Source organism: Neolamprologus brichardi, chromosome 16 (assembly GCF_056152115.1).
Source record: "Neolamprologus brichardi isolate AB-2024 chromosome 16, ASM5615211v1, whole genome shotgun sequence".
Taxonomy (NCBI): Eukaryota; Metazoa; Chordata; class Actinopteri; order Cichliformes; family Cichlidae; genus Neolamprologus; species Neolamprologus brichardi.
This window is the reverse complement of record NC_142119.1, coordinates 22,299,247-22,437,440: the sequence shown is the minus strand read 5'-3', so window position 1 is coordinate 22,437,440 and position 138,194 is coordinate 22,299,247. Positions and strand designations below refer to the sequence as shown.

At 40.4% G+C, this 138,194-nt stretch overlaps 7 protein-coding genes across 8 annotated transcripts; 4 read left to right on the top strand and 3 right to left on the bottom strand.

The window, feature by feature from the left end:
• Window positions 1-1,510: 1,510 nt before the first annotated feature.
• On the bottom strand, window positions 1,511-6,452 carry casq2 (calsequestrin 2). Its single transcript, XM_006788650.3, has 11 exons — window positions 5,929-6,452; window positions 4,096-4,180; window positions 3,831-3,931; window positions 3,619-3,730; window positions 3,110-3,183; window positions 2,902-3,032; window positions 2,762-2,807; window positions 2,631-2,685; window positions 2,288-2,388; window positions 2,081-2,155; window positions 1,511-1,945 (listed from the first exon to the last, which is right to left on the bottom strand). Exons 1-11 carry the CDS (start codon window positions 6,163-6,165, stop codon window positions 1,697-1,699), a joined length of 1,266 nt encoding a protein of 421 aa, XP_006788713.3. The 5' UTR covers window positions 6,166-6,452; the 3' UTR covers window positions 1,511-1,696.
• A 1,461-nt stretch (window positions 6,453-7,913) lies between these two features.
• LOC102795454 (potassium voltage-gated channel subfamily E member 2) lies at window positions 7,914-8,901 on the bottom strand. Its single transcript, XM_006788368.2, has 2 exons — window positions 8,875-8,901; window positions 7,914-8,246 (listed from the first exon to the last, which is right to left on the bottom strand). Exons 1-2 carry the CDS (start codon window positions 8,899-8,901, stop codon window positions 7,914-7,916), a joined length of 360 nt encoding a protein of 119 aa, XP_006788431.1.
• A 15,690-nt stretch (window positions 8,902-24,591) lies between these two features.
• On the bottom strand, window positions 24,592-29,880 carry slc5a3b (solute carrier family 5 member 3b). The gene is made up of 2 exons (XM_006788367.2): window positions 29,556-29,880; window positions 24,592-27,398 (listed from the first exon to the last, which is right to left on the bottom strand). Exon 2 carries the CDS (start codon window positions 27,113-27,115, stop codon window positions 24,980-24,982), a length of 2,136 nt encoding a protein of 711 aa, XP_006788430.1. The 5' UTR covers window positions 27,116-27,398; window positions 29,556-29,880; the 3' UTR covers window positions 24,592-24,979.
• Window positions 29,881-40,955: 11,075 nt separating this feature from the next.
• Window positions 40,956-64,610, top strand: dop1b (DOP1 leucine zipper like protein B). 2 transcript variants are annotated; one of them, XM_087852987.1, is made up of 39 exons: window positions 40,956-41,182; window positions 44,301-44,478; window positions 44,922-45,103; window positions 45,190-45,360; window positions 46,665-46,854; window positions 46,970-47,068; window positions 47,705-47,828; window positions 47,927-48,036; window positions 49,733-49,844; window positions 49,935-50,055; window positions 50,179-50,298; window positions 50,462-50,570; window positions 50,804-51,040; window positions 51,129-51,439; window positions 51,518-51,921; window positions 52,008-52,279; window positions 53,138-53,290; window positions 53,461-53,561; window positions 54,307-54,497; window positions 54,612-56,190; window positions 56,310-56,409; window positions 56,510-56,701; window positions 56,898-57,020; window positions 57,108-57,242; window positions 57,338-57,393; window positions 57,499-57,603; window positions 57,797-57,863; window positions 57,951-58,110; window positions 60,024-60,106; window positions 60,192-60,301; window positions 60,379-60,528; window positions 60,806-60,867; window positions 61,060-61,188; window positions 61,292-61,428; window positions 61,516-61,571; window positions 61,662-61,805; window positions 61,929-62,061; window positions 62,508-62,603; window positions 63,558-64,610. In XM_087852987.1, exons 2-39 carry the CDS (start codon window positions 44,341-44,343, stop codon window positions 63,813-63,815), a joined length of 7,020 nt encoding a protein of 2,339 aa, XP_087709113.1. In that variant the 5' UTR covers window positions 40,956-41,182; window positions 44,301-44,340; the 3' UTR covers window positions 63,816-64,610. The 2 variants fall into 2 exon arrangements, with proteins under 2 accessions (XP_087709113.1, XP_087709112.1); XM_087852986.1 differs by lacking the exon at window positions 62,508-62,603 and having other exon boundaries at window positions 40,957-41,182; window positions 63,558-64,609.
• Window positions 64,611-71,290: 6,680 nt separating this feature from the next.
• On the top strand, window positions 71,291-90,263 carry morc3a (MORC family CW-type zinc finger 3a). Its single transcript, XM_006788366.3, has 18 exons — window positions 71,291-71,417; window positions 76,338-76,410; window positions 77,980-78,112; window positions 79,140-79,366; window positions 80,427-80,583; window positions 81,228-81,372; window positions 83,493-83,621; window positions 83,715-83,834; window positions 83,934-84,031; window positions 84,147-84,254; window positions 84,345-84,473; window positions 84,895-84,969; window positions 85,074-85,113; window positions 86,304-86,415; window positions 86,496-86,592; window positions 86,678-87,770; window positions 88,438-88,628; window positions 88,735-90,263. The coding sequence occupies exons 1-18, from the start codon at window positions 71,379-71,381 to the stop codon at window positions 88,883-88,885; spliced, it is 3,117 nt and encodes a 1,038-aa protein (XP_006788429.2). The 5' UTR covers window positions 71,291-71,378; the 3' UTR covers window positions 88,886-90,263.
• A 1,024-nt stretch (window positions 90,264-91,287) lies between these two features.
• Window positions 91,288-104,863, top strand: chaf1b (chromatin assembly factor 1, subunit B). Its single transcript, XM_087829573.1, has 14 exons — window positions 91,288-91,343; window positions 91,699-91,854; window positions 94,192-94,324; window positions 94,477-94,597; window positions 94,770-94,873; window positions 94,960-95,056; window positions 96,485-96,569; window positions 96,882-96,975; window positions 97,082-97,151; window positions 97,249-97,340; window positions 97,437-97,596; window positions 98,833-99,369; window positions 101,824-101,912; window positions 104,281-104,863. The coding sequence occupies exons 2-14, from the start codon at window positions 91,729-91,731 to the stop codon at window positions 104,373-104,375; spliced, it is 1,803 nt and encodes a 600-aa protein (XP_087685699.1). The 5' UTR covers window positions 91,288-91,343; window positions 91,699-91,728; the 3' UTR covers window positions 104,376-104,863.
• A 5,057-nt stretch (window positions 104,864-109,920) lies between these two features.
• si:dkey-229b18.3 (uncharacterized) lies at window positions 109,921-121,772 on the top strand. Its single transcript, XM_087829844.1, has 8 exons — window positions 109,921-110,224; window positions 110,884-111,234; window positions 111,619-111,686; window positions 111,958-112,186; window positions 116,311-118,298; window positions 118,508-118,726; window positions 120,335-120,475; window positions 120,723-121,772. Exons 1-7 carry the CDS (start codon window positions 110,173-110,175, stop codon window positions 120,437-120,439), a joined length of 3,012 nt encoding a protein of 1,003 aa, XP_087685970.1. The 5' UTR covers window positions 109,921-110,172; the 3' UTR covers window positions 120,440-120,475; window positions 120,723-121,772.
• Window positions 121,773-138,194: the final 16,422 nt, after the last annotated feature.

The following is a 138,194-nucleotide window of genomic DNA, read 5'->3' as shown; positions in this document are numbered from 1 at the left end:
GAGAAGTGGAACGAAAATCACACATGATTCCAAACATTTTTCACAAATAAATAACTGAAAAGTGGGGTGTGCGTAATTATTCAGCCCCCTGAGTCAATACTTTGTAGAACCACCTTTTGCTGCAATTACAGCTGCCAGTCTTTTAGGGTATGTTTCTACCAGCTTTGCATATCTAGAGACTGAAATCCTTGCCCATTCTTCTTTGCAAAACAGCTCCAGCTCAGTCAGATTAGATGGACAGCGTTTGTGAACAGCAGTTTTCAGCTCTTGCCACAGATTCTCGATTGGATTTAGATCTGGACTTTGTGGATATGTTTTGTTTTAAACCATTCCATTGTTGCCCTGGCTTTATGTTTAGGGTCGTTGTCCTGCTGGAAGGTGAACTCTGCCCCAGTCTCAAGTCTTTTGCAGACTCCAAGAGGTTTTCTTCCAAGATTGCCCTGTATTTGGCTCCATCCAGCTTCCCATCAACTCTGACCAGCTGCCACCACCATATTTGACAGTGGGCACGGTGTGTTCAGAGTGATGTGCAGTGTTAGTTTTCCGCCACACATAGCGTTTTGCATTTTGGCCAAAAAGTTCCATTTTGGTCTCATCTGACCAGAGCACCTTCTTCCACAGGTTTGCTGTGTCCCCCCACATGGGGGACACAGCAAACCACAGACTCTTATGGTTTTCTGTTAACAATGGCTTCCTTCTTGCCACTCTTCCATGAAGGCCAACTTTGTGCACGACTAATAGTAGTCCTATGGACAGATTCCCCCACCTGAGCTGTAGATCTCTGCAGTTCGTCCAGAGTCACCATGGGCCTCTTGGCTGCATTTCTGATCAGCGCTCTCCTTGTTCGGCCTGTGAGTTTAGGTGGACGGCCTTGTCTTGGTAGGTTTACAGTTGTGCCATACTCGTTCCATTTCTGAATGTTGGCTTGAACAGTGCTCCGTGGGATGTTCAAGGCTTGGGAAATCTATTTGTAGCCTAAGCCTGCTTTAAATTTCTCAATAACTTTATCCCTGACCTGTCTGGTGTGTTCTTTGGACTTCATGGTGTTGTTGCTCCCAATATTCTCTTAGACAACCTCTGAGGCCGTCACAGGGCAGTTGTGGAGCTGTTTTGCAAAGAAGAATGGGCAAGAATTTCAGTCTCTAGATGTGCAAAGCTGGTAGAGACATACCCTAAAAGACTGGCAGCAAAAGGTGGTTCTACAAAGTGTTGACTCAGGGAGCTGAATAATTACGCACACCCCACTTTTCAGTTATTTATTTGTAAAAAAAAAAAAAAAAATGTTTGGAATCATGTGTGATTTTCATTCCGATTCTCACGTGGAATTCCAATAAAAATGATTCATGTTTGTGGCTGTAATGTGACAAAATGTGGAAAATTTCAAGGGGGCCGAATACTTTTACAAGCCACTGTATATGTGTGTTTGTTTTTCAGCCTTCACCCCTTTGTTTCTTTGTCTCTTCTAGAATCTTTTCTAAGATCGTCACATAGAACCCAGACACTGGGAAAGTTATTTTCTCAGTCAAAAATGACCTTTATTGATATTATTTATTTTTAATATTAATAGCAGGCACACATTAAGTGCAAAAATTACATTTTTTAAAAAATTAACTTATTGTAGCATAAAGCTGATGCACTGATATCCACATTAGACACTCTGAAGAGGAAACAGTGGATACTCAGATAACACTGTAAATTACTCATCATCGTCATCATCATTATCATCATCTTCCTCCTCGTTATCATCTTCATTATCATCTTCATTATCCTCATCATCTTCATCATTATCCTCATCATCGTCGTCATCATCATCATCATCATCATCATCATCATCATCATCCTCAGTGTTAACTTTGCCAGAGAGCACATCTTCAATCCAGTCCTCCAGCTCCTCAGCTGTGGGTAGATCCTCCTCATCATCCATTTCCATCCACACACTGTCTGCCTGCTCTCACACACACACACACACACACACACACACACACACACACACACACACACACACACAGATCAGACAGTGCCAGTAAAAACTGAGCACAGCATGTGTCGTCGGTGTTAGTGGTGACAGTCGGGGACTTACATCAGTAACATTGACAACTCCGATCTGTGGTCTGAACAGATCCACCTTGAAGGTCTTCTCCCAGTAGGGGATCAACTGAACAGAGTCAGCAGGACAGAAAGAGAGAGAGAATGAGGTCTGAAAATAATCTACATTTTCAGGTTTTCCTTTTGCGTGTGTGTTTGTTTCCTTTTTTTTCATTATTTGTCTGCTTCTCTTTCTTCTCACCAGTGGAAAGTCATCGGGATCAATCCAGACGATGCTCAGCTCAGGTAGGTGAGTGTTGTCTCTGGCCACCTCCTTTAGGATTTCCAAAAATTCATAACCATCTAAAAAATAAAGAAAAAGAAAATTTAAAAAAAAAACATCCTAAAACTTTCTGAAAAAATTCTACCTCCTTAGGCTGACCCTGATCCATTTTAAAGTCCATACCTTTTATAATTTTCATTTTACATAAGCAGTCCCTGAGGACTGAATAGTTTAGCCTTCCATATCTGCAGGAAATATGCTCAGCATCTCATGTTTACACTCGAGTAAAACAGCAGTCCATCGTTATATAATATGCTCTCACCAGGATCCTCCTCTTCTGCAAAGGCCACAATGTGAATGCCTTCAATATCATCCTCCTGAGACAAAGAGACCAAAATGTGAATTTATTTAAAGCGTTTGGGAAACTAAAATTAAAATGATTAATTTGCTCACCCAGGTCTCAAACATATCTTCTGCACGCAGCTTTCGCAGTGTTGGTCTGACGGCACAGAAAAGAAACATTAGATGTTAAATTGAAAACATATCTTTATACTTTACTAAAGTCATAAAGTACGACATTAATCTTTTTTTACCGCCTGTGTTCAGTTATAAATTCCACCAGCTCCTCCTCAGAGTGAGGTTTGCCTGGGATGGACACGGGCTCCTCCATGAAGGGCTCATAGAAGTCTACCTCATTTAACTTCAGACTCAGCTCTTTGGCCACCTACAGCAACAAAAACTGACCTGTCAGGACTACACATGCAAGTGTTTCATTGCCTTATGTGTTTGTTTGTAACTTACAGATTTCTCAAATGTAGCAAAAAACTTAATGTAGGGCTGAAACTGCTCAGCGGCTTCTTTAAAAGCTTCATAGTCTAAGGTAAAAAAGAAAGAGGAAGAAAGAACAAGTTAGCATTTTAAACAGTTTTTTCCCTTGTTTTTTGGATGTACATCTGTTTGTCCTTTCTTTGGCCGATGGGTAGTTGACATTTTCACAATGGGGAGCGGAAATAGCTGAACTTTGACCTCAGCTTATCACTCCCACAGCTGGTCAGATGGGATGTATCTGCAAGTTAACTATACTACGCTCAGTTGTTCCACAGCGTGTGAAAGGGCGGCCAGGCAGTGGCAGCTGCGTGTGCAGTAGCGGTAAAAATGGATCTGTAAATCCATGGAGACGAGTGGGTTAAAAAGCCATGTTATAATGAAGGGCATGGGCCACAGAAAGTCCTTCACAGATCCATCTAATGAGGCGGTGTGGTGTGTTCAGACTGAAAAAAAACATGAGTTTTACAAATATACACACTCACGCTCGGACTCTTCGCTCTTGAAGTAACCAATGAGACGTATGTCTTCCTCCATCCTGTCAAAAGCTCGCAGCTCCAGAGCATTTCCTATGATTTCCACTGGTTCCTCCAACAGCTAGAATATAAGCATAAAGCAAGAGGAGAGGATTGCAGGGTGTGACTGGTGGTGATTAGCGCAAGCAACTGGGAATCAACCCTCAAGCAAGTTTACTTACATCCAACAAGAACTCGGCCAGAGTGTTAGCAGAGAGCAAACCATCAAACTCGATAACTCTATCAGCCTTAAAAACATACATGCTTCCCTCTTCCTCTAAGCCTGCGATCAGAAGAAATGATAAGATATTAGATTCAGTCAAACACCTAAAGTTGTCCAACTCTTAGCAAAAATGACAGCTATCAAAGGCAGTTCTCTTCATCAAAATCTACCAATCAGACTGAGGTTAAATAAAAGACTTAGTCTGTACCACTACCAATACTCACCCAGTTTCTTTGCTATCTTTGCATCTTTGTGGGAGTCAACCATTCCAAACCCGATGTCCTTCTCCTCCATAACCTGAGCTACAAGCTGCAACCAACACAAAAACATCACAGAGGACTGAATTGTAAGAACAGGACTGAACACATAGCACGTAAATAGGCAAGATAAAAAGAAACTTTCACTTTGGCTTCTGAGTACTGGAAACAGTAATGCAGGTTCGGTTAAAATGTTAAATGGGACTGTTTGTGAATGGGAGCTTGACAGCATGACCAAAGTTGGCAATATGACAGAGGTGTCCAAGCTGCCCACACAGAGATACGGTTACATAATCATTCAGACTGCCTTGTTCTAAATATAGCCAGGTAAGTTTATACACATGACTGGCCTGGCAATTGTGGTGTGAAATAAGGTGGATGAGCTTCACTAATACTTTGATTAACTAATAATCAAGATTGGTAAATTTATAACATGGAGTTCCAAAAGAACTCACGAGTGGATCTCCACTTTATTTATTTTACAATCCTGTTCCAAATGAAGCAGTGCATCAACATTTACAGTAAAAAAAAAATGAATAGAGCTCAGTGTAGTTACTAATACAGGATTACTTTATTGCGTCTTTAAATGGATGTCTGCTTTTGGCAGAAATATCTACTTATATGAGCACTTTCATTTCACATGTCCATCCATCCATCCATCCATTTACTTCTACTTTTCCACTTCAGTGTTGTGAGGAGGCTGGAGTCTGTCCCAGCTGTCACGGGGTGAGAGCTGTGGTTGCCAATCTTTCAAAGCGCTCTTTCTTCTGTCCTGACTTAAGTTCATTACTTTTACATGCACAAACAAAATGTGCCACAACTTAATCCTGTCTCTGGGAATTTATATTTTAATTTTCCCCTTTTATATATGAAATTACAGAGTGTAATTACTTGGATATGCTCAAGTAAAAATAGACTTATCTAAATGTATTTTGCCCATGATGGGGACAGACCTCAGAATACTACAAATTGTAGATATTGGGGGTAAATAAGCTGATATGTGGCATACTTGAGCTTCTCACTTACAACCAGTAGACTCTGATCAGCTATTACAAATACACTGTGCATGGTGTCATGTTTGCCTTATTGAGTAACTACGTGGCCTACCTGTTCTGCCTGCACGTATGGGCTCAGGTCGCCTTTAACATTTCAAAGAGCAACATGTCCTCCACCGTGTGTAACACGAGATGGATAGAATGAACAGCTTCATACAGGATTGACAAAGACAAACGGACTAAAATCTCCTATATAGACGTGTCTCCAGCTCAATCTAATAAATACCTTTAATATACCAAAGAAGAGAAGGTCGCATCGGCCTTCACATGTGTGGCTTAAAAACATTATATGAATGAGTTCTTGGACTATTTCTGCTAGCAAAGAATAACCACAAGGAGAATAAATTTCACGCATTTCTGTGGAAAGGAGGCACACACTGAATTGGGTGAAATAAGCTGAAGTGGCAGCACTGCATCTCATTGCATCTGTGCACACAATGACCTTGAGGAAGCTCATATATACAGAGATTAAAATGGAGAGCTCTGGAGTTTTATAGCTCACCAGGTCCCTCTCTGCTTATTGTAGCACTAACATAGAGTCATTTATGAGTCTGTTTGATGGGATTATGAGCGCCCTCTGTCTCACACCGCTGTCACCCAACCAAATCATATGAGTTTTCCTGTCTTTGCTGCATCTCCTTGAGTGCTACCTCAACTTTCTTTAAAGTTATCTGCACTTTTCTCCCTGACCTTTCAAATCTTTTTCTGCACTGCATGCATTGATTTCTTTTTCCTTATACTTTACCTCCAGCACCAACTCAGTCATCTGGTGTTGTTTTTGCAGTTCCTTGCTGTCTGCTATGGGCTCATGGTAGAACAGGCAGAGCATGCTGTGCTGCTTTAAAGCTTTCTTGTAGTTCTTGTCATTGATATCAAGAACACGGTCTTTCCCATCATACTGTGGCAACTCCAGGCCTTTCTCAGACAGGGCCTGAGGCACAAAGTTTATGCAGGGGAGCAAGAACAACCACAGGGAGAGCATGGTCCAGAGTTACCACACACCCCCAGAGTATGATTTAGTTTCACAGTATAAAGAAAGTGCACGGTCAGAAAGGTCACCTATAAGGCCTATGAAAGGATGAGGAAATGTAAGAAATAGAAATATTGCTGGTCCGTCAGTGGCAGTTTGCAGGCATCCCCCGGTGTCCAAAGAAATCCAAAAATTTAACGTATCCTCTGGGCCAAGAAACTCCTTTCGTCATTACTTCTTCACGCCTGCAGACACAAAGGCGAAAGAGGAGTGCTGCAAGGGCTGCAAGACACTGGGGGTGGATACCATACACAGCAGCACTCCCCTTCCACTACTCATGCAGGATAGGCCCATTTTTAGGAGACCAGTTGTTTGAATGCTAAAAATAGAAGAGCAAACTGAGAACAGAGGATAGCGAAGGATGACAGTCGGGGTTTAATAATGAGTTACAGTACTTGCTCACTGTGATGTCTCTTTGGGAGAGTTAGTAATGTGGGACAAGCACGCTGAGCACTAGAGATTTGAGGGTTTAGTTATTCTGAGATATCGGTGAAGACCAAAAGCCCACAAGGAGCTTGGTGCTACAGTGGAAAATGTTGGTGTATTTTAATGGAATCTGGCAACAGATGTGCAAAGGACAAGCAAATAAAAGAACAGTCACTGTGCTGCTGTCCAGTGTGTTGATAATATAACAGCTTTTGCTTTGGCTGGAATGTGATTGAATTGTTATGTCTCACTAGCTTCTCATAACTAAATGTACCTCAAATGATTTTAACACAATTTTGCTAGTAAACTCCATCTTTAATAACCACTGAAACCACAAAAAAGCATTAGAAACACTTCTACTTTGGTGTCTTGCATTCATGTTCCTGCTTGAAGTACTGCAGGTGCTTGTAAGATCTCGGGATAGAGGTACTGCTGCCCTCCTCAGGCCAAAATAGGTACGGGCTGCTGACAAACCTTTTCATAGCACTTTTGGCCACAGCACAGCAGGAATGCATGTGCAGGTGTGATTACACAAAGCTGAATCTTTGAAAAATGTGCATGAATGTCAGAATGTCTTTATGTTCACTATGTACTTTTGTTGCTTTGGAAACCTTAGACCTCTGATACTTCAATTACATTTTTAGAGTGCTACTTATCAAGTAAAGTTCTGCCCAAAACTCACAGCCCATACTTACTTACAACAAGGGAACACTGACTGTAAGTTGAGTTGATTAGTAAAGAAAATGAGATAATTGGTGCCATCTGGACACATGCAGCATGGCCATTGGCAGAAAAAATGCTTTTATGTGTGTGCTGTCCAACAAATACCTCTGGAAATTTACATCACAACCATCACAATGGTTAAAAATTATAAACCTTTATTCAGTGTACCTCCTCCTTTTCTTTTCCTTTCTTTCTTTCTCTCTCCGTCTCTGTCTTGTCTCTAGGTATGTTTGTGTGCGTGCATATATGTAAGAGTAAAGAAACAACAGCTCAAAGTGCAAAATCTTTATATGCTTCAAAGCGCAACATCTCAAAATCTACATTTTGTTCCCTAATACATTTCCAGTATTGCATTGGTACATCTACATATAAGCTGTCCTTCAGAAGCTCATCTAACAGGTTAGCAGTAGGACATCGAGAAATAACTTTGCAAAATCTGCTGTTGTGCTCATTAGTAATGGTAACTGATTAATGATGGTTCTTTTTTTATATGACTTTTTTTTCTACTCGTCTTCACAGCAAAGATTTGCTGTGACCTCATTCTGCCCTCATTATCTAGCCTCAAAATTAGCTATGACATCGCCCTGCTGTTTTTGAGCAGTCCAGTCCTCCTTGATGTATTGGTGGTAGGGGTCATTAGAGTGCTCCCTCCTTTTAGATTTGACTGTGCTCACCAGCATGGCCACAAAAATGAAGGCAAACATGCCGATCATCACGGCGAGATACCAGATCACGTCCCTGAAGTTCTCCTCAGCCAGAGTCTTGTCCAGAGAGTTGCTTGCAGCAGTCACGTTGCGCCTCCAGTTATCCAGGAAGTGATTCAGTGCATTGGTAAGGGACGTCTCAAGATGAAGGGTCACATTTGACCAATTAGTGTCACTCAACTAGTTGAAAGAACCACAAGACTTTTATCAAAAATTGAAAAAACATGGAAAATTTATTTTATAGCCCCATTTGTTTGCTTTAAATTCTGTGAATCCAAAATCTGCTTGACACAAACACAACAAATAAAGGAAAACATAAAGAAAAAAAAAGGAAAAAAAAGCAAAGAAGATGTTGTTTAATTCAATTTTCATTCAAAGTTGAACTTACAATTCATTTGATTTGCGTCAACAGTACTTTACTGTTTTTTATCAGCATAAAATGTAAAACACTGCAAGTCTGATCAAAACATGATGTTAGGTTTTTTATTGTTACACTGAAATTCTTTCTTTAATTGCTTATAAAAGAAAAGGCATAGAAAACTGACATTTCTCTTGGTAACCAACTAAAACATGCACCCTTCATGTGCCCTTTTGAATACACAAAGTAACACATTTGTTATCAGGTGAGAAAATGAGTTTTCAGAGCTCAAAAACAGAAAACAAGTAACAGTGCATTATTTTTCCTTTATTTATTTCATTTAATGTCACCTGAAGACAAATTTGCTCTTAAATATACAGAGATAGATTGAACAATTTAACATTACTGAGTGACAAAGACTATAAACATTTAAGCTTCAACTGTACCAACCTTTTGCCATGTTTGAGAAGGCCACATCGTGGAACGGATCAGAAAATCACTTTGGAATGAAAGCAGAGAAAAACAGGGAGAGAGCATAAGGAGCGTCGCCGGTCAGAGTAACCTACGAAGTAATTAGCTCACAGAAAGCTGCTTATATTTTATTTGCTGTCTTTATCTTTCGTGTGTGTGTGTGCGTGTGTGTGTGTGTGTGTGTGTGTGTGTGTGTGTGTGTGTGTGTGTGTGTGTGTGTGTGTGATAGTGAGGCATGACCTTGAATAAGGCATATTAAAATGCTGATATTTGCTTTGGATACTTGAGACATAAGAGTGCTGATAGTGGTTAAAAGGTGAAAAACACATTTATACGCCCATTAATTCCCATATAACAAAAAGAAATAACATCACTTTATTGTTATTGGTTTGGCCTGACTTGTTTGAAATGTAATTCCTCATTTGCCCTCATAGAGGGAGCACAGTATAAAATTGAATGATAGCCAGTCTAAAGCAGTTTTAAACAGGCTTACCCTAGATGGCAGCAACACGTAATGCAACACATTTAAGAGCCATACACATATATATATACATACATATACATATATATATTAATGAATTACCCCAGTAAATCAGTTCTCAGATTGCAAACACTGCTTGACTCCATATTCAGCGAAAAACCAAGGAATTAAAATGAAGTCCTTGTTTAAAGTAAATTTTCCGGTACCAGCTGTCAAGAGCAATAAGAGGTCTGTCTCAAGGACACTCCAGCTTTGTGTCTGTAAAAAGGATGCTTGATAACATACTTTATAATTGTTTGAAAGCCTGGTGTTTTTGCCCAACAGAGCCACATTGCTGTAAGGGATGACTCCCACTATATCTGATCATTTCCAGATCATTCATGCTTTGCATTGCTGGGCCAGCAGTTGGATAGCTGCTGGGTTTCTTCCCTGTAAACACAAAACTTAAGGCACATGGAAGGTTTTGCAGAAAGAGCATTAGTGCAATAAGACACAATGAAAAGAGTTGTCTCTAGCCTAAAGGAGAGAGACAACAGAAGCAGAATAGATGAAAACAGTAAGTCTGTAACCTGATAGACATTCTGTGGAATATGTCTTGCAAAATTCCTCAACCAGTGTGCCAAAAAGAAAGAAAAGGGGGGAAAGAGTCTTAAAAAGTAAAATAGAAATTGAGCCTTATCTGCTTTGCAAATGTAGGTCCTCCTGCTAATGCTCTCCTCGTGGAAAAGTTACAGGCTGGTGTCTGATGGAAATTTTCATGTGCAAATCAGATAAAAGGAGATTTTGCATAGTAAAAAAAAAAAGTCCAAGTGTTTCAGGGTCTCCACGCTGACCCTGGATTTTTTCTCTGTTTCTCTTAACTCTGGTCAGTTTTCAGACACTTTTCAGGTGAATTTTTCCAGTTGGCTTAGTCTGATGAAAGCTCCTTACAACACAATATGTGGTGAAATGGACGGACAGCGGGAGACCACATGTCATGCTTTCGCAATAAAAGGCAAGAGTACGACATCATCCTTGAAAGAGTTGTTATCTCACCCACCTTATGTATGAAATGAATGGAAAAAAATAACATACAGTTATATGAACAGTTTGATTGCTGCACTTAATGCAAGCATACAGCAGATGGGCATTAAATAAGTCACTCAGAGTCTGTGGTATATTACTACAATTACCTGTTGTAATGATGCTTTAGAGTCCAAAGCAACTATAGACTAGTTGACAGATTAGCTTTTGACTTGCAAGGTTTAATGCAACACTAGTGAGTATGACATTAATCGTTACCCTTAAATCCTTAATTGTAACTTATAATCTATATAATCTTACTTATGATACCATCCTTCTCATCTGTTTTATGTTCATGCATTTCTAAAATTGCAGACACTTACTGTCACAGGCAGCAAATGCAGGTATCTTAGTTAACAAGGTTTATTTATAAACCATGTTAACTAAACGGGTTTATGAATCAAAGAGGAGTGCGGCAATCATTTATAAGGTCACAATCAAGCAGCACTAAAGAAAAACTGATTCAATACTCTGACATGAAAGCTAAGAAAACCCCTAAAATGACCTCTAATTATATCAAACTCAGTATTGCACTGACATGGGTCCTCTGGCATGGAGTGCTGAGTGCTTTCTAGAAATCCAGGGCTGTGTTGAATACATGTTTTTTGGCTTCTAAAGGGAGGCAGATTGAAAAACACTGAGATAAATTAAGTACAGAGCCAGACAGAGAAACTGAGTTTCCCCGAATTATTAGTAAAAGGATGAGTGGAATATACAACAACGTGATCCGAAAAAAGGGCAACACAGGCAGTCATCGCAAGCCTGGCTGGATTAAACGTCAGTGGTCACGGAAGGACCGGATGGCAAAAGAAACCCCAAGGGCGAGGGTGACATATGCAAAACAGAGGTCAGTGCCACCGGACGCAGCGAACCATAGTGTGTTGCTAGGCCAGAAAGTTATATAAACTCTGAAATGCAGATTTAGAGATGCAAAAAAAAAAAAAAAACACACAAACTACACACACACTAAAACTACATTCTGATCATTCTTCTTTGTCACAATACTTGCAGGATGATATTCAAAAAAGCACACTCAGTTTCCTCAAAAGAGTTTGTGTGTATGTTCATGGGGTCCTGGCAGCACTTTACCATGAAGTGTTGGTTTGCAAATTCTGGGCTCACATGAGTCAGTGTTCATGGTTATATAACCATCGACAAGTACAGTCAAGACTTTGATGTCTTTTCAGTTGATCAGGTATGTAGCAGTTCTATAGATAATACCTTTCTAAGAAAGAGGGCACCTTGATGCAAATTGCAGTTATGCCTTTTAATCATGTTGACGTAGCTCGTGTTTTAACTTGCTTGACACCGAGCCTTTGTGTCTTTCCACTGTGATTCACCTGACCTTGGAGCTGCAGTACTTTTCCACACATGAGCATTCTTACGTTAGCATTCCTTCTTCCTATCTCAGTGACTTGGTGCAATTGTAATGAGATACTGCAAAAGATAGCAGTCGCACTGTGTTTACATGAGGATGCAAGTGCACGTTAGGGATGAAAAAGTAAAGGATAACATGAATATGTTCAAAACAGAGATCTCCCTGCATCATTTTGATGCTAGAAACATGATTTGATTACATTCTGACTCAAAAGAAAGCATTCCTGCATGTGTGTGACCCATTATTTGCTCATTTGAAGCTATCTTTGAAGAATCTAGGATCCCTTCTTTTTTCTGCGCGTGCTTCTAAACGTGCACTAAGCTGAGTGCATGTGAACCGAGCAGCTCACATGGAAAACTGTTTGTTAGGCAGCTGTATGTGTAAAAGCAAAAGACAGTAATGGATTACATATGAAAACGTTCCACATACTGGTCATGTGGTGCACACAGTTCAGTCTGTAACGAAACCACAAGACGACAGGAAAGCTGATGCTGTAATTAATAAAGAAGTGTGGACTTCATCTGTTTGCAGTGGCTGAACGGCCCTTCTTGTAGGGGGCAGCTGCCTGACGCTGGCTGTGAAACAGTAAAGCATGAAAAACAAAATAATTAAAGAACAGCCTACACTTTATTAATGAAGACATTAAAGCTGTTTAATGTGATGAATACCCAGTTTGCTAGTCTAACTAGAGATACAGCATGATAAATGTCTCTTGGGTCATGGGGTCCAGTAATTATGATGATATTATCACTTAAATTAATGCTCCACAAATTAGACAGGACTAGCCATTAAATTATAAATATTATAAATGATAATTATAAATTATTATAAATTATAAATTATAAATTTTAATCTGCTTTGAAAGAAAATGTTTCATGCACACATTCTGCTGCGGGCCAAAGCTTGGGATATGTTATTAACAAAGTTAAGATGTTTCATTTTTAACAATCAAATGACTCGGCATGGTAACAGAAGGAAAAATAAATTTCTTGGCCTGGCAATAATTGCGAATATGATGTTGCTTTTATTTCTATTGCAAGCAGACTTTGGTAACAGTGCTGACCATATGGAAAATTGATGTTTTTCTATTACAGCACGTGCCTGTATTAAAGAAATACAACACATGGCAGGAGAGTAAAGTTCTAACCCTGGAGGCCTGAAATATAACACATTCTTAAATATTTCCATACACTCTCACCTATTTGCCTGAAGTTATTGCAGTGAGTTTACTGTCCCATGATAATACTAATGTAAGAAGAGTGATAAGGATTGTTTATCTCTCTATAATGACATACATGATTGACCGGCATTGATAAGGATTTAGCTGGTTGTGTATTAACTAAGCTGGTCTACTTTTTTTTTGCACATCATATCAATAACTTGCTGCTTCTCTCTGAGCAAACCCTTTATCAGCAGCTGTGTTGTTGAGGTGTAACTCATCAAGAATGTTGTTGTCACGGGTCAATTTGACCCAGAAAGATAGGAAAAGACCTCGCTGGCTTCAGTGATTCACAGTTATTGTGCTGCGGCCCTAGACACTAGTCCCCCAGCTGTTATTTCTAAAAGAGGTAAATATTTCCTTTTGCCATTGAAGCCCTATTCCATGGATTAATGCAGAATCCCAGGCATGCCGCCATAGTTTAGTCGGTGCGGTGCATTTGGAACGTCAGGAATGCATTGACTATGTGTTTACCGTATATTTGAAAGGTCACAGCACATTGCATACATGGCTGCTTCCGTTGTCACTTCAATAAGAAAGAACAACAGAGACGTTTTTGATGTTTCAAAGTGTCTGGATAGCAACGTGACCTAAAAGGGCGCACGATACAACTTACAACTTGCAGCTATCTCATTAGCTTTGAATGTTCATTTCACACTCAAAGTAGCATTAATAACAAATATTTATCGCTTTCATTATATACTTACATACTTTTAAAAATCTTTAAACAACACCTAAGTAAAATGTGATCTTAAATATCAGCTAACAACGACCATTAATTGTCCTGCAAAGCTGAGAGCCCTGAAGGTTTTTGCACTGGACAACATCATGTGAACTGACTGACATTGAAATTGGTTAGTTGGGTTTACTATTAAAGCACAGGAGTCACTAAATGGCTGACTGAATGTATTCAGGTTAAGTTAGCTTATTGTACACTCTTGTGAAGTCAGATATTATATTAAAAAAAAGAAAGCCGCTGGGTTGCCTTTCCTGGAACGTACTTGGAGGTTACTGGAATAAAAAACCACTTCCATCAGATTTGCATTTCCCAACAGAAGTGGCACACCTCACTGACAGTGCAACCTCTGCACATAACTTATACTAATACTATATTAATTAAAAGAAACTGTATTAACTTATGATTAATTTATTTTAGCAGTACTCATTTATATTCTGACAGGTAGGATCATAATTTTTACATACCAGCTCCCAGTGATGCAGTAATAGTTTTGAATAGATTTGAATGTAATAAAGAAAAGGGTTATCGACCACCCACAATTCTCTGCCACTTATCTCTGTCAAACTCAACGGCTTCATGAATAATTCTGCCGTCGTTGCCTCCCTGATGTCAGAGCAGAGATAAAGGCATTGTAAAACATGAGCCCTATAAACTCAGCTTGCAGAGCTGTTGCATCTAAACTGAACAAGATGCAACATCCACATGCCCCTGGATTCAGCTACTGACTTAGAGCAAGGATCAGACGAAGACAAAAGTGCCACCAGAAATTGTTCATTCCAAGAAAATCGTAAAAAATAAATAATAAATAATATTTTTATTGTTTTGCAGGGGTTGCAGGGGGTATGGCCTGAACAAACTTCCTTTACTTACATGTGGATAGGAGATAGCAGCCACTTTAGAGGGCCTTTCAAAGCACCAAAACTAGTGATAGAAGCCTATGCTCCAGTTTAGGTAAGTACAAGTCTAGGGTTTGTATAATACTTTGTTATCTCATAATGCAGTCCAGCTTCTGGTTCTAAAGGGCTCCAATGAACATAGATGGAAATTGCTTAAAAGTGGGACACAGGTGGGAATTTATTATTTAGATGCTAATAGCAAAGGCATCGAAAACATCTAAAGCTGATACTTTAAAGACATTTAGAACTTGCCAAATGCCCCCTAGAAGCTGCATTTTGTTACCAAAACTATTTGCTTGTCTACCTTCAAATGTATATGAAACTTGCGAGACTGGTGAATGCAGGCCAGTCAAGTTCTTCCACACCAAATTTGCTCGTCCATGTCTTTATGTGACCTGCTTTGTGCACTAGTACGTAGTCACATAGGAGGGCCATCTCCAAACTGTCATCCACAAAGTTAAGAGCAAATCTTGGTATGCTGAAGCATTAAGAGATCTTTTCTCTGGAACTAAGGGGCTGAGCACAATGCGTGTGTTTTGTTAGATTCTTCCCAGTTTAGGTTTTGTAGAGTTTTCTGTTCAGCAATAAAAGCTCCACTTCCTGCCTGCACACAGCCGGATCATGACAACTGCATCTAATGCTGTCCATTGTGCTTGATGATACAAAGCTTTGGATTTAGCTGCTTAGCAATGGAAACCCATAAAGCTCTCTACACACTGTTACAATAATCTGGAGGCCGCATGAAGTTTGATCTCTAGCACTTCCACTTTGGTGTAATACCACTAACAGTTAACTGTTGAATATTTTGCAGTGAGGAAATTTCATGACTGTACTTGTTGCACAGTTGGCATCCTATCATGATGGCATGCCGGAATCGACGGTGCTCCTGAGAGCGACCTATGCTTAGGTGCTTGAATTTACACACCTGTGGCCGTGGAAGTGATTGGGAAACCTGAATATAGTGATTTGGATGGGTGAGTGAATACAGTTGGCAATATGGTGTGAATTTTAGCGACCAGCCGGGGGGCATTTGCTAGAAACTCAGACTTGTAGAGACTTTTTTTTTGTTTGTTTCTTTGTTTTATTTTGTTGCACAGGTGGCAATCTATCGTGCCATCTATTTTGTTTTAGTTTTTTTCTTGTGAGCTCTGACACAAAAAGATATATCATCTAATGGTAAATGGTCTGTATTTGTACAGCGCTTTACTTGATCCTAAGGACCCCTAAGGATCTAATGTTATATAATCACAGGTGTTCTATCTATATCAGTATTGCTGCATACAATACTGTGCAAAAGAAAAGAGTCACACCTCATTTTATAATATTTTGCAAGGAAAATCAGAAATGGGTGCAGCAATTTATTAAAAAAATGTAAATTCAGTTTATAAAATATGTGCAATTCTAAGTTTTACAACCACAATTTCTTATTACTACCATTCTCTTTCTCTCTTGGGCAAGCTTTATTGTCATTTATTACAGCAGTCTTCAGGAATAATTCTCCGGGTTTTATAAGGAACAATCAAAGCTCTTCTTTGGTTGTTGGCTGCCTTTTGTTCTGTTCTCCGTCGAGACGATCCCACACAGCCTCAGTAAAGTTGAGGTACAGGCTCTGGAAAGCATAATCAATGACTGATAGTGCTGCATTGTGTGTTTTTCTGTCCAGGTGTGTTTTTACTGCATTCACAGTGAGTTTGGGATCGATGTCATGCTCAAAAATGAAACCGCTGCCAATCACAATTTTCCCCGATGGTATCATGTGGTTGATTAAAATCTTACAATACATTTCCCTGTTTATTCTTCCCTCAGTTTTGACAAGTTCCCCAACACCACTGGTTGAAATAATGAAAAAAACAATGACACAGCCCCCACCATGTTTTACAGATGGCTGTACATCTCTTTCTCCATACATATTAACGTCTTTTATTAACAGGATTTTTTTTCCTGTTTCTTAAGGAAATGACTTTTAGATACTGCTCACCAGTTGCTGCAGCTTCTTGAACATCTGGCTCCTTGAAAGTACTGTATATGTCACTACATGTTTCCTTTAATGAAGTACATTACATTGAAGTTGTTATATTTAACTGGGAAACCCTCTCCTCCTCAACATCCATTCAGGACCATAAACAGCACTTTATTGTCTTCTGAAGCTACTGTGTTGTTCTGCTTATTCTGTCCTAAAATATAGCCGTTTGTTCTGTGACTATTCTTGATCCAATTTATAAGAAACAATTAATATGCCATTAAACTTTATGAAGCTGCATATGTGCTGTAATGACAAATGTATTACTTGATGGTTCTTACATGTACCTGTTGACACTTTGTAATGCATATTGCATGACCCGTTCTATCCAAACTGTCATTTCAAGCATTTGTCTCAGACTATTGTTTGTGTTTTCACTGTCCAATATGGACAATGAACAAAGCATGGCCTGGATGCCAGTATTTTTCCACAAGGACAATATCATTAGTTTCCTCTTGGGAACGAGGGAAGGTATGTGGTGTGGTGTATGAAGAGTCAGATGTGGACAAGGCTTATGACAATTTTCTAGATATTTTCACTATGTTGTACAATAAACATTGTCCTGTAAACGAACACAAGACAAAGAAAAAAAAAGATAAAAAGTCCTTGGCTCACAAAAGGAATTATCAATGCTTGCAAAAAGAAAAACAATCTGTATAAACAGTTCATTAAAGTAAAAACAAAAGAAGTGGAACAAAGATATAAAGCATATAGAAATAAATTGACTGATATTATAAGAACGAGTAAACAACTTTATTATAGAAGAAGATTATATGAAAATAAAAACAATATAAAAGGAACTTGGGATGTGTTAAATAACTTAATTAAACAAGGATCTTCTGGAACATCATATCCTGAATGTTTCATTGATGCAAATGGTGAAAATCTCAACATGAGTAACATTGTAGATGGGTTCAATAAATTTTTTATAAATGTTGGTCCTGAACTAGCAGGACACATCCCGTGTCAAAAAAATGAAAATATCAGTAATATAAAATCAAATCCCTTTTCACTGTTCCTCTCAGCTACAAATGAGCAAGAAGTAATAAATATCACATTAAAATGTAAAAGTAAGTCTTCAATGGATTATCATGACATAAATATGTCTGTAGTTAAACAGGTTATTCTGAATATTGCTAGTCCCTTAACATATGTCTGTAATTTATCATTTCAGTCCGGTTGTTTTCCAAAAAAAAATGAAAATTGCAAAAGTAATACCACTATACAAAAGTAATGACAAACACAGTTTTACCAATTATAGGCCTGTTTCTCTACTGCCTCAATTCTCAAAAATTTTAGAAAAACTTTTTAATTCAAGATTAGAAAAATTCCTTGAAAAACATCAAATAATAAATGTTGGTCAGTATGGTTTCAGAACGCAAAGAACCACTTCAATGGCGATAATTGAGGCAGTAGAAGAAATTACTAATGCACTGGATAAAAATAAATATGCAGTTGGTATTTTTGTTGATCTCAAAAAGGCCTTCGACACAATCAATCACTCAATTTTATTGGATAAATTGGAAAGATATGGTATTCGAGGGAAAGCTGGTAACTGGTTAAAAAGTTACCTAACGGGTCGGGAACAATATGTTAGCATAGGGCATTACCATTCAGAGAAACTTGGTATTACATGTGGTGTTCCCCAAGGGTCAGTGTTGGGACCAAAACTTTTCAATGTATACATAAATGATATTTTTGATGTTTCTCAAGTACTTAAGCTCATACTGTTCACAGATAACACCAACATATTTTTCAGTAGCGATGATTATACTGATCTTGTAATGACCGTAAACAGGGAGCTAAAATTAATTTAAAAAAATGGATGGATATAAATAAATTATCATTAAATATAAATAAAACTAAAGCAATGTTTTTCGGTAATTTAAAATATAATATAGAATTACCAATTATCATTGAAGGTGTACCAATTGATAATGTGAGTGAAAACAAATTTTTGGGAGTCGTAATTGATAACAAAATTTCATGGAAACCCCACGTCAGACACATAAAAACCAAAATTTCCAGAAGCCTCGCAGTTTTGAACAAAGTGAAACCATACCTTGATAAAGATGCACTTCGTACTCTCTACTGTACCCTGGTTCTTCCATATTTTACATATTGTGTGGAAGTGTGGGGAAACACATATAAAAATACAACTAATCCATTAGTCACAGTACAGAAACGAGCACTGCGTATTATTCACAAGGCTGGTTATTTAGATCATACTCACAAACTCTTTCTTCAGGCAAAGTTACTTAAATTCCAGGATCTGGTTAATTACAATACATCCATAATCTTATACAAAGCCTTTAATAAACTTCTACCTGCAAATTTACAAACTATATTTGAAATTCGAGAAAGGGTTTATAATGTGAGAGGCTTCGGAGAATTCAAATTACCCAGAACTCGAACAACCCGTAAAGGTTTTTGTGTGTCTGTATGTGGTGTGAAAATCTGGAACAGTCTGAGTTTACAACTGAAACAATGCAAAAATATTCATAGATTTAAATTCCTCTACAAACAGTTGGTTTGGTCACAGTATACTCAATGATGGTTATAGTGTGCTCTGTAATGTCTGTTCTCTTACCATTGCTGGTATGGATTAAAATAAAAAAAATTTAAAAAAGTGTGTGCGTATGTATGTACATATATGTACATGTGTGTGTAGATATATATGTATGTATGTATATGTATGTGTGTTTGTCACTATGTAATTATTATTGCCTGTTACCTGTGGTAACGCAATTTATAATTAATATATATTCTGTATTCAGTTATGAAGGTTCTATTTGTTGTTTGCGAGCTGCCGTTGAGATGCTTGCATGTGCCCGGGGCTGTTGATGGTTTGTTTGGTTGTAACGATGGGCGTAGCTGTGGGAAGCTTATTGTTTTTTGTTGATGAGTGAGTATAGGGGTGGGATTTAATAAGTTTTCTTCGTCCCACTCCTTTTCAGGTAATTTTTGTTTTTTGTTTTGTGCACTTTTTGTTCAATATATGTATTTTGTTGTGCCTGAAATGAACAAATAAATGAAATGAAAAATGAAAAAGGTATGAGTCGAGTGAGGGCTGGTTGAGGAGAAAAACCTGTTTGTAAGAGAGTTGGAATGATATATGGCAACATGAAATCAACTATTTTAAATGACTAGGGTCAAGTGGTTTCTTGTATATTTCAGCAGTGATATGAAATCACAACAAAACCAGAGTGCTGGAATCCCAGTCTGTAGCTTTAATTTAAGAGCAGGTTGTTGGTTTTAATGGAGGATCTTAAAGTATTGTATCTGAAATGGGGATATTTGGATGTAGCAGTACTAATAATAATGATGGTGAATGTATTGAAGAAGAGCTATTGCAGTTGCAACTACCATGCATTTATATTCATAATATTAGCTTCAAAGTGTACTTAACTAAGTTAAGACCAACAAAAAATGTCTGGGAAAGAAAATGAATAATTTTAGGTTTGTCTGCTTGTTTTTTCTTTATTCATCACAGCTGGCCAATCATTTTTATTTTTCAGTCATGAACACTCTGCCTCCCAAAGGTCATCTGTTGGATTAAGATCTGTTGACTGTGGAGGCCGTTTGAGCACAATGACCTCACTGTCATGTTCAGAAAATCAGGTTGAAATGATTTTAGCTTTGTGACATGGGGCATTATCCTTCTGGAATCAGCTATGAGAAGATGGGTACACTGAGCTCTTAAAGGGATGGACAAGGTCAGCGTGGTTGTAACAAGCAGTGATTTGAGTTACTGTTGCTCTCCTATCAGGTCAAAGCGGTCGGGCCATTCTCCTCCGACCTCTGCCATCAACAAGGCATTTTCACCCAAAAAACTGCCTCTCACTGAATATTTTCTCTTTTTGGATCATTCTCTTTAAATCCTAGAGGTGACTGCAAAAGAAAAACCCAGATCAGCAGTTTCTTAAATACTCAGAGAAGCCCATCTGGCAACAACAACCTTGTTCAAAGTAACCTAAATCCATTTATTGTTCATTCTGAGGTGCAGTATTCGTATTTCTGTTAATGTGGAGTTGAACATGTGTATCTAATCAAGTAGCTGGTGAGTGTATATATTATGGGGGGGGGGGGGGGGGTATAAGGTCATGTGAAAAAGAAATACTGTGCAATACTTTGAAAAAAAAAGTTATATACATAGACATTCGTCCACACACACAAAGCAGTAACACAACAACAGAATTACAAACGTCACAAGTATGGCTTCTGGAGCGATGTCCGTTTGGAGACAAAACTAAAGAGCAGATGTTTGCTCATAATGTACAGCACCACATGTGGAAAAAACCAAACATAGCATATAAGGACAAACACCTCATGCCAGCCGTGAAGCACATTGGTGGAGGGTTGATGAGTTGGGTTTGTTTTACAGTCACAGGATCCTGTGACTGTAAAACAAACAGATTGCAGTAATTGAGCTGAGCGTGACTCCTCTGAAAAACTAAAATACTCTACAGTCAAATGTAAGGTCATCTGTAAGAAAGTAAAGTCAAAACTGAGTCATGCAATAGGACAATGATCCCAAGCGCAGCTGAAAAGAATCAAGGTGTTGCAAAGGCCCAGTCAAAGTGCAGACCTTAACCTAATTGAAAGACCTCTGCATAAATGAATGCTGGCAAACCTCAATAAACTGAAGAAATGTTGTAAAAGACTAGGCAATTTTAGAGACTGACAAACACATACAGAAAATGAGTACTTCAAGTTATTGCTCTTAAAGGTGGGTCCACAAGCTATTCAGTCATGCCATGTATTCATTTTTTCTCAAGTCAATGCGGTCATGGCATGTTCTGTCAAGTCCATCTCCAGGGCAACAACCACAAAATAGTTTAAACACCTTTCACCTAAAATAACCTAAAATAAGCCAAGTGGCCTAGAACTAAAAAGCTTAGGCAACATTTTCTGATTTATCATTACATACAGTACTTCAGCAAATGTTCTTGGTTACTTTACTTTCAAAATAAATGAAGTGCTACACCAGTACCCATAGAGGAGGAATTGCCTGATCAGCTCACTAAACCATTTTTTTTTTTTTTGCCTTGTTTATCAGATTTTCTTTCATAAGAGGCAAATGAAGTCCATTGCTATACATGCTCAGACACTCATGGTCCTCATCCTTGTATGAATAATCCATAAACATTAATCATGTCTTCACAGTGAGGTCAACATTGTGACACAGTTCTAACAAAATGCTTTTCCCAAAACCAACTGAGAATCTGCAGGCAGGGTTTCAGGTGACAATTCTAAGTTATTAATTAACATGCTTTGGTCATGGCACCTTCAGAAAAACCTGCCAAGGAAAGTCTGTGTTTGTCTTCCTTTGTGCTACCCACACAGCCGCCTTTGAAATGTGAATGCTACATTCTAACTTGTTGCTATGGGGAGTCACAGGACATCGCTGATATGAGTCATCGTCTAAATTGAAACAGATCATGGCCACTAAATACCACCCTCTGACTAGAAGCAGTTAATGGCAGTGATGACTGTGTCACTCTAAAAAACACACCGTATTAGTCAACAGATTAGCTAACCGTACAATATAGCATTTTGCCTTTGGCATCTGTGCTTCATGCCAAGCAAATTTGCATGATGAATGTCTGTTTTCGCAATGTAACTTTTAATCCACCCTTAATTGTGGAAAATTACAGAAGTGTGAGGTTTGGTCACCAGAGGATAAAAGGATGTATGGAGCTAAACTGGTAAGCAGTGGAGATTTGTAAGCCACCGATGCTGGCCTTTTGATTGGTTGAATCTTGTGGGCCTGGAATCACCCAATCCCTGTCTGGCCCTGAGGAGATTATTAGAGCCTTGCCAGGGTTTATATAATCCTGGCCAACAATAAGTAAAAGCTCCCTCCATATATAAACACTGCACACACATGGGATGAAAATTTTGCTACTATAGAAATCCAACGTTGAATCCTTCATCTCTTCAGCAGTTCTGAAAACAACATCTCAATCACAGCAAGTTGCAAAATGCCATTTAGACACAATGCAGTTATTCGGAAGTTGTAATGAAAGTCAGTACCAACAGAACCACAAGAGAGGAATTGAAAAGTGGGGTCCATAATTAAACTAATCTGAATTAAAACCATTTAGCAGTTTATTTTTTTTAAACAGATGCCTATGACTTCTTGCATCTTGGAACCAGCAGATAATTACACTGCAATAAAATGTGCCTATAATGCTGCAATAACAGCAAACGCCACCAGCAAACAAATCGTTTGCTGCATACTTCAACTTAATGCTATTATTGTCCAGAAGTGACTATATAGTGACTTCATTACTCTTTCATTCTCATTTCATTTCTTTGACTATGAAGAACGAAAACACATTTGGCTTTAGTCTCCACGAAAACTTTATTTTCAATCTCTAAAAATAAAATCCATAAAAATAACAATGTAAAGTCTCTCAGAAAGAAAGAAAGCGTTTTAAAGCTCTTTCCCCATACTCATACAGCAATCGTCTGTTAACCATCCTCCATGTTATGCATCATTCACGCCTATCACATTATAAAACTGACGTTTTGGACTGAGGTCATTCAACATTGGTGTCAAAAATACATACAAACACAGTACTTTTCGTTTATTTTTGTATTCTGGGGATGAGGTGTTGATGCGTCAACACGTTACACTGTGGGAATAATGACCACAATCTAGAAGGCCAATGATTTCAAGCACCCTGGCTGAATTACTCTTAATAATGTCACGATTAAGCTCGTCCAGTAAAGTGCTACTTTGTCAACAAATGTCTGAAATGTCATTTCTGCTTAGCATTATCTGTTAATGCTAACTAAAACTGTCTACATGACAGAAAAACAAAATCCTGAAAATGGCTTTAAACAAAAAAAAAAAAAAGAAGAAGAAGAAATGTGGTATTTACTGCACAAAGTTTCAGTACTTAAAAAACTTAAAGTCTGTGTTCGTCGATGTTTTGTCACTTTAACATTGCACACTAAGACACATTCGGTAGGAGGTTCATAAAAGATGCACTTCAAACAAGATTAAATGACATTTCAGCACTGCAGTGCACTAGAAACACATTAACACACAGTAGATACACAACAGATAGCCTGCTATAGAAGAAATGTACATTGTAGGTGATGCAGTGAGCCCTGAAGTATATTGTACACATTGTGGACATAATGTAATAGAGACACATTTCAGTAATGTAGAGCACAAAATGAAATTTGCATAAAACACAATCCGATAAACTCATGACTGTTGGTACTTGTGATGTTTTGTTACGATACAATATTAGTGCATGAACTTTCAACACAATACAGTCACAGAAAGATAAAAATAACAATGAAAGTAATGAAAACAAAGAAGAAAACACACTACTAGGAAATGTAGTATAATAAAAATAGCAGTACAGCTCCAGTTATGCCCTGATTTAGGTCATCAGTGACAACATCGTAAACAGCCAATTCAAATGTACCATTTACATTACGTCATTTATTGCAAGGGGAAATGATAGTAGCGATAATAACAACATTATTAGTCTTGTGCTTCTTTCTGCTCTCTCTTTTCTCTCTGTACTGCAAAATATGTATATATTAAAAACATTAAATATTAACTGTAAGTTTCACTAAATTTAGATGCAACACCTTCAGTAGGCTAAATCAAACAGATATAATAATCACAATAAATATAATGGTAATATGCAATACCAGCAGCGAATGAAATGCTTCGCAGCATTAACTCTTTTTTTCCCCCCAAAGTTCATAATGGCCCCTCAACCAAACAAATAAAAAGAAAAAATTAAAAATAAATGGATATTTGTTAATATCCAATATATGTATGCTACACCAGCAACTAAGCCTACAGTCACTGAGAACAAGAGTAAAATAAAAAGCTTTAAAAAAAATTTAAAAAAAATAAAAATAAAAATCACAGAATACATTTATTTTCACAATACAAAAAAGACAAGTGCATATGTCAAATAAGGCAAATATTGAATTCACTTAGAGTACAATTCTAAAAATCCCAGTAGATATTTTGAATGCAGGATTAACAATAAGCGCTGTACAAAATTGACACGCTAGTGTCAAATAAGATTCAGAGTCATAGAGAAGTCATAGTTTTTTGTTTTGGTTTTGGTTGTTTTAAATGTGAAGAAGCTTTCATCATTTAAAAAAAATGATTACACTAAGCTTAGATCCCTGTTAGAGAGCTACAAAATACAACTGTAAATATTACAGACAGAGCTTCATACATCTCTGAAAAGTCAACTCTTTCTAAAAGCCCCAGACACCTCCCACCCCACTCGGTCCTTGTTACTACAGTGAAAAATAAACAAACATGAAGATGCCCACAGAGCAGACTGAGACCAAGCCCAGGTTGAGGAGAAGTTTGACTCGAGGTGGCTCGTACAGCATCTCTGCGATGGCTCTCGCGTCCTCCTTCGCCCCTTTTTGCTGAGCGCTCTGCGATTCTCCCTTATAGCCGCAAACCCAGTCCAGCAAACGCATGCACCTGCTCGTCTCCGCACCACTGCGGCAGCCTTCCTCTGCTCTGATTGTCTCCATATTTCTGTTACCAATCTGGGCTCCAGGAGTGGTGGCAGGGGATGTTTCTGTACTTGGTGTTGCTGGGTCATGGTCTGTGGAAGGGACCAGAAGTTTGATATCCATCCCGTCCACGCACCTCTCTTTTTTAACGTCTGGGGGTAGCTCTTTACGCAGGCTTGTGTCACCATTACAGTGGTTCTTCTCAGTCAGCCGGTACATTTCCTCTCTGTTCTTAGGGGGAGTCATTTCAATGCTGTAGAGCCCCCAGAGGGTGGTGGTGCGAACCTGCTCCTTATCTGGTGGAGAAGTACAGAGACTGACCACAATTGCCACCAACCCTGAAATCCAGAACAGCCCAGCAGCAAAATACATGTAGTGAATTCGAACAACGAAGGCAGGCCTATTATCTGGCTGGTCACAGCGAGGCTGGCGGTAGATAAATGCCAGGATCAGTCGTATGGTACCTAGGGTAAAACCCGTCATGCCTCCCCAGAAGGCACCTCTCTCATTACATCGCTTCCAGAATACACCTAGAAGGAAAAGGGCAGCAATTGGTGGAGTGAGGTAGCCAGCAACTTCCTGGATGTAGAGGTATGTCTGTCCACCTTGCATCTCAATAATGACAGGCACCCAGGCAATACTGATGACCACCATGACCACAACAAACATGCGGCCCACAATCAACAGTTCGCGTTGGCATGCCTTTGTCCGAAAGGTCTGGTAGATGTCCAAGGTGAAGATGGTGCTTGCGCTGTTGAAGATCGAGTCAAGGTCACTCATCAGGGCAGCTATCATGACTGCCATCATAAGACCCCTGAGTCCCACAGGCATCACCGCCATGACCAGACGTGGGTAGGCAATGTTTGAGCAGCCAGCTTGGGAACCACAAACAGCCATGCAGTGCTCCGGCCCGATGCAGGCAATCTCATCTGCAAACAAGATGCGGGATATCATTCCTGGAATGACTATTAGAAACATGGGCAGGATTTTGAGAAATCCAGCCATGAGTGTTGAGCCCTTTGCATGAGCAATGTTTTTTGCTGCCAGTACTCTCTGGACAATGACCTGGTCTGCACACCAGTACCAAATAGATGCAGGCGTCTGGCCAAAAAGAAAACCTGGCCAAGGAATGTCTTCATCCAGGGGACCTCGAAGGATGCGCAGTGAGTTTGGTTTAGGGTCAATGCGACATGAAGGCGAGTATGTGTAGTTTCCAGTGGCTAGTATAGCGGTAACATTAGGAACTGCCTGCATGTACTTAGTTCTGACACCCTCTAGCCCACCGACTTTGATCAGGCTCATAATGGTTAAGGTGAGGGCTCCACTGATCATCAACACTGCCTGAAGGGCGTCGGTGTAGAGCACTGCCACCAATCCACCAGTGACAGTGAGCAGAGCAGTCATACTGATAAGCAGAACAATAGACAAATAGAGATTCCATCCAAGGGACTCTTGAATAAAGAGAGCTCCAGCATACAAGTCCACAGACAGTTTGGTAAAAATGTAAAGCAGCACAGACAAGAAAGCAAAGTAAACCTTGAGTCGTTTGCCACCATAGCGTTTTGATAGGTACTCTGGCATGGTGTAAACTCCTGAGTGGATATACACAGGGATAAACACCCAGCCAAGCAGCTGCAGAAGTAGAAGTGCATTAAATTCCCACGCTCCTACAGCATAGCCACTTGCTGCTCCTGACCCAGCCAGGCCAATGAAATGTTCACTGCCAATGTTGCTAACAAACAGCGAGGCACCTATCACAATCCATGTCATGGAGCGTCCAGCCAGGAAGTAGCCGCTCACAGTGCTGCGATTGGCTTTCCACATGGCAAGAAACCCGATGGCTAGCACCAGGACGAAATACAGTGCCACCACAGCTATGTCTGCTGCTTCCATTACACCAGCCATTTTTTACAGATTATGTTAAAAAAAAAAAGTCTTACAGGAAACTTTAAAAAAATAAAAGAAAATAAAGAAAACTGGAAATATATAAATATACTTATTTTGCACTTGTTTAAATGGAATGGAAATGTTGTGCTTTGGTTTGCTGTCTGGATGGAAGTTGTTAAGATCCACTGTCTGGTCGAATACACTACTTGGATGGGGTTATCCACTGGCACTGAGGTCGTTCTAGTTTTTAAGCGGAGGATGCTGTACGTCTCTGGTCTAGAAAAGCCAAGAGTTAAAATTCCTGCAAGACAGCAAAGAAGAACACCACATTAGAGGTTTGATTTGAAGTGTAGCGGGGGCAAAAAAAAAAAAATTACAGAAATGTGTTGCATCTGACGACAAAAATAAAATGATCAAAAATCACTAATAAAAGAAAATATATGTAAATATATGAAAATACGCTCAGTAAACTACATGAAGCTCAATATATTATTGCTTATTTCCAGCTTTGTAACTCTAGTATTTTTCCAGTGGGATTAGACTTCCAATGACTTTCCTCGTTAATCTGTTTAAACAAAAAAGGACTCAAGCCACACTACTATAAAACCTTCAAAGAAGCATTATGTAAGACGTCATGAAATGTGGCAAAGACTATGCTGCTGCGCCACAACCAAATGTGCAGTTTGACTTGTGTCTTACAGAAAAACTTGCAGCGCATTAAAATAAACAGGTAGCAAAAATACATTTAGGGCTACAAGTTTAAATATGGAGCTAAAGGAGTATAGCTCCTTTATATATACCACACAAAACAAGGACCGATTCACAATGTCTGCTTTTATGGACACACCTGAATCTGTTAAACTGGCATCGTCATATTCCACTCCTGAAATTAGAAGGACATTTAACTGCACCAAAAGTTTATAGCTAACTGCATTCTGCATATGCTAAATATTCCAAATTCTGCAGGAACATAAGATTACAAGAGGGATGGATTAAAATAAAATTCTTGTGTCAGCAAAAAGTAATATGCAAGGGGATGTCAGAGCACATCTGTTTTGTGTCAGTCTCATACACACATACACACACAAACATACAAACACACACTTGGCTGCCAGGCCCCTCCTGAGGTTTCAGCTTGCCATGCATGGGAGAAAATAACCCCACGCATCGGACTTCACAACCATGCTTTATGCATAACCATCCCTCTCTGTAAAAGAAGCCTTTGTTTTCATTTTACCATCTCATCATCAAGGCCTGCGCTCCATGTGTTCACCACAAACTGCCCATGAGACTCTGACTCTGAAATATAGCATTCATTCATTCAGCAGACAAATAGAATTGTATTTGCATATCATTGTTTAATGTAAGAGTCAAGCTCAATCACCAACACCCCAGTATGCCAGGATGGGGACTCGCGCAGCATGCTCCCACATACTGACATCATGGGTTTAAATAATGCCACGGGGCAGACTTTAGCACATGCATAACACATTAATAAATCCATGTAGTTAAAGTTTCTTTCTTCTTTTTTTATGTTTCTAAGCCAAGACCTATCTAAGAAGGTCTAGTGTGCAAGTGCATAGTAGTTACTTGACAGCAGAGAAGCACGCCAAGACAAACGTGTCCTGGCATGTGCCAATACCACATTGGGAATATGAATTACAATAAAATATATAAACCCTGAGGATAAACAGAAGCTGCAATTTATTTAAGGAGTCGTTAAGGACTAAACTTATGCGGAGCAGCTTACTTTGCGCAGCCGGATTTTAAATGAATGTCGCTCTCAGGCAACGGTCACAGCAGCCTACCTACAGGGAGACACCAAATGTGGCACCTCTGCTTTAAATGTCTAATAACACAGTAAGAGATCAAGGGCTTTGGAGCAAAGGCCGACTGACGCCATCGTGGAGAGCAGTGGTATAATGGATAGTTAGTGTACAGAACAATGCCAGATGTGCCTGACAGCCTGAGAGTGCCTTTGTGAATACAGAGAGGAGGGCGACACCAGTCTACCACGGTCAGGCAAGTAGTCCCAACTGCACCTAAGTGCTCGGGGGAAATTTCTAGAACAGTCACTCATTCATCCGCCGGCAAAAACTGCGCATCTTCCAGGAGATAGCAGTCGTCATCATTAGCCATCCTCGTGATGCGGGACGCGTTTCCACACACACCCGGACGGCTCTAAGCGTACTCCTTCACACTTTTTACTCTTTAAAACACCCGTCATTTCCCCCTGCCTGACGTCAGCTGTAAAACACGAGTCTGGTGGCTCAACAGTCAGTTGGCACCCCATTGAATGAGACCTGGCGTAGCTTTAAATAAAAGCAGCCTCAATGGACTTCCCGCTGGCACGTGCTCGGATATTTTGGTTTATTGACAAAACAGCTCAGCCTCCACACACACACTCACCGGTTCTGCTGATAAAAAAAAAAGTCAAAACAAGTCGCTACAGATGTACCTGGATCGCTAATGTTCGCGAACGCGCCAAAAGCAAAGAGATGCACAACCGTCTCTCTCCACGCCCCATAGGCGGAGATGTGTGTGGAGAAGCGTCTTCGTACTGAATGCTCGCAGCTTCCTCGGCTCACGTAGGTCGCCTCTCCAGGTTGTGGACTTCACATTAACTGCCGGCGTGTCTCTTCCGACTTTCACAGAGAGCTGTGATGCCCGTCAGACAATGCTGCCCCTGCTCCTTATAGGCATCCACTCGATTCCACGCCCCACACGTGTATTACACCCGTGACGTGTTACAGGGCGAAAAATACCGCCTACTAGAAATTGCTCCGGTCCGCTCACTAGGCTACTGGTTCTCCTGGTCACCTGTCTGTTTATGTAAGCTTAGGAAGACAGGCAGGTGCACACTGAGCGATTCAATGGGAAGTCGAGAGTCCGCGGGTCACGCCCACCTTTTTCCTCAGCGTGCTTTGAATGAGGAAGATCATTTGCTTGTCCTTAAACAAAATAAGTAGGTTAGGCATATGCATTTTTACGAACTCGTAAAAATTAAAAAGTGTCGGGTTTACTTAAACGTGAAAATGAAGAATAGATGTTAGTATTTACTGGTTTGACTAACTGGATAAAGCTGTCTAAAGCTTTAGTAACTTTCCACTGCTGATCAGACAAAGCATAAGCTAAGCTTGCCAAATCTTTCATAATCTTCTATGTACCCGTAATTAGATACCAAGGTGGCTGCTTAACCTGAACGAACACACCTGGAAGGTCTCCGAGCTGCTGCCAAACGGGGAAATTGCTAGAAACCCATTCAAGGCCTGGTCACTGAAGTGTAGCTCCTAATGAGATTTTTTTTTTTTTTTTTTTTTTTTGCTGAAGTCTCCCCAGAAAGGAATTTTTGGCCCGCATGCCAACAACAATGCCCATCAGAGGAATAAAGTTATGCATACTTTGCTGTTGCAACAACACATGTTTTCATTTTCCAAGTGACCTGGCACGGACGCTGCTATTTGTTGGAGAGCATCGGGCTTGCAATCTGGAGGAAATAGTTGTCATTGTAGAGCAACAAGAGAAAACACCAGCAATCATCAACACCTAATTTATAGTGACTGTTGTGCCATCACTGCATTGCAACACAGAGCTGAGCCACATGAGCTTTGCTCTCTAAAAACAATCATAATAACATTACATCCAGTTGGGAGAAAAGCAAGTGTCTCGTTCTTATCAGACAGCAGCACCTCTTGTCTTGAGTGGGCCCTAAATAGTGTGTGCATGTGAAGTAGGTGTGTGCATTAATGTTACCGCTTGCAAATATTTGCATGCTCCAAATTTTCAGTGCGTGTGTATGTTGCATAGTGTAGATTGTGTTAGAAGAGGCTTGCAATGCAAGTTAAAACACTCACTATAATCAACCGCACAGCTTGGGTTCTGTTAAAATAGCTGGCACTACTACTGAGCAAATAATATAAAGAATGTTCCAGAAGGTTGTAGAGCATAACAATATTATAACAATAATAATCCAAAAGATATTGCTGTAATCAGGCATGTTGCCCTGACCATGATAATAACCGTCAACAGCCTCAGCAGACAGATAAGAATATGATTCTACTGGTTGAGTTTCAACAAAACATCCTGCACGGCAGACACAGTTCTGCATACTACGGAGGGAGGGAAACGGAGTAAATTTCCACTCACTCCTCTCTCGCAGATATCTTGGAAAATTCCATTTCGTGAAAGACTACATTTCCCAGCAGGCATTGCGCCTCTTTCGGTTGCGTTTTTGTTGCGCGACACTAAGTTGCTCTATGGCAGCGGTGTGTTTCGATTTCACCAGGAAGTGGGAATTGATTGACTTTTGTGAGCGCGCGTTTGTTTTTGTTTGTTGTTGTTTTGTTTTTAAATTTAATCTATTTTGGACTTTATACTTTTTTATTTTGCTGGTAAAACCTAGTTATATTCCCTACCAGACTGTGGCCTGAGCGCTCAATTGCTTTTAGAGAGGGGCTCCTTTTCCCCCTTTTTCCTTAGTTACAGTCTTAAGTCAGATGGGAGACTAATAGTAAATTATTTGCCTCAAGGTTTTTGTACCCAGTAAGCATCATTGATTGAAGAGATGAGGAAGAGGTAGGAAACTTCACTGCAGTAAACTAACATGTGTATGGATGAATGAATGATTTTTGTTGTTGTTATTGTTTTTATTCCTGTCTAAATTATTTGCGTTTTACATCATATCTGTATAATGTCCTAGAAGAAATCACATAGTGGAATAAATACACCCGCCCACTACTTAATTAGGTATTCCTTGCCAGTACTGGGTTCAGCCCCTTTTTGGCTTCAGAACTGCTTTTCTTCTGTGTGGCATGGATTATATAAGGTGCTAGAAACACATTGGTTTGGGATTTGGTGACTGTGGAGGCTATTTGAATATAGACAATTTATTTTCATGTTCAAGAAAACTGGTATGAGATGATTTGACCTTTGTGATGTGGTGTGATTTCCTGCTGGGAGCGGACATGAGAAGATGAGTACAATGTGGTCATAAAGGGATGGACATTCTCAAAATACTCAAATAGGCTGTGGTGTTTAAATGAGGCTTAGTTGTTACTTTGGGACCTAAAGTGTGCCAGGAAAATATCCCCCACACCATTAAACCACCAGCAGCTGATGCCGATGCTTTGCTTGAACTTCAATAAACACAGAATTTTGGAAGTTTGTATACTCAAATAAGCCTTTTAATTAATCCATCCCACTCGAAACATTAAAATCTATTCAGAGAGCAGTGAAAGTGTCTGCACTTTGATCTTACAGTTCTTTAACCTTTGACCTACATATTAGATTTTCTTTTCCTCTCTTCACTTTTAGTGTCTTTTATTTTCTGTTGTTTTGAATTGCTTCGGAGGTGCTTTTCCCACGAAAAGCACCTCCGAAGTGTCCCAAAACATTTTTGTTTGAAATACCAATATGATTTTTTTTATTTATTTATGCCAAAATAATACCACCCAGTGTCATGTGTTGAATGAGTAATCCTTTACAAGCGTCTCCCAAGAGATCTAAAAAGACTTTGAGTTTTCAGTGTACACCGGCCGTTCTGTATTGCTTCATCGTCGCAGTCATAAAACCTGTGGTGTTGATCGGAATTAGATTGAACAGCTGCAAATGTAGGTAGTCTGTTATTTTACAACATTTGTGCTTCTCATCGTGGCAGTTTAAATCACAAAGAGTGACAATGCGATCATAGATTACATTTTTACTTAAACCTGCAACTAGTATAGAGATCAATTAATGTGACATTAATATAGAAATTACTATAAATAGACTACAAATAAATACTATTTTGGTATTTTTGCCATCTATTAGAAGGAGCCTCGGCCTAGCAATAGTAAGACAATTTTGTTTCACTTGAATAAGACTTGATGCAGAGCTTGAAGTCAGCATGCAGATCAATCAAACACAGAAAAGGCTCACTGCACTTAACAGCACACAGAAAAAAAAAACCTCTTCACTTTGCAAGCCTTCCACATTTAAAAGCCAAATGAGATTGCAATTATCTAGATATTGTTATACAAGACAGGCGTTACAGATGGAGAGTAGCAAGACACTTTACAGTCCCAGTTATTTAGTGGTTGTTCCTGCACTGTAGGTTTGACTTCCTAGTATTGTTTGATTAGTGCTAGGTTAGAAGTATATGTGTACACTATTTTACAACCGCCATTTAAAAAACTTTTTTAAAATAACAAAAACTATCCCACCTAACTGGTTTGATATGACTCACACTGCAGTGTGTTAACATTGTTGTTCATTCTATCCACACATTGCTGCCCTACCTCATTCAATGTTCAAGCAAAATAGAGGAAGTGTTAGCGGGAGCAGAACAACTCACGTTCACACCAGTAATAAGCATTCGGTAAACAGGTGACTTTGGGAGATTGTGCTGGATCGTTACAGCTGTGAATACTTTCTTTATTAACCCAAAAAGGTGTTTTTGGGAAAACCTCTGGTGTCTCGTGTAGTCTAGGTCACTCGAATTTGTTGTTAGTACCAACACTGCATATTAAGAGAAATGTAGGACACAATATCCAAGGAAAAGTCCTTCGTCTGGCAGGTGCCTATAAATAAGGTTGACGCTGTTCATCTCAGCAGCAGCTGCTGTATTGTTTTAATTCATGGTCAAAGTCAAAACAAATGTTAACTTAGGAGGTAAAGTGTAATCGTAAGGAACTCAGCACTGTGATGTGACAATAAAAAGTCGTTTGATTTGATTTGACTGATGCTGTTACTTTCTAAGTTTGTTTTCAGGGTTTTTTTATGATATCTTTCTTTGGATTCAGACTGAGATTCTAAGAAAGACAAACCACCGATCTTTTTTGCAGAAGGCACCTGTATCTTGGGTGTGGTATGTGGAAGTATTGTATGTGTAAAATGTTAGTTCAGTTAGTCAAGATCACAGAGACGTGTCTGCTATCAGAATGACTAACATTTTCTCAGAAATATTCAGACTGGTTGACTCCCAAAGAAAGCCAGGTGTATCTGGAAGGACCAAACGTTGTGCTGTCTATTACTATCATGTTGCACACCTCGCTATGTTTTAGTTAATTTAAATTTGTTGGATACTTTTTCTTTTGCTGGCAATCCAAGAGCTGCTAAACAGTCCTTTTCTGGAAAAAAAAACAACAAAAACAAACAATAAAGTTCTATTTTATACTACTCTGTTTTTTTCTATTGTGTTCTATTCTGTTTAAATCTATTGTGTAGTTGTGGAGCCACCTTGAGGCCAGGGAGCACGGAAATGTGCCATTTGGGATAGTTCATCCATAGCAGATGTAGTATCAGTTAAGCTGAAATTACACAATGTATGTGAGATTTTAACAGCGTATTAATGAGAAACCAGTCATCAGTGAAACAGAACGTGAGGGCAGGAAACAGAAAAGAGAGGCAGAAGACTAAGAAGAAGAATAAATCAAATCTTTCCCCTCCTCTTTGTCCAACTTTGTTGTGTCTGATCATAAATACTGTAGCACAACTTTTGTGTTTAGAGTGTAAACATAGCTATAGGATCCGTGTTTTTGTTGTAAAGCATGTTGAGTTAAATTAGCTAACTTGGCTCACAAATTTAAAACCTGGAAGCATTCAGAGAGCATCAGAACTACAAAAGCTAAACGGTCCAGTTTAGAAAGTATTCATTATGAACTTTAATATGCGTCTGCATTTATGTCCATAGTAACAGAGATCTTTAAGTTTCCACACTACAGTAGCATTAGTACTAATGAATTCATTAGTTAAAGAGCAGTCAAAGGTTTGTGCACAAAACTTGTAAGACACACAAAACCTCATTAACTCGGTAGGCCTTTTCAAAATGTCCATAGGAGTCAGTTGGTGATGCTTTCAGAGCCTGCTAAATTCTCTTTAAACCTCATGGCAACAGTCATCTACAGTGGGTGTTTCCATGCTTGACTAGATATCTAAAATGAAGTTAACTGTTATTAATAGTGACCAGTTAAGGGGATCCACAAGAGATTCAGAGGACTAAGAACAACTGCAAGCCTACTGAGCAGAAAAGCAACACAAAGTTACCCAAGTGACTGCAAAGCAAATGCAGGAATGTTCAGGAGGGCTGGCGAAGGCTGCACAATGGGGATGTATGTCGAGGAGGAAAGGAAACTTTCTCTGCGGCCTCCTCGCAAAGGTCAGTTTCTGAAGCGTTCACAATAATAATGAGCCAGAGTCGTTTTGGAAACAAGTGCTGTTGACAGATAAAGTTCAAATTGAGCTCTTTGAGAGTCATGAAAGATATGTTTAGAGAAAGAAGGAACAGCATTTGTTGATAGTAGCATCATGAACACTAGTAAACATCGGGGTGGAAATACTATGTTTTTAATGCAGGGTGAATGCTAAAGCAGGACAATGACCCAAAATGCAAAACTCAAAATCCATGAGAAGCAGCTTCAAGAAACATTGCTGAAGCTTTCCAAATGGCCCTCGTGGTCCCCTGAATTGAACGTCCTCAGAAATCTTTGTGTTAAAAATAGCCTGGCGAATTCTCAGGACTTGGCATGAACTGTGTGTACAAAACAAATAAGATGTTTATCATTCACTGATCCATTTTTGGGGCACAGTGAGCAAGCACTTCCCAATACTGGAATTTCTCACTCGACCCATATAAATCTTTTCTATTATTAGACATAGTCTCCAAATCTAGTGATTATTGATAACATGCCACTCACTGGTATTCACATAACATGAAAAAAGGAGCTTCCGATATCAGATTTACATGATGTTCATCTTATTCAGACACACTGTACAAGTAATTGTGATGATAAGATCAACTAACTTTAAACGAGAAATATATTTATATATAATTTTTCATCATGAGGCAACCACGATCACAAATGACAAGAGGAAATTGTGGGTGTCATATTTTAAAAACCATAAAAACTATTTTATTCTGTGTCCCAGCATCAGTGTAAACTGTGAACCATCTGAAGCAAAGAATGGTCAGTATTCATTTATTTATAGCTCGCTGTGTTAGAAGGAAGGATCTGTGTCTTCTTCTTCTTTCAGCTGCGCTCTTTAGGGGTCGCCACAGCGGATCATTTACCTCCATTTCACTCTTTCCCAGCATCCTCCTCTGTCACATCAAGCATGTCCTCCTTACCCATATCCATGAATCTTCTCTGTGCTCTTCTTCTTTTCTTCTTGCCTGGCAGCTCCATCCTGAGCTGTACCTCTGATGTTCTCATCTCTAATCCTTCCCAGTCACTCCCAATGAAAATAAGATGGTCTTATACCATCTTTAAACTCTTGCTGACATCTTTCTGTCACAAATCACCCCAGGTGTTTAAACTTCACCACCTCTACGCCTTCTGTATTCGGTGTTCATCCTCCAGTCCTTGCCTAAGCAATACAATGTAACAACATTTTTTTGGCAAAAATAAGCACATTTAAATTATCATTATTATTTCAAATAGTGTAAAACTTCTTCTTTTCTACATCGTGAGGGATATTACTGAAAAAATGTATATCCCCAAAACCTGTAAGAAATGATAGAAGTGTATTTGCTTTAAATTTATTTTATTTAACGTTTACATGAGAAAGAATAAAGTCTACACGGTGATGATTACGTCCTTGAACTTTCACACACATCAGGCCACATAGTTAAAGTTGAATTTTTACTGCATGCGTGTAGATGGGTTCAGGCCTGGATTCTTATCAGATGTTGCCCAATGGACTTACAAGTCATCTTCTGCCATGTGACATCGGAGAAAATCCGCTGTCCTGTATGAGATGTGTAGATGTTTGTCAAATAAGAGAGCCACTTTCAGGCTCTGGACTGTAATCACATATGTGAAGTTTAGGACAGAGAGTACATGAAGCACTGTATGAAGCCTAACTTATTTAATTTAATGAAAGTCACATTCTTTTGTAAGTAGCCTGGAGACATGTTTGTGTAACCTCAACTGAACTTAAAACACATCAGATTTCCTGTACAGATAAGACAGCCAAAAAGGAGTCTATCAAACAAATAGCAAATGGCCAAAACGGAAGAAAAAGTTGCACAAAAATGACAAAGCAACTGACTTTTTGTGAAACATCTGCCTACCAAATTGTGACACATGGAGGTATAACTAATGGGGCTGCTAACAGTTTTAGTTTTATAAATACATTGAATTTCTTCAAACTTGAACCACTCTTAAGTGCACAAGAAGGCATTCTCATTACACCTGTGCCCGATTACAGCGGCTCACACATATTTAAAAAACCTGATTAGAATAATCCAAACTCTTGTCTTTCTGTCAAAGTACAAGATTTTGTAGCTTTTGTTAAAAACTTGGGGCGTCGGAGATAGACAAGCACCACACGCTGCACTATGTCACACTCATGTTGTATGTCTCATGTTTCAATTTTGCAATATGAGGAAACTGTAGTATTTGAAATGCTTCACTTGTACTTCTGCTTGAAGCATTGTCATGGTCTTTGAGTAAGGTGATAGCTGGATTAGCGGGAGTTTAAAAAAAAGATATCTACAGTTACAAGAGCTCCATCTACAGACGTAAACTCGATTTCACAGGTTTCAATGCGTGGAAGCATCTGCAAAAGCAGTGCCATTATATAACTGCACAAGTCGCAGTTAAGACTTATTATGCAATATATAATACTTCAATTTTATGAATTGGTGCATTTGTCCAGTAAGATGGGGGGGTTGTCTTGATCTAACAGCTATAAGATGAACATAGAAAGGTCTTAAATTTGGTCTGAGAGGCTAGCGCCAATTTGTGTGTAGTGTGGAGATATAACTCAGTCTGTGTTGAAATAATATTGGATTGTAAGTTATAGCCTACATCTCTTATCTGGAAAAACTGTTTGAAATGACATTAAAGCAACAATAATAATAATAATAATAATAATGCTTGACACGTACCTTGGCAAGTGAAAGTCACGTTTAAGATGACACTCAGAAACCTCAGATTGCTTGTTTATGAAAATATAGTTTGGTTTTGTGGTTTGGAACAGGATTTGAAAAACTCTAACTTCTAAAAATTGATATATCAGCATATTACCAGTAACTACAATGTCATGTCATGTCTTACAAAAGGGCACGTCAGAGTGACAGTGAGCCTGCATGTAATAACAAAACCCTTAAATCACAGCATCAGCCACCATTTATTATACAGACGCCTGTTCTGCTTCTGCTGTAAGAGATCAAAATGTTTTCTGTGAAAAGAGCCTATGTCAGGGTCATGGCACCTACATATATACATATAACACATATAACATAAGTTATATTTACTGTTATAAATTAAAAGTAAGGTAATAATGTGGCTGGATATACAGTGGCTTGCAAAGGTATTGGGCCCCCTTGAACTTTTCCACATTTTGTCACGTTACAGCCACAAACATGAATCGATTCCATTGGTGAAAGACCAACACAAAGTGGTGTACATGTGAGAAGTGGAACAAAAATCATACATGATTCCAAACATTTTTCACAAATAAATAACTGTAAAGTGGGGTGTGCGTAATTATTCAGCCCCCTGAGTCAATACTTTGTAGAACCACCTTTTGCTGCAATTACAGCTGCCAGTCTTTTAGGGTCTGTCTCTACCAGCTTTGCACATCTAGAGACTGAAATCCTTGCCCATTCTTCTTTGCAAAACAGCTCCAGCTCAGTCAGATTAGATGGACAGCGTTTGTGAACAGCAGTTTTCAGCTCTTGCCACAGATTCTCGATTGGATTTAGATCTGGACTTTGACTGGGCCGTTCTAACACATGGATATGTTTTGTTTTAAACCATTCCATTGTTGCCCTGGCTTTATGTTTAGGGTCGTTGTCCTGCTGGAAGGTGAACCTCCGCCCCAGTCTCAAGTCTTTTGCAGACTCCAAGAGGTTTTCTTCCAAGATTGCCCTGTATTTGGCTCCATCCATCTTCCCATCAACTCTGACCAGCTTCCCTGTCCCTGCTGAAGAGAAGCATCCCCAGAGCATGATGCTGCCACCACCATATTTGACAGTGGGGATGGTGTGTTCAGAGTGATGTGCAGTGTTAGTTTTCCGCCACACATAGCGTTTTGCATTTTGGCCAAAAAGTTCCATTTTGGTCTCATCTGACCAGAGCACCTTCTTCCACAGGTTTGCTGTGTCCCCCACATGGCTTGTGGCAAACTGCAAACAGGACTTCTTATGTTAACAATGGCTTTCTTCTTGCCACTCTTCCATAAAGGCCAACTTTGTGCAGTGCACGACTAATAGTTAAACATAATATAGAAAGCAGTGTTTACAGAAAAGATGCAAAAACAGAAAAGAAAAGCACTACTTACGAACTCACGACAGTAATCATTAGAACCTGGATCTGATCTGTATACTGTATTACTGGGCTGTCTCAGATACACTAATATCAGCATCTTCATTTGTTTGGTTTTTTCCAGGATATAACACAAAAAAACACAATGTGTCCAACATATCTTGCACTGACCCCATTGCTTCCAGTACAGTAGCACCATCCATACTTGTTCTCACTCTTCTTTGTATGATACACCTGTCAAAAATGAAATCAAATATCTTGGAATTTGGTTAACTAAATGCATGGCTGATAGTGAAAAAAAGAATATTCAGAACATAATTGACAAATGCAAAAAAAACCTTTGAACCATTGGCTACAGAGAGATTTAACGTTGTTCAGTAGGACAATGTTAACCAAGGTTGAATCTTTGTCCAGATTAATCTATCCAGCTTATTCCCTAATTATCTCACCAAGGATTGTAAAAGACATCAATAAGGTGAATTTTAATTTCATACGGAAAAATAAACATCACTATATCAGTAACAGGGACTTGATAAAAGACTATGAAGAGGGGGGTTTAAAAGCAATCGACTTTGAAATAATGAATGGCATGTTAAAGATTAATTGGCTCTGATCTTTCTTTAAAAAAATGATGTGATCTGGTTCTTGATACCATCTCTTATTTTCAACAAAGTTGGGGATATCCAAGTTCTAATAGTATGTGATTTTGAAATTTCTAAACTGTCCATAAAACTCTCCAAATTTCATCAACAAGTTTTGTTAAATTGGAAATTAATGTTTAAACATAACTTTAGTGCCCACAACGTTCCATTGTGGAATAATAGGGTGATATTGAATCGGGGGGGATGTTTGTGGAAGAATGGATGACAAAACAAATTTGGTCTGCGACACATATAAGGGATGAAAATGGAGATATACTTGAATTAAACAGGTTTAAATGTGTGTCAGACAACTGTTATATTTGTAAAACAACTTTGGAAGCAACAGAGCACATGTTTTATGGGCGTGTGACTGTCCATCATTTATGGAAATCTCTCCATGACCTAATATTGTCCCAGTCTAGAAATATTGAATTTTGGTCTTTTCAAAATATTCAAATTAGAGTAATCCTTAAGGACAAAAATAGTGAGTTTTTAGCTAACAATCTCATTATTATAACAAAATATTACAGTCATAAATGCCAATATGCTAAATCAACCCCTTCATGGCCTGCTTTTAAAAACAAACTCTCCCTTTTGCGTAAATCTCTGAAGCTAATAAATAAGCCCCGCCACGCAGATACTTCCGGGTTAATTCACTCATTTAAGGAACCTTCATTAGCAATGCGGCCTAACCGAACGCACCCCGTGGTCAGATATCTGACGGCGAGGTGAGAGGTTTGTAAACACTGCACATCCTGGAACATACCAAAGCAGAGGGGGAGTGATAACATTTCATTACCGTGTACATCTCAATTTCACAACTGCACAAAGTGTTTAGTTTATGCTTCTTTTAGCACACATCTTGTCGTGTATTGACTTTTCTTTAAGGCAGCAAGAAGGCGAATATTTCCATTTACCGGCTACACTTTCCCGGCTCCCACCCCTTCTTCTTCTTCTCTGTGAGGAAGTGAGCGTCTGGTTCTGGATCAGCTGATCAGCCATAGGAGATCCCCGCCCCGTTGCGAGAGTCAGCCCTGGTGCTCCGGGTATAGTTGTTTTCACACACACATCCTTTTTTTTTCCTGTGAACGCCTTTGCCTGGAGGATGCACCATCAGGACCGGACTGTCTGCCGCTCGTGTCTGAGTGCTGTGAAGCGAGCGTGGCCCCGCGCATCTCGTGCTGCTTTTTCTGTCGGTGAGTCATTCATGCACCACGTAGCTAGCTGATTTTGTTTGCGGCGGGGTTCTTTGCTTTAACACTATGCGCTTTGTTATTATAACCAAAGAAACCCTAACCAAAGAAAACAAATGTGATTTTCCTGTGACGTTAGGAAAAATGAGGAAAATCCTATTTTTAGGTTTTTTATCTGCTTACCTATGGGGAAAAAACGTGTCTGGCTACTCTTTAATATATTTCCTAGCCTGTAAGGTAGTGATAGTAGGTTTTGGTCTGAAGTCGTGCTGTTACATAATCTGTAGGCTCTAATGCTACAGTGTACTTACAGGCTAAAGGCTGCTGCAGCCAACTGTTATTTGGCCACATTTCATGCTGCATCCACAGCCTCTTTCATCATCATCATCATATGCGCCAGCACCGTCACGTTAAAGCCTGCTGTGGCCGTGTTGGTGGTGGTGTTAGTCAGCTGACGAGGCTTGTTGTGTGCCATGGAGCGTGCGTCCACCCTCAAAGCACACACACACTCCTGTTTCTGTAGAAATGCACGGGTTTATCACACTTGCTGTTTTTGCCGATACTTACAATGAGGAAGTGAGAATTTAAACTTTGTTCTGCTCGGCCTGCACAATTTGGCTATCAAGCTGTCACTTGTAATTCTCCAGAATGCTTTTTCCCCCCAGTCGCTACACACACACACACACACACACGCACATGCACACAGACACACACTCTGAGTGAGTGAGTGAGTATTTGCAGGCAGAAGTTTGACTAAAAACATTTGTCTTCTAATTGAAACCCTTCTATATAACTTCTGTTAGTGGGGAGAAAACCCCCCACTTTGAAACATATCATCAGTCCAATCCACCCATGACAGGGATGAAAGCCTGGATTTTACAAACAGTGCTGGTTTTGCAAGTAAGCCTTGATGAAAGACCGTCTAACCTCATAGTTGCCGTGGTGCTGGTCGATAGGTCAAGAAAACTCTTTGTGAACAGAGCTAACATGTGTCACATGCACGTGTCATTGATCACACATACACACTCGTGCATGGATGCTCTGGGTATTTTTGAACCGGCTCTTCTTTAATATTCAATGCACATTACAGTTAAAAAAAAACCACACAAAAAGAAGATGTGACTTTTTTTTTTTAAGATTAATACATGATCGGCCTGTATTTTCTTGTCACAGATGTACACAATGATGTTTTTATGACCAGCAGTAAGAATCCGCACTACAGATATGACGATGTCTGAGGTCATTTAGCAAACCTGGCACCACTGCAGGACACTTTATGTATTTAAAACGTGTCACCACTTTTTGCATAGACTAATGTAAGATTCTATGCTGGGGGCACTTTGCATAGTGTTTTAGCAGAGGGAGGGAATTGTGGGAATGCACAAGGACAGTGCATTCCTGCATTCCATTCCACCAAGATAATCTAATGAACAGGTTGAATTACAGTTATTTGAAAAGTTTGAACAGGAAACGGAGTGACAGCAAAGTTCACACAGAAGAGGAAGAGTTTAAAAAACAAACAAACATTGAAGACCACAAAAAGCTCAAACGAGAAGCGCAGAAAATGGCTGCAGTGACTTCAGTCTTTTTAATACTCCATTCCACATATTTTTGTCACTGTTCCCAAATTACAGTACACAATAATATAGATGCTGGTTTGTGTTTGCATGTTCTCTCTGTGCCTGCATGTATCCTCCACAGTCCAAACACTCTTATGTTAGGCTAACTGATGACTCTAAATTAGCTGCAGATGTGAATATGGACAACAGAATGGTTGTCTGTCTCTGTGTTAGCCCTGTGGCTGAGTGGTGATCTATCAGGACCAATTTTGCGAAGGGGCTTCATGAGAAACTGGGACTATTGTGAAGGGCCACACTGATACACACGAGATATCAATGGAAAGCCCAGGGTGTCCTCTATTTAGTACATCAGGACTTAGTAGGGTGGCTCAAATAAGTCAAAAGATATAGACCAAAAACAAACGTCAATTACATAGGACATAAATGAGTAGGCTCGTTGTCAGGACGATAAGAAAAAGCAAGGTCTCAGTTGATCACCGCCTCCTCTGGACATGAAGTAACCTCAACTCTTTCACATCCTCACTCAGTCAGTCTAGAGCTGGGTTTGTCTATTTTTCACTGGTGTCCTAGGCAGAGTTGTATTGGTAGGCTTTAACATTTTGTCTTTTATTAGATTTGAATTCTTTCAATAAATTCCTAAATTTTTCTAGGTTATAAATCTGCCAAATGGCATGTGATTTTCCCTGTGAATGAACTGTCGTCCTGAGCATGTGCTCGGGATGGTGTTTACAGTGGTAAAGCCCTCTTAGATCAGCCACAGGGAGTCCAGATGCCCGTGCTTCTCTAATCCTGCCTCCCTGCTCCCCCACCCATCCCTTTGTTTAGCTATATTTGAACACATAATATGCACACGTATTCACAAGCCACTGTCTTTACCGCAAAAACAAAGCAGGTAATAACTGGGCTTTACCGGTGGAGCATTAATCAACCTAAGGGCCAGACATTTCCCTCAAAAGTTGGTGGAAACTGAAACACAGTTTCAGTGTATTTAATCAACAGGTGGTCCAAAATCAAACTCTTTAAAAAAAATCTTAATCTCCCTTTGTGTCTGCAGGCCACTGTTTGCTAGCAAGTTTTCTCTGCTGAACCTAAAAGCTAAGCGAGCTGCAATGTTGCCCCATTTTTTAAATTTTTTTTTTGCTTCCCAGAACCCAAAAGTCAATTAATGCTGTTCTAAATTTTCCTGTAGACGAGAGATGCAAAGTGCATCTCTTTGTGTGTTTTTAAGCTCAGCTCTTTGCTTGTTTTTCTGCGGCTGTGCTCGCAGGGCTGCACAGTTCATGTTAGAAAGAGTCCTCCTCCTCAGACTGAGAGACAGGTCAGACAGCCAAACACCGAGCAGTCATGAATGAGGGCATTTGTCTCCGTTGCCTCAGAGCTCGTGTATGTCAGTGAACAGAGCTAATTGGATAATTTTATTTGGAATAAACAAGCCTCTGAGGCTGAGGACATCCAGCAGGTTTCACACACATTTATGCTGCTACTGTTTTTTTGTTTTTTACTTTTTTCCCTCAAAAACTCTCATTTGGCATTTTTACCAGAGATATTATGCTGATGATGCTGGGCTCAGACTAAAGTATCATGGATCCAGAGGAGTTGGAACTTCAGAATGACTACCGTTATCGTAGCTATGCGGCAGTCATCGAAAAAGCGCTGCGAAACTTCGAGTCTTCGAGTGAGTGGGCAGATCTCATCTCGTCCCTGGGAAAGCTCAATAAGGTACAGTCTGAATGTGCAGAGATGACATGCTTTTAGCTTCTTTTTTTTTCCATGTCTTCCTGGTGTTGACATTTTTTGGTTCACCGCTGCTGCCTGTCTTTCAGTTCCCTATAGTTATGCATTAGTTCTCATTTCCCACATAAAAACTCTCCCTATGTGTTTAACAGCTTTATAACTAGTAATAAATGAGCTACTGTCCTTTTTTTCAGTACAGCAAGATGTTGACTTTGGAGTGTCCGTGTGTGCTGATGTCGAACAGTTGGAATGCGAGGGAGAAATTTACCTGATTGATTTAAAACTGTAAATGACTTTAAGCACTGAAGTGTAATCTGTGTGGGAGTTTAGTTTAGTCGTCGTGTTTCGACAGGTTCTCACATTTCCTCTTAACGGTGTTTGCCGTCATCTAAAGAGTTTTCTTATTATTTTCTCTGCATTTGAAACAGGCCCTACAGACTAATCTGCGATACTCCCTCCTGCCCAAGAGGCTGATCATAGGGAAGCGTCTGGCTCAGTGTTTACACCCGGCCCTGCCCAGCGGTGTACACCTCAAGGCTCTGGAGACCTATGAGGTCATTTTCAAAATCATTGGAACAAAATGGCTGGCCAAGGATCTGTTCATTTACAGGTAGAAAAACCAAATCTTTGATGCTTAAAGAAAAACATAAAGAGTTCATAAGTTTACTTGAGCCTGTGTGTTTTTGTGCTTTTTAGTTCAGGATTGTTCCCACTTTTGGCCCACGCAGCCATGGCAGTAAAGCCCGTCCTGCTGACGCTGTATGAGCGTTACTATCTCCCGCTGCAGAAGGCTTTGCTGCCCAGTCTTCAGGCTTTCATAACAGGTCTCCTACCAGGCCTGGAAGAAGGACTGGAGGTCTATGACAGGTACGTAGCATAAAAAGACAATTTATTATGACTAAATTCCACGTATGCTGTTAGTACCTACAAGCTCACTAAATCCGAAGATGAAAGTAGAAATGCAAGACATCTCTTTGCACCTCTGTGGGTACAGTTCTAGAAAAAAGTACCATTCCAAGCACTGAATGCAGAATGATTAGAGAAGGAACAAAGACATTTGCATTTTCAGGGTTTTTCTTGGTGTTTGTTGTACTACACATTTTGCTTTTAAAATGGAACAGCATGCATCTGACAAGCAAACCATCCAGATCTGGCCGCCATGGCGAGCCCTGTGAATAAGGGAGGGGCTTTAGTATAATTCTGGAATTATTTATGAGATGCTATCAAATATTTTACAATTATACAGTTTTGCAAAAATGAAAAAGAACCTCATATATGATTTAAGTTTGGTTGTTGTTCCTTAGAAATTTGCCTCCATGTGCGGCTGATCACCGCTCCCAGCGCTCCTGCTACATTTGGATCACTGCCTGGGAGTTCCGATCTGATCCCTCTTTAGGAACAAGTTTGCAATTCATCCATCCTGCATCCTGTTCAGTTTTCTGGCCGCACCAACACAATCATCACTAACCACAGTCCCCTCACAATTTTATATGGATACCTGTGACCCTCTCCTTTTCTGCAACGTGAGATTCAGGCTGAACGTGGTCACCGTCCCGATACAGTGGACCAAATCCAGCATGGGTCATGAAAAACAAATAAATAAATCTTTAGGTACTGATCCAAAAATGGCAGGAATGCTGAAAGTGGTGTGCGCAAGGATGGCACTTAAAAAAAACACACACAAAACAATATAAAAATTCAGTAATTCAAGTTTGCTGTTTATGCATGCCTTCATAACACGTTTGCTTCTCAGCTGACCGAATGCAGTAGAGCAAGTCCTCACTTTACTGTTTTTCTGTTTGCTCACTCAGACATGCATTGTCAACATTTCAGCTTTAGTCTAACCATAAATGCCTTTTTTATTGTTTGTTTTGCACTAATGTACACAGCACTGGATGTAGACAGGAAAAACAGTCAAAAATTATTCAGGACTTAACTTGCGGCAAAAGTTTCACAAGTGAAAATTATGTTGTGAGTCACTGGTCTCCACAGGACCGTGTCCTGACTAATCATTCTTTCTATACTCAGTCTGTGGATGTCATTGGTCAGCACTGACAACAACACTGACGTGACATCACTGACAACCATGTAGAAATATAGATTTATAATTGTACATGTTGCTTTGTGCGTGTCACTGAGTCATCTCCACTTTGTGCCCTTCTGCTGTCAAGGACCGATGCTCTGCTGGTCAAGTTGTCACTGCTCGTGGGTCAGCAGGTCTTCTATGGTGCCCTGTGGGGGAGCATGCTGGTCACCCCTATGGTGCGGCTGCCTGCGTCCGTCTTTATAGTCACACATTTTGACCGAATGGCCTCACTGAGCCAACAAGCGTACATGCTAGGCTACGATCAGCGCGTAGTGGTGAGTGCCTCTGCACATGAAATCCTTACTTATGGGTATAATTCATGTCACTTTTCTTCCCTTTTATTTTTTACAATTCATGCTATCAAATGTCTGAACTTCTTTCTGTCTACAGGTGAAGTCGCTTTGTCTATCTCTGCAAGATTCAAATGCCTTGGTGCAGAGGAACACACTTGAAATCCTGCTCTACTTTTTCCCATTTGCAACATGCCTGGTAGGCACTCCTTGTGTTTTCTTTTGTTTTTTTACTTTATATCTTTAACACTAAGCAAACTAAGTGCATTTATTATCCTAATCTAAGACCCGTTTCCAGTTTTATGTCCAAAGAAAACAATTTGTTTATAACCAGTCTTGTTTCTAGTCATTATCACAGCATTTTGTGCACCAGTGCTTAACAGTGTGGTGAGACGGTCAGTTAATCCAGTTATCTAAACACAGCAAGCACGTCTGTGTCGTATTCAATCTCCTTTCACTTGTGGAAAAAGTCCATCGGATGTTCGCATTTTAGTGCTTTGTTTTTCCTTCAAAATAATTAAGTTGAAATAATTGAGTTAAACTGTTTGTGCTCATGGTCCAGCATTGGCTGAAAATTTCAAGCATTACAATCAATTAATGTTTTCATGATCAACACAAATGTAAGGCAAAAAAATATATATTAGATTTGGCGGTTGGGGGGACAGGGGGCAGCATGAATTGCACCCTGTGATGTCTTTTTCGATTTTTCAGACTCTCAAATCAAAGACAGACTATACCAAAACACATGTATCATGTTTATGGCAATACTGTTATAGTATTAGGACTTTTTTTTGTTGTTACTCGGCTAACTGTGCATCTTCCTGTTGTTGGCTAGAACCCAGCAGAGCCCACCATTGCTTTGAGCTTTGAAGACATGATCACAGTCGTCTCTGCAGCCTCACTCACGCTGCTCAGAAGAGACATGTCCCTCAACAGACGCCTCTACGCCTGGCTTCTAGGTCAGAATATACCAGAGTAAAAATTCATACGTACCACCGTTTGACAAAATTGCCTGGTTCACTTACACTTCTCATCTATATATGTGTGTTGTTTCCAGGGACGGATATAAAAGGGGGAATGGTGGCTCCACATCCCGAGCTCTCCACCACCATGGAGGAGCATATAGCATTTTACTTCAGCACCTACTCCAGGGATTTCCTTGTGAAGGTAGCTAATGTATTTAATAGCAAATAGGCAGAGAAAAAACATCAAGAATACACAAAAACATATTGTATGCATGTTTGATTTTTAGTTTAAACATCAAATATATGTTTCTGAATCCAGTAGCTGGTTTACTTAACCTAAAGGTTGGGGGTAAACAAAAAGAAACAGGTGATGTGGATGTTTCAACCATATCACAAATTACATCTAACCATCACCGACTGGCCTGTTAGATCTTGTGTTAAACAGTTTTTAATGGAGTCTTCTAAAAATGATCGCAAATAGTCCTCCACATAACTTCTGTTTAACTAACTGCATTAAAGCAGATGTGTAGTGTATTTACCAAAACTGTAAAATGACCATAAATGAGAGGAAGTTGCTCATGAGAGGGACGTAAAAATGAGTATGAGTGGCTGGTTGACTGTTTTATGGAGGTTTAGTAGTTTCAAATTGCTTCTGCTGGCACACTGCAGAGATTCCTGTAGTGAAACTTGGAGCAAAGTTGTTATTTACATGTGTTGAAGGTCTCACTCGGGGGTGATTTTCCCTTAGCCTGATGTATAGTACTAATAAAGTCACGAGCCACCCCTCACTTCTTTATATTTTGGTAGGAAAATGAGAAGTGGGTGCAGTGATTTATTGAAGCATGTGCAACCATACATGGAAATATAGTAAAATATAAAGGACAAAAATTGACTGTGTACAATGAGCTTGAAAGGCAGTTTTTTTTTCATCACTGTTTTAAGTAGTTCTTGGGAATTGCTTTTACAGTCAAAGCAAAATATCAAGAAATGGGGCTGACTCAAGACTTTTGCACATTCATGTACATGTACTTGCCTGTGCTTATTTTTATCTTCCATTGGAACAAATTAATGATATTAATTAACAATGTGGATAATAATAATAATAATACTTAAATAAATAAAATACGATTCATCATAAAAAAAAATTTAGCGAGCACTTAAGGTTCTGTGACAGTAGATTGATCACCAGACCTCTTTCCCGAAGCAACAGACTACTACAGTACTAAACTTCAGCTGAGGTCAGTGTTACAACTGAGACTGAAACTGTGTTGGAGTTTTCACCACTGAAAGGCAGGCAGGAGTCCATCATCTAAACAGACCGTTTTCTTAGTCTGACAAGTAGGATTGCATTGTAGTGGCCTTTTTGTTTTTTTCTGGTTATGCATTTTAAGATTATTTTACATTAAATATTGAAGCTAGGTGGCACACCTGCTCATGCTGTGGTTTGTGAGATGGTGAATACTTAGAAGTAAAAGTAGCATTTACACATTTGTCTCATCTTTCACTGCATCCCATGTGTTCTCAAGAGGAATGGAACTAAAGAAGGATACCGAGAATATTAAGCAGTGTAACTTATTTAATTTCAAATGAAAAAGATCAGTTCATATCTCATTGAAAATGAAAATGAGATATAGTGAAATAAGGGGTTACAGAATAAGAGTAAGAGATACTGCGGTGTATCTCTGACATGACTTGATTTGCAGGTCACATGTTGTTCAAACCTCTCGCTAAGTAGCAATAAAATATGTGCTCTTCATCAAAGAATGGTGTGCATCGGTTAAGCATCTGCTTTTTCTCACATGACTTAAACAGGTCAGGTACACTTGTTTAAAGTGTGCATCAATAGATGTTTGTCACATGTTTCTCTAAGTCTCATTTGTTTATGTCTCTGACTTCAGGCTCTGATTAACATCCTCAAACAGAAGGATGTGAATAGTGACCCGGAAAATGTGACTAGTTACCTCAGGCCCTTTCGCATCATTATCAGCCTGCTCGATAAACCGGAGATAGGTAAGCAGCATGTGTGCAGTACACAAAAACGTCAAAATTCTGAATTACTTTATCAACCACTTATTTGATAATAGTCATATTTCTCCTCAGGTCCGCCTGTCTTGAGCCGTGTGTTGTTGGAGGTGGTCCGAGCTTTCTACAGCTACTGTCGAGAAATGCTGGGAGAGGAAACCATCACCAGCTCAGGACTCTCAGGCAACCAGCTAGCTAGGTAAGAGCAGTAAATGGTAAAACGCATAAACTGCATGTTCACTGCTGATTAAAGAGCATGTGACAAAACTTCAAACGCCGAGATGAATCCAAAAACATGCTTTCTTGTGTTTTCCCTCCACAGTAAGATAAAAGAGAATAAGAATGCATCAGAAATCATAAAGACGGTGAACATGCTCGTGAGTTCCATGAACAGTGAATATCTCTGGGAGTACATGACTCGACGCTTCTGCGCCTCTCTCAGGTACGAGGATGACACCGAATTCTTGCATGGGAAATTCTAAAAAGCTAAAGGCTGAGTCAAACAAATAACAAGTGCCAAGATCATATGCAGTGTGTATGTGAAGATTTCTTGTTTGCTGTCAAACATCACCTTATAAGGATCGTTGTTTCTCGCTCTACTCTAGCAACAAGGATGACCCACCAACGCCTCCTGAACAGGACCGCAGTCATCCCGCTCCCTCCGTCTCAGAGATGTCCAACCTCATCATTTTCCTGCTTGATGTTCTTCCTCTGGTAAATGGCACAAACATCTGCACATCATTGCTGATCTATCTCTGTGAAGGCTGTCGTCAACAGCTCAGGGAGATGTGATCTGCATTTTAGATCAGAGTCAACATCAGCCAGTCGGTATTTTAGAACTGATTGGATTATTTGCCAGAAAGTCACAGAAAAAGCAATCGCAAGTCAGTCTCATGCATACACCCATTCATAAACAGCACAATCATCATGTTTCTTCTTTGCAACAGGAGCTCCATGCAGACATCCAGTCACATTATCTTCCCGAGATGTTGGGCACCATGCTGCGAACCCTGTGCAGTCACATTGATGCTGTTTGCCTGGAAGACGTCACACAGGGACTGCGCGCATGCTTCAAGGTCCTCAGTAAGATCCAGATGCCTGTGGCTTACATGGATGTTGAGGCAGGGGCGCAGGTGGAGGAGACGGAGTTACAGTCACTGAAAGAGGAATGCGCAGAGACTCAGGTTTGGCATCCAAGATGTCGTGTCTCTTTAAAAATTACACCCCGTGAAGTTTGACTGTACCTCATCATGTCAGTTATACTTTGTCTAGGATAAAGAGAATGAAGGAGAGAAAAGCGGCTCCCCCGGTCAGGCCGACGGGAATCACGAGGATGAAGAGATCAACAGAGATGGAGGCGTTGAGGCAGAGACAGCAAACGGTGCTTTCCCAACACTCAGGTCTGAGGACAGCGGATTAGGCATCAGCGCCTCACCCTCAGAGCAGCACCTGCCACCAGGGGTCACGATGGGGACTGAGGAGAATGGAGTTTTCAAAGAAGGCGAAGGAGTGTGGAGAAGGGGGGGCAGTATAGACACCATGGCCCAGTGTCTGCAGGACATCCTGGCCTTCATAACCACAAGGTGAACATCTGAGCCGGTTGTAGTCTAAATGATCATCACGGGCCGCTTTTATTAACTGTGATTTCTAAATATTCGCAGATACTTGTTGGTGCAAGTGGAGGATGTCAGGGGACCAATTGAAGAGCCTCATCCTGACCTACGTGCTTCCTCTGTAGATCAGAAGTCTTTGTTGGTAAATGTGGGCGGGCGTGAAATCAAAGACAAACTGACGGAGCTGTTCACGCCAAATAAACGTAAATCCCGTTCGTCTTCTGACACCCGGGTCTCAGCAGCCTCTGCTGAGAAGAAAAGGGATCACGGGCATTCAGGGCACCTGGACTGGTCAGCTGGTTATATGCCCCGCGGCAAGGCAGAGATCTCTGAGGCCTGTCGACAGGCCTTCATCGCCACCTGCCACCTTCTGCTGGAGTGCACTACCTTCCCCATTTACCTAAGTGAAGAGGAGACTCTAGCTTTCCACACAGACATGTTTGGTCACACAGGTCAGTGCATAGATATGTGTGTTAATACCGCTGTCAGTTATCTTACAAAGAGGGATAAGTGACTAACAACTCTTCTTTTTCATCAGGTTATCAAGTGGACAGCCTCCCAGTGTGGCTGAGGTCCTTAATGACTCTGTGCTGCCTGTCCAGAGACTACAACATCCAGCACACTGCAGTGGCTTCCCTACTGGAACTGATCAACCACTCCCAATCCTTAACACTGGTTATTCAGGACAAGCAGAGACGCTACCAGAGCTCTGAGTCTAACCCACTGAGTGGGCGGCTGCAGATGGTCACTGTGCCACCCATCTACCCTGCCCTGCTACGCACCATAGAGGAGGGCACCGACTTCTATCAGGTTAGGTTTTCCTTCATTCGAATCTTGTTCTAACTTGGCGTAAATGGGCTGATTTACATTATAAGACAGTAGAGAAACAGATGAAAGATCGTCAGCAGTAAAAGTATTATTAAACAATTAAAAAGGCAAATTTATAAATGAATAAAATCGCAAAAGTAATGAAATGTATTCCAAATCCATGCCGTGAGTCAAATAAAACAATGTAAGGTTTAGTAAGATAAGGTTGAATTAATTAATAATAATAATTATTATCATTATTTATTCATTTGCATGTGTTTTTAAGCTACACCAACATCTTTCACGTTGATGCAAAGTGTTTATTATTAGCTACCAAGATCTCTGTAAGGGCAGCTGTGGTAAGACGAGGAAATGTGAAGGAAAACTTAGAGTTAAGAGAATAAACTGCCTTCAAGAAATCTGCTGGATTTGAATGAGATAATTGGATAAACTAATGATAAATAATAAATAAATAATAATAAATTACATGTGTTTATTGAGGCTTTGAATGTGTACAAGACTGAGAGTCAACTGCTTTCAAAACAATTACGTGGTTTTTAAATGTATATACTCGTACGGATTTGCCTCTGACATATGTCTTCCATACAATAAGAATTAAGACTAAAAATAAAACTGAAACAGGTATAACTTGAACTCATTACAAAATACAAAACTGTGCTATCTGTAATCGACAGATAATTCAAGGAGCTACCCTCATCAAATCTTTGAATGAAATTCAATCTAATCACCATATCATCAGCACGTTTGAGATGAATTTGGCCTTTTTGGTTTGTGATTTCTTCTTCTTCTTTTTTCTTATTATCGTGTATTTTTCGATTCTTTTTGCTCGTTTTTACTCAGAGGGTGTCTCGGGTGCTGTGGAGTCAGCTGGACACGGAGAGGCGAGAGCAGCACATTTCCTGTGTGGAACTGTTCTGCAGGCTGCACTGTTTGGCTCCATCAGCATCCATCTGTGAGGACATCATCTGCCAGGCGCTGCTGCACAAAGACAAGGTATCTGTGCCTGCGGGCCTGCTTCGCTGCATTTTTTTCCTTCACATATTTACATTTTTATCTCTTTATGACATGTTTCAGCTTAACGAGCTCATCATGCAAATGCGACCGATGGACGATGTGACAAGTTGAGCAAATAAGTGAAAGTTTTGTATGTTTGCTTTCCTCAGGCAGTAAGGCTGGAAGCACTACACCGCTTCACAGTGCTGTGGCACCTCACCCGGGAGGTCCAGACCAACAGGACCATGTCCCTCAGTCGTTCCTTTGATCGGTTAGTACATCGGACAGAAATAGTGGATGGTTTGGTTATAAATGGTCTGGAAATAGGTGCTAGTTCAAAAGTGGATTAACCTGACACTCTTTGGCATCAGCAAGGTAGCAGTTAAACAGCATGTAAATGCCGCTTTGAACGATCAGCTTGAACACTGGCACTTTAGTTTTTCCCACAGAGAATGTTTACACAGCCACTGACAGCTGCCTAATGTGAATATGCAATGCAACAGGATGTAAAATAGTAGAGTGTGGTATTAGGTGGGAAAGCTGTACAGTTTGGGATCCTTGATTTGGATTTCCTAAGTTTGCTGTGAGTCATGTGGGTGTTGATGTTGATTTTTTTTTTTTTTTTTTTTAACATTCTTGCATTCTTATGTGTAAAATATATTGTTGTTCAAGTGCTCCTGCAGTTTTTAGTATGGTTGTGTGCCAAATTAATAAAATGATCATAAAATTTACTCAATTAAAAATAGAGGCTTGCAGTTGATGACAATGAGAAACTGTTTGAGTAACAGTTGCTGGTTGCTTCCTAAAGAGGACCAATTATGTTCATGTGAAGCTCCATGCTTTTATTCTGGAAGTCTACTAGAGCAGCTTTAGATGATCGATAGTTCAAAATTTTCCTTATTTAACTTATACTTGGTTGCACCCACTTGGTTCCCTTTCCTCTGATTTGCTGCCCCTTTGAAACAAAAGGTTTGCTTACTAAGATTTTGAAATGCGTGTTTCTTCCTGTCTCTTAGATCTCTGTGTGTGGTGGTGGACAGTCTGAGCTGTACCGATGGCTCAGTAAGTGCAGCAGCTCAGTGCTGGCTGGTCCGGGCTCTGTCCCTCAGTGATGTCATCCGGATCCTGGAGCCTATTCTGTTGTTGCTGCTGCATCCCTCCACTCAGCGCTGCTCCATTCAGAGCATCAAACAGAATGTTACTGCTGGTAAGTGTGTTTATCAGCATGTGTTGTTTTGACGATGAAATGAAACCTTTTAGTTGGTCTTATGCTTTTGGTCCTGTTCATTTATGCTGAGCTAACACGTCCATCGTTTTTAAGGTAACCTGAACATTTTAAACAGTAGAAGTCGAAGCTCAAGCAAAACCTCGGGATCAGCGGACACAATGGCAACAGAAGTCACCACCTTAAATGTCCTGAACATTGTGGACCGAGAGTCCTTGTGGGCAGAGTTGGACAGCGGCCCAGATCCTGCAAAACCACCGGACACCTTAGTGGCATCCAGGAGCGAGAGTGAAGAGACGGAAGAAGGAGAGGAAGAGGACGAGGAGGAGGCTGAAAGTGAACACACTGAGTCAGCTGACACCAGCGGTGCTCAGGTATCCACAGAGAACACCAGCTCAAGCTCGACTCCATATCCCAGCATTGAGGAAGGAGGAATGGTCAACGGGCTGCGGAGGGTTGAGTCTGGGCACACGCAGGCATCTGATTCACTGTCAAGTGAAGATGAGGAGGACTTGGAGCTGGAGGCCATGGCCAAGTCTCGCCTGTTAAAACAGGAACGTGAAAAGAGAGAAGCCATCGACTCCCTGTTCCGCCACGTGCTGCTGTACCCTGTGGCGGGTGGTTGGCGTCATCTGCTCCAAGGCTTGGGGCTGCTGGACAGTTTGATGAGGAGCAGTGCTGAGTGCCCTCTGGTGGATGCTCTATCCTTCACCTCGCTCGACACGAGCTCCGCTGCACATTTAAACCTGGTGTCTAACCTTCTGCAGCGTCACCAACAGGCCCAAGATGGCAAGAACTTCTACGGGTGCCTCCTTTCCCCCTCCTCCACTCCTTCCGCACCCCCGTCCCTGCTCATTGAACTGCTGGTTTCATTGTGCCTGCGATTCCTTCGCTCTCATTACCCTTCCTATCTGAGCCTGAGTCCCCTTGACCTGCAGGGGAACAGAGAGGTTCAGGTGAAAAGCGTGGCGGTGTTGACCCGCATTGTGAACCAGCTCTGCTGCACAGCGCGAGGACAGGATGCGTCCAATATGGAGTCCATCCGCAGACTCCTCTCTGGTTGTAAAGTGCAGCAGTATGCTCTGCTTACACTTTCTGCATCTATGTACATTAGCCAGAGGGGGACAGACAAGGGACAATCTAAAGGTGTGGAGCTGCTAGAGGAGCAGGGAGGCCTGTCGGAGGAAAGTCTGGTGAATCTCGGGGCAGGAGGTGGACAGGAACAATACCCCTTACAGATGGAATTGCTCAACCTTCTCCAGGCTCTAATAGTCCTGGAATACCATGTGTGGTCAGGTAGAGCTGCCTCAACAGCTGGGCCGAGCGGGACACCTTGCCAACCAGGGGAGACTCGTGAATCATCACCTGCCAGCACCACCCTTGCTCGCGAGTGGCAGACTGCTGTCCTTTTCCAACAGTCTATCAAAGCAGCCCAGTACGTCCAAAGCCACCCGATCACAGCCCAAGGCATGTTTGTTTCTGCTGCAGCCAGGGCTCTGCAGCCCCAATACGGCTATGCCATGCACCCCCACTGGGTGTCGCTGCTTTGCTCCTCTCTGCCATACTTGGGACGTTCATTAGGCATCATTGTCACTCCGCTCATCAGTCAGATCTGCCGAAACCTGGACGAGCTCGTCAAGCTCTATGAGCATGATGGAGGGAAGACAAACCAGAGGTAACCTAAATACACAGGATTTAACAGGATATGAAAATAGCAATTCCTAGAATTGGATTTTGAATATTAGTTGTACATTTAATGCAACATTTTCTTTCTTTCTTCTGACTTTTTACCAGTCTGAGTAGTAGGAAGGAGAACATTGCCCCTGATTACCCACTGACTCTGTTGGAGGGTCTGACCACCATTACACACTATTGTCTACTGGACAACAAAAGGGTAAAAGATAGAGCACTTACATAAACACAGATACAGTATGTACTTCTTACATCTACAACCACTTAATGCTCATTTTATTTCCTCTCTGGCTTTCCGTCAGTCCCTCGTAGCCTGCGACCCTGTGGATGTCCGTAACGCACGCAACGCTGTGATTGAGGCGCTGCCACAGATGCTCAGTAGCATGGCATTGTTATGGGGCGTGGTCACGAGGGAAGAGTTTCAGCGGCGCGCATCGGACTCTGGCCAGAGCAGCAGACACACTTCTACCTCTGTTTATTTCAGAACGACCAAGGTGTGTATTTGCTGTTTATAAAAGTCGAAAAGTGGGGAATCGGCGATAGCCATAAGCTTTTCTGTGTAGCACTGAGTTTAGTTCACAATGTTGGAACTATGTTAACTGTAGACTGCATCATCGCAGTCATCATTAATGTCGCATGTGTTGTTGAAGAAGTCATGAACTCATCCAGACACAATGTTGCCATTTCTAGGTCTTGCGGCAGCGGATACTGGAGTTCTTGCTCCCTCTAACTGGTCAGTATGGCGTTCAGGTAATGGCGTCACTTGGAGTCGTGTGGAGCAACAGGAAGAGTAAAAGGAGGCACAAAAACAAAGTAAGACCTACAGTGCGCGTGGAAACGATGAAAGGGCGTTCATATCCGAGTGGCTCGGTGGCAGCTTCACACTCTAATCTCCTTCAGGTTTTGCCCGTAGCCAGCGAGTCTCGTCAGACCATCGTGGAGATGGTGAAATCACTGAGCACTTTGCACACAGATACTGTCCTACATTTGGTCAAAGAGGTGGTGAAAAAACCACATCAGATCAAAGGAGAACAGGTACAAAAACACAGGTGCATGAAAAGACATTTAAGATTTGTAATTTGTACATTTCTTGAATCTTTTTTTTTCTTTCCCATTTTTCTCTCCATTAGAAGTCGACACTGGTCGATATCCCCATGTTGCAGTTCAGCTTTACCTATATCCAGAGGTATGAGAAAGAACATAATCCAAGCACAAACCAAGGCTTTATATAGATCAGAAAAATACTCTAAAAATAATCCCATTTTGAAACCATCTCTTCTTCCCTACATAGTATTTCAGCTCAGGCTCTGCAGGAAAACATTGCACCTCTCCTCAGTCTGTTACGGGAGTCTGTTCAGCTCAACCTGGCCCCCCCTGGACATTTCTTACTGCTGGGGTCAGTTCTCATCTTAACTTGACTACCAGTAGTATTTAGAACATCTTTTGAAAAGTAGGATTGTTAATTCTCCCACAGAAACTGATGTAGCTGCTTCGATGTATACGCTTCAATGTATTAAATCTTGTTCATATTTAACTTGTATGTGTCAGTTGGGAGGATTTGATGTTTAGTAACAGATTCTCTCTTGCAGAATCCTGAATGACTTTGTCAACAGGCTCCCTAACCTGGACAATAAGAAGGATACTAGAGATCTGCAGGTGAGATGCTGTGTGCTAATGTAAGTGAAAGCAGTGGATTGACTCAGTAAGCAGGTGCAAGTGTTTAATTATTAAATTGTTGCACAGGAGGTGACTCAGAGGATCCTTGAAGCAGTAGGTGGGATTGCAGGCTCATCTCTGGAGCAGACTAGCTGGCTCAGCCGTAGCCTTGAGGTCAAAGTTCAACCTCAAGTGTGCCCGGAAGCTGATGAGCCAGATGACGGTGACGGGGATGGCGACCATTGTGGTAACTTTCTTTGACAAATGCATGCATGTGTCACCTTGACTGTGATATGGCCGTTTTCCTGTTGCTTGAGGAAAGTTAAGACATGGGTATAAATGCAGGCCTCAGTCATGTTGGACCTAGCAGAGATTGCTAACCGCCATAAAATAAGCTTGAGGCTGTTGTGTTCACAATTTATTAATTTCTTTTATTTGTTGCATTTCACATCTGAATGTCCTTGAATCCCAAGCCCAGCTTCCTGCCTGAATGGGTGTATTTCTTTGAGTTAAAGGGGGGCCTATTATAATTTTCCGCTTTTATTAAACTGAGTAATCGTTTAAACTCAAATGGCATCATCATTCAATATCTATAGGAGCAGTGCAGACATACAGTAAATGTTATATGGGTATTTTATTATTAGTCTATATGCAGTTCAGGGCCACGGGAGGGCTACACCCTGTCAGCAGTCTTTCAAAGAGCACTTTTTTCAGTTGTAGATAAGTTATCTAAAGTTCAGTACCAGGACCACACCCTTCCTTTTGTATCAAACTTACCCAACATCTCTGTTTGTTTTCATTTAGAAGAAGAATAGCCCTTTATTGTCCTTGCACATGTACAACGAAATTGGGTGGGTTGGTGTATAATCATTTGTCTACAGGCTGTTCAAACCAAGCAAAGAAGGTTTTGAGGTCCTCTGGTGTCGGAGGTTTGGGGGCTCTGGCCTTTGTAGTTATTGAGAGTTCTGGTACCTCTCCAGGCCCTCTCTCCCCCTCCTGTAGGCCTCCTTGGCCTGTTTGATGCACCTCCTTGGCCTGTTTGATGCCCCTCTTCGGGTTCGCTCTTGCAGTGTTGTACAGAGTTCTGATCAGACCCTGTAATTCACTCTTCATCCAAGGTTTTCCGTTAGGGTCTCCAGGTCCTGCTGTTCAAAGATGTACCAGTCTGTCCAATCAGAACAGTCCTGTAATTGGAGGAGAGCATCATCAGGCCATGTTTTAATGACCCAGGTGTTCGTTTTTCTTTCACATTACGGGCTGGTGTCCATGATAGCGAATCATTGCTTGAGGGTTCTTGTCTACTTCATTTTTTACTTGAATACTGTTGTAACATTCCTTTGCCATTCTAGATTCAAAGCACTAACATGTTTAGATAGGGCTGTTCGATATAACGATATATATCGGATGACGATATAACAACGTCTATCATTTCATTTTACGCTATCGTTTGTTTCGTGGTGTCGCAAAATAAACTGTTTACGGCAATATTTTTTCATCGTTTTGATGGTCACTGTAGTGGCTATATTAATTTCTTAAAGTTCTCTCTTTCTCTTATATTTAATATAACCACACTACGGACGAACAAGCGCCTGTTTTTATGCGTTGTGGTTAGCAACAACGACGGTAACAGCATCGCGTGTCCGCTTGTTTATGTTCCACATAAACCTTTCACAATAAAGCTCAAGATCCTGTTGAGACTTTTTAAAATAAACTGAATCACGTGAAAGAGCAGATCATTTACGGATGAGAAGTAAAAAAGAGCCACCAGGTGCTAAAAAATAAACCTTAGACTCAAACGTTAGAACAGGCTTTTCCCCTCAACACGCCGTGTAATAAATAATCACAAAGAAAACGGCGGCCGTTACAACTTATGTCTAAAAATGTATAGTTTCATGCATCGGTTAAAACACTTGACTCCAGCTACATGACGCGCAGCTGGAAACACTTCCCGCAAGTCGAGCTGCCCGAGATTCACAAAATTTACAGAAAATGTTACATTTATGTGATTTATATCGTTATCGGGACAATAGAATTCTTATATCGGGATATGAGATTTTGGTCATATCGCACAGCCCTATGGTCAGACGTAGTGGCCACAGCACCCACACACCTCTTATTACAACTAACAAACTATCTTGCTGTTCTTTCTGTCCTTGACAGAGTCAGCAGCTCAAACTAGCACCATGGTCTCCTCTTCTGCTCCCTCAGTTTACAGCGTGCAGGCTCTTGTTCTTCTGGCTGAGGTGGGATTTTATTTGTTATTAAATAAATGGATTCATGGTTTGTCTGCGCTTCAGGCACTATTTAACACACTTTCTAACCATGTAGATCTTGGCACCGCTTCTGGACATGGTGTATCGCAGTGACGAGAAGGAGAAAGCTGTTCCTCTCATCTCACGTCTCATGTACTATGTTTTCCCCTACTTGAAGAACCACAGGTAACTTGGATAATCTTAACACCTTTGGTCTCATAGGGCTTAATGGAATCCTTTAACTTTAACTTTTTCTCCTGCAGTGCCTACAACATGCCCAGCTTTGAGGCGGGTGCACAACTTCTTAGCAGTCTGAGTGGGTATGCCTATAGCAAAAGGGCCTGGAAGAAAGAGGTCTTTGAGCTTTTCATGGACCCCCTCTTCTTCACAATGGATGCCTCTTGTGCACAAAGGTTAGTAATATTTGTGTGTTGGATGTCAATTTCTAATACACAAAAGTATTTACTTTCACCTTAAGATGCCCCATTAGTGTCATATAACAGCTATGTACTTTTTATTGCATCTAATTCAAAGAACATAAAAAAAAAGTTTGATTAATTAAAAGAACAAACTTTTCCCTTGTTTAAATTTCACGTGAATCTGTTACAAGTTTGAAATTATATTACACATATAACTTTGACATCACCAGCCTCTAATGTCTGCTGCTTGCCTGTTCCGTGTTTTCTGTAGTTGGAAATCCATTATTGACCACCTGCTGACTCATGAGAAGACCATGTTTAAAGACCTCATGAGTGAGTACAGACTCCAGGAGATATTTAATTCTGGAAAGACATTGAAAGTATAAAAGTGAAGCTTTTGTGTGATAAAAGAGGACACTCAAGGATTCAAAATGATGAACAGAACAGTCGCAGTGTCACTTTTAATAATGTAGTTTGCCAATTTAAATGGGCGCTGTTATAAATTTCCATTTCATTGTACTGCAGGCATGCAGAGTAGCTCCCTGAAACTGTTTGCTAACGCTGACCAGAAACCCATGCTGCTGAAACGCCAGGCATTTGCAATGTTCAGCGGAGAACTGGACCAGTACCACCTCTATTTGCCCCTCATTCAAGGTTAGCTGCTGTTACTGGATATTTTTCAAATTTAAAGGTGACCTAGCTCAATCTGATTAAAAAAACCAGCAAAAAACTGTTTTGTTCTTTCTCTTCCTTCTAGAGCGTCTCACAGAGACTTTACGTATGAACCCCAGCCCTGCTGTTTCAGCCCAGATGTTCCTGATGTTTCGCGTGTTCTTGTTGCGGATTTCCACCCAGCACCTGACATCTCTTTGGCCCATAATGGTTACAGAACTGGTAATAATTAATTTCTCTAAGAACGTGGATTAATACATGGAGCAAACTGTGTTTAGCATCTATTTCCTGTCTCTCTCTGTTTTTCAGATTCGCACTTTTACACGTCTGGAGAAGGCTCTGCAGGTGGACAAAGACAACTCAAAGTGGGTTAATTGTTTTATTGACAAATTCCTGTTTCATTCCACCTTTTTGAGTGTCTAAAAACTTTTCTTTTCTTCTTGTAAATCACCAAGACTGGCTAAAGTGGTGCGTGGAACCCTTGACAGAAATGGACAGGTTAATTTCTCTCAGGCAGAGTTGGACATGTACCTGTCAGCCTGCAAGTTTCTGGACACATCGCTGGCTTTTCCCCCAGAGCGGATACCACTCTTTCAGATGTAAGAGAGGAAATTGGGTCAAAAGGACTTTAAAGCATGCTTAGATATTTTGTGAGATTGACTAATAATTATTAATTTTGTCTGTTTTTGACTCATTTGCATGATTATCTGTTCATCACACAGGTATCGCTGGGCATTTGTCCCTGAGGTGGATGTAAACCGCTACAGTGGTCCAGAAAATACACTGATAGAAGGTGAACAGGAATGCATACCACATATTGTGAGAGTACTAGAAGGAATACAGCAACGCTATGGGGTAAGAACAGTCAATGTTTCCCAAAATTCAAGTGTTTTGAACTTTTTGGAGTCAAACACTCATAATTAGGGTCACTAGAATGGAGAAAAATGGGACAAGATGATCATCTTCCTCCAGCATGCAAGGAAGGCAGGCCTGCTTAAGCCCGCATTATGTTGCATTCTGCGTTAGCGTGTTCCTGAAAATAGCTAGAGAAAAACAGGATTTGTTTTGGTTCTTGGGAGGGTGGAACCATTCAGGTATCACTACCAACACAGCATTTTTATTTTGTGTGTGTGTGTGTGTATGCTTAAAAATCACATTCATAAATAGAGCCTGATTAGTGTTCTGCATATAGCTTATTGAGTGAGTCAAAAATACACAACATTGGCACGACAGAATAAAGGTTTACAGTTTTACTGCTGTTTACGTTCTCGGGGTATTTTGGTCTGCTCTGACTTTCTAAGAGGGAAATCCAAGTTGAGGGTGTGTTCCACAAAAAGTTTCCGACATTCGACTTATTCAGGAATGCACCATGTATACTCTGTTGCAGACATGGACAGGTGAGTAGTCATTCCTGTTATACTTCTTTGAAGTCCAGCGTCTGTCGTGCATGCATAGTTGGTGCATTGTAATGTAAATACACAAAAAATAGGCAGGCACACAGACGGTCACACATCTGATGACGAAATATATGTCATAGTGGAACCCTTGCAAACCGTAACGGATTCGCCGGCGTAGAACGTGTAATCCCTGCTTAATGAGTCATAAACCAGGTCACAATCACGGCCTCACAGTTCAAATATTTGTGGTCTTTCACACCTCCACTTTTCCCTAATTTTCATAATAACCATTCAGAAATGTCTCTTATGTTTCTTGAATAAGCACACAGTCTCAAAACTCTCAAACTTGGATGTAAATGCTGTTTGTACAACATGATTTCGAGTGGAACAGTGTAAAAGCACAAGCAGCAGCACATTGTTAAACATCATTAATGAACAGATGGTGGGCATCAGCTTCTTGACGGAGCGTCTTTATACTCCAGCAGCAGCACCACCGCATTCTGTAGCTTTAGTGACAAATATCAGGCCTGCTTTGTAGCTTTTTTTTTTTTCTTTCAACAGACCAGTAACGCATATGCGTGAATGACAAAGGGCTTGGTCACCTAGATGGCGTTTGATGTTCTGTCTTGAGTGCAGATGCCAAAGTAACTCTTGAATTGGAGTTTTTATCAGGAGCAAAGTTCAAATAGAGAGCTGTGTTAGATAACTCAAAACATGAAAGGCACAGTTGTAACAGGAATACATATCAGGAGTTAAAAGTGTCTCACATTTAGTGTATTAGTTTCTCAGAGTTGAAAATCAAAATCACACAATCAAAGTGAAAATGTCAGGGAGGAGGTTTACCTTAAACATCTTATGTTATCTCTATTTTAATTTAAAATATAGTTTAATAGAAGCTATTTGTAATGTTCAGTTATCTCACTCTGATTATGCTGCCCTGTTGCATGATTTCAGACACTGGACGAGCTGAGTGAGGAAACTTCTACTGAGCATTTGGAGTTCCCCCTCCTCCCTCAGCGCTCCCTCTCCTCCATCACCCAGCTGTTGCCTTTCCTTCGCACCCTTTTTCATTCCTTCCAGAGCCCTCCCACCTCCAGCGATCCCGCAACCTACTTCCCTATTGCAGACTACCCACCCGCCAGTTCACATGCAGTCCTGATGAGGCTGGAGAACATCGCAGAAGAAGAGTTCCTCGACTCCATGGAGAGCTAGAAAGCCTTTCGTGAACCAGCCATGCAAGCTGAATATGTAAAACGGGCAGAATCAGTGATGACAATGTATTGTGAACTAGGAAAAAAAGGAAATGTTTTGAGATTTTGCTTTTTAATTTCACTGGAAAACAAAGGGATGTTATTTACAACTGACTTTTTTTTTGGTATCTGATATGATGGTACTTAACTGTTTATGGAAAATAATTACAAATAATTGGAAAATTCTTCTTTCTGAGCAATTCACATGAGACTGTCCCATTAACATATTCTGCTTGCTTTATGACTAAAAACAATTGCCATTAATTATAATAATGGAAACCAACGTAAAGTTACCAACTACGTTTTTTTTTTATAAAGCATGCATAAAATAATAATGATTGTTCCTGTGACGATTATTTAACTTTTGCACCAATAGGCAGGTTCCCTTTTGAATAATCTTAATGAGTAATATTGTTCATTTGCATAACTGGTTAACTTAAATCTGTAGTACAGCTGTAAACAGGTCTCTCTGACTCAAGAGAATGTGACGACCAAATGTCTCTTGGTAAAAATTCATAATAAGTTATGCTAAGAGTTCTACTGTTAAGTTACTGAATGTGCTTTGTGTATAACAGGGAAATAAGCTCTGGTTTTGCTATTTTTGGTGTTCAAGGGAAATTAGCCTTTCTTTGCAGTTGTTCACTGAAAGTTTTTACAACTGGCCATTGTCTTCTCCTTTTCCACAGTGCTAAATGTTTAAGTTACTTTGAATGTTTAAAAGACCAGGTCAGGTTTTAATTTAGCAAAAATAAAATTGAATAAATTAAACATTAAAATTGAGTGCTGTATTTATTTATTTATTTATTTGGCTGTACAGCTTTAAAGTTACATGTTTTGGCGTGTTTGTATTGAAGGAAATTGTTGTGGAGCCTTAACTCTGCAGGGGAGACAGTAATGCATATTTATTTCTCAATAACCTGATGTGGCCCCGAGGCATATGAATTATGGATCAAATAGATTTAAAAATACAGTTTATGGAGCTGTGATTCTAAAGTTACAGGCTTGCCCAATATTATTGGTTATGGGGAAATTCCAGTTGGTAAGGTTTTACACTGACTGCAAACCTCTAGTTGTCTATTTTGCATTTGTAAAACTATCTCCGTGTGCTGGTGTAGCTCACCAGATGGAGTAGGTTACCCATTTACTGTGTGTCATCCCAGCTTTCCTGTCTTCCTCCATGTCCAACTCAATACAAGTGACTCTCAGCTGTTCCCTTGTCACAAGGGGTTGCCACAGCAGGTAACTCCACATGTTTGAGCCTCCAGGGTTTGGTACCAGATGTTCTTCCTGACACAATGCTAACAGCATTTATGTCTCTGGCTGTTATCAAACCAGCAATTATAACAGTCGAAACACTGTCCTAGCTTAATAAAGACTAAAAATAAGGGGGGAAAACCTGTTTTGACAAAGTTATGATGTGTTATATAAACGTCCTTAGAATGTTACAATCGTGCAATACTTGGATATATTCACATCATTTTCAATTTGATGCTAATTATGAAACTATAACGAGCATCTTACATAATGGTGTGACAATGAATGACAAATCACAATATAAGAGAACATCTTACTGTTTCATAAACGGTGATTACCACAGTATTACACACTAAATGTTTCAGTGCAGAGGTGGTGGCTGACTGGAATGGAGTTTTTAACCTCAGTAATTTGGAGAGGTTTCAGTATTTTCCAGACATCCTGTTTGTCCTGCAGACCAATCATCAGTATGTCTTTGAACTATCAAGTCCAAAGACATACTGATGAAGAAAATAATGCGAACAATATCTTTTTGAGATTAGAACTTCTGATTGGGTTAGCCATGAACAAATCTCATGCAGCCTTTCACTAATCAGGTCAAATTCAAATTCAAATTTTATTTGTCACATACACAGTCATACACAGTATGATATGCAGTGAAATGCTTACACAACTGCTCGTGACCGAAAGAAAAAAGAAAAGGCTATGAATAAGATAGGAAATAAATATGAAAATTAAAAAGGGTAAATTTAACTAGGAAGGAACAAAATAAAATAAAATGTTAAATGTTAAAAATGAAATAACTGTACAACACAAATTAGAATGAAGGGTAAATTTAACTGGAAAAGAATAAGATAAAATATATAAATTAAAGCTGAAAATAAAATAACTGAACAACAGTTGAAGGTGAAGGGCAGTGACCACATTACAGAAAAAAGGAAGTATTTTAAAATTTCATACATTTGTTCAGGCATTTTTGTACACTCTTTGACAAGTGTTTAACATCTCACAGCAAGGAGGTTTCGGGTCAAAATTCTGCCAGGTGTCAGTGATTCTATATCAGCAGTGAATGTGAAATCGAGTGCTGTATGAATGTATAGTTAAAGCTGTTGACTTGTTATTGAAAGCACTTTGAGTGATCGGTAGGACTAGAAAAGTAGATGCAATTACGATCCTACCTGTAATGCACAAAGTACATTTTTAAAAAAAAAAGACAAGCTGAAATCCATTTATTCTGATTCTAACTGAGAACGAGATCAAAGAAAGGGATGGGGAAGTCATAAAATTACAAAGGTACCTGAGCTCTTGTTTCAGTGAGTGTGGGAATCGCATGCAAATCCAGCACACGTGAGGTTTCATAACCCATATAATATCTAGTCTGAATATGCAGACTAGCTTACAATAACAAAATTGTGTTTTAGTTTTAATTAGTGTTGAATTTAGATATCTATAATTTTACATTCTTGATGTGATTCTTTTTTTTAGGTTATAGCATTTTTTTTACGCATGATTACATAAAAATCTGAATGATAATAGACAATTATTTTCATTTCCACTTTCATCCATCCATTCTTCCGCTTATCCGGGTCGCGGGGGCAGCAGCCCAAGCAGAGAAGCCCAGACCTCCCTCTCCCACCTCCTCCAGCTTGTCCGGGAGAATACCAAGGCGTTCCCAGGCCAGCCGAGAGATATAATGGCTGTATCCCAATTCAGGGTCTGCAGCCTTAAACGATCCTCAAGGGCCGCATACTTAAAGACCGCTAAGGCCGGAAGTGCTAGGCTTGTGAAATGGGACGGTCTAGCCTCCGTTGCGCTGCCCAGGTTGCCTAGCAACCATGATACTAAGAGCTGGAAACGTTTCATACAGCTTTGTTTGACAGAAATGAAGGAGAAAATCGTTTGTTCATTTGTTTGTTTGTTTCTACATGAGCTTTGATCATTCTCTGATTAAGGTCAGCTATTGAACGGCGTATATTTTAAAGTAAAGGCTTTAAAACCAAGTTAGTACAAACGTCACTAATGTCACATAACTTTGCCGACATGTGGCCAACAGTAATGTTTTAATGGTCTTCGTTATTAAACATTTGCACATAAATAAGTGACATAATATTCAGTACTTAGTTTACTAAGTTACTCTTCGGGTGCCCCTCATCCGCCGTTTTTTTTTAATTATAAATTATCCACACCCACCACCGCGCTATGCATTCTGGGATATGTTGGGCCACGAAGTCTACACCGCCACGTCCTTAAAATTCAGGGAAATGAAGGAGGCATTTTTTTTTTTTTTTTTTTTTTACATGAACTTTATTTAGAACAATAACAATGACAATCTCAAAGAGACAAGCGACATATTGAATCATTCAGAACAGAATCACACCTCCTTTTTCTTTTCTCCCAATCAGAGGAATACACATCACTGCCACAGTGCAGTTGGTACACCACAATGAAATCGACAATAACTGAAAGTAAACATACATACATATATACATACATATACATGTATATATATATGTGCATATACACATGCATACACACACATCTATACACACACATCTACATAGTAATAATAATATAAAAAGATGAATAACCAATACAAAAATAAATAAATAACAATAAAAAAGAATGAAAAACAAGGAACAGAAATAAAGGGGACAAGGGGGATCATAAAATCTCTAAAAGTGAGGTTCCATAAACAAGACACATAACTTAAATAAGGGGCTAAGAAAAATCAAACTCTTCTAAAAATCTATGCAATTTGATTGCTTGGGGCTTATTTATGAGCTTAAATGAAGGAGGCATTTGAGGGCCGCATTTTGAGCAGCCTTTTTTTTTTTTTTTTTTTTTTTTTTAAATTTGCACAGAAATGCACAACAATTATGGCAATCTCTACAAAGATTCTATTTTCCAACATGAAATATTATCAGAACAGGCTGAATTTCAGCATATAGAAGATAGGTAATGAACAGGAAGTACAAACAACAACAAATAAATAAATAAAACCAAACCCAAACAGAATCAAAACAAACAAACAACAACAACAACAAAAAAAAACAAATAAAGAAAAAAAAGACATTATACCTTAGGGGTTTTCTAGCAGATCTAGTTCAATGATCATATGATTCAGAACCAGAGCTTGTTTTTTGTCCATAAATTTAACAGATGAGAGGAAGAGGCAGAGTTCTTTGTGAAAAGTAAAAAAGGACGGCTTTGTTTTCAGAAAACGACATTTGTGAATGAAGAATTTCCCCATAATAATTATTACATTTAAAACATTGTCAAGCTTCTTTTCTTTTCTTAGATAACCAAAAATAATATCATTTTTAGAAAATTCAAGTAAGTTTGGAATCTTTGGAAAGAGCCAGTAGTGCACATCGTTCCACAGGGCTTTACAGAATATACAATCAAAAAATAAATGTTCTGTTGATTCAATAGCCCCATCACAAAAAGAGCAAGAATTATTATCAATAGCAAAGCGACGTCTGAGAAATTCTTTGGAAGGGTAAATACCAGAGAGTATTTTGTAGTGGACCTCCTTAGCTTTGGGAGGAATGGGAAGTTTTAGGTAATTTTTTCTGATCTCTTTCTTTTGATCACCGGAGAACAGATGTGAGATGGAATTTGGATTGCATCTATAAGGGAAAAAAACATTAGTAAATAATTCCCTAATTTGGGAGTTTTTCAGACTGTTAGCTGTAATGTTATGCCCATTTACCAAGAGTTCAGGGAGGTCAGGGGATCTATAGTCAGGGTTTTGAAAAAGATTATATGCTGTACACAGAATTATTTGAGGGATAGCCTTAGTAATTTTTTGAAATTCTTTGTTATTTATTTGCAGATTATAATTGGTGGTGAAATCTTCTAATAAAATTTTACCTCTATCATTTAACAAATGCATCACTGACCAGATGCCCTTATCGTACCATTTTTTTATAAAGATTGATTTGTTTCCAATGTTTATGTATGCGACAGTTCCATAGGGGAGTGTTGTGTGGGCTGTAGTTATGTTTGTATATTAATTTCCAGTATAATAAAACTTGCTGGTGAAAGGAAGAGAGCTTTATGGGGAGTTTTTTTATGTCAAAATCACATCTAAGTAAAAGATTAATTCCGCCTAGATCAGAGAATATTTTGCTTGGAATGTGAAACCAAAGACTATTTTGACTTCTTAAAAATGACCTAAGCCAATTTATTTTTAGGGTGCCATTTAAGCTGTCAAATTCAATAGCTTGCAAACCTCCATCTCCAAATTGTTTGACTAAATTACCTTGCCTGATATAGTGGGTTTTGCGTTTCCAAATAAAATCAAAGTTTAGCTGGTTAATAGATTTGATTGCTGATTAAGGCACTCCTACCGCATATGCAGGATATACTAGCCTGGAGATACTTTCCATTTTGGTGAGAAAAATTCTACCCAGAATCGATAAGTCTCTCTGAGACCAGTTATTTAACTGAGTTCTACAAATTTGGATTTTCTCCCAAATATTAAGGTTATCTAAATCAGTCTTATTCCTGGTTATATACATACCCAAATATTTGACAGTGGATTTAACAGGAATATTAAAAGTGTTAGAAATAGTACAATCATTTAAGGGTAAGATCTCACACTTGTTTAAATTTAGATTTAACCCTGAAGCTTTTGAGAAAGTTTCAATAATCTGCAGAATTTTGGGGATTTCATTCAGGTTATTTAGGAAAATAGTTGTATCATCGGCTAACTGGCTGATAGAGAGCTCTTTACCCAGGATAGACATCTTACCAAACTCAGCATTTTTAATCAATATGGAAAGCATTTCTGTTGCTGCAATAAACAGCAATGGTGAGATTGGACATCCTTGTTTTATTCCTTTGCAAATCCTAAATCTTTGTGAGGTGCCACGTGGAAGACACACTGAACTGTTAGTATCTCTGTACAGTAATTTGATTACATTAATGAAGTTACCTCCAAAACCGAACAAATCAAGGGCTTGAAACATAAATTCATGCTCTATCATGTCGAAGGCTTTGTAAAAATCTAAAAATAGAACAAAACCTTGGTTTTCAATTAGGTAGTTGTAGTCAATCAAATCCAAAATAAGGCGGATATTATTATGAATTGAGCGGCCTTTTATAAATCCAGACTGAGTGTCAGAAATAATTTGATTTATGCCTGATTTTAACCTGTTTGCAAAAATATGTGTTAAAAGTTTATAATCATTATTTAATAGAGTAATTGGTCTTAAATTATCAAGAAGAGTCGGATCTTTCCCAGGTTTTGGTATGAGTGTAATTACCCCTTGTTTCATAGTGTGTGTGAGAGAACCATTTTCTACTATTTCTGTAAGCATTCCAAACACAAGGGTTCTAATATGAACCCAAAAATGTTTGTAAAAGTTACTGGTCAAACCATCACAACCTGGTGCATTTTGAGCAGCCTTCGAATTGGGACAGCCTTCGTCGCGTCGCTGTGACGTAATCGGCCTTAAAATGCGGCCTTTAAGGATGCAGACCCTAAATTGGGATACAGCCAATATCTCCAGCGTGTCCTGGGTCTGCCCCGGGGGCTCGGCATGCCCGCTTTCAATAGATCGAAATATGTTTTAAATAATTGTTTCTGATGTTTTCATGTCTTAGATAAAACAGGATATGATGTTGTGAGGAAATAAATGTTTTTTCTTTTTCAAAAACTTTGTAAATCCAAGAAAATACCTTCCATCTATTCTCTGAAGTCTTAAAGATTAATCCATGTATTTAATTATTTTCTTTATAAATTTTTTAATTTAATTTAAATAAATTTTTTTTTTTTTTTTTAAATATCATTTATGTCTCTGTCCTATTGCCCCTACATTATAACCAATCCAGATATTTTGGGTTATTGAAATATCCTTATAGAACTACGTTATATTTGTTAAAATCTCTGCCACCCTGTTGGCCACATCCCCCAGTTTAAATACGAATAATCCCCCTTTTCTCACTTGCACTTTTCATCACTTGCACTGGCACAACAACACTGGCACGTGTATCACATTCAGTAACACTAAAATTAATTTCAAGGTACGTCACTGTCGGCACGCTTTTATTTTGGAACGTCAAACCGGAAGTGTTTCCGACAGCGTTCAATGCACAAATAAACCCATACATATGAGGTATGGATATTGATATGAACATAAAACATAAGCAAGGGCGATTTTAATTAACTTAAAAGTTCTCTGTTTAATTTTTGTGTAACTCGAGTGTTTGGCCGACCGGATGCTTGGACCTAACCCCGCCCACAGCAATCGGTCTACAGAGAAAGATGGCGACGCAGATGGACCATGGTGTTCCGTTAAGCACGGTGAGAGGAGTTTACTTATTTGTTTGGGGAGTTTTGTCCTATTTATTGGTGCACTAAATGTGTGAACAATTGAAACAACAGTAAGAATCTGCGTTTGGGTTCAGTGAGGTTAATTCAGTCCATACAGCACACCCGCTGTGGTCAAAGCTGTATGGCTGTTGGTACCGAGGTCTGTGGGACTCCCATGTAGTTGCCAGTCAGTTTATATTTACAACTGCCAATGAATTACGGGAGTACTGTCATTGTTAACCGCAGTATTGTTTACTCAGAAATTAGGTCCGGTTGTGCTGTGAATTTAGGCTACTGGATAAGTTTCGTTTTCCTGACTCACGGCTGGTTTTACAACCCACTAACATACTGGATATAACGGCCTGGCTGGTCTTGTTCCAGGTCGACACAGAGCCAGGACCAGTGTATTCTCTATATCTACATTTGGTAGGAGGTTAAATGGCTTTTGCATAAGATTTAATGCACTTGTACTATGTTTTCCCTCTATTCACCCTCTTAAAGTCTTCCACTGTTTGTTTATTACGTAAGTGTGTCCCTCGTGTTATCACGCATGTGAAAGCAAAACAAGGGATTAAAGTTGTTTAGGTCACGTTTGTTTGATTGCGGAGCTTCTTTGCATATGTCTGTGAAGGTTCTCAGTCATCCAGGTCAGAGTCATTTCAGTCAGAGTGTGTGTCCACACATTCAGACAGAAACTGATTCATCCCAAAGACAGAACTCCTAAACACAAACTAAACAATGTAGTATAGGCTGTACAGTGTAGGGGGGAATGCTCAGACCTCTACATTGGAGAGACAGAACAGTCACTTCATAAAAGCATGGCACAACATAGAAGAGCCACCTCGACGGGACAAGACTCGGCTGTCTTTGCATAATTTCCACCTACTTGAATTGATTCTGTTTATGACCACATAAATATCAGCTTTCAAAGTGTTTAACAGTGACGATATAGATCTGTTATACCAGATATTGTCATCTGTAGTCTTGGCTGAAGCTCTGCAGTGGTGGAGAAAAAATGACAATACCAAGCAATAAGGTAAACAAATGTTACACATTAAAAACAATATGCAAAGATGCACAGTGAACTCATTGCCATGTTCAAGAAACCAGTTTGAGATGATCTGAGCTTTGTGATATGTTACGTTATCCTGCCAGAAGCAGCCATCAGACAATGGGTACACTGTAGTCATAAGGGGATAAACATGGCCAGCAACAGTATTCAGTTATGTTGTGAGGTTTAAACGGTGCTCAGTTGGTAGTTTCCCACACACCATTATACGGAGCCCCGCAGGGGACATGGGAGAAAAAAAAATTAAGACGGACTTTTGCGAGATCTCGCAAAACTTTTTTTTTTTTTTTTTTTTTTTATAAACCTTTATTTAAACACCAGTACAATACAAAATGGAATTAAACAGTACCACAATAAAGGTGTTGTACTTACAAAAGAATTGTATGTATAGATAAACAAATACAAGAACAGTATTCAAAAACAACAATATAAATATGCTAGGGGGAAAGTAACTGATCAAGCCAAAGAATAAAGTGATTGAAAGATTTGGATTTTTTCACAAACACCAATAGTTTTTATAGCTTTTGGGTTAGTGGAGTTCTTAATTGAGTTAAAATACTGTACAAGTTCAAAGGAGAATACATAAAAAGAGGGATGTCTTCCTAAACATTTGGACTTATGAATATGAAATTTAGCCATTAAAATTAACAAATTAATCATATATCTGTTATCAAAGTTGAATTGTTTTTGGTTTTTGTGCAGACCAAACAAAACATATTTCCAAAACAGTACAAATCCTTTAAATATATTTTCTGAAATAAAAACACAAAAACTGCGCCAAAAATCTTGTACAAGGTTACAAAACCAAAAAAGATGTATAGTAGATTCCTTGGAAGTTTTACAAAAGCTACAGCTTGTATCAATGTCTAATTTGAATTTGCTTTGAAGATAATCTGTAGAAGGATAAATTCTGTGTATTAACTTATAAGAAATATCTTTAATTTTGTTGGTAATTAAAAACTGATTAGGGAGTCTCCAAACTTCGTTCCACATAATACCATCTGACAGCCGGTTCCAGAAAAAAATGACATATGGTAGCGTGGTTATGGTACTCTGAAATAAAGCTCTGATTGATTTATTGTTGTTTTTAGATTGCTTAGAAAAGCAAATCTTGCCAACAAAAGTTTGTATGGGAGATGCCAACGGCCTGTGGAATGAAGTGATATTAGGTTGATTCTTAAACAACATACAAACCCCTGATGGTATTGATCCAAATACTTTTGTATAATCATCACGATTTATAGCTAAATTGAAAAATAAACAAAATTCTTCATAGGAGAAAAGCGTACCATTTGAATCAAATAATTGGTCGACTAAAACAATGTTATTCCTAAACCAACTATCTAAGAAGAGAGATTTTCTTTTAAATAAAACATCCTTGTTATTCCAGATATAATAACTGTGTGGACTAAAGTTATGCTTGTAAATAAGAGTCCATGCTAAAAAAGCTTGACGATGAAAAGCAGAGATTTTTAAAGGGATTTTATCAATATCAAAATTACAAGTAAGGAAAAATTCCGTGCCACCTAACTTAGAAAACATGAACACAGGTATAGTATTCCAAATGGATGTAGGATTAGTAATTAGATTCTTTAACCAATTTATTTTGAATGTGTTATTTAAAGTGTTAAAATCTAACACATTAAGTCCTCCATTGACATAGGAGTTCATAAGAACTGTTTTTTTAATGTAGTGTGTCCTATTTTTCCAGATAAAGTTGAAAAGTAACTTATCAACCTCTTTTATGAGTTTTTTATCAAGGTGCAATGCCAATGCAGCGTACATAAGACGAGAGATGCCTTCTGCTTTCGTTATTAATACTCTGCCTTTTAACGACAAATCTCTTAAGAGCCACTGATTAAATCTGTTTTTGAGTTTCTCTAGAATAGGATAGAAATTTTGAGTGATTCTACTTTCCTGATTTTTGGTTATTATAATACCTAAATAACGAATTTCTTGTTTTATTGGAATGTTACACAAAGCTGTTTTCGAACATTCTTTTATCGCCATAAGTTCACATTTAGGAATATTCAAGTACAATCCAGAAGCTTTGGAAAATATGGAGATTGTTTCAATAGCAATAGAGATTTGATCTTCATCTTTTAGGATCTCGCAAAACTAACTCGTGATCTCGCAAAAGTTTTGCGAGATCTCGCAAAACTAACTCGGGATCTCGCAAAACAAACTCGGGATCTCGCAAAACTTTTGCGAGATCTCGCAAAAGTTTTAGCCGCATTCTTCCCGTTAGCTTCGAGCTGTTGGGAGGTCGAGACCTACTACAGCCGGGAGGAACACCGCTTTCCCGGCACATCGTGCCTCGACCTCCCGGTCGGCTTCGAGCCAGCGTCCGAAGAATGCGGCTAAAACGTTTGCGAGATCTCGCGAAAGTTTTGCGAGATCCCGAGTTTGTTTTGCGAGATCTCGCGAAAGTTTTGCGAGATCCCGAGTTTGTTTTGCGAGATCTCGCAAAAGTTTTGCGAGATCCCGAGTTTGTTTTGCGAGATCTCGCAAAAGTCCGTCTTAATTTTTTTTTCTCTCATGTCCCCTGCGGGGCTCCGTACCATTACACTGTTACCGCCACCCTAAACTTTTGATACAAGGCATGTTGTTTTCTGACCTGACCATTACACCAGCAAGCAGAGACTCATTAGAACAAGCAACATTTTTCCATTCTCCTGTTGTGTTAATTTGAGCAAACTGGAGCCTCAGTTTGCATGTTCTTAGCTGAGGGGAGTGCCACCCAGTTCAGTCCGTCTGCTTCAAGGTTCGTGTGGTTAGTAACATATGGCCAGGTGATGCTCTCCTCCAGCTACAGGACTGTTTTAATCTGGCAAACTGGTCCATTTTTAAACAACAGGATCTGAAGACCTTCAATCACTCTGTCTTTTTCTACATTAACTGCTGTGTAGAAAATGTGACAGTGACAAAAACTTAACTGAAAACCTTGGATGACAAGTAAAATCCAGGCTCTGATCAGAACTCGTAACTTAACCTTCATGCTGAGGGTCATTTCCTTGTGCAACCTGCCAGTGCCAACCAGAGGATGGGTATTAAGCAGGCAAAAGAGGCCTATAAGAAGAGTATCGAGGGCTCACTGATAACAACCCCCTGCCAGGTGTGGAGAGCCATCCCAAGCTCTCACCAACTACAAAGGCCAGAGCCCCCCAACTGCCGACAGCAGCCTCAAACTCGCAGAGGACCTCAACACCTTCTTTGGAAGGGTGCTCAACCTCTCCCTGACTCATGCCACCGTTCCCACTAATCTGAAGGTCTCCACCATCATTCCGATCTCAATGACTACAGACCTGTAGCCCTCACGTCTGTAGTCATGAAGTTTTTGGAGCAGATACTGTCTCAGCACATCAGAGACTGTCTACCACCCTTCCTTCACCCGCACCAGTTTCCTTACAGAGCAAATCCTTCACTCACCTTTTTTTCTCATTCTGATGTTTGGTTTGAACTTCAGCAGGTTGTTTTGACCATGCTGAATTACTGCCATGTGATTAGCTGATTCAGTTTTTGTGTTAATAAGAATTTACACAAACATTTTTATCTGGATTTCCTGTGCTGTTGCTACATGTGGGAAACCCTTCCCCCTACTGTTCTTCCCTATTACGAGTCTGATCTCTTCTGCAAAGATTTGCATGTATTTTCACTAAATTGACCAGTGCAGCGCTGAACTGACCAGGTTTTGGTTTCAAAATTACATCAAACCTTTGTTTTAAACATGGAGCATATTTTCCATGCAGTAAAAATAAATAAAGTCAGCAAAGGCCCTTTGTTGTGGTGGATGTGATATAAAATGCAACTAATTTGTGAAATTGAATTTGTTTCACTTGTAGCTTTCGCCCAAGTTTCTGCACAGCAACTCCACCAGCCACACCTGGCCCTTCAGCGCTATAGCTGAACTGATTGGTGAGTCACTGTGATCTCATTGTATTTTGAGGTTGGTTTCTATTTCACTTCCAATTCTGAGAACAACAGCTTAACGACACAGACAGATGATTATATAACATAGTCAAATATTTACTTGATTGAACCATATGTCTTGTTTCATGTTTAAAAAAATACAATAAATAACAATAATATGTAATATAATAGTGGAAAAAAAAAAATAAATATATATATATATATATATATATATATATATATATATATATATATATATATATATATATATATATATATATATATATATATCTGTGTAGGTTCTCAGTCATCCAGGTCATCGTAGTCAAAGGAGCTTGCAAAGAAAAGCGTCTGGACTTCTTTACGTTACTTGAAGACGTTTCACCTCTCATCCGAGAGGCTTCTTCAGTTCTAAGGTCAAATGGTGGAGAGACCCAGATATAAACCTAGTGGGAGTGTCCCCCCACAGAGGGACAAAAGGACCCCCTGATGATCCTCTAATCGCCTGAGCCAAGGTGTGGAACTGGGTGTGGGTCCCAATCAGCCAGAGTTTCGGGTGAGTTCATTGTGAAACCTGGCCCCACCTTATCATGCGAATTCCTGAGGTCAGATGGCCCAGGGTGTGAGTGGGCGTTAAGGCGTCTGGGAAGGGATCTCAAAACTGGATTATAGATGGCAGAGAGTTGGTGTCGTAAACCACCGCCTCTGTTCAAAGATGGTCGGGGCATTCCTCGCAGCGAGGAATGCCCGGACCTCTACATTGGAGAGACCAAACAGCCACTTCACAAGCGCATGGCACAACACAGAAGAGCCACCTCAACAGGACAAGACTCAGCTGTCCATCTGCATCTTACGGATAAAGGACACGCTTTCAAGGATGCCAATGTTCACATTTTGGACAGAGAGGACAGATGGTTTGAAAGAGGAGTGAAAGAAGCCATCTATGTCCACTGTGCGCGACCATCTTTGAACAGAGGCGGTGGTTTACGACACCAACTCTCTGCCATCTATAATCCAGTTTTGAGATCCCTTCCCAGACGCCTTAACGCCCACTCACACCCTGGGCCATCTGACCTCAGGAATTCGCATGATAAGGTGGGGCCAGGTTTCACAATGAACTCACCCGAAACTCTGGCTGATTGGGACCCACACCCAGTTCCACACCTTGGCTCAGGCGATTAGAGGATCATCAGGGGGTCCTTTTGTCCCTCTGTGGGGGGACACTCCCACTAGGTTTATATCTGGGTCTCTCCACCATTTGACCTTAGAACTGAAGAAGCCTCTCGGATGAGAGGTGAAACGTCTTCAAGTAACGTAAAGAAGTCCAGACGCTTTTCTTTGCAAGCTCCTTTGACTATATATATATATATATATATATATATATATATATATATGTATCTTCACTATATTTCTGCATGAATCTAACTTTATGAGCCTGTTTAATATGTACACTGTATGTAGCAGAAAAATAGGTCCTCTGTGAAAAAAAAAAAGTAGTCTCTCCCTGTTGCTCATCTACACTGTAATTCTGGCGTTCATATTTGGATTTTAAATGCTCCCTAAAACTGTTGACAGACAATGCCTACGACCCAGACGTCAGTGCCAAACAGTTCTGGATTGATAAAACTGTGGTCAAAGGAGAAGAATGCCTCAGCTTCATGGATAATGGAAATGGGCTGGACAACAAAACAATGCATAAGATGCTCAGGTACAGATGCAACTACGGTGTCATTCTTTGAAACTTGGGGAAAGTCTGATTTCAGAAGATTGAAATCTTTGTAAAACCTTGAGATTTTAACATAAATTCATGCAGTGTGTGATTTGCAGAATTTTATGGTGTCATTGTGCCATCATTGGGTGTCGTATTGAAGAAATTAAAAGTGTATTGTACAGCTCTCACCATGCCTTTTCATATCATGTGTTACTCGATATGGTCTCTTGTAGTGATGCACGAATCATGAACGAATCATTCAATACTCGAGAATCACTTTACTGACTCATGAATCATGATTCACAAGCCCAACTGACTCACTGACTCATCCCTGTTGCTGTTAGCAGCAATGTATCTAGCTTATAATTAAAATTGTGGAGAAAAACACAACATCCAGTATCTTAACAAAAAAAATTCTGCTCTGAACTGGAAGAAAAAACCCTGAGTAGAAGCTCACATCAAGAAAATAGCTCCTCGGTTCACAGTAGCTTTGCTCTGCTAACATGCTAACAGCACATTTGAGCTACTCACCCCCTCCCTCCTGTGCTGAATCATAGAGCGAACGAATCACTCACTCACTCACCTCCTCCCTCTTGGCTCACAGCTTCTTCTTCTTCTTGGTTGGCAACCAATGTTAAGGCGCATTACAAATTTGGTGCTAACAATGAAGGTTAAGGTCAAATGCTTAGCCAACCTAGGTGCTCATGTCTTCCGAGGCCTAGTATGTTGTTGTGAAGTTTGAAGCCATGATAAATTGTGCGTAAGATAGCATTTGAACTGATTTCCACATTTGGTGTGACCTTGACCATGACCATATTAAATTAAATCAAAAATTAAATCACCTAGAGATGCTTTTGGTACCTGCCATCAGACAAAAGTTATACATGATATCTTGAAAACTGTGGATGCTAGACTGCTAACAGACAGTCAGACAAATGGAACTGATTGCATACTACTTCCCTTCAGAGGGAGAATTATGGTTTGCAAAACTGGTAAAGAATTTTTTGCATTTTCTCTCCTTCAGCTTCGGATACAGTGACAAGATGCCCCTGAACGGTAAAGATCCAATTGGAATCTATGGCAATGGCTTCAAGTCTGGCTCCATGCGTCTTGGCAAAGATGCTATTGTCTTCTCCAAGTCGAAGAGGAGCTTATGCGTGGGGATGCTCTCCCAGACCTACCTGGAAAAGATTGGTGCAGATCAAATAATTGTACCTATTGTTTCCTTTGAAGAGAGCGACTCAAAGAACTATATCCTTTATCTAATAAAATACTATACATCAACTATGTATTCATTACTCCAGGATTAAATTAAGTCAGCTGAAAAAGAACAGGAGCAATCCAGAAATCTCAGAGAGAAAAAAGGGAGAAAAAAGAGAGAAAAAGAGATTCCTTTAAAAAAAAAAAACATAAATAAATCAAAATTAGAGACTAGATAAAAGGTGTGATAACCAAGTCCTGCAACTTTGCTAAAACAAAATTTTTATAACTCTGATTTCATCTCTTCTTACACCTCTGAAGTGCTTCCAGCCTTGCTGTTGTATTTATTTTATTTAGATCTGTGGTTGTCCTGTTCTACTGGTTTACAAGTGAGGTCTGTAGAAAAGCAAAGGCTTGACCAGGACTATTGTTGTTGGAGTTTTTATCTCCATGTTTAAAGGGTTGTGCACTGTGAATTGTTCCCAAGAGTCAGACTATTAAAGCAGAGCTCCGGTAGTGTCTGATAGAAAAGAATTCAGGAGAAATAATCAGAACTGTGATGCATGGCACTGTGCACCAGCACTTTATGCATAATTGAGTAGCTTGTAGAAACACGTGTCTTGATGCATGCTCAATCATCCAGGTAAGTAGATCCCAAAAGGTTGATTCTGTTCTGGACGTAGCGTTTTCAGTGGGAGAAATGTGTTGCAGAAACATCTTTAGCAGCAATAACACAAAGTAATTGTTTTCTGTATAGTTCTGATACTGTGTGAAGTTACCTGAATGCTTCAGACGGGCCAAATCTTCTGCTTTTTTAGAAGTGTTCAAACATGTCGATCATCATTTAATCAAATTCATTCGATTAGCAGCACCTCATCATGAACAAACTTTCTTCTTCACATGAGTGGAGTCGGGCCAAATGTTATCAAGTAGGATCTGATTTATTTGAAGAATGGAGTTGGAGAAAATTTGAACTGAGCTACAAACCTAGCATGTGAGATATGCTAGGTTTGTAGCTGTAAATGTCATTAAGAAGGGTATTTTTTTTGTCATCTTACATAAGTCATACTTCCCTTTTTCCTTTGTTTTCCGTCCTTAACTTCTCCTTTACTCTGTGTAAGAGAGGACCAGAAATCCAGTCTACAGGCCATTCTGCAGTATTCCCCTTTCAGCACACAAGAAGAGCTACTCTCAGAGATTCATGCAATTAGTTTGCCGGGATCCACGTCAAAAACTGGCACACGGATCATCATCTGGAACCTCCGCAGGTCTGTCTGTGGTCCACACAGGAATAAAGGGTCATATGTGATTTCAGAGGCTATGCTGTTGCAATTAAAGCCTGCTAGTTAAAGCCTCTCATTACTGGATCAATAAGATAAAACAAATGAACAGATTATCATCAGTCCTACAAGAATCAAATCACCAGCTTTCTTGTTTGCCTGACAAAATAGTGATAGTTTACAGATCTGGAAGCTTTGCACGACAAAGAGGGCAAATTAACTGGATGTCAACTGCACACTATTTGTTGAAATGCACTCCATACCATTACATTTACCTCAAGGATGATGCATCCATGATTTCCAAAAAGAAAATTCTTCTGATTTTCATACCAATAGTAGTTCAAAACATGCACGCCCTAATGACTCAGTTAATTGGTTTTTCTCTATTCCTAAACCACTTATTCACACTGCTTTTCAGAGCGAGGTAAATGCCTTCCCAACTCAGTATTTGGTCTTTTGCAATCCTTCCTTTCAATTTGTTTTCACATTTTCTAGAGGGTTCTAACTTTTTGTAAACATAGTTCTAAGAAATATTGCATGACAAAGTCCTCCCTCTCTGCCCTTATATTCTAACTGTCTTCTGGACTAATAACCAATAACATAAACTGTGTCTTGTTTTGTTTTTTTGTCAGGACATCTACTGGAACAGAGTTTGATTTTGAGAAGGATCGGTACGACATCCGAATTCCATCTGAGGTTTACAGTGCAGAGAATGACACTAATCAGCGTCCAGACAAGATCACGTCACACATCCCTGAGAGCATGTACTCGCTTCGGGTAAGCAGCATAAATGTGCATGCCCTGAAATAAACCATTAGCACTTGGTGCTAAAAGAGAAAGCCTCTTTGTCCTCAACATAATTATGCATCCAAAAATGAGAGTGCAACAGTTTTGGATGCTAATCACAGTACAGTCCAGTGGGCAAGTGGGTTAGATCCACAGGTTCAGCTTTTTTTTTTAACAGTGACACAATTTTTGTAAGTTTACCTCTGTGCACCTACACAGTAAAATTAAACAGCAGAGGGATTTGTGGGATTAAACAAAAGCTTTGCATTAACTGTTAAAGAATTGCAGCCATTTGTATACAGTCCCCCATCTGAGTCCCCAGGCTCAGATTAATATATTTTTGAAGCAGAGAGTATAGCCTTGCATACTTCCACAGTTCATCCTGGTACTTCTATCAGCAGTCACTTCACCAGTAAACAGTAGTGGCTCGGTTTCACTGGCAGCCATACATGCCCATGACATAACAACTCCAAAATGTTTCAGAGAGGATGGGGTATGCTTCAGGCAGGGTTCGTACAGGTGAAAATACTTGAATATAGGCTTTTCAAGGTTTGAAAAGCGCTTGAATTTCAGATGTGATGCTTAAACGTGCTTGAAACTGTATTTCATTCACCACAAATAACTATCTGACCAAATAGTTTTCTTATCAGATAGGGAAAATAAAATAAGTGTTTGATGGAAAATGACACTGGTGGATTTTGCAATCTTGAGTCACATGACAGGTGAGTCTTAGTAAATAATTTTTGAGTATGTGTTCATAAAATATGCTGATTTTGGAAACTTTTATTATTATTTTGCCAGCTATCAACCTTGCTGAAGAAATGACTGAAATGCACTGAGTGTGATGCAGCATGGCAGGGCTATTATAGTAAATGGTAAATGGCCTGTATTTGTATAGCGCTTTACTTAGTTCCTATGGACCCCAAAGCGCTTTACACTACATTCAGTCATTCACACACTGGTGATGGCAAGCTACATTGTAGCCACAGCCGCCCTGGGGCGCACTGACAGAGGCGAGGCTGCTGGACACTGGTGCCACCAGGCCCTCTGACTACCAGTAGGCAACGGGTGAAGTGTCTTGCCCAAGGACACAACGACACAAGACTGTCGGAGCCGGGGCTCGAACCAGCAACCTTCCGATTACAAGGCGAACTGCCAACTCCTGAGCCACGATCGCCCCAGTAGTTAGTTATGGCATAGTGACTTATGAAATATGCTGTAAAATTGGCTAACATTACTTAGCAGTAGCAGTGATGTGAGTTACTTCACTCAAGTGAAAGCTTTAAGCGTTAGTCTGATACCTAACTAGCCAACTTAAGGCTTAAGGAAATAATGGTAAAAAGAGTGACTGATCCACATGGGCACAAAGAATAGCCACTTTTTTATGCTACCGGAGTCCCGGGCCTTTCATTCAAAATCTGTTTATTGTGTGCACCTACACATTAAACAACTTAAAAATTATAATTGGGTTCAAGCTCACATTGAGGCACTGAGACAAATTTAAGTGTTTTAATATAAGAATGTTTCATGAATGTTAGGCTGCCTGTTTATTTAAGGGAGATGAACAATACATTATAATTCTACATAATTATATCACAGATGATAGGTAGATGCTTGTGCATCCTTAAAGTATTATATGTTGAATTGAACTGAGTATGTCATCTGTTCAAAGCCTCTCCCAATCAGTGCTGTTCTCCATGCCTGTTTTACTGTACATGATGTTATTGGCACAAACACTTTAAAGGTGATTATAAAAGATAAAAAGATTTTTTAAAAATCTATGAATGCATGGATCTCTCTCTCTCTCTCTCTCTCTCTCGCTCTCATATATATATATATATATATATACATATACATACATACATGTATACATACATACATACATACATACATACATGTATGTATGTATATATATGTATGTATGTATGTATATATAACACTTTATAAGCTGAAACATTACAGGCAGATATTGCATTAAGGAGGTCTGAAAAATAGTCACACTTAATCATGGTTTTTAGAGATATTTCCCCCAATTTATGAGCTCCACCCTGTTTTCTTTTTCACGATTCTTCTGATTGTATAAGTAAAATGACATCTGTGGGTGGGTGTAGGCATTTTCCAGCATTCTGTACCTGAAGCCTCGAATGCAGATCATAGTTCGGGGTCAAAAGGTGAAATCTCAGCTCATCGCCAAGAGCCTGGCCTGGATCAGAAAGGATCACTATAAGCCTACTTTCCTGGTATCCTTTTTACACAGCTTTTCTACAACTGTATAATTTTGGTGATATGTTTATACTGCTGCTTTTTTGCATTTTCCTTAAATTGTGTGCTAGACCCGAAGAATTCCTATTACTTTTGGGTATAACACCAAAAGCAAAGACCAGTGTGGCATAATGATGTATCACAAGAACCGGCTCATTAAAGCTTACGAACGTGTCGGCTGTCAGCTTAAGGTCAGTTTCTGCTGTTTAAGTGAGTTTTTCTTTAATCACGTGTTTTAACATGTAGAATGATGTAGATGTTATCATTTGCTAAAATGGTGCTTCCTACAGGCCAACAACAATGGTGTTGGAGTCATTGGGGTCATAGAATGTAACTTTTTGGATCCCACTCACAACAAACAGAGTTTTATGGAGAATGACAAGTACAGGTAATAGCATTCCTGATTACATTTATCACCTCAAAGGCTCGATTGAGGTCATAATGAGGTTTGGGTGGGTGAGGCACAGTCTGATGTCTGTCTGATGCAAACTTTCTTGGCACAGGAAAACCATGAATAATTTGGGGATTAAATTGGAGGAGTACTGGAAAGAGATACGCTACAGAAAGACAAAAGAAAATCCAAATAGCACCATACTACCAGAAGATATCAAGTTAGTACACTTCGCAGCGACTAGCATCTGGTTTTCATTCATTCAAATTTGTGTTTGCATATGTGTTTAACCATGCCGGTTTGTCTTTAGGAAGCGACCAGATCAAAACTGGGCGCAGTGTGATAGCTGTCTGCAGTGGCGTAAACTTCCTGATGGCATTGACATCAACAAGCTGCCAGATAAATGGTTCTGCCAAATGAACCCTGATCCTCAGTTCAGGTAATTGGATTTTTGGCAGTTTACCCGGACTCTGTTCCAGAAAGCAGGTTCAACAATCTCTTAGTCCATTACCAAAACTAACCATCGGTTTTGATTCCAACAAGGCCTGATCAGAGTTATTTCCATCAACTCTGAGTGTGTTTACTCAGAGTTAAGCATATATGTGAGTAGTAGAAATAAAGCCTTCATCAATGGTACCAGTATGCACCATGGCAAAGGTTTATTCCAGTGTTTGAGGAACCTAAATTTGCTGGTAATTATTACATGGTTATGTCACTACCTCCTTATTTGGTGACACTGGTTTTTCTGAATGGACAAACACACACAGATGAATCAGGAAAGAAAATCTTTATTTACTTATGGGAGGGGGACTGGCACTGGTTACCAGTCTTTTCACTTCAATACTCAATTGCACTTACAGGAGCTGCCAGGTAGCCGAGGAACCAGAAGACTCTGATGATGATCAGCCTTCGTATCGGAAGACCTACAAACAGCAGTGAGTTACTGTGACAGAAGTTTAAATTAATATTTGTACAGAAATCTAAGCGAAAATCTTAACTGATCATAAAAGAGGTGACCTGTGTGATTTATTTGTTACAGGGAGAGAGAGGAAAAGAAACAGGAAAAGGAAAGACAGAAGGTAAGGATGCGTCATTTTCTGTAAATCGTTTTTACTTTTTTTTCTGCTGCAAGGGCACCTGCAGTGCCTCACTATGATTTTGAGGGATTTTGTCATTTTAATTATTTGTGATCCTGTGCGCATTTGTGGAGTATTGAACCCACGAAGAATAGTTGCCTCTGTCTAAACTTGCCAAACAAAATGAGGCTCTCAGAGAGCGGCAGGGAGACCTGGAACGGCAGCTGCATCAAACAGTGTTTCCCATTTGTCACTTTGGAGGCCAGCAGTGATGTGCTGTTGATAGAATCATCATATTATACTAAACAAATCTAAACTTAGCACAAACTCTAATTATATATTTATTTGGTCTATCATTATTACTATTATTATTATTATTAGTAGAAGTAGTACTAGTAGTAATAGTATCATATTATTGTTATTATTATTATTATTATTTAGGCCAGTGTTATAGGGCAGCTTCAAGCTGGTGTTCTGCAAAAAACTAAACCTAGCACCTCTTCCAAATTGAGGGCAGGTTTCCATATAATGGGGGATTTCACAGGTAAGCCACGAAGTAGGCATCCCAAGAAGATAACACCACAAGAACTCCACTTTTCCTCAGAAACTTTAGACAGGCTTCTAGAGATTTAAAGTCACGGTTTGCAGGATGATATGGCCGACAGCTTTCTACCCAGGCAGAGTGCACATAGCCAATCTCCAGTCTCACTGGGCTGCCAACAAGCCTGCCAAGAAGACTGTGGTCCATCAGGCCTTTTTGTGCCCATGTGCACTGGAACTTGAACATGTGAAAGTGTGGAGAAGATGCAGAGAACGATATGTTGATTGCAGCACTGATTGGGTAAGAACTTTTGGAGGTGGAGGCAGTGTGGTAGTATGAGGCGGCATCTCCCTCACTGGAAAAAATGGCTCATCAGTGCAGAGAGATGATGAGATAAAACCAGTGGCAATCCCATATCTCCGCAGTCTTGCACCGAACCATTCCTGACCTGAAACCCACTGAACAGTTGTGGGATCAACTTGGGCTTAAATGGTACCATTTAAGGGAACGGTGTAAGATTTATTGACAAGAAAAATTGTTACAACAAGAAAATAATCAGCCAAATACAAGATTCTTTACTTTTTGTGCTAAGTTTAGATTCAGTTTAGTCTAATATGATGATTAATGTTCAGTTTTTTTTTTTTATTGACAGATTGTCCACCAATCCCCTTCCACTCCCACTACTTTGAGGAGCTGTTCATTACAAGAGGGCGCTCCAAGGCCTGAATCCTCACCGCTGACGTCTTCCACCATTTCTCAAGCTGGTGAGAAATTTTTCTCTTTGAGTGTGAGTGGGGAAAAACACTTTGAGAAATTAAAATGTATTTGTATTCTTTCTCTTTAGCCTACAGCCCTTCTTGTAATGATGGTTTTCCAGTTATTACTAGCGTATGCTCATTGTCAGCAGCCTTACTGTCAGCAGGCGCATTGTCAACCCCGAGGTATGGTTTTGTGTTGTTTGGCAGCTTAAATATGTGTTTTGGGACAGTAACACTGGGCGTTAACTCTGTTTTTTGTGCTCTGCAGAGTAAAAAGGAAACTGCCTGTTACTCCACAGAACACACCAAAAAGATCTCGGATAAATGGCTTCCATAGGAGCACCTCGGAAACAGCCCCATCAGTAGATGTGACCCCACTGAGCTCTCCTTCTGTGAATGTTGATAGTAATAATGATGATACCGACGATGAAATTGTCATCTTGGAGACTGCTAGCACCCCCAAGCCAAAACAGAACCTCTACGATTTAAATAAAGTGAAGAAAGAGGAAGAGCAAAGTGACAATAATGTCAGCATGCTGTTGGAGTGTAGCGATGATGCTGCTGTGGATGTCCCCTCAGACACGAATGCTGCAGGAGCAGGCTCTGCAGGGTCTGCAGCTGTGGAAACCAGTTCCTCCCCAGCGCCCCTTCCACAGCTGTCAAGCGCCACTACCCAGACAGAAGCACCTATGGTGAAGCAAGAAGGCGAGGACCAAAAGCAAGATGATATTAATAAGGGTGGTAAAGAACAGACCTCGAATATGGATAACTGCAACGTTCAGCAAAGAAAATTTAAGCAGGAGAGCAGTGGAGACGGTCATAGTGAACATCAGGGACAGCAGACCTTGCAGAATGGCGTGAACCATGATCTAGAAAGGGAAGGAAGTCCTAGACCTTCCTGTTCAAATATCGGTGACAACGAATATAGTCCACTTACCTACCCCAATATCTCTGAGGTACAGCAACAACAAGACCAGCTGCTTGAGCTCATGCAGGAGACCGCTCAGGAGAGAGACTCTTTAAAAGAACAGGTCCAGAAACTTACCTCACAAGTGAAAGACCTGGAGAAAAAACTGAAGGAGATGGCACCGGTCAGCGTAAAGAAGGAGTGTTGTCACCAAGCCAGCCAGACAGAAGAAACAAGAGGGCAGAAGGACTACAAAAGTCTGTTCGAGAAGGCCAAACAGAAAGTCAGTGAACTGATTAAAGAGAAGGAGGCTTTAATAGCAGCATCTGATACCAAGGCCAATCTGAGTGCTGACAAAAATGTGGAAAATGACGATGAGATTGCGCTGCAAGTTGACGCTCTAGTCCGGGAACTGGATCAAAGAACGAAGGAGACAAAAGAGCTGCGCTCACGGGTCAGTGACACTGTGTAGGGCTGTCTTTGTTTAAAGAAAATAGTAAAAGTGATGACAAAAAGCTTTTCTCACGTTCAGTTGAAATAATTTGAGTCTTAAACGCACTGAACTAAACAAGCTTTTTACCTCTGCCTAGCTTATGTTTCTGGTAGCGCTGACGTAGGAACGTGCATGTCACTCCGTCTGTAAACACAAAAAGTTGGAAATGGTCGTGTGAAATTTGACCTGTATAGAGGTCAAATAGATTGATCTGAAGGTCAACATGATAAATGATGGTATACAGAGCTGTTACAACTATGTTTCTTACTGCTATTGTTTGTATTGGCAACATACTGTTTAGGGAACAGTGTGTAAAAGTAAATACTCCTCAGACAGTGAGCTGCCCTGGGGGAGGTTTGCACTTACTGAGTGGTTCTTGTTAATGCTTATATTTATTTATTTATTTAACATCTGGCAGCAGCTGGCCGATGTTGTCATGTGCCTTAACTGGTGTTCTGATAAAAGCACATGCTATGAGGTATACCTTACATCTACTTCTCAATCCAACTGTATAAGAAAAAATATCCCAAATTGCCCACTGTTATGCACTTTTTAAATATATTTCTCCTTTCGTTTTATTGATATTGACCTTCGTACCTACCCTCTTCCTCTCCCTCTGCACCACCAGCTGGACCTTGTGGAGGAGCACAAGGCAAACCTGGCAGCCCAGTGCGAAGAGCTCCAGTTAAGCTTAGAGCACCAAAGGGAAAAAGCACAAAGTCTTCCAACAACCAGTGAATCTTCAATTCAGACACATCCAGAGGAGGAAGGAGGGGCAGCTGTTTCTGGCACATATTCAACCTCAGATGCATACAGAAGGTTGGACTGCTGGGAGATCACTCCTCGTGGTTTTGATGTACCCCTCTTTGATAAAGCAATTTATGAAAGAGGCCTCACTGTTTTTCTCCTTTCTGTTTCCCCTTAGTTTGGTAGAGCTTCGGCAGAACGTCGGGCGCCTTCTTCTCCCCCACGTGCCTGCGCTGGACCTGGCACAAGTGAATTTCGAGTGCAATGTAATTGATGAGATCCTAGACCAGTTTCTCTCTAATAACAATTCTGACACAACAAATGATTAAACCAAAGTCGTCACATCCTGGATTTAACTAGCGCTCCACCTGTAAATGTTTCATAAGGAGACCCGTGAGTGGGATATTAACTTAATTTAAGGTATGTTACAGATGCTTACGGATTTTTATTTTTAGGTTACTTTAACTAGCTTTTTGGGTTTTTTATGAAACAGAAAGCAAAAGCAGCTGTAGATATTAATTGCCCCCAAGTTTCTCAAGAAAATCAAGGAAGTAGCAGTTTGTTCGTAGTCTTGCCAGCTATTAATACTTGTGTTTGATTTTTCTCTTGTTTTTGTTTTAAATAATATGTTGCACATTTTGTATTATCATGTCTTACCAAATATATTTTTATATTGCCTATTTATATTTGTTGATTACTGCTCTGCGGCGAGGTGTGGTTTGTGGCTTAGCTGCAGGGGAGGGGTGGCCGGCACAGCTCAGGTCCATTACGGTAACCATGACTTCCCTATTTAAGTAACTGTCCGGTCCCAAAAGAGGGGTGGGAGGTTTGGAGAGGAGAGCAAAGTGCACAGCCATACAGCTGTATATATGTGTGTGTGTGTGGCTGTGTAGGAGCAAAATAAAAATGAGTTTGTCAAAACAACCTGCAAAAGCATCAGGTCCTTATGTCATAAGCTCTATAAGACTTTGGTAGTCTTCTCAAAATCACAACACAAGTCTGCCAGAGAAGTCTGTCATCACAAACTTGGGCACGTTGATATTAAATAGAACAGACATTTGTCATCAGAGTAAGCGGTTTCATTATAATAATGAGGTGTGTGATGTGGGGCACAAGGAGCAAGGTCTTCAGATTTGGTTGATTGTTTCAAACTCAAATGTTTTGGCAGTGTAGGTGGCAAAACATTTGACACCCTGGTTTTACATTTCACTTTTGGGCAATAATTCAAGTTTCATTTGGTAAAGAGCTCAGTCTGACCAGTCTGAATATACTGATGAGTTAAACTGGATCATTTTGTTTTAAAAACTATTTCAAAATATTTTTTGAAGCGACTCTCAGGTGATGAAATAACCAGCGTGGGAGTTGCATTTCCATTTTCCATGACATTTTACAGAAAAAAAAAGAAGAAAAGCATCAACCACACGGTTTTACATGTTGTACTTTAACCTGCACATCACAGGCTTGAAAACAATGGGTTTTTTTCTAAAATGTACTCGATTTTCAACTTTAAGACTCGGGATTGAACTAAAATCATCATTGCAAAACTCTTAGCGGTTTAATTTTCTTTAAGTTAACTTGACTTAAATGTTTCACAGTTGCAGTGCACTGCTGATGATTCTGATATTTAAAAATTAAATATTCTGTCAATAACAACCGCAGTTATAAAAGTTTGTTCTACCTATTTTTTAATAAATAATTTTAAATAATGGTCTAATTGCTGTTTTTTTCCATTGTCGTCGTGATTTTTACTATGATAATTATGATGTGAAAATCTGATATCATGACTGCCCTTTTTCTTTGAACATTGTCTGTTTTTCTAGTACTTGTACCTCACTATTTACAAATTAATTTTTATCAAGCCACTTACAGATCTTTGAATCATTCAAAGATAAAAAAAAAAAATTGACCAATTTTTTTATTTTTACCAAATTCAACCAGTGTTTTTTCTACAGATAATGGAAAACTTAGCAAAGGCAGTTTGTTACCAGCAGCCTGTCACAAAAACATCTCTTCCCATTTCTTCAGTTAAATCTTTGAAACATCCCAATGATAACACTTTGACAGCCATAGCATAGTAGTTTTATGAACAAGAGAATAAAAATACTATGAAATATGACATTTCAGCATGCTGTGCTTTGTGTGCCTAAACCATTTTAGGACACTGGCCAAGTGAAGGTAAAAACAAAAAGTGAGGCCTAAAACACTGAGTGTTTAAAATTACCTGTAAAACGCTGTGGAGACTGTCATAGTTTAGGGCTGCAAGTGGTACTGGGGATTGACAACATCAATACTGATGGAATTATGAACAGAGACGACTACCGTTAGATTTTCATCCACCATGCAATATGTAGAAACCATTTGCTTTGCAACGGCTTCATTTTTCATGATGGCAATGGTCCCAAATTCACGGTCAATTCAGTAAAAACATACCTGAGTAGAAAAACACACAATGCCATACTATCAGTAATTGATTAGTCTCTCCCCCCCCCCCCCCCTTTTTTTTTTTTTTTTTTTTTTTTTCTTGCCTTATATTCTGTATTTCAACGTATGTTTGCACGCTTCACTAAGTCGCCGTGTCTGGTGTTTATTACATAGCAAAATGAATGAATGAAGAAACGAGGGGATGGCCAAAGATCTTTGCGGATTACGTTAGGAAAAAACAAAAAGTCAAGACTATCAATTGTCCCCGCCCTTTCCGTGTTTTTGTCCAATCACGGTAGACCGGAAGTTTTGAGAGTCTGGTACGCGGGAATTTACCAATTCTGACTGAGCTGGACAACAGAGAAGGTAAATACTGTCATGTACTTCCAGTTATCTTCGTTCAGATTAATAAGCACTTGTAATTCGTCTGCATCTATAACGGGCACGCTTCTTAGCTAACAGTAACTTAACACAAATGTTCATGTTCATGTGTTCATGTGTTTAGCCGTAAACCAGTCCAACTAACCTGCCAGTTTAACTGCTAACGTGTTAGCCAGCTGTGCTCTATATGTTAGTGTAGCCAAATGAGCGGCTTTATCAAACTGTTTTCTCTAATCAGTCTTTCAGAGTCCATTGTTGTACGTTTTGCTAACTAATGCGTTCATATGAGTTGATTGAAAACAATCTAGGTGGTGAATTTACCGTGTTTTTATCCCTTGAGGTCGGTGCCGAATATAAAAATTGAAAAGAAATGAAGGTGGTAACGTGTGAGATAGCATGGCACAACAAGGAGCCAGTGTACAGTCTGGACTTTCAGCACAGCTCAGATGGACGCATTCATCGACTGGCCACAGCTGGAGTGGACACCACAGTCAGGGTGAGTGGAGACAGCGGTCAGAACATCTGATTAACTCCCTAAGAGGTCGACGATTTTTATTTTGTTTTGTTTTTAATTAAATAAAATGTCAAATAAAGGAAAAAACAGTGATTTAGTCTATAAATGCAGCAGGATTTAGTGAGTCTCACGGATATAGAAGACGCAGGTATTTGTACCCATCAGTTGTTTTTTCTTCATTAATTGGTCATAAAAAGACTTGCCTTAAGAATAAGGACACAGAAACAGAGATAATATGGAGAAAATTTTTTTTTGTTAACTTTCTGAACAGTCCCAGTGGAGGTAGACAGAGTACAGTTGTAATTATAATCTTCCATATACTCATCATGAATGTCATGGTCATTTTGGGCTTTTAGTGATTCCTTGGGACTTTTCTTTTTCCAGGGTGAAATGATTGTACAGCGTACATCTTTAATGAGTTAAAAAAAAATAAAATAAGAATCTAGTACACAAGTATGAATTTATTCTGGATTTTCTCTAATCCAAACGTCAAAATTAAAAATGGAGGTTCAAATATATACATACACTATATACACCCTTATTAATAAACAGCAAGTTGCACCTGAACAAGATGTTTTTTGTAGCCATTAACAAGCTTCCGGTATCACTCTGGCTGGATATTTCATTGTTCTTTTTGGCACAGTTCATTTACATTGGTAGGTTTCCTGGTACAGGTCTGGCTTTTAAACATAGTCCATACATTCTGATGAGCATTGAGGTCTGGGCTTTGGGAAGGCCATTCCAAACGTTTAATGCTGGCTTGCTTTATCCTTTCTAAAACCAGTTATGGATGTGTTTTTGGTATCATTCTTCTGTTGGAACACCTGTTTTACTGCTGATTTGAGGTGAAGTTGAATAATTTGGTGGTAATTCTCCTATAAGATTCCATCTGTTAGGTAGGAGGTTCAAAGGTAAGGTAAAGTTTATCACCATGGGTTTCATCTGGTCAGAATGCAAAGAAAACAGCCAAATCATTGATTTTCCTTATGTCTTGGTTTATTTCACTTTAACTTAAAGGAAGACACACATGGACTGCTAAACTCTAAAAAAGAAAACAAGGTTGGACTTTAAATCATTAACTTGAACATAAATGTTTAAACCCAGAAGAACAAATCAAACTCACCTCAGCCGCCGCCCTATGTGGGAGTGAAAAGAGTGAGTGAAAGGGAGTGCAGTCCTTATACAATGTATGCCAGGTGAGTTTATTTAAGGCACAAAGAAATCAAGAACCAATCAGTGTTGAGAAAGTCAAGAGTGGAAACGAGGTAATGGCGGTCATGTGAGGGAGAATGAGGAAAACAGGAAACAGAATAAGAATCTTTTACTACATCATCCACTTTGTGCAATCTACCAGTACCACTTACAAAACAGCCCTGGAGCATGATGTTGCCACAACCGTGCTTAAAGTTAGTGCAGTGTTCTTGGGTTTGAAAACCTCACCATTACTCGTCCAAACAAACGTCTTTTTATTGTGACCAAAAAGCTCAATCTTTGTCTCGTCTGACCATAAAATTCTTCTCCAGAAGGCCCTCGTTCACGTGGGCATTTCAGTCAAACTTAAAGGTGTCAGTTTTGGAGCAGTGGCATCTTTCTCAGGCAGAATCCTACAATCTACATCTACAATTCTCCTTCTTAGATCTTCACAGAGTTTCTTGGATTTTGAAGGACCAGAGTGTATGTAGACTTCTGGCCACAACTGTACATTTAAGCAAGAGTTTCACTGTGCATTTGTCAGGGTGATTATTGACCTTTTGTTTACAGAGACTTTTTCAGGCCTGTTTTAGCCCTTAGAGAATGCCTCTCTTAAGGCCCATAGGCTACTGGTTAACACAACAAGTCAAAGATCCTTAGTCTGAGATCTGGAGGAGGCACGAATCCCTGGGAGGGCTGCATCAGGAAAGGCATTCTGTATAACACTCTTTGCCAAATCAGATAAGGAGAACTACTCACTGTGGTGGCCCCTTGTGACTAACAGAGCAGTCAAAAGTAGTCCTGTTTTTGTTTTTTCCTTCTCAGACACTGGTGACAGTCTCTAAGTCATGATGCACCATCAAGCAATGCGATGTTTTCATGTTTGCGTACAGCAAGGTTTTAAATTATCGAGACACGTGACATCCTTAAAGGGATGATTCACCCACAGGATCCACCTAATAGCAGTTATTTAAGTATTAAGATTTTTAATACATTTACCCTTTTTTATAACCTTTATCCTACTAAAATTAATCTGTGGACGGAGTATTGTTTGTGAAGTGCTGTATGTTGCACGGACAATTTACCGAGAAGTTTTAATGATCTCTTTTCCTAATGATGTTTTTGCAGCTGTGGCGGGTGGATGCTGGTCCAGACGGGAAGGCGGTGGTAGAGTTTCTGTCTAATCTGGCTAGACATACAAAAGCTGTCAATGTAGTGCGCTTTAGCCCCAATGGAGAGCTGCTTGCTTCAGGAGGAGATGGTATGTTCCACGTAGTAGACAGACACTTCTCAGCCTTTTTTCCATTGCAAACATGCGTGTTTCTATTTAAAAGCAACTGTTGTTTTTGTTCTCAAAACTGAACATGTTTTTTTAGGAAACAATAATAGCGGCCTTTTAACATTTTGATGTAGATGCGTTAATTCTGCTGTGGAAGCTCAACGACTCCAAGGAGCCCGAGCAGGCCTCTGTGTTTCAGGAGGATGAGGATGCTCAGCTAAACAAGGAGAGCTGGACTGTGGTCAAAACGCTTAGGTACGCTAGAACGGCAAGAGCTAATGTTTGCTAAGGTCAACTAAGTGAGACTCAGTCATAAATGGTGTTTAATTACTTTGTGTGGCATTCTGGTTGTTGAAGCTCTTATAACTATAATGCCCATGAGATGTGGTTATAGAAAGGCATTTGCTATCATCTGATTTCTTTCCAGAGGGCACATAGAGGATGTGTATGACATCTGCTGGACACGTGATGGAAACTTCATGGTGTCTGGATCTGTTGATAACACAGCTATCATGTGGGACATCAATAAAGGTTTGTGGGTGCTTACATTTTATCTGTGATGCTTTTATCTGGTGTTATTTTTGACTTTCTGTCTATTTTGTTGTTTGTGTTTTTAGGACAGAAGCTTTCTATCTTGAATGACCACAAGAGCTACGTGCAGGGGGTTACCTGGGATCCCCAAGGACAATATATTGCCACTCTCAGCTGTGATAGGTGATTCAAACATGGATTAATCTAATTTGAGAATGCTGTTCACATTCCTATATACTCACTGGCGACTTTATTAGGGACACATTACTAAGTCACCTGGTGGATCCTCTTTTAACACCAGAACTGCTTTAATTCTACATCACTTAGATTCAAGAAGGTGCCTAAAACATTCCTCAGCTGTTGACATGATGTGAGCACACAGTCGCTGCAGATTTGTCGGCTGCACGCCATTTATGTGAATCTTCTTTTCTTCTACATCGTAATGGCGCTCTATTAGATTGGGATATGGTGACTGTGGAGGCTGTTTGAGTACAGTGAACTCGGTGACTTCATCAGAAAACCAGTTTTAGATTACTTGAGCTTTGTGACATGACATGTAATCCTGTTGGGTACACTGTGTCCATAAAGCCGTGGACATGGTCAGCAACAATAGTCAGGTAGGCTATAGCATTTAAACGATGTTCAGCTGGTACTAACGAGCCCAAAGTGTGCCAAGAAAATATCCCCCACACTTTAACACCTCTATCAGCCTGAACTATTGATGCAAGGCAGGTTGGATCCATGCTTTCATGTTGTTTACACCAAAATCTGACTCTGTCATCTGCAGCACAAATTGATACTCATCAGACCACACAACATTTTTCCCAGTCTTCTATTGTCCAATTTTGGTGAGCCTGTGAGGATTTTAGCCTCAGTTTCCAGTTCTTAGCAGAGTGAAGTGACACTGTGTGTTCTTCTGCTGCTGGAGCCCATCTGCTTCAGTGGTTGAGGGATTCAGAGATGCTCTTCTGCTTACCTTAGATGTAATAAGTGGTTATTTAAGTTTGGGGTTTTTTTGCCTTCCTATCAGTCCCTTAAATCAGCGGTCCCCAACCTTTTTTGCGCCACGGACCGGTTTATGCCCGACAATATTTTCATGGACCGGCCTTTAAGATGTCGCGGATAAATACAACAAAATAAAACTAGTACCGGTACCGAAAAAAAGAAAATTTATTCATAACACACGTGAAAAGACCAAGGAAAACCGAGTAAACGATAACAAAATAATGCTAAAAACCCTGAAAACTATACATTTCACACCTGAGCCTCAACTCTCGCGGCCCGGTACCAAACGACTCACGTACCGGTCCGAGGCCCGGGGGTTTGGGACCACTGCCTTAAATCACCTTTATTCCCTATTATGAAGCTCAGTTTTCACTTCAGCACTTTTCTTGACAACGTCTTCATGCCTAAATGCACTGAGATGCTGTCATGTGATTGGCTGGTTAGATCTTTGCATTACCAAACAACTGAACAGGTGTAACTAACAAAGTGGGCAATGAGTGTAGTATTGTTCCTTATTAAATGATTGTATTTGATGTTGTGTAGGCACTGGCATTGATGTGTCAGCACGCTGATGCTCGGAATGTTTTTGTTTCTCCTCCCATTCAGGGTGCTTCGTGTGTACGGCACTCACACCAAGAAGAAGGCCTTCAGTATCAGTAAAATGAGCTCTGGGCCGCTTGCAGAAGGAGAGGTCAGTCGTGCTTCTTTTTACAAACTTTCTTCAATGTCTTAGTTACTTTTTTCCAATCATTTTTATTAGCACCAGTCTGGTCTCTCATAAATCTGAAATTCTGAGAAATCTGTGTTTCATCCAAGCTGATAGTTGCATGAGCCACAATACCTCTCTTCTTAACTTTGCAAAAGGTGTTTTGAGGTTTTTCCTGCTTGTGTTATTCTTATTCCTTAACCTGCTCTTTAACAAGTTTATAAAACCAAATACAAGAAATTAAATGCTCTACCAAACTGTCCAGAGCGAGTTAGAACTGTTACGTGACCTTTTCAGGTGAAGCAGTACAGGATGTTCCACGATGACAGCATGAGGTCTTTCTTTCGCCGTCTCTCATTCACACCAGACGGATCATTCCTGCTTGCTCCCGGTAAACACAAAGCATGTTTTTTTTACTGGTGAAATCTTGTGTTCTAACAGTGCAGCATTTTTTTTCTAATTTTGCCTCGCTGTTGTCTGCTTCTTTGAAACCTCAGCTGGATGCGTGGAGATAGGAGAAAACATCATGAATACCACCTACATCTTTTCCAGGAAGGGTCTAAAGAGGTATCTTTTGTGGCCTGTTATTTTATTTACACCCTATTCAGAGTCTGTTAAAGTTTAATAATCGGTGTATATAAATATCTTTCTGTGTGTTTTTTAGGCCTGTTGCTCACTTGCCGTGCCCATCTAAGGCTACACTGGCTGTGCGCTGCTGCCCTGTCTACTTTGAACTGAGGACAAAAAAAGGAGAAGGCAAGGACATTCAAGCAAGACTGATTATTTCGGACTAGTTTTCTTTTCTTGTGTTGTGTTCTTCGTGTCACTCCCATTCCCATTTCTTCCCTACAGACGGTATTGTCCAGGCTCTTCCCAACGTATTCCAGCTGCCGTACCGTATGGTGTTTGCCGTGGCCTCTGAGGATTCAATCCTGTTGTATGACACGCAGCAGAAACTTCCATTTGGCCTTGTGTCCAACATCCACTACCACACACTCAGTGATCTCACATGGTAAACTTTCTTTTTAGCTGTTTTAGCACAGGTATCTGTATTTAACTTTTCAAAAGCAAAAGATAGTCATTCATCTAATAAAGACTACAGGAAGATATGATAATGTGCACACAAAAAAGTAATATGTATTTACTTATTTGTTAAAGTCAGCCAAATCTGTATATTATTTACTTCTTTTGAGTAAAGCCTGATTTTCTTAAAGGAATATTTTGTCTTACAGACAGTTTTTAATTGAAAATACAAAACAACACAGCAATACATAAAAGCAGATAATCTGTACTCACAGAACATACACTTTGAGGTTATAAAGTACAAAACTTCATGCCATTGCCATCAAAACCACAGAAATCAGCAAAATTCATCTTTTATATGTTGGCTGCAGCAATTGGAATAAAAGACCTTTATTTGTCACCATGATAAAGGGAAAGCTTTCACCTCTTGGAAGCCAATATAGAGGGGGGTAAAGGGTAGCGATGCCATGTGAAACATTTGCCTTATAATAAAATGCGCCTAATTTGTCTTATGAGCTCCAGTAGATGTGCTTGCTTTGTCGACAGGCTTCGTTCAGATACATAAGCCATGTATTCCTCACCCAGAATATAGCTAGCATAAAGGTGGAATTTGGCGAGTGTTACTAAAGAACATGACTGGCTCAAATTGATGACTCCTGCTATTCAGTTATTCGCCTGAAGATGCTTTATATTGTAAGATACAGTAGGAAGGAAAAACTCTCTTTTAACAGGAAGAAACAGGAGCCAGAGTTTTATACGTGCTGATGAGTGAAAGTTGAGTGAAGAAAAAACATTCAGTGCATCAATATCTAGTCAAATGTGATGGACAAACAAAATTTTGAAAGATTTTTCTCCTTAAAGTTATACTTCTCCCACCACCTTTGCTGCATCTCTGCTGCTATCTATGGGCTAAATTATCAGTGACTAAATGTTAGTTCACCCACTGCAGCACAATACTGCAAACTACCCAGTTTAGCCTGAACTTAGAGTCCAGCATAAGCTTTAGATAACATGAAGTTATCAGTTAATTTGTTGCTAAAGACATGATCAAACTTAAATAATTTCTTACAGTCAGTCTTACATTTAATAACCTGAAAGCTTGTAACTTTGTGAGCATTCCTTAGTCTGAAAATGATATTTTATGTGTGGGTTTATGCCCATGAAATAGAGAGGTGGATGGTAAACTGTAAATGTTTTACCATTAAGCAGACTTTATCCCTTGCAGGTCCCGTGATGGTTCCTTCCTGGCTGTGTCCTCCACAGACGGTTACTGCTCCTTCCTGTCATTCTCTCCTGGGGAGCTGGGCACTCCACTGAAAGAGCCACCCACCCTGGAGGTCTTTGTCCCAAGCAGTGGTGTTGAGAAAAAAGGCAAGAAGGCATCATTGGCCAAAGGCTCATCTCCTATATCCCAGCCGTCACCCTCAGCCTCACCTGCCACATCCCAAGCTAACCAGGGCAAAGACGCCCCCTCTCTAACCTCCCCAGAGGAGAAGAAGAGCACCCCTCGTGCCAACTCCAAACCTCAGCCCCGCAGGATCACCCTCAACACCCTTGAGGGATGGGGAAAGCCCACTACTCCTAAAGCCACGGCCTCTGCAGCACCTCAGTCCTCAAAATCTGGGAGCACAAGCGCCCCTTCCACTCCCCAACCACGTGTAACCCCCCTCTCTCCATCCACACCAAAAGTCCTCAACAGTGCCAATACTCCTGGGCCCGCAACACCTAAGAGTGCTGCCACATCAAAAGGGCCCACTCCGAGGTAAATATTAGAGCAGCTGTCTTTGTGATTCTGTCAGGTGGCAGAAAGTAAAACGGGTAAATAATGATGTACTTAGTACGGGTATGTTTTTATTTCTTTTGTATGCAAGTTGTTTTCTCGTGTAGCTGCCAATAGAAATTCAAAGCCGTTTCATTCAGTCTTTAAAAAAGAAAGTGCTTCACACCCTCAACTTTCAAAAATGTAAAAGTTTAATAGTCATTTTATTTAAAAAAAAAAAAAAAAAATTAATTGCTGAAAGGGAAAGTATTGTACTCATTTCAGGCTCCACTTGGTCTCTTTGACAATAGGTTTTCACTATTATTCACAGTTCACAATAAGCCATATTTGTCTGAAACAAGCTGTTTTAGCTCGTTTGTCCTTAGACAACTTTCCTCTGTCTGCCTCTTACAAACAGAAGTTTTTGTGAAAACAGAATCGTGTGCCTGAATTTACCAGATTAAGGTTATCTACTACTAAGGTTATCTATGACATCATACAGTTTCAAAAGTAGAAAAAACAGTCTGAAACAGAGTTTACAACAGTGTGTTCCCTGAGGCTCTCAGGAAGCCTTGTACATATTGGTATTAGTATAAACAGACACTTTACAACTGCTGCTTTTATACATGTAGACACAGTCAAGAGAGTGACAACTAAAGCTCAAACCAAGCATAAGAATGGTGAGGAAAGAGGATTCAAGTGGTCTTTAACATGGCGTCGTTATGCCAAATGGGCTGGTTTGAGTATTTCAGAAACTGCTGGTCTGTTGAGATTTTCCTGCACAACAACTGGGTGAAAATTGCCTTGTTGATGTCAGAGATCAGTGGAGAATGACCAGCTTACTTCAAGTTGAATGGAAGGCAACAGTAACTCAAATAGAAGCTCTGTGCAAACAAGGTATCAAGACAAGCATCTCTGAATACACAACACCTTAAACCTTAAGTGGATGGGCTACAGTAGCAGAAAACCACACCAGCTGCCACTGCTGTCTGCTACGAACAGGAAACTGAAGCTACAGGTCACACAGGCTGATCAAAATTCAGCAATGGAAGCTTGGTAAAATATGCCTTGAGTCATTTGGATGGATTGTTTGCTGTAAACAACATGGAAGCACCGATCATTCCTGTCTTTTATCATTGGTTCAAGGTGGTGTTTGTGGTGTAATCATGTGGAGGCCTATATTCTTGACATATTTGGGTCCTTAAGAGCAACTGAGCATTGTTTATATGCTGCAGCCTACCTGGTTAGTACTGATGCTAACCATGCCCATTCTGTTGTGACCACAGTGACTTCTAATTGGCTGCTTTCAGCAGGACAACGCACCATGTCACAAAGCTCACATCGTTTCAAACTAATTTCTTGAACTTGACATGAGTTTACTCAAATGGCCTTCACAGTCCACAGATCTTAGTTTAATCTGAGCACCTTTGGTATGTGGTGGAACGGATGATTGATAAATCTGCAGCAGCTGTGTGACTTCTATCACGTATCAGGCCTTTTCTGAAAGCACAAGTTGGTCCTAGCAATGTGTACCTAATGAAGTGTCCCACAAGTGTATGTGGGGGAAAAAAGGAAATCAAAAAACAGCTCCTTAAAGAAAGTACTTATATGCTTGTACATATAATTTGTGAATGTTTTTTTTTGACAGTAAAGTTTTAAACAAAAGCATCTTTCAAATCCATGTTCCACAGTTTATTAGGAGTTGTGTCTAAAAATTAGTTATGAGGATGTTCGTCTCCAATTTTGAATATTATTCAAATATATTTTACAGGAAAGGGAAACTTGCTGAAACCCACTTGATGGATCTAGAAACACAGTAGAATTATTCATTAAGCATGTAATGTAGAGATAATAAGTGTTGTTTGTGCAGCAGCAGCGTTAAAGCTTCACTGTGAGTATTAAAGCTTCTTTTTAGATGCAGCGTGGCGCGTGTGAAGAGTGCAGTTTGCACTAAACTACAGCATATGCTAATTTATGGAAATATATGATCTATTCAAATCTTTGACCGGACTCGTATTGACTACATCTACGCTCCTAGCCCCCTTGAATGCAGTTTGTGTTTTCAGAGTGTGAAAAGTAAGGAAACACTGTGCTCTTTATAGTGTATAATATGCCTTCTTTTGAATAAGTTAAGAGAAATATAAATAGCTCTATTTGCTGTGTGAGGTTTTTGTCGGTTAATATGTGCCCAGCACCTGCAGTGTGAACAAAGCCCTGTCTGGTATGAGGGATTCGTTGGACCCCCCACTGACTACAAAATAATAATCACTCTGTTAGACTGCTGGCAGACAATAGCAGGCCTGTGCATGCTTTTGTGTACCCCCCTTTTCACATCTGTAACTTAGAACGTTTGACTAATTTTCACTGTTGGGCAACAACAAAACAAAAGACGATAAATACACGTTTTGTTGCTTTGAGGTATTTTCAGCATTGCTACTTTTTTCTCTTTGTTTGCAGGAGAGTATCTTTGACTCCCCTTGCACCGCGGTCTCCAGCTGTTGGCTCACTTCTCAGCCCTCTCTCCTCCACGGAAAAGGCCAAACACGGTTAGTGAGGTTTTGGCCGTCTTTTTTAATGCTGAACTTTCCACGATAATCAACTTTTATAATGGAGAATCGAGTGAGATGCTTACTATTATTCACACAAATTCCTTTAACCTACGCTTTCATTTCAAGTGCTTGCTGTAAGATTTTCTCAACTAAAATCATTAAAAATGAAAACTTCTGTATCCCTCACAGCAAACTACACAAAATTATTATTATTGCTTTAGGTGGCAAGAACCCAGGGATTGTTGTGGCCCTCCCTAGACTGAGTGATAGTAGCAACAACTTGTCTTATCCTATGTTTATATCAGTGGATGTTATTGTGCCTTTATTACAGTACCATATTTTAGTAATTCCAACTTGGATTACCTCTTTATGTACACGCTCTTATAGCAAGCTTGTAGCAAGTTATGGATTTGTACTAGAGTTTAGAAAATATATATATTTTTGAAGATCTATTTCACCTTGAGTCTTTTTGTAGCTTAAATTGTGTTTACTGACATCTCTGACTATGACATAGCTATAGATGCATTCAAAGAAGCAGGAAACAAAAGCAGTCAGACAGGTTGCAAACAAGCCAGCAGCATAGTTTGATTAGATGAACATCAAAGTAAGCAAACCTGAAAGGGCTATATTAATTCTTCAGTGCTAAACTTTTGGTCTGTTTGATACATTTTAGCCCATTCTTCTTTATGTTGCTTCAGTTCACTGAAGTTTTCAGGAATTTATTTATGCATATCTCTCTTAAAGTAGTTACGACTGACTGGACCATTGAGCTGTGCTTAGGATCTTTGTCCTTTTGCACGAAGCCTTTTAGCCAAGCTTTAGATGTGAGACACAAGGCCTCACATTTGATGCTTTGGTATACAGAGGAGTTCATGGTTGACTCGATGACTGCAAGGTGCCCAGGTCAGTGTACTATGAAACAAGTTCAATATACCCAGGATATCTTTTTGTTAACGGGATTTACCCAAACATTCAGTTATACAAAGCTGGTTATCAACTCCCAAATCAGGGAGTTTTTCAATGTAGTTATGATCAGTCACACTGATTATTTTGCTGCTTTTACAAGGAACTATAATTTTAGAAAAATATGAAAAGGTTATATGCATGAAACAGAATGCACTTAACCCTGCACTGTAACCTTCCAGGTAACCTCCCAAGAAATGTGCCTACACGTTAGGTCGACACCATTTGATTGGCGTGGAAGGCGTAAATTATGACGTAGATCTTCCACTGAAGCGTTTCTCTTATTAACGAGCAATAATAAATATTCAAAAGAAGCTCCACCTCTTTGCAGTGTGTAAACAGACTCGAGCTCCACATTAAACTGGGCCACCATCATTATCTCTGCTGCTGTTGTGGTATCAGTGTGCATGTGCTTAATGTCAAACTTTTTATTCACACACTGAACCTAAATGCATTTGTATTGCAGGTCTGTTTTTAGTCGCAAATGTGGTTTGCGTTTCCATGGTGACCATGATGTGCTACAGAGCCCTAAACAGTTATTTAAATTTCACAACTCTATCATTAAGACATGGGAGAATCTGATGGGCTCATAATTGAGTATTTCATTAATTAATGTTCAGATTTATTTATTTATTTTCAGCGTTGTTTTTTTATTTTATTTTTTTATTCTTGCACCTTCAGCCCTGATGGTGTTTAATGTACAAAACCCCCCAAAACATCATGCAGTGCAGAAAACCCAGAATTAACGCCAAAGTCCTGCTTTCTAGTAGCAGATCATGGCAGGGCTCGCAAAATCGCTAGCCCGACGTCCCAGGGCTAGCGACCAAAATCTATCTCAGCCCCCCGGATTTTGCGAGCCCTGCATGGGGGTGCCAAAGAAGCCCAAATCACTACCCCTCGAACACCGTGGTTCACAGTTTGCACAAGGTGTTTACGCTGATATGCTGTGCTTTCACCAAACATCTCCATTATTGTCAAATCAAACTTTAGGTATCATGTTCTTTTTAGAGAGAAGAGGCTCATTTTCATTGTTTCATTCCAAATCAGTCTTTTTTAATTGCATTGTCATAAGTCTGAGACGTAGCTCTTGAGCATTGCATAGTCTTGAGTTGAATTTGCTGCGGTACGAGGAAGATTGTGGCATTGCGTTAACACATATCTGAATCCTCCAGACCAGCAAACTGCTAGAACTTGTGCTCACACTTGCTGAAAAATGATTTGGTACATTTGATTGGAATTACCTGGCTACTACTTAGCCTCTTAATTCCTATGCAAGCAGTAAAGGTGAGCTTACGTTTTTTTCACAGGACTGGGGAAATGTTGTTTTTCGCATGACTGTACACGCAGCAGAAGATCAGACAGAAACAGGCTATGACGTGTAACCTTCTTTTTATTTCACCAGATCGTCCTTCTCCTCCCACTGATCCTGTGTGCCAGCCTCCAGAATCTAAACGACCCAAGACCACCCAAGAAAAGACCAGCGTCACCAAGGAGTAGAATAAACTGAGAAAAGTGTGGTGCTGTAAAATAAGACTAGAGTACATAAAGCAGAATGGAAGTTGAAGATGCATCACCAAAAGAGCACTGAGGCTCCACATGAATTCAGTGTTGTGTGCAATAGCATTGCCTTTGCGTCATATTGATCTTAGCGACTGGAGCTTTACATTTCACTTTATGTACTCAGTTTATGTCCTTTAGTCTTTTTTTAAAGGTGTTTTGTATCATACAATAAACAAGTAATGAGTTAATTGTATTATATTTGTGTTGTGTGAAATTTAAAAGCTTGAGTCAAGTTGTTTCACTTCTCCAGAACATGATTGTGAAGAGAAAACTGTGTAGAAGACAATAACAAGCACTTGAAGGGTTTTGACTTTGTGTGAGCTTTGAGTTTATATAGCATGCTGAAGACTTTGGTTGAATAGGGTGACTTCTGTTGTTAAGCATTTGCATTTTCTTATTGTCTAATAAAAGATGTTTGATATAAAGTGCAAGTTCTGGTGGTTTATCACATGGTAGCTAAATACCATAAATAAGCAGGTAATAATTAAGGAAAAAAATTTACCTAATAGTAATTACCTGACAGAAGTGAGGTCAAAGTGATTTGAAGGTGGGCGGTTACATTTTTTTTTTTTTTTAAATCCCCGCTATTGTAACGTTAATCTCCCTTTCTTTGCATTGCTAATAACATTTTAACCATATTTGTTATTTCTATTGTGCCCTTCATGTTAACATGTCAGTTTACTGATATCAATTGCCATGGTCTAAATTGTGCATTATCAGTGCTGTCAGTAATAAACCTTTTGAGTTATAAAAACAATTCTTCATTCATTACCCTAAAGCAACAGTCTTTACAAATTCACCCATCATCATCTCCAAGCTCTATTAAATTAATTAATGATGCTGTACTTCAGTGTAACAATCTTTGAAAAGTCGATGGAAGCACCAAAATTTGTGTTTGTCTCTCTAGTGCCATCCATCCAAAAAAATCCCATTGCACACTTGGAAAATTCCAGATTTTCTATTAAAAGCATCGTTTCCCTTTTAGGAAGTAGTTTTACTGCAGAACCACTGGTTCATTTTCAGAGGTTTTACTCTGGAGTTTTATGTTTTTGGTAGCAGGGAAGTCAGTTTACAACTTTACTGTTTTTGTCTTCATTTCTACTGTAAAACACCAGATAAGTGCATTGACATATTTATTATGACAGTATATGAATAACGAAGGGTCTTTGGAGTTGGCCATATTTTGTGAATCATATATCTCATAGTGAGAAGACATGTTGCTCCTGTGGTCCTGTAGTCTCAATGTTTTTTACTTACATGCATGAATCCCTTTACCCTTGGCTCAGTTATCCAATGCCGGAACACCCTGTCAATTCATGCAGCTGTCTAACCATCCACCCATCCATACATTTTTTAACCATTAGCCTAGGGGAGGCAGGGTGGTAGCTGGAAAAGCTACCACACAGAGACACTCACCGATTTATATGCACACCTACAAATGCTTCAGAATTACCAATTAACCTGACACGCATGTCTTTGAACTTTGGACGAGAAGGTTCAAACTTTTCTTGAAGAACTGTGCTAACACTGCACCACCATCCCGCCAAGAATCTGGTTAATGTATAAGCTTATACGTAACTAATCTAAATAACAAGCTAGTTAGCCAACACCGAACCACAAGCTGAGTTTCCCAGCAGTAATGTGACCTCCTCCTTATTCTTGCTCCCTTAGGGGTCGCCACAGCGGATCATCTCCCTCCGTCTCACCCTGTCTTTAGCATCCCCCTGTCACATGTCCTCCTTCACAACATCCTTTGTCAGTGTAGCTTTTCCATCCAGTCAACTTAACATCTTCTCCATGTTCTCTCTTCACCCAGTTTAGTTATGAATAGACCTATTTTCATGAACACATCTGGGGCAATTAAGCATTAAGGATCTTGCCCAAAGACACTTGTAGACACACAGATTGTAAAAATAGTTAAGGACTCAACTGCTGGTCTTCTGAATAGTAGGCATCATTTTAAATCCTGAGCCAGCATGAACATCAAGCTTCTTTGATCCATGAGAAGTGGGTAAGAAAAGAGAGTCATGAGTTCATCCAGGAGATTTGGCTAAAACACCCAAGACATGTTGCACTCATGTTGACAGCTTCTTCTTTTTTTTAAGTGTATATGCATTACAAAAAAGCTTCATAGTAATTTCTGACTTTTAAGGCTATGATCGAGACAATCAAACATTCAGAATTTAACACCAAGATAATTTATAAATAATTCTAGTTATTTTTGTTTTTAAAAAAATGTGCCTTTTTACCAAAGTTGACAACCATATTGAAAGTAACAGTAATAGGCTGATTGTCTTTATCAAAAAGAGTAATGACAAAAGAGTACAGTATGTGACAACGTGGAATTTGCGTGTACTTGTTAAAGATTTACCTGTAATGCTAATAGCAGCACATTGTAAAGAAAATCATCAACAAGTGGCTTAAATTCTAACTACTGTCAAGTGGGGCCCAAACCTGTGGAAAAATCCGCCCCGCAGCAGACTGAAAAACATGTCAAGAGCCAAAATGTAACACTGGAATCTGCAGGTCATTTTTGCAACTGCTGGTTTTCACAGTGCATGGCTCTATAATCGGATATTGTACAAATTTTACCTGAATGATTGGAATAAACGTTTTCTGTCTGTAAAACCTCAGTGCAAAACTACAAATTGTCAAAATATAAGCAAAGACATGTCTTTGTGGAATCATGTGCTGTGGACAAAGACGTCTCGCCAGAGTAAAAGTAGACATGACAGGCGCAGACCAAAGACAGTGTTTCAGGCGGGCCACATGCCGACTGTGAAGGATGATGTTGGAAATGTGTTTTTTTTTGCCTGCCTTGATGACTGGGCAGCTCACAGTGAAATGATCTGAAAGATCACGTTAAATCCTTTTTGTGAAACTTGAGGTTGAACCACAAGTTGGCTTTTTAACAGAATGATGAACCTAAACACACTTAAAATACACCAAGCTATGACTTATAGATGAAACTGAGGAATATGGACTGGAACACAATAAAATGTTGTGGTTGAATTTGAACGAGGCAGCGCATCCATCCAGGAAAACCCTCAAACATTTTGCAACTGAAGAAACTGTGAATTAAAGAGTGGCCAAAATTTCCAGTAAACCTATGTCAGAGAGTGATGGGCAACTATACAAGACATCATTTCTACTGAATTAGAGGCCAATTACTTTTTTAAATATTACCAAAAAATCCCTGTGGTTGTGATAAAGTATATTATATGTTGTGTAGACACTATTTTAAAGCACTTGTGTCTACAAGGCTATACTTTGTGCTCAGATTCAACCAAATTTTGCAAAACTGATTGGAAAATACTTCACAGTGCAAATGGATAATGACCCAAAGTAAAAAAGCAACCCAGGCTTCAAGCATTGCTGAGGATAAAAGTGGTTAAAATATGAGCTTGAGCCAAGTCAAATAAAAAAACAACAATTTCCATAGGATGTACTTTTGTTTCCAGATTGCTGTAGCATTATTAATCATCATTTCAGATATTTACAGTCAGATCCATAATTTGTTGGATGAAGAAATTTTTTTTTGTAGATTTGCTTTTTTACACCACCACACTGGCTTTGCACTCAACCAGTCAACATATGACTGAATTGCAGACTTTACAGCTTAGCTTAGCTTTAATTCAAGAGGTTTTCATAAAGTCGTTTTTATACACAGTCTCCCATTTTCAGAGGCTGAAAAGTAGTTGAACACTTGCTGTTCCCTCATTAATTTCATGCCAATGTAATATCTGAAGTTGATTTTTTTTCACTGTAATTCTATTCATGAGGCCCAAAGGAATGTCAGTGCATATGAGGGAGGCCATCATTAGGCTAAACAAACAAAATAAACCTATCGGAGAGACAGCAAAACCTTTAGGGGTGGCCAAATCAACAGGAGGAATGCACTGGCTAACTAAGCAACACCAAATGTCCTGGAATACCACAGAAGAGAACTAAAGTGTGGAATGAAAAAAATGTGATCGCTGGAACGGAAAAAAAATTTCACAACATCTAATCAAGTCGAGAAGACTCTCGAGGATTCAGGCATACCACTGTCAAGGTCGACAATCAAGAGACGCCTTCATGAATGGAAATACAGAGAGTTTAGGTTTAGACTTTGTCAGAAACATATAAAAGAGTGCTGGAAAAAAATCTTTAGACAGATGTCAGCAAGATTAGACTGTACCAGACTGACAAGAAGAGAAATGTATGGAGCGTGGTGAGAAAGCGCTATGGTATGGGTGTGTATAGTGGTCAGTGGAACCAGGTCAGCAGTTCTTACTCATTATGTCACTGCTGATAGAAGTGCCAGGATGAATTCTGCAGTGTACTGGGCTGTACTCTGTGCTCAGATTCAGCCATGTTTTGCAAAACTGACTGAAAAATGCTTCACAGTGCTAATGGATAAAGACCCAAAGCAAAGTAAAAGAAAGGAAATATTGTTCAATGACCAAACCAATCACCTGAGCATGACTTCTAGTTACTGTAGACAAAACTGAAGGCAGGGCATCTGACGAAAAGGAACTTATACCATTCGGTGATGATTCTAGACTTCATAAGGGTGATTCCAAATTATTTTCATCCAAGTATTAAAAACAATCATTATATTTAAAGCTTTACTATTGTGTCCATTTGGCCTCTGAAAATAAACATAAAAATGTGTATAAAAATTCCTAAACATTTAATGCAAAATCCTTGTAAACCCAGCTGAATTAAAATTGAAAGTCTGCATAAACTGTACAGGGATGAAACTAGTTCACTAAAACTTGCCACAACAAATTATGGACCCAACTGTAAATTCATCTGGTAAGGGCATGTGGACATCTTTTCCAGCCTTATTTTTAAAAAAAAAAAAATGAATTAATCATCAGTTTTTGCCTTATGAAAAAAGTTGTTGTTTTTTTTCTTCTGAAATCTACATATTTTCATCACCTTTCCATGATTATGATTTACATTTTTAAGGAAATAGCCGCCTTTTTCTGTTGCCCTTGTCATTGTTGATGTTGTCATCAAAATTTAGTAATAAACATGTTTTGGACATGGGCCTGGTTGATGTATTTTATTATTATTTATTTTTTTACATTTTATTAAAGTCTAGAAATGTAACCCAAACGTTTACAAAATTAATATGCGGATACAATATTTGTAACAGACACTGAGGTGATGAAAGGTGGCTAACGTTTTGAAATGGGAGTAAATCTGCTGTAGCTGTAACTTATTCTGGGGAGGGAAATATTGAACAGTCACCACATGAAACAGTGTGTATTCCGTTAATGGATACGACACATTGGCTGTATCGTGTTTCACTTGTGTTTGCAGCAAGTGAAGCAAATACTGGTACACTGGAATCGTGAGCGAACAACCTAGCTTACTGCAAATGGAAGAAAACTGGCTGTTTGAGTGACAGCCGCAGCAGCCAATCACAATTGGCTCGGGCGAAGCTCTTTAAAGCTTCTGCTAATAGCCTTTGTGTGAAGGCGGGGAGCACTTCGCTCGGTTAGTCTGCTGATTAGCAACAAACAGAAGGTTACGAGTTTGAAAAATTGGACTATTTGACTACTAGAGCGGCGTTGTGGCGGCTGAAGGGGGGTGAACTATGTCGGGTGTCTGACCGGAGCTTGTTGGCTCGCTTTTGAAGGGGTCCGGCGGTGATTATTGCAACATTTTCGAGCTGGTCGGGGCGACCAGCCTCGCTTTTAGGTCGTCCAAGTCGCGATGCTGAGCTGATAGCTGCGTCATCATGTTGCTTCCGACTCGAGTTGGCGAAAAGAAATCACAAGTTAACGCCAGAGGTGAGGCTGCCCGCCGTCATCCACCCCCAGAGGCCACTCCCGACCTCTGAGACAGATGGAAGACGGACTGCCGGCGAGGGGTTGACGGTGAAGCCTGTTTACGCGGTCGTTGTGGTGACTTTACATCACTTGGCTTGGCGTTGTTGGCGCGATACTCTCCTGGGTTATTATCCACATTTGGAGGGATATTAAAAAAGAACCTGGTTGCCCGACAGTCGAAACCGAGAAATTGCTAAGAAATTTGACCAAACGTGTCCCAAGGAGGAAGTGTAACTATTGCATATTTAGGGATGTTTGGATAGAGAGAAGTGATGCTCTCATTGACAGCAAGGATACAAAGCAGGGGCAGGGAAATGCGGCTGATTCCCGTCTGACTTTTCTTCTGCTTTTCAAGCCACAATGAGAGGCGCTAGTTATTGAGAATTTACTCTGTGTGGTGCACTACATTGTGTCAGACTTTTCAGCCAAGTGTTTTCGTGCCTCTGTCGTCCTTTATCGCCTCATCCACGTGGACTTCGTTTCAGGTCGTTGGGTAAAGTTTCGTAAGAGGGCGATCCAGAAAGGTGGTGGTGGGGGTAGTCCTTCTGAGACTACAAAGTTGTATCTTCTTATTGGAATATAAATCCTCTTTTTTTTTTTTTTTTTTTTTTTTAAAAAAGAAAAAATGGCTTGCGACTGTTCTAACACCAACGCCCAATACGAAAACGCAGAGACGTGTTGCCCGTCCAAGCCCTGGTCGGATGGAGATAGAAAGCAATCCCGGCAGAAGGAGTCAGCGGGGTGCTCGAGTGGGCGTGGGTCCACCGCACGGTGGTCCCCCAACTTTGAGGTGATAGACGGGCTGCTGTATCGAAAGAAACTGGAAAGGGGCTTCATCAACTACCGGGAGGTTTTGAATGAGGACCGAAGACATGAGGCAATCTCCACTTTCCACATAAGGCGACCGGGCCAACGCCACCTCTCACTGGAAGAGACCTACAAATGCGTGGCTGAAAACTACTGGTGGGAAGGTATGAACATCACTTTTGTCTTCTAAGTGTCTTAGTAAAGCATGTGAGTCATGTGTAGACTGCTCCAAATGCATATTAATCTTATAACTGCCTACTAATGATTGAATGACACCAGCAGAGATTTAAGTGTAGGGATATTTGAAACAGACACAGACTCACATGTGCACAAGTGGTTGAATTAGTCAAAGATTGAGGGACTTATTCAGACATGAACAATAGGTGTTAATCACACCCCTTGCTGTTCTAGTTGGTGAGGCATTACCAAGTGTAGAGACAGTTGTGACACCTTTAAAACGATTAGCCCGCTCCAGCCCTCGTACCCAAACCCTTTCCTGTCTTTTGTTACCTCATGTTCTGATGTTTGAACAACTGCTTTCTTCACAGGGATGTACTTCGAGATCAGAGACTTTGTCCTCAGCTGTCCAGAGTGTCAGCAGAACAAGAAATCGAAGGTGAGTGTACACTGGAGTTGATGAACTGACAGCAAACGCTATCCCGGAGCCTTGTTTCTTCTCATCAAACTTTAAGCGCCTCTTCATTTTTATGGAGACAGCCCTCTTTTTCGGCATCTCACACATTTTAATTCACACCTTCTAACTCATTCCCACTTACTCTCACGCTTGTCTCCTGGAAGTGCTTTCTCTCACACACACACAGCATACAACATACTCCCATAATAAAGTATTTCGATCTGTCTTTTTCGTTTTTGTCTGTGCCTCGTAGGAGCCGGGTGGCAGAGGATGTGTCACAAAGACAGTAGTGTCACACAGCTCCGACATGCTGAGCAAGCTGAGGAGTCAGCGTGAGGCAGGCCTGTTCTGTGACATTACCTTGCGGACGAGCGGGCGTTCCTTCTTAGCGCACAGAGCCGTCCTGGCAGCCGTCAGTGATCACTTTCAGGAGATCTTCACGGAAATGGACTCGAGCATGAAGGCAGACATAGATCTCACAGGTAAGAGTGGACACCTGGGTGCCAGATCTCTCTGCCTGAGCTGTTTTTTGGGTAGGTGGCTGAAGGCAGACCAAAATACCTTACCGAGCCTGATCCTTCTCCTCACACAGGTGTCAAAACTTCAGTGTGAATATTTCTGGTCTAAATGCCTGAAAAATAGTTTAGTTCAATTTAATTAATATAGCACGAGATCACAACAGCAGTCGCCTTAAGGCACTGTATACTTTAAGGTAAAAACCCTACAGTCACACAGAGAAAAAATCAGATGACGTTCTATGAGCAAGCACTTGGCGACAGTGGAAAGGAAAAACTCCCTTTTAACAAGATTGCTCTTGCGGAACTAGGTTAGAGAGGGCCGTGACTGGTTGGGGGTGAGCGTACATTACACATTATATGTGTATTATATATGTTTAATCTATTCTCTTTACATAGAAAAGCACTTTTTGAAACAACCTCTGCCTTGCCCCTTTTGGATAGATAAAGTCCACTACTGTTTTAAAAAAAAAAAAAAAAGTTTTACTATATATTAACTAGAGATGGACTGATCCGATATTAAGTATCGGTATCGGTCCAATACTGACCTAAATTACTGGATCGGATATCGGAGAGAAATAAAAAATGTCATCCGATCCATTAAAGATCAAAAAAGCACCTCACAAAACTTGCGACATGGCGTAACTCGGCTCATAACCTTAGCACGTGATAGAGCGGCTGTGGCGTGCAAGACCTGTCGGCGGTCTGGTTGAGCATTCGGAGCCTCGCTACCAAACCGGCATTTCATCTCCGAGAAAGTTATCCCCGAGAGAAGTAAAGCAAGTGTGTAAGTTCATCTCTGAATGTCTGTAAAGCATTCCAGCGTTAAGCTTAACAACCGATATATGGAGCAACTGCCTCTCTCTCTCCCTCTCCCACTGCTACTTCAATGATGATACTGATTAATGGTCAGCTGATCGGCTTTTCTGTGCGAGTCCGTCTCTCTTGTTTGTTTATTGGCCACTTCGCGCCAGAAAGAGGAAACCAGCAGCTGAACAACAGCAGCACATTTAAGCTTGATAATCTGTTGTTAGAATTTATTTAATATTACTTTGTACACCAGGATCTTTTTCTACGTAGCTGACGGCTGGTAACTGTGCAGGGGCGGATCTAGCAAAGTTTAGCCAGGGGGGCCGATAGGGCATGAACAGGGAAAAGGGGGGCACAAAGACATACTTTTCTTTCTTATTCTCATTTAAAATGTATAGCTTTTAATAATTAATTATCTGAATCTTACACCCAAGTTTTAATCTGATGTAAAATGTATAGAAGTCCATTACTGTATATAGTAACTATTAAGTCTAATATACGCTAGTAAGCTATACTACTTTCTCCTTTGGGAAGGTACCATCTGTGCAGTCTGCAGTTCTGTTGAAGAAAGATGTTGAATTTATTTAATTATTCTTGAAAAATAATTGATGTCTGTGCATTTTTTTCACACTGCATCAAATTAAAGTTGATTACGTTGATTAAGCATCATAAGGTGGAGGGTGGTTCCCTATTTTTTTTTTTTTTTTTTTCGCTGGGAGTTTGGAACCCTATTAGTTAGGTTGCTTACTCTTTAAAATACCAGAATAGGGAGGATAGACTAGGTTTATTAGATTGATCAGTATTGCTGAACTATAAAATATTTTGGGTGCAGTGTATTTTTTGCATACAGGTATAACAGAATGGCTTTAGTGTTTTATTTTTTTTAAACTTGAGTTTGAACTTATACAAAATGCAGCAAGATATTTAAAAAACAGTTTTATTTATTAAAAAACACTATATCGGATTCATATCGGTATCGGCCGATATCCAAATTTATGATATCGGTATCGGACATAAAAAAGTGGTATCGTGCCATCTCTAATATAAACATATACAAAAATTCAAAAGCTACATGCTTGTATAAGATTAACTGTGATAAAATATTTGTCTAATTTAAGAGACTCCCGAATGTTGTTCCACCATTAAGAGACAAAATGGACATGTAGTTTTTCCACTTCCCACAGGGATATCAAAGGTAACGGATTCCTGTGAAAAATCTATAACTCTTGTTTCAAAGCTATTTATGTGAGCATAAGTAACAAGGTGCTTTGTTAAGGATGGCTTGGAGATAAAAGAGAAAACAGACTTGTTCCCTTTGAGTGTTAAGTTTTAGCCATTATACCGCTTATTTCAAAATGATGGTTGCTGAAACTGTCCCCAGTAATACTTGAAAGGGAGAACTGTGAGCATGAAGGGGCTTGAGAGTATTGGCAGTTACATAACAGGAGCTGCATCCAAAAACAAATTTGTGGCACTTTCACTCCTCCTTCGTGCAGCAAATGGTCAGGTTTATGGAGCACTAAGTATAATTAGGGTTTGGACTTAACTATTAAATAAATGAACAGGATAACTAGAGACCAGAGACCATTTGACTGCAGCACAATGAATGATTTCCAAGAAAGGCTCTCAGAAAAGTGCGTGTTTGTCTGAACTCATCACATCTCCCAGGTTTTTGCCTCACTTTTGAATGCTGGCATTAAGAAATGGCGTAAATACTTCTAGCTTGTGATATGGTCGAGCTGCAGACTGTATATTTTGTTTCAATTTTAGGATAACCCAACCCTTATTTCCATCATCCATAAATCTACACATTACTAAATTAAATGTTTGTTTCTTTTTCCCTTTAAAACATCAGATAATGCTAAAAAAAAAATGTCCATTATAATTTGTGTGCTCTAGACAACTTTCCCATTGTTCATTTTTCCTCTTTTTTTTACATGACTTATTGTCCAAAATCTAAAAGATTTTTTTTATTCATTTTCATGAAAATTAATGCACCCATTTGAGAAGATTGTGCCAGCAGACTTTTGCTCGCCAGTCATTATTTAGTAATCAGAACACTGACTGTCTTTCAAGCAAATGGTAAATACAATGTTGCAGCTCCAGTCAGTAATAAACTTAATAAACTGCAGTCAACATTGTCCCTTTATTGCCCTGTTAACAATAATTCCAGGTTAGAACAAACAGTAGAGTCATTTATAATTCTGAGTGATTTATTACACAGATTTTAATGAATACACATTTATTAAGAGACTGAATGCAAATAATGCAAACTCCTGACATAAGGTAAGAAAATTAACGTCTTATCATTGCTCAAACAATAGTGTGAAGGAAACTTAAAATGTAATCATATCATCCAGTTTAGGCAGAGAAGGCTGATTCAGAGGTCTTTGTGATGACATTTGGCATTTTGTAAAGACGTAATCACTCTAAAAATTCAGACTCAGGCTGCGTCCACACGTACCCGGGTATTTTTGAAAACACAGATTTTTCTATGCGTTTGCCCCTTTCGTCCACACATAAACGGCGTTTTTGGTCACTGAAAGCTGAGATTTTTAAAAACTCCGGCCAGGGTGGATATTTTTGAAAACTCCGTTTTTGCATTTACATGTGGACAAGAAAAACGCAGCGTCAAAGGTGTGCGCCTTTTTTGACGTCACACTGTGCGCCACGTTATTGTTTCGGTGAAATGAACTTCTACAATACTGTTACTGTTACTTGTACTCTCTGCAGTGTTTAAATGCTTACATATACACACACAGTTACTGTCCCTCCACACATACGACTCGGTTCTGCTTCTATGCCCCAGCTTTGTTTACTTTTTCCCACCGAGGCTTCTAGACTTCTGATTAGCCAACATTTCTGCAGGAATATATTGCCACCTGTTGCTTTGGCATGTTCCTAGCAGCGTTTTCCTTCATTTCTGCCTTTATGTGTGGACGGGATTATTTTTTTAAAACGAAAACGGAAAATCTCTGTTTTCAAAAATACCTGTGTACGTGTGGACGTAGCCTTAGAGAATCTGGTCCTTAAAATGGGATTTGGCTGTTGTCTGTGTTATCGTTTACTTATCTTTGATGTGTGTTCTTACATGAGAGCAGAAGTGTCCATGATTAAAGGAGTTGTTAATTTGTCATCTTGTTTCAACTGTCATGTTTACACTTTGCTCCCTTGGAGTGCTCTCCCTCTGATCTTCTGTTTACACCAAATTGCTTTCATCTCCCTCTTCTCACCCTCTGATTGACCAGTGATCTAATTAAAGGCTCCTTTTAACCCCCCAGGTTTCAGTGAGGACAGCCTTCTCTCGCTGCTGGATTTCTCCTATTCCTCCACTCTGTGTGTTCGCCGTGAGGATCTACCTGAAGTCATTGCCATGGCCCGCCACCTGGGCATGTGGCTTGCAGTGGAAGCCTGCTCTGCCCTCATTAAAGAGCAGGAACAGCAACTTCATCCAAACTCAGCCTATGCTGGTTCGTGCCGTGAGCGTCATCACCACCAGAGGGAAAGCAAAAGGAAAAGGGTTTTGGGATTAGAGGACAATGTGAACGCCGCCTTCAGTCTAACACTGGATGCATCAGACGAGTCTTTTGAAGGAAGTCCCAGCCGCAATTTGCGCAGAATGCCAAAATCCCAAAACGGCCACCCTCTAAGTCCCTCACACAGGATGAAACTCATGGACTTTAAATCGCCCTCTTCAAAAAAGGCCTCCACACCTCGAAATGCCGCATCTACCCCACAGTCACAGAGTTACTCACCCATATCCCCATCGAACACCCGTCTGCTCCGCTCCACTCCTGGAGCTGCCAAGCAGGTTCAGAGATTGCTGCCGATGTCGGAGACCTCTCAAAAAAACAAAAAATCTCATCCCATCTCCCAGCTTTCCTGCTCTTCTAGATTGAGACCTGGCATGGTGTGCAGCCCTGTGAGGGTTAAGCAGGAAGTTGAGGAGGTTGGCGAGGATGAAGAGGATTATGCCAGAGCACAGGAAAAGTACAAGTTGATGAATGTTCTGGGGTTACAAAGGACTTCTCTCCTCCCCAGACCAGAAGATCTTATTGGCTGGAGACAAAAGAAGCGACTAAGAAAGCTGAAGGCCAACAACTATTCACTCACCAAGCGCCGGAAACCCCGTTCACCGTCCCCGGGACTATCATATGGGGATGTGACTCTGGCGTTTCCCCTCTGCAACCCTGTTAACACTCACCTCCTCCATAAGCCTGTGAAGACCAAACCTGCTGCAGCAGCTAGCACAGAGAAGATTACAGCTAAGAGGCCAAAAACCACTCGGAAGCGTGTTCCTCCCAGTGACAGGAGCATGCGAAGTAAAGGGGTGTTACCTGACATGTTCCAGCCTATATCTAGGGTTGCCTTTGGGGGGAGGCAACTGAGACAATCCGTGAGGAAGGGTGACGGTTCCCACCTTCATTCTCAGCAGCCTCTGCGACGTGGCTCGAATAAAAAGCTAGTCAGAAACAAAGTCAGGATCAAATCAGAACCAGCTGAATACGCTCTCTCAGGTCTCCGATTTTCATCAAACAATTACTGCGGCCACACACCCCACAAATCTTTACCTTCACAGAAGATACAGGCTAGAAATAAGGTCGCTGTTGAGACAGTCAGAACACTGCGATACAACAGCAGTCGTCCTGCAGCAAAGGCTAAACTCAGACGGGGCTCCACGAAGGAGGCGAAGAAGGTGAGGTGTAATGCCAGAGAAGAGGGAAGAAAGGTGGGAAGCCAGGGGCTAAGAGGGACCATGGACACTAGACCAAAAGTGAAGGAAAATAAACCTGATGGGCTCCAGTTTTCAGATCAAGCACCTCCACCGTCCATCTATGACCACCCTCTTTATAAAGTCATCAAAGAGGAACCAGCAGAACCTGTGCCAGTTGGAGCTTTCCCTGATCCTCCCTCACCAGACCTGGGTAAACGCCAGAGCAAGCCCCCCATCAAGTTACTGGACTCTGGCTTTCTGTTTAGCTTCTGCCGGCCAGCAGGGGGGCCCATGTCCGGACTGAAGAAAGAGGAGGAGAGTGTTGATATCTGCTTAACACGCTCTGTGTCTCAAGTTGGAGAGAAATTTGAAGCAGAAGAGTTACCCCACAGGACTCTGAGAGCCAGAGGGCCACCCATCCTGCCGGTGGTGAAGAGGGAGAGAGAGGAGAGGAAAGTGACCCAAGTTAAGGGCCGTAGACCCAGGCCCAACCCTCGAAACACTTTACCTCTAGCCAGGTGTGCTAGGTCAAAACCTGCAGGGACCATGCCAAAGGTAAAAATAAATAAATAAAAAATACCAAGTAGCAAACTTTAGTGATGATTATGATCTCATGCTTGCTTTTATATCTAATTTTATAACTGTACAGTCTTTGTTTGAAGCATCGCCTGTGGCGCCTAATCTTTTAAAAGCATTTAATCATTTCTATCTAAAAAATGTGAATAAAACTCATTAACTTATAATTTTATTTTATTTTTCTCTAGCAACAAGGTAAGCTCCTCGCTCTGAGCAGTAGGAGCTGTGCCATGCTGGATGCTGTACGTCGGGCACGACTAAAGCAGCTCAGAGGGCCTCGTAGTCAAGCCCCCAAAGTTCCCAAAGCAGCCCACACCTGTCTGCAGTGCTCAGCCTCCTACAAGGATTGTGATGCCCTAATTATGCATCGCCTTAGGCACATCGAGGGCAAGCACTGGCCATGTCCGGTAAGCACCAAGGAATTCAAATATTTGTTTTTCTGACAACATCATGTTTTAGTACCTGGTCGGCTCACTTAGAACCCCAGATGAGCAGATACTAAAAGAAAAAGTACAGGGTACTATAGCCCAATGGGAAAACCCCGAAAACCGTGGCGAACCATGCCAAGTCGATCCAAGTTGGTACTAACAGAAAAGGGGCTTTAGTGACCTTTCTCTGCATCTTTGGGACAGTACTAACTTGTGTCTAAGATCTTTTTCTCCTGCTGCTCTGCTCAGGGTGTTAGAAAGCATTGAGGTGATACTATTTTCATGTGGCATTTAGACAAAAACACAAGGTCTGTTACTTCTAGCTTTCTTTCTAATAGGCCAAGCACAGCCTTTATTTTTAAACTTACACTGGTGGCGACTTTTGTCAGAAGATGTAGCGAAGCTTGAGAGACCAAAAGTGTTGTTCTTAAAAACCTTACAACAAACATGAAACCATTCTGTCTGAATAAAACAGGGCTTCATATTAGTTTACTTGACCTCATTTGTAGTTTTAATAGCAAACCAAAAGAAAAATGGATGACTTTATATAGGCTGACAATAATTTTAGCACCAAATATGCATGGAGTTGGTCAACAGTTTGCTACAGTTTTTGGGTTGAACAGCGTTTTCTTGAAATATAAGGTGAGTCAAAAAGAATCAAAGTAATGGACATGTTCACAAGTGCTCAATTAGGCCTTTACACTAATACCTACTCAGGTCTGTTCGGCACAGCTCAACACAGCTTTCAGGGTTTTCCATTCGGTCACAGTACCTGATACTTTTTTTTTTTTTTTTTTTTTTTTTTTTTAGTACATACTCCTCAGGGGTTCCAAGTGATTCGAGGCTATCCAAAATGTGACATCAACAGAGAGCATGCCATGGCCGGCCAGTGCCGTTACTCAATGAGTCATGATAGCATCTCTTTGTGAAAATCAAAACCACCATTTTTCAAACACGGCAACGAGGGAGAGAGCTGAACAACACTGTGGTCTCAGAGTCTGACAAAAAGCCACAGACCGAGCAGCAGCTATACCATTGCCTCGAAGTCCTCTTTTGTTGTAGTGTTCGTGTTGCATACAAATGACATCACAGGACTTTTGACTGGGTTGATTTAACGATGGTACTTGATTGTAATTGAAACTGAGCCAAGCTGAGGCGAGTCTAACTCATCCCATACTTCTGAAAGCATGTCTGGAGAAACTGTAGCCGCTGCTGTCATCCTACAAACACATGAAACTTACAATTCTCCTCTTTATAACAGCGCATGTTTTGATTGTTACCAGTGAACGGCTGCAGAATAAAGGCACTTTGAAATTGGATCATTCTTTTTGTAGCTCAAAGCTATTTCTTTCTCAAATTTGGTGGAAGTGTTATCTAGTCACCAGCAATGCGCATATAAACCCTGACGTATCAAAAAGGCAGTTGCCACAATGACTCAGTTGCCATAGGTGTAGTTCTTGTCTAACAAAGTCTTTCCTGCTTTTTGGGTGGCATTGAGGCACTTGGGAGTTTTGTTAAGTTGCAGCATTGCAGCTCTTTTCCAGTTATTTCTTTGTTATTAACGCTTTCTATTCCCCTCTGCTGCAGCTCTGCAGTAAGACGTTCTTTCGACTAAGGAATGTACGGAATCACATCCGCACCCATGACCCCAAGTTGTATAAATGCCGGAGTTGCATTGCTGCTGGTTCGTGAGGAAGCTGGAGGACCTGCTCATGCACTGAGACTAAGGTGAGTGGAAGCGACTCCTTAGAAAACTGAGCTACACATCAGTCAGTCATCTTTCATAGTGCTTCCTGATGTGATTGATGAGTGGGGAAGATGAATGTTTAGTTGTCCTTTGCTCTTCACACTTCTCGCAGATGGGGAGGGGGGCCTATCAATACCCTTACAGTTCAGTATGATCATCTGCTCAATACCTGCATTGATTTTTCTTCAGTGTCTCGTCTGTTTCTTAACACTCGTGTTTATTTTCCAGGATGATGGCTGTCTGTGTCTCAACGTCAGGGAACGGGCCAGAGTCACATGATCGATCTGCAGCGTGTACATAATGCATCCACCACACACAAGCACAACGGCCTGTGGAAAGGCATAATTACTCGAGCTTCTAATCATTGCCATTGCCAATGATTGCTAATGTTATTTAAATAACCAAACCAAGGTTGCTGTTCCTGTTTGCTTTTCCGTACATACAGAAGTTTAAACTTGAACATTACACTCAGGGGGCGGGGAATGTGATGCCACGTTATAAAGTGATTTAACATCACTTTTGTGTACAATATTGAAATATAAAGTGATTGTTATAACTATTACTTCTACTTAATGTCATCTTTATTTTTCTATGTATAGATTACATTTGGAGTGCACTTATATCATTGCTTATGTTGTAAACCTAAGAAGTAGTACTGAAATCGAAGGTTTGGAGTTCAGAGCAGGAATACTTGAAGTGGTGCAAGTGCTGAAGGGAATACTTGAAGGTGTAGGTGGGATTTAGGAGAGAGCCTTTCCTTGAGGTGTTTCAGTGGGTCTTTTGTCTTTTGGTGTGAAAACTTTTAAATGACTTCACTAGTCTTTCCCTCCTTTTGTATTGATCTGCTAATCTTCACCTAGTCCCGGAGCCTGTGGTTTGACCCGGGGGTGGGGGGGTGCTGGGTGTGGTGAAACCACTGCATGTGTATTTCCAGGCCATTTGTAGTCCTCCCCCCACACACACCCCCGTTCTTTCATCTTTTCTAAGGCTGCCACTTTAAAAAAAAAAAAAAAGAAAGAAAAAGAAAAGGGAAAGTGTCTCGTTTTTAATGTGAATTTCTGAACTGAACTAGTAATCAACACAACTGTCATTACAGATGTTTTATTGATTGTTCCCTCCACTTAAATCCAAGCTAAGACGCTCATCTTGTTCTACTTCAAATTCTACTGAGTAAATGCAATGTGTGCACATACCGAGATGTCTATGTTTCACAGATTGATTTTAGAAATAAATGAGCTGTCTCGCTATCTGTAAAGACTGAATAAATTTTTGCCTTTTGTATCCTTTTATTCCAATTTAAGTCTATCTCGATCGATCGATCGATCGATAGATATCAGATATAGTACGCTTTTGTAAGTGCAAATGGTGACAAAAGATTGAAAACTGTATGCCTGGTACAGTTTCATGCCAAAATCTAAGCAGGAAACTTGACCTTAAAATTCAAGGGGACTTTTTATGTTGAAGATTTAGTTAGCATCTAGAAAATGGTGTTGCTTTGTGCTTGTCTGTATTTTTGTACAAGGGACATAGTTCCTCATATCTCTCAAGGGAATTCCATTTGCCCTTGTTCAACAATAACTCAAAAACAAGGAGAGATTGTGACCATATTTCACATTAGTTGTATAATGAATTTATTACTTTTCGATGCTCACCAGTTACATTTCTTCACTGCATATGACTCTGGACACAGATTCATCTAACCTGCAACCTAACAGGTTGGCAGAGGCACTCAACAACAAGGTACTAATTGGAATTTGTCATTTTAGTTTCAGTCCTTTTGGTAAATATTTGGTAAATATAATTAAAGAAGCTTGTTTCCACCAATGAGAAAGATAAAAGATTGCTCTCCAGAAGTCCACATTTCAATTTAAGTACAAAAGTTTCACTTAGAAGTTTGAGTCACTCATTTTAAATTTTGACTTGGCTATAAAAAAGTTTCCACATGTAACAGTAGGTGTCACTTTTTAAAAAGGGGAAAAATCCAGGTCCAGCTTTCCTGTCTCGCTCTTAAAATTTTCATAATTATTTGGGTTTAAAAATGTTATTTCGATCCTCCTCAGTGTTTCAGTCAGAAGATCTGACATTGCAGTTTTCAGAATGCATATATGGATTTATAAGATTTTAACTCTGGAAAAAGAAATTTTGAAAAATTGATTTGTTAAAGCAGCTGAAATAATGTTCTTGTGCGTAATGGTGCAGAGGGTGGCCATAGATGGATGGATAACAGTTCGCTCAGTGACCTCCTCTCCACCACAGCTTCAAACGTGCCCAAGTTGGACCCAGTTATAGACCCAGCCTTCCTAATCATTTCACATTGTCTACTGCTATCACCAGTTCGGATGCTTCTCCCTCAGCAGCGTATATAAAGTACACTGAACAATCTCCGAACCTGTCCGTCTTTTTTTGGCATACAACCTCTGTGTTGGTCTGCCAGTTTAGGCTCTTGTAGATGCGGATTCACACATGCTTGTACTCCACCAAGCTCCAACGTAGATCATCTATGCTGCTAAGACAAGAAAATGTGTAAAGCTGTTAGAATTTGAACAATCTCTTTAGCAACATCCATTTAAAACAGTCTACAGACGTGGTTACAACCACAATCTTCTCTGTGGCCTTCATCTTTTCCTCCTGCCTGGCACCTCCATATTCAGGATCCTTTTGTCCAGCATGTTTACTATACCAAAGCCCTGTCTCTCTAACTTTGTCTCCAAATTGCTCAAACCGAGCTGTCCCACTCATCCATGATGTAAATCTGAACATCTACAGCTCAGCATCCCGCAAACAAGAAAAGGCTTAGAGCCGATCCATGGTCTAATTCCAACCCCAACTTGAACCCATCTATCACTTCACTGCTGTCTCGCTGTCCTCATACATGTTCTGCACCACCCTCACATACTTCTCTGCCACTACAGGCTTCCTTCTCCTAAATATTAAGGCTGATTGTTTTTCACATTTCTCAATTCCCAATCTAGCTTGAGTACAGCAGAGGGCACATTTTGAAGCATTTGCACAGGTGTTCCTGAGCAAACCACTGAAACTTGAACTGCCCTGCAGCTGACACGATGTAAGGGAGGGAAAGAGAAATTTTCACTGTAACAATTACAACTGATCAAACCAGACAAAGCACTCTGCATAAAGCGTCACGTTTTAGACTTGTCTTTTACTCACAAAACACATTTGCGTGAATCAACAGGATATTTGCTGGAATATTTCACATAAATGCCACGGGAAATAATAATAATAATATTTTTTAAGTAGAAACTTGGGCGCTTCATTAAAAAAACAGTACCCAAACCCGACACTAGATGGCAGCCTACACTAGTGGATAACAATGCATGCCCAGTAACAATAAGACTACAATGCAAAATGGTTCCAGCAGAGCTCTGTAAACCTTCAGACATCTCCCAGAGTAGAGGGAAGATAAGAACGGTGTGATTATTTCGTGAAAACTCTCCCTCTGACTTCATAAATATAGCAATTACCTTAATTTTCCAATAACTAATTATTCACACACACAATAGGAGAGCATTACAGCGATTCCCGCGAAAACTGCAAATAAGGTTAAAAATTGTGGTTTTGAGTGAGACTCAACACTTTGCAGTTGGGAGTTAATTAAGCAAAGACGCTGAATAAAAGTACGTTGACCCCGCACTTCCATTAGCCTCAGTTCCCGGTGCAGCTTATTATAGTATAAAACTCCTGAGTGGCCTCACACTGCAGCATTATTCGGGGGCTTGGGTGTACTTTTTCAGACTCATAACCAACACAGCTTACTTAGGTTACCCTTGCTTCACCGCCGACTGCATATGCGGGCTTATGTGAGTTTAGGGAGCCATGGAGAGTACGCCCAGGAACAGCTGACAATTTATGCTAGTGGGGCCCCCACATTCTCAGAGAGAGAAGGGGGAGTGAGGTGGGTAGGTGGGAGAGAAAGAGAGGGAAAGAGAAGAAGCTAGAGGAGGAGAGAGGGGGGAAAGAAAAGGAGGGGGACCGAGAGGGCAAGAGGGGTGAGGAGTAAGGATGGTTGGGGGACGAAGCAGACGTGAGTTGTTGGGGCGAGAGAGAGGGGGGAGGAAAAAAAGGCGAAGGAGAGAGGGGGGAAAGGGAGGCTGTCTTGTTTGTAGCTTGTCAGCAATTGCTTGAGACAAGCTTCCCCTCCATGTGTGAAAGCTACTTGGCATGGAATGCTTGGACTGTACCAAGTGCTGGCAGGCTGGAGGGGGGACAGAGGAACAGACCCGGATTGAGGAGCCAGTGTGTGGCTGAAGTAATCCTTCGGCAGTGTCGGCTCTTTGATGTTGTATCTTTTTGGATGTGTGTATGTGTGTGTGTGTGTATATGTGCGTGTGCTTGGAGAAAGGAGGGAGGGAGTTGTGTGGGTGTGAATGGGGCTGGAGAGAGAGCGTTCTGTATGGATATGTGCTCTCTCTCCCCAGCAGCAACAAAAGAGAGGGAATGCTCCCCCCATCGCCGGCTCTCAGGAGAAAGAAAAAAAAAAAAAGGAAAAGATGATGAAACCTGAAGTGGTCATGCAATGTGATTTGTGTGTGTGTGTTCATATAGGCACACAGACGTTATGTGCGGTTGCATATATATATATATATATATATGTGTGTGTGTGTGTGTGTGTGTGCATGTCAGCGTGGATAGATTCTCCAGTTTAATCTGTTTACTAACAATCTGCTTGAATCCTGTTTGTGCTGTTTATGTTTTTGTGTGTTTCGAACATCGTCTGTGGGTGGGTTTGTGCGTGCACAATTGTCCCTGTGCCTCTTTCAGTGTGTTATGTGTTTTCTCCCCAGTAGAGGATGTTATTGTCTTAAGATTATGTTGGCGTGTGTATGTGCATGCACTGGGGGTCAACCTCCAGTAGCCTGTTGCTTTCTGCTGCTGACTGCTCTCTCAGCTTCCCATCAGGAGGAATGCAGACTGAGACGAATTCCTGCAGGATTCCTCATCTCTGGCTTCATTATTCCCACTGCCGCTGCTGAACAAACAAACACACACACATACAAAAAGAAGAAGAAGAATGCACACAAGCACACACGTTTCTGCTATTTGCTGACCCAAACAGGAATGGGCTATCCCAAAACCGGGAACTGACTCCAGTCTTAATGATGAACCCGAAAAACTTGAACGGCTTTCTCCGCTTTCTTCCCGTACTTTCCTCCTTATCTCTTTTCCCACTTTTCCTTGCTCCTGGGCTTCCTCACATTCTCATGATTGCATGGTCTGCTGTTGGCAGGCACATAATTTTTGCTTCCATACTCCTTCTTTCTATCTGTATGTGTGTGTGTATGTGTGTGTGGAAAAGCAGTAAAGTTTGACAACGTCCAGTCAGCAGCAGAAAGCTACAGAGCTGTGTCCTCCGTGTTACACAAGGAACTGAAAGCTCCTCTCATCCCTTCACCCCCACTCATCATCTGTGTGGTTAAAAAAAAGGGGAAAAAAAGGAAGAGGCCAAGAAACTGGATGCAATTTTAAACGAATTAGGCCGTGAATAATTTTCATGATGTCAAAATGTATTGGGGTGAAGGCGTTTATGTAATTGGAGCACTTGGTTCACTGCAGCTTAAGACAGGAAATTTTTTATTTAGACGGGAGCGCATGCAATCCTTAATGAACACACACACACACAAAATCGGCGGCTTACACGTTTAATTTGTGCACCTATGCACCAGCAAAACACCCACGCAAACACCTGAGTGATGTGGTGAATACACTCGGCTGTGCTGACCTCATTTACATGTCCTCTTGAAGAGGTGTACTGTAAAGGAGGAGACAAGGCAGAAGGAAGCATGGGTTGAGGGGAAAAGGAGAGGAAAAGAAAGAGAAGGAGAGGTTGGGAGGAAAGATGAGAGGTGAAGAAACTAAGGCACGGAAGTAGGTGTGTTGAAAGGAGGGAACAGGAAAGGAGAAGAGGAGCAGAGACGAGGGGGGGGGGAGGAAGAAAAAAGTAAGAGAAGGAAGGTGGCGATGTTAAAAGAAGAAGCACTTTGCCATGTGAATAAGAGGCAAAAAGGGGGACAGGAAACACTTGGATTTGAGGAGAGGAAATGATGAAAAGAAGAAGGTGTGAGATGTAAATATAAAGGAGGGGATAGAAGGGGAGGGATGAGGAAATAAGGCAGGGAAAGAGGAAGCAGGTAAGGGCATTTATGGAGGAGTAAAAGATGGGGGGTAAAAGGATAGATGAAAGAGAGGGAAAGTTGAAAGGTAAAGGGGGTGGAGAACTGAATGAAGACTGTGGCCAAGGAAGGCAGGGATGGAGAGAGGGAGGGAGACTGGGAGTGGAGGGAGTGATAGAGGGAGGGAGCGAAGGGAAGGGGAGGAGGGTTGATCTCTGGGGTTTGAAGCACATTAGTATTCATGGGGAAGAGGAGGCCACAGACAGCAGAGAAACAGAGGGACCAGACTGAGAGCAGCATACCACACACATACACACACACATATACACACACCCAACATAAACACACTCACACCACATCTAAGCAAGCACCCACACTTCTCTCTGTATACGTGCCTACACACACACACACACACCGTTTTATGTATTGCGTGTTCTTCATTGGTACAGAGGTCCTAGCCACTCCTTGTGCTGATATGCAAACAGTATGCTAAAAGGCAGCAGAGACAACTGCGCTCCATCTATCCTAATATCTGCAGTTTGCGCACATTAACGTGGATACGGGCCCCCGGAAATCCTCCCAGGAGAAGCTTTAGCGGTCGAGGCTTGTGAAACCGCATTCACCCCCGCTGGCCTCGGATCGAATCCCGCCTCAGAAGCATCTCTCCTGTGTTTTCACCACTTTCCCCCTCCCTCCTTCTCGGTCTATGAAAGCAGAAGATACTAGTGGGCCGTGCATGACGTCTGTCTGCCTGTTTTTCTTATTCTATTAATTTTTTTAAAAAAAGAAATCTTAACGGCTACCGTGTACCTACAGACGACGAGAGGAAGTGAAAGCAGTGGAAGTGATTCATTTCACTGTGGGAGAGAAGGGCCGGTCTGAGCTCTGGGGAGAAGGTGTAAGACAGAAAAGATTCCTATCGTGTTGGAGGCCACTTGCAAAACACCTCTGATGGTGGCAGGAGGAGAGCAGAGAGAGAGAGAGGAGGGGAGGAAAAAGTGGCAACACTCTCTGGGTGTTCTATTCTTAGTCTCACTTTCCTCAGACTTTGGATGTGTGTGTGTGTGTGTGTGTGTGTGTGTGTGTGTGTGTGTGTGTGTGTGTGTGTGTGTGCATGCGCGCATGTGTGGGTGGGCAGGTGGTGTACAGCTGACAGTTGATTTGCTGTGACACCAGACACACTGGCTGCCTTGGACTCCCATGGCCTAGATATCAGAGTCTCCTGGAAGCCCCCTCACACTCTGTTTCACACACACACTCTCTCTCACACACACGCACACACACTTAATCACATCCACACACTCATCTATGTCACTCTCTTTTTTTTCTTTTTCTCTTTGCCCCCCTACTCTCACTCTCTCATAGACCCACATATCACTTTCTGATTGGCAAGCAGGTGGTCTCTACTGAATGTCCTTAAGGGTTTGGGGAGAGGGGTGGGTGGCGGGCAGAAACTGGTAAAGAGAACGGCAAGGCAGCAGGCAAGACGAGTGAGAGAAGAAGAGGGAAGCTGGAGATGCGTGGAAGGAGAAATGCTGAGGGGAGGCAGAACAAGAGAGAAACAAATAGAGTGGGAAGCAGGGGGGGAGAAAGAGAGGGAAAGGAGTGATAAAGTGCAGGAGGCTGACAGATAGAAAAGAAATAGAGAGATGGAGTGAGAGGAAAGAAAAGAGTGAGATCCCATCATGTAAACAGACCGAAGCACCGCATAGAGATGGAGGAGGCTGTTGCCATGGCGGCAGAGGCTGCATCCTTTTGTTAAAGATGTCACTCAGGGGGAATCAGGGCTAATGAGGAAGGACTTTGCGCCTGCGCGTGCACGTGTGCGCGCCCGAGTGTTTAGTCAATGTGTATCTGAGCAACACGGTCTGCTGGTATTCTCGGAGCTATAATGGTTTCACTTCAGGAAATAGAAAAAAATAGATATTGGAAAATGCAGTTGAGAGCAGAGGGATGAGTGGAAAATTAAAAATAGAGGAGAAACGGAGTCAAGCAGGGGTTACACGGTCCGTGCAGAGAAATGTCAATGTCGTTGGTTAGAATGGCGCGAGGCGGTGAATTACAGATGAATGTAACTGTGCACGTTTGTGTGTCAGACTGAACTCCATTGAGAATTAGGCGAGGGATGTGCGTTTGCGTGTGTGCGTGCGTGTCTGTGTGTGAGTTTTGGTGTGGCACTGTGCTGCGTAGGTGGTTTGTTCTCCGTGCTCTTCATCTCGCCGCAAATTAGTGAAGAATCAAAGGGAAACAGGTTTCATTTAATCCTACCCTCTCTGTCTCTCTCCATCTTCCTTTCTTTTTCCCTCTCTTTCACTCTCTTGTCTCTCTGTCCTCGGCAAACAGCCTTGAGCCTCCCACAGAGTGAATGCAGACATCTGCCTGCACTTTCTCTCTCTTTCTCTCTTTCCGTCTCTCCCTCTTTTCTTTTCTGTCTTAGAACCAATACACAAACACACACATACACGGAGCATTTGTTTCCCTGTCAGCTCCATCATCAAAGAGGGTGAGAGAGGTCTTTGCACCATTCTTCCATTCTACTCCACTTCCCTCTCCTCATTTCTTTTTTCCCTTCTGTTCCTCTCTACCAGTTCCCCTCCTTTTTTTTTACCCCCCCTCCCCCCGATCTTCCTCCCCCCATTTCTTCCTCTGCCTTTATAGACAGGGATAAATAATTTGATCTGGAGGGTTTTGAAATTCCACCACTCTGAGAGGCGTGACGTTAATCTTTTATTATCTGCTCTCTCATTCTTCCTCTCCCTTTCTTTTCCATTCCCTTTTCTCCTTATCTCTCCACCAGACCCTCCCACCCTCCCCTTTTCCCTTACCATATTCCCCCCCCCCCCCCCCCCCCCGCGCCACCAAGCCTGTCCTTGCAGTATTCTAATGATTCATATTTCACATCCACTGCCTTTTCATTTAGCCTGTCTACACCGCTTCAGGGACAGCTACTCACGATCTTAATTGACTGAGGAGATAGAGAGGCTGGGTAGGTGGCAGAGGTAGACCTGCCATCCAACCCCCCACCGTATACAAACAAACACACGCGCACACACACACACACGCGCACACACACACACATATATATATGTATATATATAAATGTGTGCATGTGTGAAAGGGAATCCAGAGAAAGATTTGTACACATACGCTCCCCAGCATCCTCACATCAGAACAAAAACACATCAGTGCATGGGCACGTACGCAGATTTGCACACTGTGGTAATTAAGCTGTCGATTTTTCTTAGGGTCAGGGGAGTGACGCAGGAGAGCAGAGCAGAAATGATGATGTGAAGGAAAGGATGCTAAGATGAGGAGAAATGAGAGGACTCACTCCCTCCCTTTCTCACCTCTCTCTCGCTCTCTCTCTCTCTGCCCCTCTCCTCCTCTCTCTGAATCCCCCACCACCCACCTACCCCCAACCCATCTCTCTGTCTGTCTGTGCCTCTCTTTGATCTCAGCCTCTGTCCCACACTGCATATTAAGATGCCCGGGCCCCTGTTTGGTATTCTGAGGCGGGCACCAAGATGCCAGTCTCCATATCCTCTCCTCGCTTCTCTCTGAAAGAGAGCAAAAACCCCTCTGTCTGTCTCAAGATGCTTATCCCGCTAAATGGGTCTGAAATAGCTGGAGAACAGGGCGGGGGAGCGGTGGTGGCGGTAGGGTAGAGAGAGATGCACAGAAGGGGTGGGGGGTGGTAGTAGGGGGGGCGAGTATTAGACACACCACAGACGGGTGGTTGTGGTGAAGAAAGGGGGTGGAGGGGTGGGAAGGAAAGCGGGGGTAAGGAAAGAGAAGCAGAGTGATGGGGCTGATTTTAGCTGAGAGGATAATTAAACGCTATTATCACAATGGGCCAGTAATACAGGCAGCCTGTACATAGAGAAGCCAGCCCTCCCATGTTTGATTCGCTAAAGGGAGGGAGGAAGGAATGAGGGAGGGAGAGGAGAAGAGAGGAGAGGGAAGCACAGATTAATAGGCAGAGGAAGAGCAAGAGAAACAGAGAGAGGAAGACAGAGAGGCACGGAGGGAGAGAGAGGGAGACAGACGGCAAAATAGGCAAACAGAATTAGAACGAGAGAATGAGTGGGAGAGTGTAGTGGTGGGGTGATTGCTCAGTGTTTGGGATTAGCATGACTCTCTCTGTCTCTCTCTCTCTCCCTCTCACCCCCCTTGCTCTCTTTATATATATGTATCTCCCTCTTTCTTTCTCTCCCTCTCCTTTATAAGCCCTGGGGATGGCACAGCTTTAGTTAAACTGCTCTATTAAACGACGCCTGCTGAGAAAATCAAATTATAACTTCCTTTAATCAGCGAGTATCAGTGGCCCACACAGGAGCAGCCGGCTCTGACAGCACATGGAGAGAGAAAGAGAGAGAGAGAGAGCGAGAGAAGGAGACTGTGACTGGAGACCTGAGGGAGGCCGATATGAACCTGTCTCCCGTCTGCTTCGGTTCCCATGGCAACAAGATAGAGTGAGGGGGAATATGGGTTGTGGAATGTCTGCATCTATCGTTTCCTCTCGGTAAGCATTCATACACAATGATAGGAGGGAGAAAGAGAATATGCTCAGTGAGTCAGGGCGTTTGTCTGTTTGGGTGGCGTTTGGAAGCTGGTGCACGCATTCACAACTAATGCCATCCATATCTGCCACCCCTCCATCCCCCCTTGTGACCTGAGCTGTGCTATTAAATAACTAAGTACATTTACGTAGCCACTTAAGAAAAAAAACCCACAAAAAAAACAGTGTTCATAATTGATTTGAATTTATGTCCCCCTCTTTTTTTAAGATACAAAATAGATACAAAGTACATGCTTACATCTAACATATGTAAAACCCAGAACTAAGTTTTATTCACAATAGGACTAAGAAAACGTATCAAGTGTTTAGACTTAGAAACCATTTACCTTTTGAAGTAAGAAAAAAAAGAAAGAAGGCAAGTTCAATATTTGAACTTTGATGGCAGCATCATGTCGCCATGTTTACCAACGTGCAGCATCCAAAGTCTGTAAAACTGTGAGAACTGAGCTGAAATATGCAAGGCCTTCCTCCCATGTCACATGGATGGGAGCATGTGTTGCTCTAAAACCTGTATGTATCTTTCAGGACTAATGGTGCCTTTCCAAATGTGCATAGGTACACGTTGGATAGGTACCAATACCCCACCATACCATCAGGATATGCAGGCTTTTGAACTGAGCACTAAAAACAAGCCCAATTGTCCCTCTCCTGTTTAGTTTAGAGAATTCTGTGCCCATGTTTTCCAAAAAAGACTTTCAACTTTCACTTTGAAAATTAGATTTTGCCGAAAGAAGAACGTGGCGTTTCTGAATCTGAATTTATATACAGCTTCTTCTTTGTATGATGTTCACAGACAGGGGATTCCAGACATGATAATGACCCTATGCAGTGATTTCTATCACAGAATCATTACTGTTTTGAATGCAGTGCTACTCAAGGGCCCGAAAATCACCAGCACACAGTATAGATTATGCACCCTGGTGCTTGTGCACAGGGATTCCTCCAAATTCTTGTAATCTTGTGATGTATCGCATACTGTAGATGATGAGATATTCAAAGTCTTCACAGTTTTACTTACAGTAACAACATCCTGATATTGTTCCACAATATGCCTCTTTGTAGAGGCAGTACTTAACTGGTGTACCCCTCCCAGTCTTTACTTCTGAGAAACTGTCTTTTTTATACCTAAATGGGTATTACTGTTTAGTTTTCCTTTTGTTGTCCTCATCCAAACTTTTGTGAGATGCGTTGCTGTCATCAAATTCAAAATGAGCTAATATTTTTCATAAAAAAAAAAAAAACTGTCTTAGTTTTAACATCTGATATTTTGTGAGATTTTCAAATGACCCAATTCTGTTTTTTATTTACATTTTACCTACACTTGTGGTGTTCCAACCTTTTGAGGGTGTGGTATTTATCTAAGACTATTTATGAATTCAACCTGTAAGAGAGAATCTCAAGTTCAGATTAACACATGATTTGATTATGCAGCGCACTGTTACGGAGTATTTGCGAACTTCTTGGCTTGTAACCTCTTTTCTTGTTGTCCCATGTCACAAAAACAAATTACTTTTCCAATTACACAATTACTTTGTACTGACAAAGACAGTTCCTGCCTGGATTGTGTTCACAGGCGGCATTCCCTAAGTCAATGAAGCACTAAAATTTTTTTAATGTCACACCTGTGGTTAGCTTCAAGCATCAAAGGCACTCCCAGTTTCTTTTATATGTTAACAACAGCATTTGTCTATTGTTCCAGTCACTTTGCTCTTTTGTCCTAAACCAAACCTGCCCTGCCTTCCTACACTTAATAATGCTTTAGTTACTACAAACAAGTGCAAGGAAAACAGATGAAATATGTTTCCACTGAACTTCTTACAAAATCAACATAGTTATAACGTTGGAACTTGATCAGCATCTTTAGTAACTTTTGGTACATTTAAGTCATCATCTGGAATCTTTTAGGTCTTGTTTGTGTATATTTGAATGGAATTGCCTAGCATGTCTTAATCTTGCTTTCTTGATTAACTATACTGGGTTTAACCTTAGCTTAACTTTAACTGGGTTCCTGTGGATCACTAATTGTTTCTACCCTTTAGGACATTTTAAACTTCTAACCAACATCACTGTAAATGAGCTCCAGCTCTCAGTGATATTTTGAATTCCACCCAGCAGTGATTTATCCAGCCACCATTTGGATCCAGCCCCCAGGTTCTGAACCTAACTGTCAGCAAAGTATTTACAACAAGCACCTGAAAGATTTTAAATGTGGGATTTGAAATCGGCACTTTACAGATAAGTATAAGATCTGATCTTCCAGCACAGTCTGAGTTTGTTTCCTTGTCGTCACAGTAAAGGCCTCCGCCATGTAAGCATAATAGACTCGCGCAATCATAAATCTTTCTCGTTAGGAGGCGATGTAATCGCTCTCGCCTCTGATTAGTCATTAACAGTCCAGTTAGTGAAATGGTGAGACGCAGGTGGGTGGGCAACTGCTTACATCTCCGGGGTCTGCCTCGACTCGTTAATGATCAGTTAATTAACATTGTTTCGGTCCTCCAGCTTGTTTACACTAACCTGCCATGGGGAAGAGTTGGAAAACACTGCTGCAGGGGACAGTAAACACAGGGAGGAGGGGGACAGACAGCAGGGCAGAAGGGAGGAAACGAGCTGAAATATAGAAAGTTCGACTCGAAAAAAAATCCTGTCCTCAAGTTCAAGCGGGAAAAGAGCAAGAGTGTGTGGAGAGGAGACAGACAGGTGGCAGAAGTGAGGAAAAGAGAACAGACCAAGTGGTAGCATCTCAGCACATCAGCCATCATTAGGGATCCCTAAGGCAGTGCTTGTCTCTGTTACTCATAGCAACACTGCATACCACGATAATAGGCTGACTGATGATTGGTCAGGCTGCCACACTCTGGTAAGTGACCTCACTGCTGTGTGAGTGAGCTCACTGTCTCAGTATTTTGATAAGCCATCCAGTCCTTAGTTTCCTTGGCCTCGCAGCCAAACCTATTAATGATCCAACCCAAATGCAACCAGTTTCTCCTGCTGTCAGCCAACACAGGAGCCCCGCGGATAGGCAAAGCCATTCCCCAACCTCCCGTTCTTCCCACAACCACTGCTCTCTGTCGATCCATTTTACAGATTTGTTAATGTTCTTTGTGTTAATTTGTCACAGTTACTGTCTTCATCCATTAAGTGTAATGCACCTCTGACCGACCACTTCATCCTTTCTGTCTGTGTGTCTCCCCAGCATAAGAGCGTTTATCGAAGCTTTAAATAATGCAGATGGTAATATGATAAGTGAACAGTCAATGTTGGTGTCCTGCTTAAACACACACAGATGATGCATGCACGCCTGTGCATGCAGGCAGATAGCCGTGCACACACAGTGGAATAAATGCGATTCAGTTTTTCCCCTCTTCTATTAAGGTAGCACAGGACGGGATCTGGATTTTCTTCTCCCGCTTCCAAAGCAGTCTGGGTTAGTCATGCCAGAGAGTTGCAGTGTTGGAGGGCCAGAACATCGACCTGAAGAGCTTTGCTAGTGTGCATGTCTAATGCATCCCATTCTGGGAATACTGCCAGTCTACTGTTACTCCACCAGTGGGGTTTATCATACACACTTGCACACCCACATGCTTACACAGTCACACACAGAACCACAGAGAGAAGCAGTGTAGGTGTGTGTTTATGTGTTATGTGTGTGTGTGTCTGTGTGTGTGAGAGAGAGACAGAGAGACAGGAAGAGACACAGCTTTGTGGTGTGTCACTGATCTGTGCTAGCATGCATGAACATGTCCGACGTAGCCATGGCTTGCTTGTCAAAAGTCACAAATATGCAGCTCTCATCCCGTGATTTTTGCGTCCCTCTCACAGAATGTTTCTGCACAGTGTTCAGAGACGTAAAAGGCTTCCATCTAGCTGGCACTCCACATCCATGTTTGCTTAATGTGGAGAGGCATATGGTACCTTGAGGGAAAGAAGTAAAGAAAGAGCCAACATAGAAACCAAACAACTACTTCTTATACACACAAAGATATAGTCCATATGAACTGTTTTCAAAAATGGAAGGATTTGTTGTTTTCCCCTCTTGTCTGTGATTGATTTTTGTTGGGTTTTGAGGCTTCAGCTTGAGCTTTCGGAAATTCTGATTTTCTACATTTTTAAAATGTAAACAACAGAAAAAATTGTTAGTTATGGTGCACAAAACATCTTTTTGAGCACTGTAAGTTCAGTGTTGGGAAGGTTACTTTTAAAAAGAATACATGCCCCAAAATGTAGTTTGTAACGTATTCCGTTAAGTTACTCAATGTGCGTAACATATTCTGAATACTTTGGATTACTTAATGTATTGTCAAGCTTTTTACAACTGCATGAATGTAGCAATCACATCCTGCAACTTCTTGTTTCTTTTTCTCTACCAATTGGCTGTTAAGCCCAAATCTCCCTGAATAGACAATATATTTACTGTACACCAACATTAACAGGATGCTTACATTTAGAGCCTCTTATTGCGTGTTTTGTTTGGGTTTCCGGCAATGCGTTTAATTATCAAAATTAGAGCAGGGGATAGCCTAACATATGAAACAGGAAATGACTGCTCTGTAATCCATTTATTTCAACTAAGTAACTTTATTTAATTATGACCTATTTAAACAGTTACTTTAATGAAATACAGTTACTCATATTTTGTATTTTAAATATGTAAGGCCAGTACATGTATTCCGTTACTCCCCAACACTGACAGCAAGTCTGCTGTTACAGGGAGCTGCTATCCCGGTATTTTGATATTTTGAGGCTTTTGAGCAAAGGAGTCCCTGGTGTCAACTCAAATTTAGTGACACGCCACTTACTTTTAAAAGCAGAGTACACGCCCACTTCTAACATGTACACGATACGCTTATACCGTCATGCACAAGAAACTGAGCCCTCACCCATAAAACATCTTTTGAAGAGGAAAGCTTCCACTTTGCAAGAACATCTTCACTTTGAGAATCTAAATCAGTTTGAGCAAAGAGAGAAAACCAAATGCACACGCACGCACGTGCGCACACAAACACACACACCATAAGGCTAGCTAATAATGTGTGCACTTAAACACCAATTCATTCAATCCCCAGTTGTCTTGATTATACATCTGGGTTAGATTTGAAATGTATCTTGATTAAATATTGAGAAGGACCACTCTCGCATCGCTTGTCCTTAATGTTTCACTCTTCCTCTGAGGCTTGTGATAGTCACTCTATGATGAATGTGTATGTATGTGTGTGAGAGAGCTTTTGTGTGTGTGTGTGTGTGTGTGTGTGTACGCTTTAGCTCAACATAATTTTATCTATCAAGTAGCATCTCTCTATTTTTAATGCCATTAGCTTATCATGAGAACTAGTGAACAACCCCAGGTTAAGAGATAAATGTAGTAATATGTTTGAGAAAAGAACAGTGATTAGATTAGTATTTTTTTTTGGCAAATACTAAATTTGCAGAAGTGCACCATCAGTGGTAAAAATCTTCAAATAATTTTAATGTAATGGGCAAAATATGACAAATATCTCTAAATACAGCATTGCGCAAAAGTCTTGAGGTAGAAAAGCTTGCGGTACAGCACATTACACGAGAATTGGAGTAAAAAACACTGTAGCAACAGGTCTTATAGAGTGATGAATCCAAATTTTTAACTTTTGGCTCAAGTCATCGTCATCATGTACGGAGGAGATAAGGAGAAAGTGTCTACAGTCATCTGCAAAACAAGGATCCCCAACACCACTGACATTTCAGCCAGTGGTGTTGGGGATTTGTCAGCATTAATGGAATTACCATCAAAAAGCACCATCAGATTTTGATCCACCGCCCAATATCATCTGGACAGACTAATTGGCCGGGGCTTCATTTTTCAGCATGACAATGATCCCAAGCATACTGTCAATGCAGTAAAATCATAGTAAAAAGAAAAACACTGACAATGATTATGTGTTGAAGATTAAATGCTGTCAAACTAAATAGTGACTTTAAATATTGACTACAAAGAAATTAAAGGTGTTTTAAGACTTACAAATCAACACCCCCACAAAGCCTTTTGGTAAATAGATATATGCACTATACACATATACAGTAACCACCTTCTTGTATTTCTTCTGGCCTCTTCTGTAAGGAAACCCAATTAGAAACATTTTTTTCAGATTTGGAGTCATCACTCCAGAGGACCTGTTGCTACTGGTTTTCAGTCCAGTTCTTGTGTAATTTGGCATACTTGATCCTTTTCCTTAACAATGGCTTCTCAACAGCCACCCTTCGGCTGAGACTGCATCTTTCAGGTCCTGAGACAGTACTGGATTTTTCCTGTTTCTTAAGGACATGACTTTCAGATACTGTTCATCTGCTGTAATCTTTCTTGGATATTATTTTGTATGTCTGCTGCTTCTTCTGTCGTCTTCCATTTTTCCAGTTTACTCAGATTTCTTAAGGACACACTGAATGCCATGCTGATATATGCCAAGTTTTCAACTAATAACTCTCTGGGAATCACCTTCTTGATGCCAAAAATAATATGCCTGCTTTGTGCTGTCTTTGGAATGTTTCATCATCAGCTAAAGAAATGGGAACAAATTATGTACAAATGTATGTACTTATCTTATGCAACAGGCTTCTAGTAATCTAGTAAGTGCCTAAAGATACAATTTGGGTTCTTTGATAAGTTGTGTACTATTCATAGATGCAATACTGATCCATACTTCCTTGAGATAGCTGGCTTTTGTACGCTTGAATGATTCATAGGTCAGTTTTAAGGGGCTTAACAAACAAAAACACATTCCTTTGAAAATTGCCAGATAAAAGGGATGGACTAAAAATGGGTGCGGAAGGAAAGCCAATGTCCCAAAAAAAAAAGACCTTCAGAAAGCCTGGAGAACTATTGCTCAAGACCACATTTGAAAATTACCAGATTTCTCTATAGCTCTATAAATGAGGGGCATTACAAAACTTTTGCACAGCGCTGTAAACCTGAAACTAATACTGCACAGTTATACAGGTATATGTGTATGTATATGTATA

Excerpts from the sequence above, each read along its gene's own strand:
- casq2 (XM_006788650.3), bottom strand. The coding sequence starts at position 6,165 with ATGCTCTCCCTGTGGTTGTTCTTGCTCCCCTGCATAAACTTTGTGCCT. Across the intron at positions 3,731-3,830 it reads TGGCCGAGTTCTTGTTGGAT|CTGTTGGAGGAACCAGTGGA; the intron begins GTAAGTAAACTT and ends CTTATATTCTAG. Across the intron at positions 1,946-2,080 it reads GAGTTGTCAATGTTACTGAT|GCAGACAGTGTGTGGATGGA; the intron begins GTAAGTCCCCGA and ends GTGTGAGAGCAG.
- LOC102795454 (XM_006788368.2), bottom strand. The coding sequence starts at position 8,901 with ATGTGGCCTTCTCAAACATGGCAAAAG. Across the intron at positions 8,247-8,874 it reads CTTCTCAAACATGGCAAAAG|TTGAGTGACACTAATTGGTC; the intron begins GTTGGTACAGTT and ends TCTTTCAACTAG.
- slc5a3b (XM_006788367.2), bottom strand. The coding sequence starts at position 27,115 with ATGGCTGGTGTAATGGAAGCAGCAGACATAGCTGTGGTGGCACTGTAT.
- dop1b (XM_087852987.1), top strand. The coding sequence starts at position 44,341 with ATGGATCCAGAGGAGTTGGAACTTCAGAATGACTACCGTTATCGTAGC. Across the intron at positions 56,191-56,309 it reads GGAGGGAAGACAAACCAGAG|TCTGAGTAGTAGGAAGGAGA; the intron begins GTAACCTAAATA and ends ACTTTTTACCAG. Across the intron at positions 62,604-63,557 it reads TCTGTTGCAGACATGGACAG|ACACTGGACGAGCTGAGTGA; the intron begins GTGAGTAGTCAT and ends GCATGATTTCAG.
- morc3a (XM_006788366.3), top strand. The coding sequence starts at position 71,379 with ATGGCGACGCAGATGGACCATGGTGTTCCGTTAAGCACG. Across the intron at positions 84,032-84,146 it reads ATGGAGAATGACAAGTACAG|GAAAACCATGAATAATTTGG; the intron begins GTAATAGCATTC and ends TTCTTGGCACAG. Across the intron at positions 84,970-85,073 it reads CGGAAGACCTACAAACAGCA|GGAGAGAGAGGAAAAGAAAC; the intron begins GTGAGTTACTGT and ends TATTTGTTACAG.
- chaf1b (XM_087829573.1), top strand. The coding sequence starts at position 91,729 with ATGAAGGTGGTAACGTGTGAGATAGCATGGCACAACAAGGAGCCAGTG. Across the intron at positions 97,597-98,832 it reads ACACTCAGTGATCTCACATG|GTCCCGTGATGGTTCCTTCC; the intron begins GTAAACTTTCTT and ends TATCCCTTGCAG. Across the intron at positions 101,913-104,280 it reads CACGGAAAAGGCCAAACACG|ATCGTCCTTCTCCTCCCACT; the intron begins GTTAGTGAGGTT and ends TTATTTCACCAG.
- si:dkey-229b18.3 (XM_087829844.1), top strand. The coding sequence starts at position 110,173 with ATGTTGCTTCCGACTCGAGTTGGCGAAAAGAAATCACAAGTTAACGCC. Across the intron at positions 111,235-111,618 it reads TGAAAACTACTGGTGGGAAG|GGATGTACTTCGAGATCAGA; the intron begins GTATGAACATCA and ends CTTTCTTCACAG. Across the intron at positions 112,187-116,310 it reads GGCAGACATAGATCTCACAG|GTTTCAGTGAGGACAGCCTT; the intron begins GTAAGAGTGGAC and ends TTAACCCCCCAG.